Source organism: Meriones unguiculatus, chromosome 8 (genome assembly GCF_030254825.1).
Source record: "Meriones unguiculatus strain TT.TT164.6M chromosome 8, Bangor_MerUng_6.1, whole genome shotgun sequence".
Lineage (NCBI taxonomy): Eukaryota > Metazoa > Chordata > Mammalia > Rodentia > Muridae > Meriones > Meriones unguiculatus.
Window position 1 is genome coordinate 119,274,082 of NC_083356.1, and position 144,179 is coordinate 119,418,260.

At 41.1% G+C, this 144,179-nt stretch overlaps 1 protein-coding gene, 2 long non-coding RNA genes and 1 pseudogene across 6 annotated transcripts in view; 3 read left to right on the forward strand and 1 right to left on the reverse strand.

Annotated features, from left to right (window-relative positions):
* Positions 1-6,959: 6,959 nt before the first annotated feature.
* Ola1 (Obg like ATPase 1) lies at positions 6,960-119,862 on the forward strand. Its single transcript, XM_021654851.2, has 11 exons — positions 6,960-7,122; positions 8,399-8,499; positions 16,589-16,732; positions 19,838-19,965; positions 64,667-64,842; positions 78,827-78,907; positions 79,191-79,288; positions 112,692-112,832; positions 113,518-113,614; positions 115,633-115,755; positions 118,936-119,862. Exons 2-11 carry the CDS (start codon positions 8,399-8,401, stop codon positions 119,035-119,037), a joined length of 1,191 nt encoding a protein of 396 aa, XP_021510526.1. The 5' UTR covers positions 6,960-7,122; the 3' UTR covers positions 119,038-119,862.
* LOC132656069 (oligosaccharyltransferase complex subunit OSTC-like) lies at positions 10,685-14,077 on the forward strand (annotated as a pseudogene).
* An 11,689-nt stretch (positions 119,863-131,551) lies between the features above and the next one.
* LOC110559430 (uncharacterized) lies at positions 131,552-142,598 on the forward strand. 3 transcript variants are annotated; one of them, XR_009593913.1, is made up of 7 exons: positions 131,552-131,997; positions 133,331-133,432; positions 138,452-138,520; positions 138,648-138,800; positions 139,979-140,362; positions 140,612-141,476; positions 142,283-142,374. It is a non-coding gene; the product is annotated as an uncharacterized LOC110559430 (long non-coding RNA). The 3 variants fall into 3 exon arrangements; XR_009593914.1 differs by lacking the exon at positions 142,283-142,374 and adding an exon at positions 142,464-142,598 and having other exon boundaries at positions 139,979-141,476; XR_002477060.2 differs by having other exon boundaries at positions 139,979-141,476.
* Positions 141,998-144,179, reverse strand: part of LOC132655941 (uncharacterized) — a 4,534-nt gene continuing 2,352 nt past the window's right edge. For both annotated transcript variants that reach the window (XR_009593916.1, XR_009593915.1), the window contains exon 3: positions 141,998-142,880. This is a non-coding gene — a long non-coding RNA (uncharacterized LOC132655941). The remainder of the gene's footprint in view (positions 142,881-144,179) is intronic.

Sequence of the window (144,179 nt, forward strand, 5' to 3'; positions counted from 1 at the left end):
TTTGTTTGTTTATTATCTATTTATTTAAAAGAGTGGTCTTAAGGTTCATAGCAAAGTGGAGAGGAAGGCACAGAGATCTCTCACCCTCCACCTTTCCCTACAAGTCATGGCCTCTCACGCCCACTCCCCCCGTGATGACCCTGTGCTGGCCCCTACCCTCCCAAGTCCATGGCCCGGAGTTTACTCTGGGGCTGTAAATCCTTGGGTGAGGCAGCTGTAGGACATGGGATGGACTCAACATTCCAGTGTTAAGCAGAGCTGGCTCCTGGCACTAAAGCCCTCTGTGCTCTTGTTACTCCTCCCTCTCTCCCCATCTATCCCTCGGCAGCCACCACAACCCTCCCTCTCAGTGTGTGCCATTCCAAAATGTTACAGACTGGGAGGCACAGGGCGTTGTCGGAATCGCTCTTCTGACTTAGGTTCCCTGAATGCTGTTTCTTCTTGGTAGCTCCTTTCTTTTCTCTCTCTTTTTCTGAGGCAGGCTATCGCTAAGAATGCCGTGCCTGGCCAGGAACTGGCTGACTAGAAGAAGCTGATCATGAACTCACAGGGATCCCTCTGCCTCTGCCTCATCTGTGCTGGGACTGAAGTCCTGTGCCGACACACCTTGATGTTTACACATCTGAGCACCTGTGTGCGTGCGTGCGTGCGCGCGCGTGTGTGTGTGTGTGTGTGTGTGTGTGTGTGTGTGTGTGTGTGTAGGTCACAGGACAACTTATGGGAGCTGGTTCACTCCTTCTACCATGTGGATCCTGAGGATAACACTCAGGTGATCATGCTGGTTGGGGTCTTTACCTGCTGAGCTGTCTTGCCGGCTCTTGAGATTACATCAGAGCCAAAAGATTATGTCGTGCTCCCTGAACTCATCCAATCCTGCATCTCTTGTTCAACACAGCCCTCTTGGAGAACCATGTTTACACAGAGCGCACTCTATGAAACTGTTGCATAATTTACAACTACTGGTGAAAGGGACAGAGGAACACTGGGCCTCCGACATACATTGTAATAGTTCTCAGGAGGGTATAACTTCTTGTCTGTCTTGGCCACTGCAAATATTGCTTGGCTATTAGAAATCCACTATAAACCAATTTAATCAGAAAATGGGAGTTCTTGGTGGAAAGCAAGGCTATCAGAGAGTCCGAGGTTAAAAAGCAAACAGGCCATTAGATGGATTAGACATTTGGAACTAGACGCTTGGAACTTGTGATTGTTCTCTCCTCTCTCAGTTCTCCAGGACCATCTAAGGATCACTTGCTCCTTTTCTGCATTAGTTTTTTTGCTTTAGAATAGCTTTCTGCCAAAAAAAAAAAAAAAAAAAGAAAGAAAGAAAAAGTTTGCTGTGCCAGGTCCAATATATTATGGCAGAAAGTCCATGTGCCACCAAGAGCCAGGCATGAAAGAATGAGCCATTTTTAGAATAAAGGGGCCTGATATAAGGATGTGTCATAGTGACATCAGTCACGACCTTAGGTGACTCGGGGTGACCCTTTGAGAGCAGGGCTGCCTAGGTAGCCAGGGGCTTGGTTCCTTGCATATAATCCCAACACTTGGGGAGCCGAGGCAGGTGGACTGTGAGTTTGAGCCCAGCCTGTTCTAAACAGTGAGAGGAGGTCTTTAAAAGAGAAGGCTGGGAGGTGTAAAGTGCATTCTGTGCAAGGATGAGGCGGAGACTGATTCTCAGCACCTATAAAAAAAAAGCCCAGTGTGGAGACTGTGTGCTCAAAATCCCTGTGCTGTGAATGCGGAGAGAGGAAGACCAGCAGGGCTTACTGGTTAGCCTGTGGGTGAGCTCCAGCTTCCGGTCACCCCAGTGAGAGAGCCTGTCAGAAATAAATAAGTAAATAAATAAATAAATGAAAGTGGCTGTCTCCTGAGGACTGACACCAGAGGCTGAGCTTTGTGTCTCCACACACACATGCGCACATACACACCTACACACCTACACACTCACACACACCTAAGCACACACACATATTTCTTTAAAAGGGAAAAGGCTTTTATCCTAAGTGTACAGGTAGTTTGACTGGATCTCTGTGCACCAGGCGGCTATCTGGTGCCCTCAGAGGCTAAATGAAGGCATTAACTCCTCTGGGACTGGAGTTACAGACAGTTTTGAACTGCCAGGTGGGTGCTGGGAATTGAACTGGGTCCTCTGGAAGAGCAGTCAGTGACCCATTCATTACGCCCCAAAAAAGGACAATGCCATACAATAGCCCCATCCCCTTATCTTTGGTTTTACTTAACCATGCCCAACTGTAATGTTAGAAGACTAAACGGAAAATTCCAGACGTAAGAAATTCCCACGTTTTAACTCATGTCGTCCTGAAGAAAGTGATGCAATCCTGCGCTGTTTTATTCTCTTCTGCCTGGGACGTGACTAATTCGCCCCATTGCCTAGACATCCACACTTCAAACACAAGCACCTGTGAGTCATGTCGGATCCACCCAGTTTTGCCTGGTGAAATGGAAGATGTCTGCTAGAGGCTTCTGAGGCACGGTTCTTCTCTTCCCAAGAAGCCTTTCCTTCTCCTACTCCCCATATTTTAGTGCTGCCTAGAACTGTTATTAGCCAGAGGATGAGACTGAAAGAAGGGCCAGTGACATAAAAGTCACGATTTGGGGGGAAATCAGGGTACTCCAAAATAGTGTTATTTTGAATCTGTCAGGCCTGAAATTTTGTTTCTGAACTTTGCTACTCATAGTTAACATCACCCACCGGCTTGCCTAAACATTGAGTATAGTTACTTCCATGGATTAGCAAGTGCTTTTTGATGTTGCCTCAGGAAAATAGCATATGAACTTTTCTTCTAGGAAGTCCTTAATCTTTACCTGTGATTCACAATGGTCATGATATAAATGTTTACTTTATGCGTATGAGCGCTTTGCCTGCATGCATATGAAAGTGCACTGCGTGTGTGCTTGATCTCTGAGGAGGCCAGAAGAGGGCGCTGGATCCCCTGGAACTGGAGTTTCATGTCCTGTGGGTGCTGGGAACTGAACCTGGGTCTTTGTCAAGAACATCAAGTGCTCTGTGCTGTTGAGCGAGCTCTTGAGTTCCCATCTGTAGACCTTTCCAGGCTGTTGTTACCTGTACTCCTTGCGTAAGGACCTGTGTCACAAGTTTCTCAAGGGCAAAGGATTTTATCTGGATTGCTCTTCACAGCTCCAAACAGATATCTCTGCCTGGGTTGGAGTAGGGAAGGTGTTCGAGAACACAAATGTATATGAACAACAAAATAGAAACAGAAACTCTAGATTTTTTTCAGTTATTATAGATATTATAGATAGTGGATATGGTGACACCTTAGTTTAGAGGAAAAAAATATGATGACAGTAATAGAGAAGAATGTTACTTTGTTTTGAGTTTTTATCGTATAATGGGCTGGGTCAGGACTGGTTAATAGGTGATGCTACGGCTTGGTTTATGTTTGTCTCCTGTATCAGTTACTCTTCTTGTTGTGGTAACAAACTAATTGACAAGAAGCAACTTGAGGGAGGGCTTACACTGGCTTACAGCTCCAGGGATATAGTCTGTCTCGGGGCCAGGAAGCACAGTGGGAAAACCACGAGTTCACATTGTATGGGCAGCCAGGAAGTGGAGAACAGGCAGGAGTCTAGGCTATAAAACCTGAAGTCCCACCCCAAGAAACTCACTTCCTCCAGCAAGGCTCCACCTCCTAAAGGTTCTACAACTCTGTGGAAACAGCAATACCCTGTTGGTCTTTAATGGCGTCGAGTCAGGAGGAGGTAGAACTTTTGAACTGTCAGAAGGAAAAAAAAAAAACGCTATTTTTTTTCTATTTATTTTAGTTAGCCTGGCGAACACGCATGCTTCCCGAGTCTTCCCCTTTGTGCGGGCTAGCCAATCCCGTCGGATAGTGAAGCCCACTTCTCAGCAACGGGATAGTAGGTAGCACCTATTCTGGAATGGAAGGCAGAAGCCTGATGGGCTGGTGTGACTTTTTGCACACCCTTTCTGCAGAGAGAGTTGCCCTGGGAAGCTACTTTCACTCTGTTGCGCGCTCCTTTGTACAGCTCGGAGGGTTCCAGTTTCTAAGAAGGTGACAGCACTAAGTCATTAGGTCATCAGGGGCGCTGTTCTCCAGAGATCGAGGTTGGTTCCCATACAGTAGTCTGTTCTCCAGTGAAGTTTGTTAGGAAAGAGAGATGGGTGTGGTGCTGTTCATCTGTAGCCCCAGCTACTCAGGAGTCTGATGTGGGTGTGTAAGTTGAGCTCACAAGTCTGATAGGGGTTTGGGCAAGAGTCCCCATGCCGAAAACCAAAGGTAAAATCGGTGAAGCCCAACCTTTGGGCGAAAGGTTCCAGCGGCAGCTTTCCTATACTCAAAGTCACGTTAGTTTTGAACTCTCACCGTTGCGTATTTCATGGACTGTCCTTTCAATGTGTGAAGTAGCAGATACTCACAAGGGTTTTCCCTTAACCCTGTCTGCTTTATGATAGGGAGGCTACACACAGGGATGCTCTGATTACGATTTCTGTGGCTCCTATCTACCCGGCTAATTCAGTTGGGCCGTAGGAAAACTATCAAGATTAGGCAAATTAGCTATTTCCTGGGAATAAACATTGCCCTCCTGATTCTTCACTGTGAGCTGGAAATGGAGTGTTGTCATTTCAGTGGTTCTCACCCTCCTATTGCAGTGACCCTTTAATCCAGTTCCTCATGGAAGTGTATTAAGTGTTGACCCCCAGCCATAAAATTATTTCATCACACCCTCATAGCTGTAGTTTCGCTACTGCTATGAATCTTAATGTAGCTATCTGATAGGCAGGGTATCTCGTGGTCAATCCCAGTGAACGGGTCGTCTAACCCAAAAGGAGTCAGGAGCCTCAGGCTGAGAGCTACTGCGTTATTAGGTAAGTGTTAGTATCAGTAACCGTCCACTCGAGAAACTGCCAGAACCACTGGCTCTATTTATATGACCTGCTTGGTCAAGGCACTTAAAAGTCAGTCAAAAGGGTTGCTAGGAAAGATACAGGTGCAAAGGCGAGGGTAATTGACTCAAGGACTTGATGGTGTGAACTTAAGGGAATGGGTAGATTGGAGAGGGGAGAAGTAGCTACATTTGGCCAAAAGACAGTGATAAGTTGAAGCTGATTCCACTACTGCACATTGGGGGAAATTTTCAGTTATTATTGGAGTGACTGGTTGCTGGGAGAGGGGCTATTTGGTATTCTTGAGGTTTGGTTTTTTGGTTTTTTTTTTCCTTTTTCTTTTCCTCTTGTTTTTTGTTCTCATAAGCAGCAGTGTGAACCCAGCTACAGAATTTCATTACTGAAGAGCAACGGAGTATTACAGAGGAATTACTTGGTTGTGCTTGCCTGTGAATTACATTGATGTCTATTTTACAAAGAAGTGCATGGTAACGATCTTTTTTTGTTTTGTAGACAGGGCTTCTCTGTGTAGAGTTGGCTGTCTTGGACTGGTTTTGTAGACCAAGCTGGCCTTGAACTCACAGAGATACTGTGAGTCTCTGCCTCCCTGAGTGCTGGGATCACAGGCGTGAGCCACCAAGACCAGCTGAGAGATTTTTTTAAAAGACTTATTTATTTATTTATTTATTTATTATGTTTACAGTGTTCTGCCTGCATGTATGCCTGAAGGCCAGAAGAGGGCACCAGATCTCATTATAGATGGTTGTGAGCCACCCTGTGGTTGCTGGGAATTGAACTCAGGACCTTTGGAAGAACAGACAGTGCTCTTAACCACTGAGCCATCTCTCCAGCCCGAGAGTAGCGATTTTTAAATGATGACAAAACCAAAGACAGGTTGGAGCTCTAACACTTTGTTCAGAATCACTCCCATAGAAAAATCTTAATGCAATTTTATGATAATCATTAGTTGTGAGTCACTATTCAAAAAGGAGTCTGACAGAAAGAGAACAGTTTTAGATCTGTGAGATGGCTTAGTGTGGAAAGGTGCTTGCTGCTAAGCCTCGTGATCTGAGACCCAGAACCAGGAAAGTGGAAGCGGAGAACTGACTCTGAGCTGTTCTTTAAACTCACCAAAACCTTGATATGCATGAGCAAATCCATACATGAGCACATACAATAGATAATACATTTTTTTTTTTTTTGACAGGGTTTCTTTGTGTAGCCCTGGGCTGCCCTGGATTTGCTGTTTTAAAAACCCAGATTTTGCAGTACGGTTAGGGCTTGAAACTTGTCTTCTGTAACCAAACTTTCTTTTGCCAGATTGCTCTTTTGATACTATCCTGTCATCTGCAAACTGGGGAAAGCAAACAATTGAAATCTTTTCCTTTTATTTGCAACTGGTTTGTTTGAAATAAATGTATTTTCGGACATTCACTGCAACAAATACTTGAAGATAATTGAAGATTCCTTATTAAAAATACTCCCTCCCACCCCCGTGGAGTGCATAGTGCAGTCAGCACGTGTGGAGACTTCGTACATACGTTTGATTTTATCCTGGCAATAACCTCGTCAGAGGGACCGCGATGGTCTCACTTTATAACCAGGAGGGAATCATGTCTTCCAAATTCCCGAGGCCTCTGTTCTTAACCACGCTGAGGAAAGGGACGTTCGCATGCGGCAGTAGGGGCTGAGGCGGTGACTCTTTAAATACTTTCTGTACTTCTGTGGCTGCTAGGGGTGTCTCGGATCCTAAGTTTTCCTCGGTCCAGTTTCCCTTGAAGAAAGTTTCCTGGCCTCTCCTCCTCAGCCCGTCTGAAGGAAGTTACTGTAAAGGGGAGGCGGAAGGCAGATCCCGCTGCGGTCAGTCAGGGTCAAAGGAGAAGGAGCGGGAGACCCGAGCCTGATCACTGGAGCGGAAGGAAAACCGGAGGCTCCACCGAAGCCCACGTGTGGAGACGCGGAAGCTTGGCTCTGCTAAGCGCCCGCCCCCTCGCAGGCCCCGCCCACCGGGCCCCCCGGCATCCGGGCCAATGGGTGTGACCCTGTGGGGGGCGTGGCCTGCGCACAGGTGCCGCCCCGGCCCGCCTGTTCCGTCGCCTTTGCTGTCGTGCGTGCTGCTCGGCGGAGGGCTGGGCCTGCGCTCTCTCCGCCTTCCTCCCCACCTCCGGCTGCCGGCGACACCGGGTTTTGCAGCCCCGGACCCCGTGCGATCGTTAGCCTGGTGCACGGTGAGTTCCCACGGGGAGCCCACGGGCGCCCGGGACAGTGGCTCCGAGGCTGGCGTCAGGCCGGAACTCGGCCGCGGGGATGGGCTGAGGGCAGCGGACAGCATGGAGCGTGTGGATGAATGAGGCGCCCTCGGACTAGGCCGCGCGGCCACGAGATCGGCCCTCGCCGCGGTCTGGGGAAAGCCTTGCCTCAGGGCGGGACGTCAGGGCCCGGTCAGGAGGGGTAAGGAGTTGTGCAGGGGTCCAGCTCTGCTGGTCCGCCGGTCCGCCCCTTGTAGGCCACAAGTCTGGACGGGCCCTCCCCATGCAGCTGTTCATTGGAGGCCTGGAGTTTGGCCCGGAACAGGTGTCAAGACCCTAAAAAGGGAAATCCTTGGCCTCTCGGTCTGGAATTACAGGTTGGAATATCACTTCTGGAGGGGGAGGGGAGAGGAGATCAGCGTGGCTCTAGGAGGTAAGAGCCAGCCAGAAGGCAGGGGCAGTTTTAGTTTCCAGCTTCTAAGACGAATGCTTGCTGTTTCTCGTCGGTTCCTATTGCAGTGTTAAAGTGGGATCAGTTTTGCATCGTGGATCTTGGAGCCAGAACGAGCAAGGAAAAGACAAAGTTTGGACTTGTCAGTCAAAAGGAAGGTTGAAAGTATTTGAATTGGGGCTGTGTATCGTATTGGTAGAGCACTTGTTTTTAGTATACGTGAAAGGTCTGGGTTGGATTTTAAAAAGAAGTGAGGTGAGCGCCTTCGAAGTGTCCAGTGTGTGTGGAATGTGGGTTTATAAGGCCTGATTAGCCTTACCCACGGTGTCAAAGGTGAAAAGGTCTGTTTTAGAAGGACCTCTGGGCCTGTTGGTGGCCATCAGTGTGATGGACATTTGAGTTGTGGAGAAAGGTGAAAGGGCAGGTCCCAGGTGATGGAGGGATGCTGGTGTTCCCGGAATGGGCTTTCTTGCCTTGCGTCTCTGCCCCTGCTTCCTTCATACACTGTGACAGGTTAAGAAGGTGGCCGTCAGCGGCCAACATGGAAGGCTGGAACTAGGCTTTGAGTCCTGTTGCCTCAGAACTCCTCAGAAGTGGCTCTTGGACAGATTTTAGAATCAGCTCTGTTTAAAGAGCTCCCCCCTCCACGTTGAAAACAGAATGGGAGGGGTTCGCTCTTTCAATTTTAGTTGTGGACTGATATGTACAGTATGCTTTATTTTCTATTACCCAGTAATATATTCTATATAGAGAAATGTGTTTTGTTTGTACATGTAGTTTTAAAAGTTCATTTTGACATTTTAGATGCCCCCCAAAAAAGGAGGAGATGGAATTAAACCACCCCCAATTATTGGAAGATTTGGAACCTCACTGAAAATTGGTATTGTTGGATTGCCAAATGTTGGGTAAGTAAAGATAAAATTGGGACTTTTCTCATTTTTATTTTATAAACTTTTGGGTCCTGTTGTAGAAATAGAAAGTCACAAGGCAGTAAGAATTCACACTGAAGTAAAAGGGCTAGAACATTGTTACAAAACTAGGCTTTAACATGTGCTTTATTTATTTAATTTTAGGTTTTTGGTTTGTTTCTTTTTTTTGGCACATATTGAACCAAGTTGTTTACATTGTTTTGTTAAACGTAGAGGAAGAAGTAGTGAGAGTTAAAATATTAATGAGTCAAATCAGCTCCATTTGCTTGAAAGGTTGGGAGAAGCATAGTATTGTGCGAGCTTGGAATTATACTTCCTACCTAGGCCGTCACCAGGAGCCTTGGAGTAGAACAATTTAGGAAATAGTTTTAAAACCTCTTTATAAAGCTCTTGAGAGATGATGAGGTTGCCTGGTAGGTGACTCTCTGTTGGAGAAAGAGGTGACTACTTTGAATATGCTGTTGGAAGGTGGGTAAAGGGCTTTTGTTACTGCATGTTTGAAGGCCGAGACAGGGACTCCACAGAGCACGCTGCCTGGCCAGTCAGTGGAAATGGTGAGGTACAGGGACTCCACAGAGCAAGCTGCCTAGCCATTCTGTGGAAATGGTGAGGTACAGACACTCCACAGAGCACGCTGCCTGGCCATTCTGTGGAAATGGTGAGGTACAGGGACTCCACAGAGCATGCTGCCTGGCCATTCTGTGGAAATGGTGAGGTACAGGGACTCCACAGAGCATGCTGCCAGTCTATGGAACATCGTGAGTGCTGGGTTCAGACACTGCCTCAGGAAATAAGGTGGCAGGCAGTCGAGGAAGGCGTCTGAACCCAGCAGCAGGCTGCCTGAGTCTCTACACACTTGAACAGGCAAATGCATGCTATATACATGTATAAACAACAAAGTGTTTGAACTTGGGAATTATAAGAACAGAGTATTGAACTTTGTCATGTCTTTAAGACATGACAGATACTTTAACAAATATATGGACCATATATTCGAACATAAGGCAACGATAGCAGATATATGTGGGCTTTATCACACAGCTCTTTGCACATGTAACTTAAATGGTCAGTGTCTGCTCTTTTCGTTATGTCACCTACTTTAGCCAGGGATGTGGGTCACTTCTTCATCCTGCACCTGAGAGGCTAATACAAGAGCAATACTGTGAGGTTGAGTCCAGCTTGGGTTACGGAGAGATCTTTTCTCAAAAGAAACACGTACACACACGTGATCAGGGTAATAGACACAGCATGGGTTCATGAAGATCACCAGGGCATTTTAGGATGTGCCTTAGGTCTTTAGATCAGTGGCAAATAGAACAACCACATTGTTCTCTGTGCTCTTCAGAGCTTCTGTTAGAGAGTCCTCAGTGAATGGAGCTTGCTCAACCACTCCAGTTCTTAGAGTCTTGTAATGTAAAACACAAGCTATGTGGTTGTCCTAAGTTTAGTTTCTCCTAGAGTGGGTTATATTTGCTGTACCAGAGTCTATTTGTAAAATGATAATAAATATAGAGTTGAAATATAGCAAAACAAGTAATTAAGCCAGGTATTGTAGGATACTGTCAATACATTTGAAAGCAAGATCAATTATAATGTTTGCAGAGAATTTTTCTGCACCAGTAAGAAGGTTTTTAGATATTAGCATTCATCTCTTTGGAATCAGTGCTGTCAGAGCATCTTGACTTCAAACAGGACTAACTGAAAAGGGCCATTTTAAGATCTTAAGTGTTTTTTATGTAAGTTTTCTTTTGGGGTGTGGTATAGAGTATAATAATTAGCATCTGTGAAAATAACCTAAAAGATTTTTATTTATAGTGTAAATAGGAATTTTTGCTTTCAACTTCAAGATAGTCCTCCTCTTCAGCTCTGTTGAGGTATGTTTTACATACAGTGAAATGTAACTTAGAAATTTTTAATTACATTTTTTAAATTTTGTTTGTGCCTAATGACACAAATCCTGGAAATGAGAGGTGACCTGTGGAAGTTGGGTCTTCTACCATGGGGCTTAGGGATTGAGTCAGGTCATCAGGCTTGGTGGTAGGCACCTCTGTGTGCTCAGCCATCTTGCTGGCTTGAATTTACTAAGTTTTGATAAGGAGCTCCTGAAGATTTAATTCACAGCTTGCATGAAAATTTATTTATTTTAAAGTGATAGTTTATTTAGTGTGGGCAATTGTGTTTGGTTGTAAAGTTCCTTTTTAAAGAATGTTCTTTTTATTTAACTGTCTCAGGTAGTGTTCGCTGTATGAAACACAAATCTTGACTATTTTAAGCAAGGCAAAAAGACAATAGAAGAATTGAAGGAGTGGACAGCTAGATTTCAGAAGGTCAAGTCCACTACGTGAACTGGGTGATTCTTATCTCTTGATACCTATCCTGTTATTTAAATTCCTGGCCAAGGAAGTCTACTTAGCTCCACCTAGCGCTGGATAGGTTTACAAGAAATAGATTGGAGGTCCAGGGTTGGTTTCTGAAGGATGGATCACTGGTTGAAAATAAGGACATTCGGCGGGAGGCTGGAGGCCAGAGGGCCGGCCCTACAGCTGCCGGCATGGAGAGTCTGCATGGAGTCCCGTTTTTAGTGCTCGCATGCCCTAACTTGAAGCTGAAGAAGCCGCCTTGAAGCTGAAGAAGCCGCCTTGGGTGCACATGCCGTTAGCCCTGACGATGTACGCCTTGGTGGTAGTGTCTTACTTCCTCATCACCGGAGGAATAATTTATGGTGTTATCATAGATTATTATCCAAGTGTTGGCTCAATGACAATGAACATGAGCATCAGAGACCAGTAGCTTTCTTGGCTTACAGAGTAAATGGACAGTATATTATGGAAGGACTTGCGTCTAGCTTTTTGTTTACAATGGGAGGTTTAGGATTATGAAACCGATCCAATGCATCAAATATTCCAAAACTCAATAGATTTCTTCTTCTTTTCATTGGCTTCGTCTGTGTCCTCCTGAGTTTCTCATGGCTAGAGTATTCATGAGATTGAAATTGCCGGGCTACCTGATGGGCTAGTGCCTCTTAAGGAGAAATCAGTGGATCCTGGTCTGCTCCCATTAATAAAGCTTTGAAGGCTGAACCACTCCTGTGTGCAATGTGGAAAAGAATGAAAGGCAGCATAAAAGCAGCAGTGAGTGACACCCTAGCAAACATATTAAAGCTAGGACTGGAATTCATGCTATCAGAGACATGTTCGTTACAGTATTTTCCTGATGATCTCTTCCAGTCTACCAGCTATGTCAAGTGGCATTTTCCTCTTAGTTTTTTATTTCTTAAAGAAAACATACCCCACTTCTAAAACTTTGGTAATGAGTAGAATATTTTTTTACAGTCCCCTCATCATTTTTTGGATATGATATTTCTGATTTTCAGAAGCTAATGTTAATGCAAATCGGGAAGTGTATTTCGAGAGCTGAGATATTTGGACGACTGGTCAGTTCCTGCAGCAGTGCTTTATCTTTAAATGGTGTGTGTGGTACTCTGCAACTTCAGACACATAGGAGACCATTTCCTAGACAACATGATGTATGAAAGGAGCAGAAATAAATGATTTTTCTAAGTAAAAACAAAACAAAAAAAAAAAAAAGGAAAAGAAAATAAGGACATTCAGTTTAGAAATTGGCCTAGTTACTGCTGCTTTGATGCAGCACCACAGCCAGAAGCAACTTATGGAAGAAAGGGTTTGGGTTTTTTTTTGGCTTACATATTCTGAATCATAGTCCATGGCAAGAAGCTAACGCGGGGACTCAAGCTAGGTGGGAACTCAAGTTGCTCAAGTTGCTGAGGCAGAGGCCATGCAGGAGTGCTGCTTACTGGCTTGCCATCCATGACTTGTTTAGCCTGCTTTCTTCTAGAACCCAGGAAGACCTACCCAAGGGTGGCTCACCCACAGTGAGCTGGGCCTATCCTCATGAGCCACTCATTAAGAAAATGCCCTGCAGGCTTGCTTACAGTTAATCTTAGACAGGCAGTTTCTCAGTTGAGGTCCCCCCTTCTTCAGCTTGGGTCAAGTTGGCATAAAACTATCCAGGACAGAAAACACCTAAAGAATATCTTGATATTAAAGAGTTAAGAAAACTTGCTTTTTTAGTATGTGTCTGGAAAGCTAATTACTGGAAGCCAAGAGGTCACATTTATAGCTAAGCTCAATTTTGTAATTTTTGTTTGTTTTCGAGACACTGTGTAGCTCTGGATGTCCTGGAATTCACTCTGTAGACCAGGCTGACCTCAAACTCACAGAGATCTTCCTGTGTCTGCCTCCTGAGTGCTGGGATTAATGGCATATACCACTGTGCCTCGCTGGTGTCTTGTATCATTTGTGACAAGTCTCGTTCTGTAGCCCATGCTGACTTAGAGTTTACCAGGCAGCCCAAGCTGTCCTTGGGTTCCCAGGCATCTTCTTTCCTGAGCCTACTGAATGCTGGGACTCTATATAGGAATAAGTCCCTTTGCCCAGAAAGCTAATGTGGTATTTATTGAACAGTTACTATATGCACGTCTCTGTTCTGAGTGTTTTCTACTTGAATTAGCTATTTGGCATCCTCGATTAGACTTTCAACTCCAAAAAGGAAGGGATTGGTTTGTTCCTGTTTATTGACATATTTCTAAGTGCCTAGACTGGTGTTAGTAACATAGCGAACACCCAATAATTATTTGTGGAAGACAGTAATTATTTGTGAATGGGATAATTTCCCCCCTTTGATAGCTGTATGTAAGCTTTGTGATAAAGAGACATGTTTTAATGCTACTTTTAATGAAGAAGAAACTGTATCAGGCTAAGAGGATCGAGATTTAGTTTCTAATTCTGTTTCTTACCACAGTGGTCCTTTGTTAATTGCCTTTTGTATTATTGTGAATGTAAGGCTTAGATAGAAGCTCTTGGGGGAAACTATGTTTTAGACTTGTGTCAGGGCTAGATCTTGTGTGGCATCAGGCCGAGTTATGGACATTAGAATATTCAGATAACCTTGGCCTAAAGAGTTTATTGTGTGTTTTGCACACAGTAAAATAACATGTATTTTGCAGCCATAGTGGTTGCTGTAGTCCTAATGGCCCTTCTTAATGCTAGACTTAGGGAATCTGTGTTCTTACCAGCTCATAGCTCATCAGTTCTGAGGATTGTAGCCTTTTCCTATGGCCTAGGCTGCTATGGATTCCAGACAGCTGGTTACCCAAAGCGTCAAAGGACCAAATAATTTACCTGCATTTTTCTTTAAACTGTAGTACTATACTTGTGTTATCATCCCTTTGCCAAAATGTAGTCAGAAGTTAGTTGCAAGGAAGGTTAGGAAATCCATATTTTAACTCTCTCTCTCTTGCATACACATATGAATACATGTGTACATGTGGAAGCCAAAAGTTGATGTAGGGTTTTTGCCGTAATTGATTTCCACTTTTTTTTAAAAATTGAAATTTTCTTCATGCAATCTATTTTGATCCTATATTTTCCTTTTCATAACTCTTCCAAGATCCTCCCCACCTCCCCCACCCATCCAGCTCTGTGCTTTATCTCTCTCTTTAGAGAATTAACAGGCAAAAAAAAAAAAAGAAAAAGCACATAAACATATCCATGCTGAGACACACAAACACAGAATTGGAAACCATATATAAGCAAGAGACTGGTAAGGTTAGAAAATGCCCACATAAAGTGTTATGAGACAAAAATCTCCCTGAATGTCATTGAGTTTGCTTTGTGTTAGCCTCCCTTAAGTGTTTTTCTGCCTCGTGAGACTCCATTGGAGAAAACTCTTTGCTTGTGTGGTTGGCACTTGGAGAGGGCTTCTGGGTTAGGGGTGGGGCTCAGGTCTACTTCCTGCCAGCACAGGGAAACCACCTGCTTGGACCTTGCAGGCCCTTGCCTGCTGCCACAGCCTCTGGGCGTTCTGGTGTGGCAGTTCTGTCTTCTAGGAGGTACTGTTTCCTTGGTGTCCTCCATCCCCTTGGCTCTTAAGTTTTTCCTCCTTAGCCCTGAAGGGAGAGATTTGATGGCAGTATCCCCGTTAAGACTGAGTCGGAAGGTCTGTGGCCCTATAGTGTGCAGTGTTTGTCCCATCTGCAGGAGGAAGCTTTTCTGATGATGGCTGAGCTAGACACTGATCTGAGTCCAGGTCAGGTGTGTGGCTACTGGGGATCCCAGGTAGAATTGCTTCTACATGTAGGTGGCTGGCACAGAGGAGCAGGGCGAGCTAGAAGGGAGGGCTAAGAAGGTCCATAGGAAGGAGAGAGAGAAGCTGGGTCTGGCTCAAGCTTTGGAGGAGTCGCTGGAGAATGGGGGCTGTGTGCAAGTATGAGCCTCTGCAAGCTGTCTGCCACAGACTGGGGCTACACCTACTAGTGTCGCAATCTGGAACTGCAGCACAGAGGGAGAGGGGTCTCAGGCTGTAACCGTTCAGGGAGAGGAAGCTGCAGTTGCCAGGTTTTGTACACCGTGGCCATTCTGCACATGTACCCCTGCTGCCCGAAGGAAGGCCTTGCCATTCTGTAGCGCCGGGCCCATGTAGGAACAGGTCTGCCACTATAAATCCTACAGCAGTCACCATTAGTTATGGTTTGTTAGTCGAGCACGGAATCTAGCCCACGTCTCTAAAACCTGACTTTATGCCATAGATCTGAGTATGTTTAAAACGTGGGCTTATATATTGGCAGATCTTGAAAGAGGCCTGATAATGCCCACTTTTACTCTCTGTAACGGAACATACGCAGGCATTCGAAGGCCACTGAGTGGACCAGCGGTGTTCCTGCCACCGTGATTTGTGCCTATTTTAGCACACATTTCTACTTGACTCTGAAATGTTTTGTCTGAATGTGATGTAAGCACAGTATTTGAAGTCTGATGGGTAGGTGCACTTCAGTGTCTTGTTAAAACATACTTCTCACTAGTAGCACTAAGGTAAGCTTTGATTGTTACCTTTTTTTTTCATCCCATTTTTATAGGGCTCTCAGAATTAAATAAAAAAAGGACTGGTTCATTGGTTAAAAGTTTAATCACATGTGCTGTGGTTAAGTATGATTTTTCTCCCCTGATGAATAAGCTAATTAGACCTCATTCGAAGAGACAGTTTTACCTTAAATTTTTTTTGGGGAGGTGGGGAGAAAAAAATAATTTTCTTTAATTCCACCACAGTAACACAACTATTATACTTTTTGAGTATTTTTTTTTTATCAAATTTAGCCCATATGCAAACATTTTTACATGATCACGTCTAACCAGGGTCTGTAAGTGCTGGCCTCATAATTACCGACATCCTTAGCCACTTCCTCAAGTCCAAAACACATTGTAGCGCCGTAATTCTCGCTTTAAATTCCTTGTGATCTCGGTCTGTAGCAAGGGAGGTCACAGCAGTGAGGTCTCGACGGCAGTCGCAAGCAAATAAGCACAGCCTTAAAAGTCCCATTTTGTTTCAGATTTTACTCTGCTTTTTGGCACATTTAAAAGCATGGCTGCTGTTCTGTGGCTGGTTTCATCACCTGAGTACATATCGCTTGATATGAATCAGGCAATTGGAAAATTACTCAGTTTATTCCATATGAATGCACTTTTTCTCTTAACTCATGTAGTTAAAATTTACATTTTTACTTTTATAATCCATAGTCTGAGGCTTCCCAGTAAACCTGGTGTGGCAACAGTTAGAAGGTAGTGTGAATTCGTACCTCCTGTTTCTTTGGAGACAAACAGCAGCCACTCCTCAGTTTGGGATGCTTTTGACCAGTTGCACTAGCTTTCAGTGTGCCTTCTTAGAGAAAGTTATGTAAGATACGGGTGAAATGATGCTGGCATTATGGGGTACATTGTGAAAAGAATATGTCTCATGACATACAAACCCAAGCTACTTCTATATCAAAGGTTCTTTGGAGACGTTCTATTCAACTTCCAAATTAGACTGGAATAGGGAATATAACTTAATTATAAAATTATAAATTACATATCAAATATGATATTTTGTGTTAGTAAAAATGTTTCTTCTCCCTTCCCAGATTTGTCCTTTTAAATATTGAGCGCTGGTTTGTGTCAGATGTGTTTTCTTACCAATTTAAGAATTGACTGAAAGTGCTTTTCTCTTTTAGGAAGTCCACCTTCTTCAATGTGTTAACCAATAGCCAGGCTTCAGCAGAAAACTTTCCTTTCTGCACTATTGATCCTAACGAGAGTCGAGTGCCTGTGCCAGATGAGAGGTTTGACTTCCTTTGCCAGTACCACAAGCCAGCCAGGTAAGACATAGATTATGCCACTATTTATTTGCTCATAGATTAGGTAAATATGTATATTTGATATGTTCAGAATCAAGTTTTTTTTTAATATAGCATTACTTTGGATGATTATAAAAGCAATGAAGAAAAAAGGAAGAAAGAAGTCTTTGTTATGCAGTTATTTTTTCAGAGATTGTGAACTAGAGGGAGAAATTAGCTTATGTTATATAAGCTCATAATATTCTAAGGATATGCATGTGTTATAATAGGAAAAGGTATGTTATGCTGATCTCAAATTTATTGACAGTTATTTCTGGGTAGTGGAATTTTTAGACAATTTTTGTTTGTTTTACTTGTTTATTGACATGAGGTCTAACTCGGTAGCCCAGGCTGACCTTGAACCTTAGGCCTCTTGCCTCCTTTTGGGATTACAGTGCTGGCATTTATGGGCGTGCAGCATTCCAGCCGGTGCGGGTGATTTGTACTGTACAGTTGTCCTGACTCGGGGATTAGTTCTTAGACCCTAGAGGTGGCAAAAGTTGCTCACCTCAAATGCACATAGCCTTTGGACCACCTCTTAAGTATTTCACATCATTTCTAGTTTACTTAGACAACTCATTTAAATTTTATATAAATAACTGTACTATATTGTTAGGGAATAATGACAAGAAAAAATCTGCCTGCTCGTTACAGGTGTGGTTTCTTGTGAATACTTTTCCTCTGTCATCGGTCCAGTGTGAGCTTATAGAACCTACAGTACATAATACTGTTCCCGATCGGTTTTGTTTTGAGACAGGGTCTTACTTTGCAGCCCCACTGACGTGGAATTCATTTTGTAGACCAGGCTGGCCTCAAACCCGCAGAGCTCTGCCTGCCTCTGCCTCCTGAGCACTGGGACTAAGCGATTGCACCACCACAGCTGGTTCTAAGTGTCTTCTCAGCCACTGCTTTTTCCATCCATACAAGTAGTATTTTGGCCTTACAAACTTCAGAGCATCGGCTTCCTTTCAGTGTCTCTGTTGCCAGGAGAGCCTCTAATCAGTGTTTATTTTTATTTTATACAAGGCGGGAATTCAGTGGGGAGACACAGCAGCATGGTGGGAGCTAGGCTTCGACAAGGCTGCCTGTTGCCAGGAGCACAGCTGCACAGCGGCAGGGCCAGACAGGAGGGTCTGCAAATTCAGCAGTAACCTGACAGAGTCAAGAGAATTGTTGCAAAGAGGGATTCAGCAAACCTGTGGCTATACTGAGGGTCACAGGAGCCAGGCCTCTCAGTGTTGGGGAAAAGCAGGGCAAATATGGATAAGGAGAAGGCCAGCATGGACTCTACGGTGCTGGGCAGTATTAGAGAGCCGGTGGCCTGTAATACACGTCCAGAAATAAATACAGAAAGTTATTAATACTCTAGGAAAAACACACATCCTGTGTTTATGTGCATATACTCAGCATACAGCACAGGCCATAGCTGTGTGCTCAATGTCCGTATTCTTGTTCTGTCGTAGTACAGGGAGAAGGGGCTTTCACTCCTTGCTGTATCTGCTTTCTGTCTCCCTGCCCTACAATGAGTTATCTTACTTTCTTAATAAGGTTCATTTTGTCTAATTAAAGGTAAAATACATAGGTAAAAAATAAATTTCTAGATTAACAATACACATTGAAACTGTTGTTTTTTTTTTTTATTACCTATAGTACTATGTGCATATACAGTGTATTTATTATTTGCCTCTTACTACTGAGAGTTTAGTTCTCTTTTCAGCTTTTCACTAACTTCATTATCTACTATGTTGATTCACAAAACAGTTTTATTCACTCTGGAAGTGCTAATAAATACCAGGTTTCTGTTTTTGACCCTAGATTCTGCTGAATCCTAAACATCTAGCCACCTGCTTGGTTTTGGTTCTTCTTATGCCCATGTGCCAACAGAACTGTTAGTGAGATTACTGATAGGGGTTTTAATTTCAGAAATAGTTTCCTCCCTCATTTTCCTAGGTAAGAAAGTCTCAGTGTGGCCTGCGAAGATGACTCAGTGGGTAAGATGCTTGCATCAATACCCAAGTTCAGTCTCCAAAACCTACATTAAAAAAAAAAAGCTGGGCAGAATGGGGGTGCACCTATAATCCCAGCAGTGCGTGGCACAGATGGATTTCTGGGTCTGGCTGGTCACTAGCCTTGCCTACTTGGCAGGCTTCAGATCATGTGAGAAACTCTTTCTCAAAAGCCAAGGGGGATGATAGTTGAGGACCAATCCCTGAGATTGACCTCTCCCTTCCATGGTCCACATGCACACGTGGACGCTCAGAAATGCATGTGCATGCTCACATACACATGCACAGAAAAAGGGACATGGCAGGTGGCTCAGTGACTGAAGTGTTGGCCACCCAAGTGTGAACTGGAGTTTGGATCTCCAGCACTCGTGCAAATGCAGCGTGCTGAAGGCGGAGACGGGATCTGGAGGAAGCTGGCCAGCAGACTGGGTTTTGAGTTGTTAGCTCTTCGAGAGACCTGTCTCAGTGAGTGGGAGATAGATGGTGAGTGAGGAGGGCTCCCCGTGTTCACTTTGTGCGCACCCGCCCTTGAAATCACCTCCCTGCACGTGTTCCTGTGCGCGCACACACACACACGCTTTCACCCACATCTGGACTCTCACACCCACGTGCACACACAATAGAGGGACTGTGAGATGGCTCAGCGGGCGCACACACACACACGCTTTCACCCACATCTGGACTCTCACACCCACGTGCACACACAATAGAGGGACTGTGAGATGGCTCAGCGGGTGAAGGAGGCTACCATCAAGCCCAGTGACCTGAATCTAAGTTCGGTCTCAAGGACCCAGATGGTGCAAGGAGAGGACAGACTCTTGGCAGTTTGTCCTCTGACTGCCACTACTGAGTTGTGGCACATGTTCCCCTCATATGCATTAATAACAATGTAAAGGAGTAATAGAAAGATGTTACAATGTATAAAAAGTTTGTTTATTTGGGGGCGTTTAATTTATCAGCTTATTATGTACTTTCCAGACCTTGTTTCAAGAAGCAAATTAGTTAGTTTATTTGAAATGCTTGGAGAATTCATTTGATTGATAAGCAGGTTCTTATAATAAAATTATCTCTTGTATTTCAGCAAGATCCCTGCTTTCCTAAACGTGGTGGATATTGCTGGCCTTGTGAAAGGAGCTCACAATGGACAGGGCTTGGGGAATGCCTTTTTATCTCACATTAGTGCCTGTGATGGGATTTTTCATCTAACGCGTAAGTACGGTTGTTTGTTTATTAAGACAGATGTGTGTGTTTTCCTGTATTGGCCCAGCGGAAATGAGCAGTTTATAGAGGGTAGCTGTGCTTTGCAGGATAAATCTTGAGTTGGGTTTTTGGTTTCTAACCTTAATGTTCCTGTTGTTTCCCCCATAGCAAGAGTATGCCTTGATGCTATAGTCTGGTCGAATGTTATCCCTTATTCTGAATTAGAGACCTGACTTGGGATTAGAAAGGCATTTTGACTTTTTTTTTTTAATTGTGCTGGGTTGAACCCAGAATTGTGCATGCTTATTAAGAGCTCTGCACAAGGCCTTATTATATAAATTTATATATAAGTGGCAGAGGTTCTTGCAAGGGATTTTACTCTTCTACTTTGAAGTTGAGATGCTGAAGACAGCTCTCCAATAACGTTGAAACCCTTGATACTCTGTCTCCATTCACTGCCAGTGTCGGGTCCCTGGAACAAAAACTTGGGAGATTTGGGCTAATTACAATGTTTTATGAGTCTTTAAGTCCTGTCTAGATCTACTCTTTTGTTTCATGTCACTTGTGCTACTGAATCACAGACAGTTTAGGCTGGAGAGATGGCTCAGAAGTTAGTTGTGCTTCTGTTCTTGCAGAGGACAGGGGGGGCGGGAGGGATGTTCACAGCACTCATCTCAGGTGGCTAAGAACTTCCGTTATCCAGCTGTAGAGGACCTGGAGCCTTCCTTTGGCTTTCACAGGCACCTTCACACATGTGGCACACATACCTATAAACATGCATACGTAAGAGAGATCCACAAAAAGCACATGAGATTTGGTGATTCTATCAGGTAGAAAGTCAGTAGAAAGATTTTTATGGGTCCAGGGAGATGGTGTGAACCTGTGAGCCCTGTGCTGGGGGTGTGGGAACAGACATATCTCTTGGGGCCGGGCTCTCTGGCCAGTCACTCAAGCCCATCAGTGAACTTTAGGTTCAGGGGGAGACCGTGTCTCAAAAAATACGGTGGAGATGATTGAAGAAGACATCTGATGTCAGCTTCTGGCTTTCACACACATTGGCCTCCTCATAGGCCCCTCACAAACATCAACATACACGTTAACTTTTCATTTACTGTCAGTTTACTTTACCCGTCATCACTAAAGAAGATCCTGGGTTATTAAAAACTCATTTTAGGGGTCTGGAGAGATGATTCAGCAGTTGAGAGCATGTGCTCATCCCCGGGAGACACAGTTTGCTTCCTAGAGCTACATCAGGCTGCTTAGGCCCACCTGCAACTCTAGGTGATCTGACACCTCTGACCTCCAGTGGCCCCTTTGCACGTGTGCAAACCCACACACAGATACACACACAGATACACATAATTAAAGTAAAGTAAATCTTAGCACATACAGAAGCCTCTTGGGGGATGGCGGTATAGCTCTATGGTAGAGAATTTGCCCAGCATGTGTAAAACTGTTGTCTACACCGGTGTTCTGCCCCAGCAAAGGAGAGTTTCCGGTATTTATAAAAAACACTGGAAATTCATATTACAAAGAATAAGTTAGTAGATGAAACTGCTTTTGAAAATAAAATAAATATTTCTTATGCTTGTGGAAGATGTATTGTTGGGAACATCTGTTTGTGCCAGTTTGTTTATTTTTAAATCTTTTGAAGCTAATTATCCAAAATGCCTTTTCAGGTTACTTATTTATATGAACTGAGGCAGCTTTTTAAAATTAAAAAAAATTACCAAAGCCTTCATTCACTTTGAATCAAAAATACAAGTGATATGCAGAGTAGTTCTGAAGTAGCTCTGTAGGTGTAACTGCTTAAGAGCTCACTGAGGCCTGTCCTAGTTTCAGGAGAAGTCATTTATATGATGAATAGAAAAGAATAGAATAGAAAAGAAAAAACATGATCATGTTAGTTTAACACAGCAAAGTTTTTTATTTAAGGATAAAATAGTTTGAATGAACATAGTGTGATGTTTGTGTGTATGTGTGGGTTGCATGTGTGCACGAGCATGTGTGCATGAGTGTGTATGTGATGATGGGATCAAATCCTAACCCTCTGCATGATAGTCCTACCACACTGACCCTATCATGCCCTGACGCCGTCGGCCTACCTATGTGTTTTAGAATCAAACTGTATGTGACTTTTGGCTCCCACTGATAGTTATAAAACTATAATCTGTGTTTCTGAACCATAATTTTCCATGTAAAGTATAACAGCAGTGCTGTGCTACCTGCATCACTACTTTGCAGTTGATATATGAGATGTCTTTAGCACATGCAAACTTTTCATAATGCTGCTTTTTTGTGAATATAGGTTTCATTTTATTTTAAATATCTTTTGAGATATTGTCTTACTATGTAGCGCTGACTGGCTTGAGACTCGCTGTGTAGACCAGGCTGGTCTTGACTTCTCGGAGATCTGCCTACCTCTGTCTCCTGAATGCTGGGATTAAAGGCGTGTGCCACTGTGCGCATGTGTGAATGTTGATTTTTAAATGTCAATTCTCTTTTTAAATATTAAAAATTATGTTAATGTGCATAACATTTGATGTTCTAATCATTGTTATGTGTAAAGTTCGGTGTATGTATTAAGAATATTACAGTCGTTGGATAGCCAATATCACTATGCATTTTTGGAGACCTTAAAAAATGTTCATGCTTATGCTTTCTTTTAGATTTTTAAGAATACATGTTTTGTTCACATTGTACGTGTGCACTGTGTGGACGACTGGTTCCCATGGAGGTCGGAAGACCGCACTAGATTCCCCAGATGTCTAGCTATATGTCTTTGTAAACTTCATGCCAGTGCTGGGAATAAAACCCAGCTTCTCTGCAAGAGCAATACGCGCTTTCAATTGCTGAGCTCTCTCCAGCCCCAAACATTTATTGTTTATGTATGTAGGTGTTTTGCATATATGTATGTGCACTGTGTGTTGGCCACAGAGATCACAAGAGGGTAGCAGATCTTCTAGACCTGGAGTGCAGATGCTTTTGAGCCTCCATGTGGGTGCTAGGAACCAACCTTGTCCTCTGCAAGAGCAGCAAGTGCTCTGACCAGTGAGCCAGCTCTCTAGCCCTTTGAAGGGACTTCTTAATCTCAGAGTGAAACTGCACAACGGTTAAACTGCACTGCAGAGTGCTCTTATTCCCTCCCCACCAGTTCCTAACAACCACCATTTTCCATTTGTTTGATTGGTTTTTTTTTTTTTTTCTTTTTGAGACAGGGTTTCTCTGTGTAGCCCCGGCTGTCCTGGAACTTACTCTGTAGCCCAGGCTGGCTTCCAACTCAGATATCCTCTTGTCTCTGCCTCCTGAGTGCTGGGATTAAAGGCTTGTGCCACCACTGCCAGGCTGAATTTGACTGTTCATATGTATCTTAAGTCAATGGATCATACAGTATTTTCTTTTTTTGAAACTGGTTTACTTCATGCTTCATCATTATTTAACTACTACATCATTGTTCTTGGGTTACAGAATAGCTTCCTATTTATTTATTTATTTATTTATTTATTTATTTATTTATTTATTTATTATGTGGAACTTTAAAAATTGCAGATGTTGCTAATGAATGTTTTTATCACAGCTATCTTCTTTTGTTGTACACCTGGTATTTCTCAAAGCAGTAGACTTAGCAGAAGGGTTAGTAAGTGAGGGATATAGAACACACATTTAAAGCTCTATCAGATAGGCCCAGGCTCCTTTTCCATTCCTAGGAGAGTTTTAACTTTCTAACATTAACTTTTGAAAAATACATAAAACAGGTTTTAAATATATAATAGTAGAATATACATTGATAAACATTGTTCTTATATAATTTATGATTTTTCTTTTTAACTTTTATACGTAATGGTACTTACTAGCTTCCTGGCTTTATTTTTGTTTTGTTTTTGTTTTTTGAGACAGGGTTTCTTGTATAGCCGTGGCTGTCCTGGACTCACTTTGTAGACCAGGCTGGCCTCAAACTCACAGAGATCCTCCTGCCTCTGTCTTCCAGAGTGCTGGTATCGCAAGCATGCACCACTGTGCCTGGCTTGTTCTTTTTTTAAGACAGCCTGTCATATAGCCCAGGCTAGCTTTGATCTCACTGTAGAGGCAAATGTGACCTTGAACTGATCCTTCTTTCCCTACCTGCTGAATGCTGAGATTACAGACATTTACCACTACTCCTGATGTATGTTGTGCTGGATTTCGGGTGCTAGACAAGCATTCTTCCGGTCGAGCTGTCAGCATCCTCTCCTGCTTCCTAATAAAGCACTTATTGGGAAACTTTCTTTAATGGCCAGTTAGTTAATAAATACATTGCTCCACTGTATATAGTGTGTATGTGTAGTTGAGAATGTGTGTGTGTGTGTGTCCTGTGTGTGTTTGCAATGATTGGAAGGTACAATGTCATATTGGCTCTAGGGTCATAATCTAAAACTCTTAGTTGGCTAATCCCTGCCCCAGTTTCTTCATGCAATCCAGGCTCTTAACCACCGAGCTACCTCTCCAGTTCCTACTGTGTAGAAACTTTATTTTCCTGTAATCCCATCTGTTGATTGTTGCTGGGTTTGGGCTCCACGTTCTGCTCAGGGAGTTCTTGCCGACCACAGGGTCTTGAAGAGAATTCCCTGTAGATTTCTTCTAAAAGTTTTAGCATTTTAGGTTTTAAATCAAGATCTTTGATTCATTTTGAATTGATTGTTGTACAGGGTGAAAGAAATCAAGCTTTTCCAGCACTATTTGTTGAACAGGCTGTCCTTATCCAGGGTCTGTATTTGTTTCCTTTGTCAAAATTATGAGGGCATAACTTTTTTGTTGTTTCATTTCTGGATCCTCTAGCCTGTTCCATTTTCCTAACTGTCCATTTTTATACCAGTCCCAGGCTATCTTTGTCACTGAAGTTTTCAGGAATAATTAGGCCAGGTATTGTAATATCTCTAGCAGTGTACTTTTTTTTTTTTTTAAGATTCATTTATTTATTATTTATATAGCATTTTGCCTGTATGTATGCCTGCACACCAGAAGAGGGCATCATCTTAGATGGTTATGAACCACAATGTAGTTGCTGGGAATTGAACTCAGGATCTTTGGAAGAACAGCCAGTGCTCTTACCCTGAGCCATCTCTTCAGCCCCTCTAGCAGTGTTCTTACCTTTGGTTATTCACGGTCTTTTGTGGTTCCATGTGAATTCTTGAGTTGTTTTTCTAAATCTGTGAAATATGATATCAGAGTTTTGCTAGGTAGATTAATTTTGGTAGTATAGCCAATTTTTTTTGCAATATTAATTCTGTCAATCCAGAAGCATAAGATATCTTTCCATCTTCTTTGATTTCCCTTTTCAATGTCTTTCAGAGGATACCTGAAGCGCATTGGCCTTCTGACTAATCTACAGGAGTCAATGAACTTCAGGTTTTCTGAGAGACTCTTTCTAAAAAGTAAAAAGTGGAGCGTGATTGAGGAAAAATACCCACTGGAACTTCTGTCTTCCACGTGTGCACATGTGTGCACCAGCATACACAATATGCACACACCAGCAGTTACATGCACCCCACACACATACAAACACACGAAGTAGAGGGCGAGAGAGGAAGCACAGAGTGTCCATTCTGATCTCCGCCCGCAGTGCATGGAGCAGGTGAGGGGCCTATAGACCATCACATGTGCGCGCACACACATACACACACACACACACAAAAAAAAGGAAAACACAGAAAACCTGCCTATATAATAAGTGTCAAATTGATCAGTGCCACGTAAAATTAATGATATAGAATATCAAAATAAGTTACAGGGATAAACTGCATTAGGTTATATGAATATCAAGATTAAAGAATATACTTATATTTTAAAGTAATAGATACATTATTTTATTTGGGAAAGTGCATAGCCTCATAAGCATGTAAAGGAATGTAAAGATACTTGATGGAAGAAGACTGAGACAAGAGTGAACAGTTAACATTTCAGCAGTCCAGCTTGGAGGCCTCAAGAAAGGAAGGAAGAAAGGAAGGAAAGAAGAGAGGGAGAAAGGGAAGGAAAGGAGAGAAGGAGAAAGGAAGGAAAAGAGGAAAGGAAATAGGGAGGAAGAAGGGAGGGAGTGGGTTTCGTAATTCAGACTTGAGTGGAAAGTTGATGAGAAGTTCCCTGATTTTTCTACAGATTTTTAGTACTGCTCATTTATCAGTGTTCTGAAACATTACTATTATCCTCATTTTCCAAAGCTCTAAAAAAGACTGTTTTGAGATGGGAGAATGAAAGCCATGAATAGCAAAGACATTTGCTGTGTACTGTGTTGTAGCTAATTTGAGAGGTATGCATGACACAGGTTTGAAAGCCAGTAAAAAAATTCATGTTCTTTTTGTGAGAGAAGGAAGATGGTAGGGAGTGGGGATAGAAATGTAGGTTTATATGTAGTAGACCCTTCCTAATTCAATACTTATGTCTTAGACATTGTTTTGATTCGATGTTAACTTTTAACTTTCTTGACTTGTGTGTGCAGTCAGACATCTATGAGCCGATCAGCTCATGGATGAACATTTGGTTGCTTTATGCGCCTTCTCTCAGCAGCAGGCGCCTCTCCACTGTCTCTCAGTGTTATGTATATCACAGAGGTCTGCAGTGACAGTGTAATGCTGGGTGCCCCTTGCAAATGTAAAGTATGCTAGTTTTGCTACACAGAAATGCATTACTTTTATTCTCTTTTAATAATTATAAAATAAGCTCAAGACCTCTTTTTGCCCAGTAATTTACTCTTTTTAATTTTATGTTCAGTGTTGATTTCATAGAGTCTATTTTAGGAAAGATAGCATTTCAGATTTTAAAATAACTGCTAGTTGTGCCATGGGATTCTATCTATTTATCAATCTGTCTGTCTGTCTGCCTATATCTATCTATCTGTCTGTCTGTCTGTCTAGCTGTCTGTCTGCCTATATCTATCTATCCATCCATCCATCCATCCATCCATCCATCCATCCATCTATCTTTCTTGGAACTCATTATGTAGACCAGGCTGGCAAATGCTCCCAAAGGTGTGAGCCACCACCACCTACCTGCCTATACCTTGGAATTTTGATGCTATTTCTTTTTGATTCTGAGTATGCAGTCTTAATCCTTAGAAAACACTTCCCTCTTTCCTCTCCATTTAGGATTGTAAACATTTACTAAGTATACTTCTCTCTTGTTTTTTTTTCCCCTTCTTAAGCTGGTCAACCTAGTTTTTATGAACACAGAACTAAGATCAGTTTAAAGATGGTTTCTATGCAAATGGTTAGAATTTTTGGCAAGGAGAAATAAAGGCCCTTATCCTTCCCTCCAGTATTATTGATGGCAGATGTGTCTTCTTTCTGTTTTCTGTTATTCGTCCCCTGTATCTGTTTGAGTTTTGTGTGTCACAATTGTTTAGTTAGAGCTTTAACAACACGGTTCCAGAGAGCTCCCTTAGTTTTGTTGTGTGCACTTGGCTAAAAAGAGCGGAAGGTGGGGCTCCAGTTTTTAGATGCCTTTTCAGTTTATTTGGAGTTAGAGCCCTCGAGGCACTCCAGCTTTATTGAACTGCTAAATGAGAACGTAAAAATGCCTTCATTCAGCTGCCCCACCCCCTTAGGTGAAGTTAGGTGTTTATATGTTAGTAAATCACCTTTAATTACCATGAACATAAATTTCTGTTTTCAAGAGCCCAACTGTCCCCCTTCATAAGCCCGTCATTTAGAAGTTTTAAATGAATCACACATTTTTGCCTAGACACAAATTGCCAATATAAAGTTGACTTTGATTATATTCTAAAATAATGGAGTCCCCCCCATCTTGGGTTCTGTAATTATCTTTTTCAACAATATTTATTAAATTAATTTAATATTAGACTTCAGCAAATAATTTGACCAAACCCCATATGTTTTCTTTGTTTCTTCAGTATAGCTCAATGGACTAAATAATTATGCAGTAGTTCTGGAATATCTGCATATACAAAACATTCTAATACCCGACCTCTTTTTTCTGTGGAAAATACTATAGCAGAAACAGTTCCTTCTGCTTTGCATTGCACTGCTGTATGAAACTGTTTAGTCTACTAGCTATTCGCAGCCTAATTGTTTGGATGTATCCTTGGTGGTCTTATATCTATTTTAGGTGATTGGAGCATTTTTACTTTTTCTTGAATATTTTTTCTGACGTAACTTTGAGGCCTCATTTTCTGTTCTGTGCCCAAAATAGACAACTGTAGGGGTTCCTTTGTAACTTTTGTATCATTAATGAGTTGAAATTAACTAGGGATGTGAGTGCAGTTTCTAAGGTCCAGGAGAATCTCTTGATCTTCAAGCATCAAATTTTGAACCACATTTTTTTTTTTAGTTGTCAGAACTCTGTTATTTGTTAAGTTAAAAATGTCAGTATCGAAACAGGCTTGGTTTTGAAAATCAGTGCAGTCTTTGTAATACTTACTTGAGTGAATGTAAGTTCAACTTCCTTATCACCTGTCCTTTTTGTAAAGTTTACATGGATGCCTTCAGCTCGTCTTTGTGTGCTAAGTGTAGTTCTTCCACAGCAATGATGACACTAACTGCAAGAACAACCACACTGCTTGGCATTACCAGCTGCAGGTGTCTCCAGTAGCCAGTAATTATAGCGTCCTCTTGACTTCAGTAACTGTTGGGACAAATCACCAACAGTACTATGGAGTAGATTGAGATTTTAGTTGGTAAGATGAGGTATGTGGAAGAAATATGATAGGTAAAATAAGAGTTACGTATTAGATTGACTCTGAAAAGAAAAAGAAAAGTAAAGTCACTGGGCAGGGAAAGTTGGGATACTGTTAGGGAACATGATTTTGAGGTTGCTAAAGGTATGTAATATCATTAAGAAGTAAAAACGGGGAGTGAATAAAGATGAGAGAAAGAGGAAGACAGGAATAAGAGTAGCTGAAGAATGCCTTAGTAAACTAGATGTGGAAACAAGCAGTCTTAAAACCTAACCCAGCGGAATACAGACAGGAGCAAAACCATCATGAGAGCATGTAGGCATGGAAATCAAACACTAGAGAACAAGAAGTCGGGTGCCTATGGAGTGAGTTGCTAGCATACCTGCACTGAGTTGAAAGATGGAGTTCTCAGATGCCTCTGCTTCTGGTGGGCTGAAGGGGCTGTGTGGGGAGAGGTCCTTAACAGCCTTAGTGTTTTGGGGGTTCCAGCACACGGGAGAAGGGTGGTTGTAAATCTTTCCTTGGTAGTTCCCTTGGCACCCCCAGGCCCTTCTGGTCCTGCTGGTCCGTGAGTGATGAGCTGCACTTCTTTCCCTTTCAGTTGCTGCTGCTCAAACCCGAATTTCAGTAGGCAGGTCTTCTAGCTGGACAATGTGTATGATGGTCTTGGTTTGTTGTTGTTGCTTTAACGTGTCTCTGTGTGTGTCATGCATGCACATATGAAAATGCATGTTCTATGTATATGAGCATGTACAGGAGGGCATGCATATATCCCCATGTTTATGTCGGGGCTAAAGGGTGATGTGGAATGTCTTCTTTGAACATTCTTTATCATGCATGTTGAGGCAGGGTCTCTTACTTGAGCCCACAGCTTACCTAACTATTCATGAAGTCTCCTAGCCAGCTTGCTCTGGGAATCGTATCTCTGCCTGCAGAATGCTTGGATAGCTAGGCTTCCATGTCCTCTTAGAGCTTATGTGGTTGCTGAGAATCTGAACTCAGGTCCCCATGGTCGTACAGCAAGTACTTTAGCTACCACTCTATCTGCCCAGTACCTTCGTTTGCTTCAGTTAGAAAGTTTTGGCCAGCACCAGTAACAGTACACAGATACTAGTTAACGAGGACAGATTTTTGGTTTTTTAGACAGTGTCTTATGGAGCCCACGTTGGCCTTGAATTTACTACATAGTTAAGCAGGCTTCAGACTTCTAATTCTTTTACTTCTGGATGCTTTAATTAGGGCTATCATTCTATATGGTCACTATGCCTATCTTTTATGAATTTGTTTTAATTGACTATGTGGCTTGGATTATTTGGCAAGACGTTGAGGTACTGGCAGTATGTCAGCACACTATCTCATCCAAACAGTGCTATCCCAATTTTTACCCTAGTTTGTCTGCTCAAGCTTTATTTTTTTTTAAGTTAAGAATACTGTATTTCTCTGTTCATGAAATGTCTCATTGTATAAAGATTACAGCAGATATTCTGACAAATCATATTATAAAATTGTTGATTATGAAGTGACAAAAGCTTCTCTTTATGCTCTATTGTTATGGCCACCTGTTGTTTTATGTGCATAGTGTATACATTTGAGCAAAGTGCTAATCACTTGTCAGTCATCAGTGGATGCACAGACATGACTTACGCTTGTTTTGGAAAAAGTTCTTTTGTATTTGTGACATCAGCTTTGTTTTATACGATTAAAGTATCACACGCTTAAATAATCTGAATTGCCAATCACTAAATAGAAATATAGAGCTATTTTTTATTTTTTGCCTTGAACCAAATTTTTTACTAAATGCATACAGCTATTGACTGCTATTTAACATGACAATTTCATTTAAAAATTCCCTGATTTTGGTAGCAAGTAAAACCGTGGCATGTGCGTGTATGTATAATTATAGTTTTCTAATTTTAAAGTTGATTTTCAATATATATTAGTACTTGATTATAAACCCACATATGTGAAATATCTGCCAATTGCACAATTTGATTTCCGATGAGTTTACTATTTTAAACATTCACTATCATTTTAATGGTATTTTCAAACTCCTGCTAAAATGTGCTGCAGTTATTTTCCCTTGTTGGGAAGAACAGAGTATCACTATTCGATTAAGGTTGAAGACTGATACTGGAATAAATGTTTAGACTGTTAGCTAACTTCTTTTATACTCACACCAACATTAACTTTACCCCGCAGTCTAGATGGGTAGAGACTTGACCAATGTCATTTTGTATCTGAATTTCTCCCTTAACCTGTTGTTTTAAAATTCAAGTTATAATATATTTGAATTGTTAACAACCTTAGTATATTACCATTATTTAAATTTACAGGTATTTTCTTCAGATAATTATTTCAATAAACAGGTTTTAGAAATAATTGAAGAAAATTGCTTAGTTAATGTAAATTTATCTTGTACTTTGTAAAAAGCCTTAAGACTGTCAGTGTTTAGCTTTTATTGTAATAGACTGTGAAAGGTTAATTCAGAATAAGGCCATTTGTTAGTGTATCTGCTGTTGTGTCCCAGCTGCAGCACTGATCCTGTCTAGAAATTACATGCCTTCAGCGATTAAAGAACAAGAAAGTACTTGCAAGTAAGACTTGTTATTCTTTCTCAAGACAATTTAAATTCAAATGGAAGCATTATTATTTACATGAGCGAAATGTAAGATTTCTTGCTGGCTCCTGGGTTGCTTTGATGTGGCGGTCTAACATAGTGGACACAGTGCAGTGGCTGGATGAGTCATGAGACGCAGCATCTGCTCGGAAGGCCCTGGAGACAGCCCGAGTTGTGCTGTGCAGCCTCTAATCAGTGCATCTGTCCCTGAGACTTGAGTTCTGCAGGACAGTTTTCTATTTTAGAGTGCTCAGTGGATGAAGACAGCATACTAAATTTTTTTATTCATGGAACTGGAAAGTTTGTGCTGCTGATATCAAAATAGTAGAGCTACAGCAATGATGATTTTGAGGATAGAAATATAGGGAATGGCAGTAACTATGTCATCTTTAACCGTTTCATGTCTTCCCTTGGTTGCTTGTAGTAAGATTTTTATATTTCAGACACATAGGAGTTAATTTCTTAGGAAATACAGCTTTTAGAACAAGGAAATGTAGACGGACGCCAGATAGGTAGATGCAGATAGACCATAGCTAGGCCTCCTGAGCAGAGATGGAATGGGTGAGGGAGAGAGACGCAGAGAATGTTGTGTTACATGTAAGTATGTGAACTCATTAGTATGTGGTTTGTCTTTTTTAAAAAAAAAATCACACTTAACTTTCACTGCTCAACAAATCATTTAGTGGGCAGTGTCTACATGGGATTCTATGAGGAGATTGTTACCTTACTGGGAGACCTGAATTTTATTTTATTTCTTGGTTTTTCAAGAAAGGGTTTCTCTGTGTAGCCCTGGCTAGCCTGATACTTGTCCTGTAGATCAGGCTGTCCTTAAACTCAGAGATCTGCCTGCCTCTGCCTCCTAAATGCTGGGAGTAAAGGTGTGTGCCACCACCACTGCCACCTGGCTGAGATCTGAATTTTATAGTTTTCATCATTTCAATATTCGAGGCTGCATTTTTTGTAAAGATTATCAAACTTACTATATTTTATCTATATAAATATTAGTTATTTAAATGGTATGAAATTTGTTAGAAGTATATTTTAAATAATCATAATTTTTTATTTCTGAGAATTTCTGGGAATACTGATTTCTTCTCTCCAAATCTCAAAAATCAGTATGTTATGGGTTTGAAAACACTGTTTTTTTCCCACTGTATAGTATAATTCTAAAATGTATCATTGTTGCTGATCAAATGTACTTTGCTGTAAACAAAAAACCTTTTAGAAGAAGTTATAAGGACTTTGAGCGTATGTCCTGGGCTGTGACAGCTGGAAGTGACAGAGCCTGACTGACTTTGAGTGTGAGGCCGTGAGCTGTGGCGTGGAAGCTCTCCTGGGGTAGGGAAGCTGGATGAGGGGAGAGGACCTCCTCTGTGCTTGTGGTAGATTAGTAAAGCCGAGTATAAGCTGGCTGCTCTGAAATACATGAACGCGGCAAAGTGGGGATCCTGTGTCCCCCTTCTCTTCAATTCCAGCAGGAGGGTAAGAACCCACGGAGGTGAAGATGGGAAACATCCCTCAAGTCATGTTGTTCACCACAGAGACAGCGGTAGGGTCGGCCCCTTCTGCCTCATGTGAGTAAATGTGTAAGGCTTTAGGACGCTGAGAAAATTCATTGCGGAGGGCAGAACGTTGCGGTGGGTGGAAATTAGTCTGGGGAGGTAGTGATAGCACACGTGCCTAGCCTGTGTGAGGCCCAGGGATTTGTTGGTTCACAGTAGTGTCTTTAGTGCTGTGAAGGAGGTTGAAAAAGCTAAACTCTGAACCCAGAGCTACGTGACTGGGGTTGAAGCTCGGTGAGAACAACACGGTAGTTCTCCTTCCAACTGCTGTTTACCATCAAAAAGTGACATGTTTCTATGAGTGATGCCAGAACAGGCTGAGTTGATAGTCATAGTGAAAAGGAAAAACATCAGTGCACAAATGAATGGACATTGTTAATAATCCAAACCACATCCTAAACGAAATCTCGGATAGAACTCTGTCACTGCTCCCTGCTTTGCAGTGTAGAGTGCTAAGCACCCTGTCCCTGAATTATACACATCCTCCAGGCCAGCATCCAGCTCAACGGCCTCAACCCTCCTAAACTCCCAGAAAAGGCAAAGGCTTTGGCACTTGTAAGGGGGTTCAGTGGCTTCAAAATCCAGAATCCACCTAAAGGTGGAAGGAGTGAACCAATTCCTACAGCTGTCCTCTGACTCCACATATGTGCCATGGTGCACACACGTGCGCACACATACACAAGTGTGTAAAAAACATAAAACATTTACTCTGCTTAAGGCATATGAAAAGTGTTTCAGCTTGTGCTGTTCCCTACAGGGTGTTTTGTTTTTTTTTTTCAATAGAAAATTATGAAACATAAAAGACCAGGAAAAACAATAAAGGAAAAAGCAATAATTGAAACCAGCCTTAAATGTCCTATAGATGTTACTGTTTCACAATTTAAAATAACTGATTAATATGTAAACGTTCTAAAGAAGAGGATAATGTGCATGACCAGGTGGGTAATTTCAGTAGAGATGAAAGGGGAGAAGAGGCCCAGTCCATTGTGGGTGGGGCCATCCCTGGGCTGGTGGTCCTGGGTTCTATAAGAAATCAGGCTGAGCAAGCCATGGGAAGCAAGCCAGTGAGCAGCACCTCTTCATGCCCTCAGCATCAGCTCCTGCCTCCAGCTTCCTGCCCTGTTTGAGTTCCTGTAATGGCCCCCTTTCTTGATGGACTACAGTGTGGAAGAGTAAGCCCAATAAACCTTTCCTCTCAACTTGCTCTGGTCCTGGTGTTTCATTACAGCAATAGAAACTCCTTTAAGTCAGTGGCAGATAACAGATGCTGCAGACTCATTAACAAAGTCCACACAGTAAAAGGGATTGCCTGAAACTACACAGGAAGTGAAGAAAACTTGGCCAAAAGACTGAGGAGAATATCAAGAGAATCAGAAGGTCCAACAGATAACTGACATTAAAGGAAGGAGGATCCATGTGTTGCTTTATTGTGGAGATGTGTTAGGAGAAACACTTTAGGTGATTTCATCATTGTGTAAACATGCATGCATAAAAAAACCAGGGGATGACGTACTACATAGATTACAGGAAGCAATGTTCAGACCGAATAATGTAGGAGCTTGGAGCACAGTGCTGAGTTTTATGTGTCTAGACATAGGAAAACACTGGTGATAGGATTGGTCAGCACATACCTATAAACCTAGCACTTGAGTAACAGAGGCAGGAGGATTATTTGTAGGTGCTAATTTTTCAAACCCTACTTTATTTGGGGGTTCCTCAAAGCTTATACTTCCCTTCCAACCCCTCAACCCCAGGTAGGGGAAAAAGAAGGTTGGAAGTGAAAGGCAACGTAGCCCTCTGTACTTCTTCCTGCTGGGTAGGTTGTAGGATTCTTTTGGGGGCAACACCAGTCTCAGTCATCAGGATATCCGGAAGTCCAGGTAAGCAGCAAACCAGCAAATAGCAAGCAGTCCTCCATTGCCTCCTCCAAGCCACCACGCTGCTCCCTGTGGGCTATCTTATTTACACTCCTCAATGTCCTCAGAGTTCAGCTAACTCCAGCTGGCAAAGACCATGCCCCTGCACTAGGCAATTATCAGCTGTGAACAAACTAAAATCTCACACTTGGGATTATAACAAAAACATGTTTATATAACATAACTGAGTTTTTAAACAGTTACCAGTTCAAGCCAGCCTAGGCCACAAGACTGTGTCTCAAAGGAAAAAAAAAAAAAAAAAAGAAAGCAACAAACCCTTTACAGTTTGAAAATTTTTAGTTAAGGTGTAATCTCCTGAGACTTTTAATGTATAAAGTCTATTGTTAACCAAAACATTTTTGTGTGACTCAGACTGTGCCTCCCCCTGCCACATATATATGTGTATGCATAAATTTTTTTCCCCAAGTGCTGTGGATCAAACTAAGGGCCTTGTATATACCAGACTAGTGCTGTGCTACAGAGTTTAACATCCCTAGTTCTCATCACTGCATTGTAAATAATGACCATAGATTTTCTAGAATTGATGAGACACGGTCCAAGAAGCTTAGATTATCACAAACAGTATAGATAACGTACACATTAGCTCATATACATATACCCAAGTTGCTGAAAACAAAGTGGAAGGAAATTAGTCTGGGGAGGTAGTGATAGCACACGTGCCTAGCCTGTGTGAGGCCCTGGGTGCAGTAACTGGTATTGGTAAAATGAACAACCAAGGAAAAGAAAGACGTCTCAAAGGCACCCACAAGAACGTTACTTACAGAAAATAAAGGCAGAAATTGTGCAGGGTGTGACTTCTGTAATTCCAGAAACTTTTTGTCAGAAACTGAAAGCTAGGAGAGAGTGGAATGATTTTTATTTCCTTGTTGGAAATTTAGTGTAATATTAAAATATGTTTTGAGCTAGGCTTGGAGAAATGGCTCAGCATTTAAGAACATTGGCTGCTCTTTCAGAGGACCCAGGTTCAGTTCCCACCATCCGTATGGCAGCTCACAATCATCTGTGGACCAGTTTCCAGAGGCTCTGATGTCCTTTACTGTCTTCCAGAGGCATTGCACACACAGTGCACAGAGAGACATAAAGGCAGAACACCTGTACATATAAAAAGCATGTTTTGTTTTGGGAGCAGGCTTGGAACTCACAGTGTAGATCAGTCTGGCCTTGAGCTCACAGAGATCCCGTGTCTGTCTTCTGAGTGCTGGGGTTAAAGACGTGTGCTACCACACTCTGCAATAACTTTTGTTTGTTTTTTGAGACTGAGTCTTACTGTATAGCTTTGACTGCCCCAACATTCATTATGTAGGCCAGGTTGGCCTCAAACTCACAGAGATCCTGCTTCCCTTTGCCTCCTGGGTATTGGGATTAAAGGTGTGTGCTATCCTGCCTGCCCAATTAAAAGAAAAAATTTTCAAAACTATGTTTGGATTAAGACCAGCTCTATTCATTCCGGTTCTTCCTTGATTCCTCCCAACTTTGTGTGTTCATTCATTTGTGTTCTCTCCTTGTCTTTCTCTCTTTCTCTGCCTTTCTCTGTCTCTGTCTCTCTTGAATGGATTCTCTGAGTCCACTGAGTGCTGTAGTGTCTTTGGGTGTGGAGCTATCTGGGTATCTACTGTGGCCGCATCCTTGGAAGCAGTTTCCTGTCCCTCTCCTAGCTGTTGCTGATAGCTTCTCATCTAGGTGTTGGACTTTATGAGCAGCTTCTCCTCTTCCTCCAGTGCTGGGATTTTGTTTTGCTTGATTTTGCACAGATTCTGTGCATACAGTCACAATCACTGTACGTTTATATGTGCAGGTGCTCTGTTGGGTTCTGAAAACAGTATTTCATTGTAGTCATCCGCCTCTGGTTCTCAGAATCCTTGTGCTCCCTTTTCTGTGGTGACCTCTGAGCTGCTAGTGGAGGCTGAGCACTCCTGCAGTCTTTCTACTCACACTACCACTTGTGGGTCTCTGTGCTGATTGCTCTCTCCTGCTACTGAGGCTCACTGATCTTTGGGTGCAATGGTAAGTCTTTAAGAATTGGTTTAATGCTGTGTCCGTTTAGCGGAGGCAGTGAACAGATCTTCCCCAAGGTGAGCAGCCTGTCTAGCCAGAGGGTTTTGCCCCGGTTATGGTTCTAGGAATGAGTTTTGTCTTGTGAAATGGGCTTTAAATGTTGTCAGAAAGTTGTTTGGCAAATGTTCCTAACGTTTGTGCCTCTAGTACACTGTAGGCTTACCCTGCCAGGCCACGCATTATTGTAGCTTGCAGGATTCCCAGCTGTGTAAGATTTAGGACTTTTTTTTTTTTTTACTGCTAGTGTATGCACCTTTTAGCACTGTGAAAGTTGGCCAGTGGAGATGAAACTGCCACATCAGTGTCAGCTTGATTTCTCCATTTTCCATGACTCAGATATGCGGTGCCTTCTGCAACAGGTTCTTGCCTCCCTCCTCTCTATCCATCCTCCCCTTCTCTATCACCGTGTGTGTGTGTGTGTGTGTGTGTGTGTGTGTGTGTGTGTGTGTTCGCGTGCGCGCGCACGCTCCTGCATTAGTAGGTTTCCACATGACTTTCTCAAAGATCTTTTGTATTAATTACTCTTTTCTACTCCCATGCCCCTTCTCACTAGCTTTAGATTTTTGTCTTAGTTTGGCCAAGTACTGTGGTAGCTATGCTTTGCCTATATTGATTGAAGAACTACAGCATAAGCACACACATACAGCTGATTGTACTCTGGTTCTATGTCTGGATTTCTGATGTAAAGTTAAATCTGAGAAGCCTGATGTTTCCAGCATTAGGTGGTCAAATATAGATACTATTAATAAAAATATAAAAATGAATATATATTTTGTAATTGGCTAGTGTTATATCAAATATAAAATTGATTTCTGTGTAACAAAATATTCGTAACAAACTATTTTATTATGGAGTTTTAAAATCTTCATTGAGGGAAATGTTTCCACTAATGTTAATTAGCTAGTAACTGCCATTTTCAGGATGCTTCAATTACAGTATGTTGCTTGATTATATGTGACAAGGTAAATTTAAGGTTCCTCCAGGCACTTAGATAAAGTACTTTGTAGGTTAACTAACTGTTAGGGCATATTTCTTCCATATTTTTTGAGGAAGGGGAATATATAAGTAAATTTATGATAGTACTAAAACATTTTCTATTATCTCTCCTCATTAAATTAATCTGTTTATATTTCTCATTTTTGTTGTGTAACTAGATGTTAATTGTAAATTTAATTGCCTGTCCAGAATGTTTCAGAAATATGAGCTAACCATTATTATTGTCTAATAATTGATAGCAGCATTTATTGAGTAACTATGATGGCATATGGAAGCCCTAAAGTCCATGCTAGTAAAATTAATAATATCTCTCTTTAAAAATGTTCAAAAAGAGGAGACCAAGATGAATTATAAAATTCCTTGTAGCTCAGAGTTAGTGAGCAGATCTTACCATAGGCCAAGGTATGTGTTGTTTTATATTGGTAATTACAATATTGCTATAATCAGTAGAAGTATCTATAACATGTTTATTCCCATTAGGCCCTGTTTGACAGATAACCGAGCAAAAATATTGGTAGGTTCCATAGTTGATAGTAAAGTGTTTTAGAGTATTCTGAAGTTAATATAGAGTTCTTATGAGTGAACTCTTAGGACGATGAAAATACATATTTGAATATTTGGTGTATAGCTATGAAGTTTGGAATATTTAATAAACTAGACTCATGTTTAACTATTTTGAGAAGTTTCTATTTAAACTTACATTAGTAATAGAAATTATTCATACAGCATTGTAATCATAAAACTTAGGGATTAAAATTTCACAAGTAAGCTATGTTGAAATTATTTTTAATTTTTGTTTCCTTAGTGACATTCTGTCCTTAATCACAGGTTAAATACTTACTGTTAAAATATACATGCACACTATGTTTACAGTTTTTTGCTCCTTATTTTTAAAATCTAAGCATTATCTTTACTTTAAATTTCTCCTTACATTACTTTTCTTTTTGTATATAAATTCATTTTATTGTAAAGCATGCTATGATTGACCCCTGTCTCCTCTCCTTTGCTTTCCCTCTCTCTTTCTTCTCTATTCCTTCCTTTGTTTCTTCAGTGTCTCTTTCTATATAACCCAGAGTGGCCTTGCCCTCAGCAGTCCTCCTGCATCAGCTGCCACAGAATTATAGCACAGGCTTGCCTCACCTCCCTGGCTTATCTTTACTAATGTATTCATTCTTCTGGTGGGAGTTAGACTTTTAAAAAACAAAAAGTAGTACTAAGAAGCAAATTTTAGAAAAGATCCCTATGCCCAGATATTTTAGTTCTGTTCTTGTGGCGCTCCTGTCTTCTCCAGGTCCCACTATCTCCTGCCACAGAGGAGGACAATACAGCCAGTTCTGATGAGACCAGATAGGCTAGGGTCAGATGGAAGGGGAGCAAGACCTCCCCTATCAGTGGACTTGGGAGGAGACGAGGGAAGAAGGGTGGGATTGGGAGGGAATGAGGGAGGAGGCTACAGTTGGGATACAAAGTGAATGAACTGTAATTAATATAAAAAAATTAATTAAAAAAGAAACAAATTTTAATGTTGACTTATTGAAATAATTGTCAATCTTGTTCTCATTGAGAGCTTTAACTTAGTTTTTAGACATCAGGAGTATGTAGGCTTGGTATTTTGTTCTAGTTTTATAATATTCGGTAATTTTGCTGTCTTGTTTGGTGATCATTAGACCAAGTGCAAAGCTCACCCGGAAGACTGTGGACAGAGATGACATATGGATTTAAACTCGAGGCCCGATTACAAGTTGAAGTAGCTGGCACAATTTGCTTGGAAAATGAATTTCATGATTTGATTGTGTGAAGTGTATGCATGCATTTGTCTTAAGGAGGTAGAACATTTTATTTTTGTTCATGATGTGTTTAGATCTCACGTTTCTAAATCATTGAAACTTGAACATGGTGCCAGTTAAGTACCGTATTCCTTATGAAAGAGGTAGATTGATAAATTTAAATCGTCTCTTGTTTATGAGTGCTTATTTTCTTTTTAAAAATTTATTTATTTAAATTTTTATTTATTACAATTTATTCTTTTTGTATTCCAGCTGTAGCCCCCTCTCTTATCCTCTCCCAATCCCATCATTCCTCTCTTCTCCTCCCATGCCCTCCCCAAGTCCACTGCTAGGGGAGGTCCTCCTACCCTTCCATCTGACCCTAGCCTATCAGTCTCATTAGGATTGGCTGCATTGTCTTCCTCTGTGGCCTGGTAAGGCTGCTCCCCGCTCAGGGGGAGGTGATCAAAGAACCACCACTGAGTTCATGTCAGGGACAGCCCCTGTTCCCCTTACTAGGGAACCCATGAGTGCTTATTTTCACTTATAACATTCTTAAAGTTGGCTTATTTCTCCAGTAAGAATTTTGATTTGAGGTAACTAGTAATTAGAGAATAAGTTGTTTCTGCATAGATAGGCTTATAACACCCATTGAACATCTATAATAAATAGTATAATATGCCAGGTGTAGTGGTGTGTGTCTAATACCCCAGCATTTGAGAGACTGCTTTGGAGTCTCCAGTGAGCCCATGTCTCATAAAACAAAACAAAAAGGAAAAAAATACCCAAAATTTGGAAATATGTGCCTATAATTGGTACTTGTAAATGCTGAAAATTAGTGAACTTATTACTTTGTTGTTGAACTTTCAGTTTCAAAAGGGTTTAGATAAATAATTAACCACATCTTAGTAGCAAGTGGTTGAATCCAGTGTTTTAAAAACAGCGAAGTTAGTATATTTTGGGAATTAAGTAATTGGGGAAAGGTTACAAGGTTACCAACATTTCTGTAACTTATAATTATTTTAGGATATTCCTTTTTTATAAATCAAAATTAATTTCCTGAGGAGCTAACATTAATATTTTGTTTGTGATGAAATGTGCCTAAAAAGCCATAAGTAATCCAAATGTTCTTCATTTTATTAGACTGACTGACCTTATCTAAGGTGCACTGTCAATTTGCGTATGGTTTCTGGATTTGACAGTAGAGAATAGTAGTGCTCTTCAATTGGATTTAGGCTAACTTTTAAAGAATGTATTTGTTCTAAGTAGTCTAAGAAGTGCGGAGATCCATGTCAATATTCGGAATTCATATTTTCCTTGAACAGAAGGTTGTGATAAAATGGTGCATGGTGTGTTTTCATTGCCTGTTGAAAGACTTTCATGCAGTTAAAATAAGCATTTTGATGGTGGTTGAATTAAGAGTTTTTGTCAGTCTCTTCTCATCATGGATGATTAGACTAAAACGTCTGCTTGTCTTGACTTGAGATCACCACAGCTTCAGATAACATGCTTTGTGATTGAAGGTCGAAATATTTTGAATTCTAATAGGCTGCCAGATGAATTGCTTGAAATAGACTGTAAAATTTCAAGGCATCCTTTTCCATCTGCTGTGAAAAGAACCATTGGGAATGGTTGAGCTTGATGATCATAGAATTACTGGATGGTGATTCTAAAACCCTCAAAGGGAAGTTGCTATGGAGATCCTGTTCCAAACTGTGAAATGATTCACCTTTGAAAGGCTGCAGGGTCTGGGAAGCTGAACACATCATTGTTCCGGTGGTCATTGGTTAGGAAATTGCTGGTTCCTGTGTAATCAGCATCCTGTGGTAGTTAGCGATCTAAAAAGGCTTGTTCTGAATGGTGTGGGGCAGCAGAGTGTGCACAGGACGCTTCTCTCGGGCCTGGTGTGGTCAGCTTGGCGCTTGGGGTACAGTGAACTACATAGCTCAGAATGAACTGCTTTATTGAGGAAGTCTTTTGAAAACAAGATTTTGCACCAATGAGTTTAATGTCAAAATAAAAAGGTTTCTTTTGGAAATAAAAATTGTATGGAAATACAATTTCTTGTTTTTTTTTTAATTCCCTGTACATGTTGGCAATTGGATGCCCTTATCTCTGAAGGTCCGTGGTGAGGTTCCCCTGACCATCCTGCACACTCAAGAACTTGTCACAGACCTGGAGGAGCACCTGAAGAGTGCAGAAAAGACCACACAGCATTGAGAGCAAGCCTGGGCCACTGTCCAGTGCTTTTCCTGTAGCAGATTGTCTCTGACATGTACCTGTGGTGGTGCTTCAGTTGTTTAGTCACTGAAATAATGCAGAATCAACTTTTACTACTAGAAACTTAAGAACAAAATGATTTTTGAAGTTCATATGATCACCCAGTAAACTACTGGGCTTCCTTATATATTTTTTTTTATTTCTTATAAAAATTTTAAGACAAACAATAACTGATAGGTGTCAGTAATGTCAAACTTAGGTAAACACATGAAACCTCCTACAAGACAGGAGTTCTCTAGGTGGGGTTTTCTCCACAGTAGAATATACTGTGCAGTGTCATGTATCAAAATTCACAGTGTTTTCATGTTTTACGGTTTTTCATGTTTTGTTGTTGTTGGTCCCTTCCAGCATCCCTCTTTACAGCTTTGCTATTTTTAGAATTGAACGTAATACCACATGGCTTATGTTTGTGTACCTATGCGTTTCATTTCACTAGCACACTTCTGAGTTTGTCCATAGTTCAAACATTGATATTTTATTGCCAGATAGCATTTCCTACTGTTGGATATTACAGTTCGCCTCTCCATTTATGAGTTGGTGACTATTTTAATTTTTTCACAGGCTCTACTGTTATAAACATTGGTGTGCATGTGTTTATGTGAACATGCATTTCTAGTTTTTGATGGGGTTAAGTAGACATAAGGCTGCCGGAGGCATGTGGGAAATGTGTGCTTAGCTCTAAGGCACGACCACACTGGTTTTCAAAGCGGCCGTAACAGGTTTTCACTAGTGCAGTGAGGTCCAGTGCCTCCATGTGCTGACACTTGCTAATGATCCATATAGACAAGTTTGGATGATAAATCACCTGCTTCTAATATAAACTCACTGCCATAATGATCTTCTTTGCATAGTTTTAGCTTTGCCAAGTTTTTTGTTTATTTACATACAAGTTACAAATTTGCAGGCCTAAGTTATTTTTGGCTTTGACAAAACTGCTTTCATTGGCCATTATGTCATGAAAATTAACTATATAACATTAGAGTTTCTGGTAGTCGTTTTGTCATGGCCAACTAGCAGTCATTATATTTTGAGGTCATTATATAGAGAGTTAAATTTATATTTTCATTTTTGCTACATTTATCTTTCTTCCTGTTTTTTTTTTTTAACATACAAATAATGACATTATAAAAGCATCATACTCGTAGATCATTGTACTTTGGTTTGCCAAAAGTTTAAAGATTTTTTTTTCATGTGTTTTTTTGGAAGGCCTTATCAATTTAATTTTCTTGTGATCCTTATCTGATTTCACACTAGGATATTAGCCTTGTGAATTAATGGGTGATTTTCTGATGGGTTTGCTGGAGGTTGTTGTTCACTCACTTCTAAATGATGGAGCCATTTCCAGGCCTAGGTTGATTGACTGATTGATTTGTAGTGAAGTTTCTATTTCAACTCAGTTTGAATTGCTACGAGACAATTTATATTTTTTGTTCAGTTTTGGTCATTTGTTTATTTCTAGAATTTTTATCATTTCATCTAGATTGTTGAATTTATTACTATACATTATTAGTATGTGTTATTATTAATAATAAATTATTAACCTATCATGTGTATTATGACTTACAATAATGTCCCCTCTTTCGTTCCTTATATTGGAACAGACATAATTTTTATCTTTTGACCTTTTTTGATTAATGTATCTAGTACCTAATCAATTTTATTGAATTTTTTCTCCTCTTTGTTTATTTTGAGATAGGGTTTCTCTGTGTAGCCTTGGCTGTCCTGGACTCGATTTATAGACCAGGTTGGCCTCGAAATCACAGAAATCTGCATGCCTCTGCCTCCATGAGTGTTGGGATTACAAGCACGTGTCACCATGCCTGCCTATGATTTTGGTCTTTTAAAATTTATTGAGAATTGGTTTTTGGTTCAGTGTGAATCAGATATACTGCTATTTTAAAGAATGTGTTTTTTCCTAAAGGAGGCATGTTTTTGCATTCCTGAAATCCCGTTACCCTACAGGCTGAAGTAGGAGAGTTGAAGTCTGTGGAGCAAGGGGAGGAAGGGAGGCAGTTTCTTTTTAACTGTGAATATGTAAGTCAAAATGACAGTAATGTTGATGTCTTTACTGATTTTTTTGTCTGGTTTTTTGAATTTAGTTAGTATTTATATATTGCATATGTGTTTCTGTTAGAGAGTAGAAAAGCATGAAAATTCCTAATTGTTCATGAAAATGTCTACTTTCTCTTTAATTAAGCCAATGTTCTGTATTTTGAAACTATTCTTAAGTACCTATACATATGTTATGCCTTCATGTGTATATTCCCAGTCCATTTACAGTAGTTCCTTCTTACTATTTAATAAAGCTTTAGCTTTCCAAGTAAACTACTGTCCATTGAACCCGTTTGTGTATCTGTGTCAGCAACTAGGGTGCTTCCACTAATGATTTCAGCTGTAAATTACCTGTTCTCTGTGCTCAGAGAGCAGTTTAGTGAGTCCTTACTGCAGAGCTCCTGAAAGGCGAGCCTGGCCTGGAAATGCACATCTCCAACACTGCTAGAGAAATATTTTAATAAGAAAAAAAGTATTCATTATCCTTTACCTATAGTTTTGCTTTCTGTGGGTTTAGTTTCGTGAAGTATTAATTAATTACATGAAATATTACATGGAGAATTCCGGAGGTTTAAAATTGTAAATTTTCCTTCTGTATACTATAATGGAACTAGTGCTGTCCCACTTGTGATGGGAATCATCTCTCTGTCTGGCATATGTTATAGAGCAGAGCACAGTTCTGTGAAACAGGACTAGGTTGTTGAGCTTGTTTTGAACGCTGCCCTTGGACCGCTTGTCTTTGGCCTCATCCCCAGACTTGCTTATGAGGTCTTTGTCTTTCTTGGCCTATTTTCTAGCATTTCATCTTGCTGTTCTTGAGTAATTGATGTGACACAAACTCAGAGAGCAATGGCAACCACTCTGGCTTGCCGGCCTGTAGCAGTCCTCCTTACTAGGGATGCTTCCCAGAACCCTTAGTAGTGCCTAACGGTGTGGACGCTTGCAAACCCTGTATTTATTATGCTTAGTCTAAAGTCAGTAATATTTACCTTTTTACTTACAGCTCTTGCTTCTTGGGGTTCTATTCATTTAAACATATTTAACTGGAATCCAAGCACTGTGGTAACATGACAGTTGATCTTATAACCTGGTTACCAAGTGACTAATAATGTAGCATATATCATATGGATGTGCTAGAGAGAGAGGTGATTCATGTCACAAGTGGGACAGCACTAATTCCAGATCAGTGGCAAAGTGTCTCAGGTAAGTCTGAAGCCGCCTCCTAAGATGTGGAATTGACAGTCTAAGATCTATACAAGAAAGCACCACATCTTGGAGAAAAACAAATGGGGAACCATAATATTCATAATATCCAGGTACAATCCAAAACTGCCTATGGGAGGTGAAGCCTGCTATTAAGGGAAAAGAAAATGAGACTGAACTTTGAGATGACTACTGGAAGTGGCTTAAAAATTTGGGGGGTGGAGAGATGGCACAGAGGTTAAGAGCACTGGCTGTTCTTCAAAAGGTCCTGAGTTCAATTCCCAGCAACCACATGGTGGCTCTCAACCATCTATGTGATCTGGTGTTGTCTTCTAGCCTGCAGGCACACAAGTAGGCAGAATACTGTATAAATAATAAATAAATAAGTCTTTAAAAATGTTAATGCCCCCTTAAAACAATCTTCAATAAATTATGTACAAAAAACCACAAAAATATACGCTTCCCCACTAAACAGGAAGAGAAAGTGGCAGTAAAGGGGAGGGGAAGGGAGGGAAAGGGATAACAGATAAAGTATTTTTAAGGAAACTATGGACATTAAAAGACCACCTGAGATGACTGGGGAATGAGTGTCTTCACTCAAAGAAATCAATAGAAATGATATAGTTTGAGTAGAAATAAATAAAATTGAGTGAAAAGAACAGAGCCCCAGGAACTAGAAGGCTAGAGACCTAAGAAAAGAAATATGTGGCCCTTGTGGCCCTTGTCTCATCCTTGCTAGTACATTTACTCCTGTGGCTAGTTTCAGTCACGTGCTGGCTCTCTTCAGAAGCAGTTGAGACACTAGAAGAGGATGTGCTGGGGAGTTCGCAGTGAGTCAGTGCACATCACTGTCAAACTGGAAAATTGTGTTAGAGAGGGAATGAAGCCTTTACATTTTGAGTTAAAAAAATTAAAAGAAATATAAAAAATATAAAATATAAGTGTAGTGGTGCACTTTTTAAATTCCAGCTTTCAGGAGGCAGGATTAGGTGGGTGTCTGAGTTCAGCACAAGCCTAGTCAGCACAGTGAATTCTGGGACAACCAGGACTATATAGAGAGACCCTGTCTCAAAAAAACATGACTGACTGACTGGCTGAATAAATACATAAATGCATAAATAAATACATAAATAAATGAGAGAGCTAATTTACTATGATTCCTGACTGGAAAATATCTTTCTTGTCATGGTAGTACCTCATTATATTGGTTGAAAAGATATTATTATGAGAGTTGAAGCAGTATAATTCTGATGAAATTTCATTGTTAGAATTGTAATAAAAATATTTCCTCTTCATTAACTTTGTAGTAAAGTTCATTGTTCATGAAAATGGCAGTGAGACATTCTTTTGTGGGATAGCCAAACATAAAACAGAGTGGTATTTTTCAAGCCTCTCTCTTCTCAGAAGCAGTCTGTTCTGGTTCTGAGTTGTCTGTACCAGTAAAAGATGACATATTATGAATCTAATTATTTTTAGTCTTTATTTGGTAAAATGAAGTAGTTCTGTACTTCAAGGGAGAGAGAGAAAAGTCTTGTGATACCCTTTCACAGAAGGACTCCATGTGTTCATAAAGATTAATACTGACGTGTGTGATTGCTATAATCTGTCACCTGGTTCTGCTGGTCTTTTCTGAAAGTTCATCATTTCTCGTTTTGTTTATTATGTTTCTACCACCTCTTAACTGATTTTAGTAATAAAATGTTATTGAGTGCTCCCCGTCTGGTCCCTGTGATCCTGGAACCATTTGTGTCATAGATGGGTTTTCTAATGCAGGATCTCAAGTGAGCCTAGGAGCCCTAAGGCAGGAAGAGGGCTGGCAGTCAGCTGGATGCTGGCGGGAGGACTCTGAGAACCAAGGCCAGGGCCTCACAGCCATTTTTTTTTCAATCTTTGTTTTAATTATTATTTTGTGTGTATAAGTGTTTTACAAGCATGCATGTCTGTGTACCATGTGTGTGCAGTGCCCTTGTAGGCCAGAGAAGGGCATTGGAGCCCTTGGGACTAGAGTTCCAGATGGTTGTGAGCCACCTGGTGGGTACTGGGAATTGAATCTGGGACCTCTAAAAGAGCAGCCAGTGCCTTTTGGGAGTGGGGGAGGGGCTGTGTCTCACATCATGCACCCTGATTGTGTACACCTACCAGTCTTTCCATGTCTCCCCTCCCCAGTGATCTCCGTTCTCCCCCAAAGAGAGAGAGAGAGAGAAGGAAAGAAGGAAAGAAGGAAAGGAAAGAAAGAAAGAAAGAAAGAAAGAAAGAAAGAAAGAAAGAAAGAAGCCAAGTCTGTGTTGTGTTGTTCGTTCGTACACTCAGAGCATGGTCACACTCCTAGTGGGCAGCCCCCCAAGAGAGGATGCTGTGTCTTCCTCCACTGCATCCACTCCAGAAGCCGTCCACTGAGGAGAGCGTGAGGTGGCAGGAGAGGGCCAGGACAGCTGTCCCGTGTTCAGTGAGGGTCAGGGACAGCTCTTCCCTGCCTACAGACAGCAACATGGCTTCTGGCACGGCCAGCACTTTAAAAGCAAGCCATCCCTCCAGCCCAAGTTCTCAACAGCTCTTATAGCACATCGTAATGAATTCTGACCAGGAAGTTTGGTCTCATAACCTGGACAGGGTAGTGGGGAAACCCTGCTTTTCAGAAAGTAAAAAATTATGTGCATTTGGTTAAGTTTCTAATAATCTTTAGAAGTATGTATTGTTGTATGCTCTAAATATTATATATGAAAGTCTAGCAGTAGCTGACTATTATCATAATGACTATTGAGTTTTATCTGTGCTGACGGTAAGACAAAGATAATAAGTACATCAGCATACATTTATTAAATAGAGCAGTAATTTCATACTTGGTATGAGGCACAGAAAAGGAAAGACCTCATCTGGGAATGTAGCTAATATTCCAGGGCACCAGATTTTTGGTGTTAATCACCTTTAATTGTCGTAGAACTGTTGAAGAATTAGAGGTATCACCATTTGAGAGTCATTGCACTTGGTAATGTACTGCCTCACTCTCACCTTTGAGTTTCAATTTCTCCCCAACTTTATTGTTAAGAATTAGTGTGTTTCCTAGCGTCCTCTTTCTGTTGGATATTCCCCAGACAGACCCTGTGTGTCTTGAGTGTACCTTTAGCCTTCCCCCCTCAGCCTTGCTTAGCTGGAGCACCGTTTTCTCCTGCAGGAGCCATGTGCTCTGTGAACTACTTCTCTCTGCCTCACTTTGCCCTTCCCTTCCTCTCTGGGAGTGGAGAATCTGTCTTTGGCAGGTTCCACGGTGCAACCGTGTCTTAGTTCCATGTGGGTCTATTCCTACTTCAGCAAGACTGTCAGCTCCTTGAAAGTGTGCATCATGCCATTGACTTTTGTCTTCCCCCAAGGGCTTGAACTTTAGCATTAGACAGTCATCATTTCATTGCTCTTTTTTTTCTGCTTTAACGTAAGCTGGTAACATGGTAGGATTTTTTATACTGTTTTATTTTGCTGCCTCAGAGAACATTACAAGTCAATTTTAGATAAATGTGATTCTTATTTTAACCTTTTACAGGTGTTATTGGGCTTCCACATCCAGGGCTTTATGCTAGTCACACGCAAAGGTATATTTGGTATATATATGCAAACAGGATATAGATACTTCTGTGTTTACATAGTTAATTTGCATTTGTTATTATGACTTCAGTTTTATGTTGTTTCCAGTATTAATACTTTTAGCTAGGGCTAAACCTTAGCTAACAGTAATATGGTGTCATAGTTGATAAAATTAAGCACATAGGCATAAATTTATATAAAGAAAAGGAAATCTTACTTTAAAGATGAACTGTGCTATTTAAAATAGAAATCTGAGATCTTTTTGACATTGCAGCTGAGTTAAACAAATAATCTTTCCGCCATTATAAGTAGTACATGTAGTTAAAAATACATTTATACATATTATTTTTAAAAACCTAGTTAACTTTAAAATATGTAAGTTTTCTTGTCGTTTAGGGTTCTGTGAAGCTGATCATCAAGAGGGTTGCAAATCATTGGTGGTTTCTATTTTCAGATTTCCACATCCCGGAGTAATTTGCTTTAATTTCACCCAATTTAACCTATACTTCACACCATCACCATTCAGCTTTAATAGCTATGTTCTATGCATAAGAAAAGCAGATAAATGTCCACAATTAGGCTGCAAATGATTACAACTAGTTAGGGCTTTATGAAGACAAAACTTAAAGGGCTGTGGCGCCCAACAAAGCACAAAGGACGCTGGAAACGCGGCCTGAGAAGTCAGGGCTGCTGTGCATTTGATTTACACTTGTAGTTGATTTTCCTTTCCTTAATGTATTGGCAGGTGTGCCTGCTCTGAGAATTGTTCATCGTTAAAGAATATTAGAGCTCTGTTGTTAATTTACCATGCTTTTAAATTTATTTGCTTTCTTGAATTTCAACATCGATAATCAGCTTTAATTTAAAAATATATTAAAATGGTAGCATTTAAAAATATATGTGAACAATTGATTTGAAATGTGCTGTTACTTATATGCCTTGTCAGCACATTTGTGAAATTAAGACTTTTCTGAAACATTTATGTATGCATCAGCTGACCTTTACTACATGCGCTGAAGAATAGTTTTTTTATAATTCTGTATGGAATTCTTTCCTAGCTAGGACTTCGTATGTAATGTTCTTTGCATGTACACACAGAGAGAAAACTCAGAACTTGTTTTAATTATGTCAGTTTCCTTTCCCTCCCCTTTCTATGGTTTATGTTATAGTTGATGGTTGGTACATAATATTGCTTTAATGTATAGAGAATTTGTTTACTGTTGAGAGGTTTAAAAAGATAAATTAGTCATTTTTATGTAACAGCATTTTAGAAAATAATATTTTCTAATTAAAATAATGCATCCAATAGCCAAGGGACACAATAAAATTTGCTTTTTGATTAAGGTATCTCATTATATCTCATTATAAAACCTTTCTAATATTTCAGTCAAAATTTGAAGTGTAGAGGCTGGAGAATTGGCTCAGAGGTTAAGAGCACTGGCTGTTCTTCCAAAGGTCCCAGCAACCACAGGGTGGTTCACAACCATTTATAATGAGATCTGGTGCGCAGACACACATGCAGGCAAAATGTGGTATAATTAATAAATAAATCTAAAAAATTTTAAAAAATTTGACGTGTAAAAATACTTTCCTGAAAGTAACTATAATGAGTATAAGCATAACATAAAACACTCTAAGGTGATTATGTGTTAGAGCCCAGCATCCGTCATCCTGTTAGGTATTCTCTCAGAAATCCTGTATTGACAAATGCAGCAACATTGTGTAATATCTTTATAACTTATGTGCATCTAGAATTTCAATGAAATACTCTTCATTTTATCATTGCAATGTTCACTGCTATGTGAGATAGCATATTTAAAATATATACTTATTTTAGATACCTTATTTTCTTAAATACTAACCAAATAATGCCACCTTCGTTTGTTAAAAGCCAAATAAATGTAATTGGATAATCCTTGTGACTGTTTTTATTCAGTGTAACAAATGTTCTTAAGGGTAGACATAGTTGTTGACTTTAAAATGATGCTGGCGAATTAATCCTTAAGATGCCTTTAGTTTTAAAACCAGTCCATGTAGGAAGGTGCACTGAAACCTAACCTCAAGTATCCTTATTTTAGAGACACTAGTTAGTTATCTTTCCCACAGAGCAGACCGGTATGGTCATGGCAGACAATACAGCCGCACAGCGTCAGTTGTGTTAAACTAGTTTCATATGCTATATCATAAAACTTTCAGTCCAATCAGCAACTAAATTTAAATACTGCAAATTGTAGCAGCAAAACAATAATTCTGCTGATTAGCCCCTTTCCATTTCTTGTAAGTGAACTGTTTATGCTGTTGAGTACCTTTTGAAAAAAGAAAAAGCCAAAACAGCCTTGATTAGTCAAGGAGTAATTGGATGACTTGATTTTAGCAAGAGAATGAATTGGTTGATGATAGCCTGTAACTAAGTGTAGTGGTTCTGTTCAGATGAATACATAACATACAGTCATCACATCTTGACAGGTAGAACTTACAGGCAGTGCTGAAAGTCTGACAGTGGGGGTGACGGGGTAGAAATAGAGGTCGGCCAGTTTGCCATGAAGTCTTTCGCTGGACATTTGGAGCTAATTTTTGAAGGAATTCAGAAAAAAACAATTTGTATTTTCCTACTTTAGGTATGAGTGGGAAAATCTTTTATTACTATAGCTCCCAGTTTTATGCTCTAAAGACAAAAGATCTAATATGGTCATTTAACCCTTTTCAGAGGGCTCAGCAACGCTGCATCCTTCCATTTTTCTTGACGATGCTAGATTCTAGAGTGAATGAAGATCATGGTTCTTGGTGCAGCTAGTGGGTGAAGCTTAAAGTCTACATTGTGGTCGTATTTAACTTCTTGAAGTCTTGGGTGTGCCAGAATGTATTATGCTGTGTTCTTAGTTATAGCTCCCTGATTATTTTAAAGGTGTGCATGAAGTAGATGAGAGTACAATTTAAAAAAAAAGGTAGTCATTTAGAATTAGTCTTTAGTAAGCCCAGTTGTAATATTATCCCCCACGAAAGTATAACACACTAATTGCCCCTTCTGTGCTATAATGTGTTATGTGAGCCCACAAGTGTCCATTGCATAAATATGGAGTCATTACTTTTGCTGTGTGAATGAACTAGCAGAGGTAGACCTGCTTAACCAGCTAGATGGGGTGATTGATGAATGTCGCAAGGTACAGCCCATCCAAGTCGCTCTGGGACTGGCTTTGATTTGGCACCACCTGGTGGTGAGTACTTGCTTTGGCTTAACTATCAGTGGTGATGACTAGATTTTTGTGGGTTGACAAAATCTCACAGAGTAGGCTTCTAGAAATCTCTGAGGTAGTCGGTACCTGTCTGTTGGGGCAGCTTGAGTGGGTTGTGTTGGAAGACTGTTGGGAATGGAAGCGCCTACGTCCACGGGCTGCTTCTTGCTTTGTTGCCCTCAGTGTCTCTAGTCTTCCGTTTTCCTCCCGGTGTCATCTACCAGTTTAGAACTCTGAGTCCTGTATCCAAGAGCATTATTATTTTCTGACATATGTTGCTGGTTTGGGGGTTACCTACTACTTTCATAGTGCTTTTTGTTTGGACCCAAGGATGTGATCTCTGGTGTGGTGGAGATAGCTGTCATCCTTTTTCCAATACCAAATAATGTGTTTCTTTCCTGTTTCTTTATTTCCCCTTCTGTATATTAAAAAACTGAATTTGAAAAATAAAATGTATCTTTAAAAGAAACTGAATATAAGGTCAAAATTCTTTGATATTTTGAATAAAGGCTATAAACAGCTGTTTTTAAAATTAAATTTCAATTTTTTTATTAATAGCGGTATTTATTAATAGCGGTTACATGTTTACATTTTTCAAGCATTTAAGCACCAGCTTCAAACTTCAATGGAAGCAGTATTTTCTTTATTCTCACAGCATCAATACACTTAAACATGGCATTAAAAATAATTTATACTTCCATAAAAACCTTTACAAGAATCTGAATCTAAATTTTAAATTGTGTCTATATGACACTTGCTTTCCAGGTTACAGCCTTGACTGTCTGTCCTACGAGCTTGTAGTGGGTACTGGTTCTCCCATGTCTCTTTGATTCTAGGTTTACTTTGTGACCTTTATTATGTGCTGATCTGTCTTTCCTATTTGATTGTGAGTATCTTGGAGAGCAGAGACTAATTTTATTCAGCGTTTTTCTTCTGTAAAGGCTTTGTTATGCATAGGAGAAAGAGCCTGAGCTCTTCTTGGCAGCTGTTTTGCTCAGGGCAGCTCAGACATTGCTCAGCTTCTTTCCACGTTCTGGGCACTGTGTGTCCCTGCCTTTGTTTTGGTGAGCTTGAGGGTCCATTCGTTCTTAAACTTGTGTGGTTTCATGGTTGGCATGTTGCCAATTGGATCATTTCCCGAGGAAAGTTGTCATGACTGGTAAGACACCTGACTGTGAGCTGTGCCTCCTCTTACTCATGCTCTTGGTCACTTAGAGTCCCTTTCTGAGGTCCATGATCATGAGGGAGCTCAGAGCCAAGGAAGCTTCCCTGTTGCAGCTTTCCTGTCTTGGAGAAGTGCTTTTGAGCTTGTGGTACTCTCTCTACCCTATGTCCACTAGACATTTGTTTAAAAATATCTTATAAGATGTGTATTTTTATGTTGGGACACACATACCATTCCAACACTCAGGGGGTAGACATGAGAATCAGAAAAAACAAGAAAACAAAAAAGTCACATCCATCCTTAAAATGGGTAGCTTCCCTCATCAGCAAGGCAACCCTGGAAGAATTCAGATCTAAGAGTTCTCGACCATCTCTGACTCATAAAAGAATTACGGAGATTTCTTTTAAATAAAATACAATAAAATGATTATTAAATATACTGCCCTAAGTATGATTCTCAGGACAAATATGTTATTCTACATATGGCTTCTGAGAAAAATCAGTTTTATATACATCCAAGGAGTAATATCCTTATTTTTTTCATTTATTTGTTTAATCACTTTACAGCTTGATTCCAGCCTTCTCCTTCCTTTCCTCCCAGTCCCACCCTCATGCCCCACTCCCCCCATTCTCTTTTCTTCTGCTTGTCAGAGAAGGGGAGGGCCCCCAGAGGTACCAACCCACCCTGGCACCTCGTGTGGCAGCAGGACTAAGTGCATCCTCTCCCACTGAGGCCAGACAACGTAGCTAAGCCAGGGGAAAGGGATCCAGAGGCGGCAACAGAGTCAGAGACAGCCCCTACCCAGGGCACCCAGATGATGACCAGGCTGCACATCTTCTACATATGTGTAGGGGCCTAGGTCCAGCCCATGTGTGTGCCCTTTGGCTGGTGATTCAGTCCCTGTGAGCCCCATGGGCCCATGTTAGTTTACTCTGTAGGTCTTCTTGTGGTGTCCTTGATCTCTCTGGCTCTTCCAATCCTTCCTCCCACACTCTTCCACAAGACTCCCCTAGTTCTGCCTTATTATTGGCTGTGGGTCTCTGCATCTGTTTCTATCAGCTGCTGGACGAAGCTTCTCACGAGACAGTTATGCTAGGCTCCTGTCTGCAAGCGTAGCACAATATCATTAATAGTGTCAGGGGTTGGCTCTCTCCCATGGGATGGGTCTCAAGTTGGGCCAGTCATTGGTTTGCCATTCTCCCAATCTGTGCTCCATCTTTACCCCTATACTTCTTAAAGACAAGACAGATTTTGGGTGGAAGGTGTGATGGGAGGCTTGGTGTCCCCCTACCTCCACTGGAAGTCCCACCTGGCTACAGGAGGTGGGGACTTCAGGCTTAGGATGAAAAAAAAGGAGGAAGTGCAGAGTGAATAAAGGGCTCATGTGAACTGCTTGCTGTTCTGTAAATGGACTGAGCAGCAAGTCTGAGTGTTAAATTTTCTGGTGTTGGTGCCATAGTACCCCACTTTGAAGCTCAGCCTTCCCATCCTTCATCTTCTATGCTTTCATTCATGCTTCTGCTAAAAATATTCTTCCTCTTCCAAAGCAGTTCACACACAGTGTCCTTCAGAACCTCAGTCTCACTGAAATGAAGTCTCCATGACAGCATTTCCTCTGTTCCCACCCTTCATTTAAATTGCTACGGTAATTTGTCCATTCTATTTTTATGACGTGGAACATGCACATTTTATATTTAAGTATGTGGTCCTGTTCCTAGCTGCCTGATCTTGAGGATTGTGTGTTACTGCCTTTCCATTTTACACCTGTGCTTTGGTCAGAGCTGATATACACACAATTTAGTATAAGATAAAATAATGAATAAGAGGCCCAATGAATGAATGGATTCTTTATGCAGTATTCATACTGAGAATAAGTAAATAATCCCAGAGAACTGTGATTTTTAGAGAAGCTAAACAGCAAAAGATAAACTTCACAGTACACATTAAAATATTCAACAAACATTGCTAGGAAGCCAAGACTAAGCATACCAAATACATGAATTAGCAGACACAGAAGAGTCCTTATAATGCCTCTGAATTCCTTAACCGGTAGTTCTAGGTTATAATCTTCCAGATTATAAAGTCTGCCCCCGAGAAGTGGTCTTGTGATTTCTCTCACTTGCTCACATACTTTCTGTCTAAATGATCCTGCCAACTTGCATGAAAACCAATCTATGTCCATTCTTAAAATAAATTGGTCCTTGTTCCTCTGCCTGCATGCCGTACGTGGAGGAGTCCAGTTTGAGAAATCTCTACCAGCCCTGAATTGTGGCTTGGGAGACTGATGATCACAGTAGAGCAATTGGACACTCATTATAAATGACACGAGAATAGTCAGACCTGAAAAGGTAAATATTCTTTAAAATAAAGTAGAATTTACAAAGACTGTTTGGTTAATGGGCAAGAAGGATGATATCAAATCGAGAAAAAAATAAAGTGCGGCCAATTATTAAATTGGAAATATGTAACAGTTAAAAATATTCAATGCTTAGCAGGATGTAAGAAAGCTAAAAAATAGGCTGGAGGGAGCTACAGGGACAAACCCGAGGAACGGGCAGGACTTGGGGAATCTGCTTCAGAGTTTAGCTGGAGCTGAGGATTTCAGGTGGAGAAGATAAGGCATCGAGAGGCTTTTCTACCGGCAGAAGAAGGTGTTTAGAAGTTAGGAAGCTAGTAAGATGGTTATTCAGGAGATAAGTCAAACAAAAGCAGCTCACCATTGGAAGTAAGGTGATGCTCAATTTTAATAAAGATATGAAGTATCTGTCATGCAATGTAGAAGGACCAGGGTAGTCTTGTAGAGAGGAGAATCCTGTTCTGTGTTCTAATCTTGTAGGGAGGAGAACCCTGTTCTGTGTTCTAATCTTGTAGGGAGGAGAACCCTGTTCTGTGTTCTAATCTTGTAGGGAGGAGAACCCTATTCTGTGTTCTAATCTTGTAGAGAGGAGAACCCTGTTCTGTGTTCTCCTTTGCAAAGAGTTGATGTGTTGCAGCAACTAAAAATGTAGAACTCTTGAGCGGTTGAATATAATTAACTACAGGTGTTGACTCTGAATTATAAGTCATAACTTTTAAGTGACTTTAAGGTTTTCTTAAATGGTATGATTGTATAATTATCTAAGGTATAAGAATAGTACTAGTAACTGTTAGGAAAATTTTTCTGATGTTGTATACATCTGAAAAAACTGTGTTAAGGATTATAATATTTCAACTTCATGTCACTCACAGTCAAAGGCTTTTTTGCTTACGGCTATAAGCAGAATTCATGTTTTTATGTCTGTTTCTTTTCATCTCATCTTTCTTACCCAATATTTTAGCTTTGAGTCAGTGATAAAAGTATATTATTTTTAATTTTAATGAATCATTAAAATTAGAAAATAATGAACAAGGTTGTTTTTTTTTTCTTTTCTTTTCTTTTTAGGCTTCTCAGAACTTACTTAACTGACCCACTTTATTATTCTGTCTTATATTACATACTATTTGTCTTAAGATCTGGATTATTTTAATTACAGCGTTCTTGATTGCTTCCATGTAACTTAATGAAGTACTTGGTACAAAAGCCTTCTGTGAATCATTTATAATTTATTGGCCTCTCAAAGTCATCCACATGTTTACTGACATTTTAATTTTTTTTCTTACTTTATTTTATGTGTTTGAGTGCTTTGTTTGCACGTGTGTATGTGTGCCATGTGAGCACCTGGTGCTTCAGAGGTCAAAGAGGGCATCAGATCCCTTGGAACTGAAGTTCAAGACGGTCGTGAGCCTCTCTGTGGGTGCTGGGGACCAAACCCGAGCCAGTGCTCTTAACTACTGAGCCATCTCTCCATCCCCACTAACAAGATTTTCAGAGCTCAAATCCATTCTTGACTGTGAAAGTAGAGTGATAATTTTCTTCCTCCTTGCCAGCATTTGATTTTAGATCCTTTCCCTGTGCTGGAAGAGGAAGAAGGGAAAGAAGAAAGAACTAAGGCAAATGTAGCTTACTCTGGCTACCCATCATTCTATTTCCTGTTCCGATATAGAGTCGTTAACCTGAAGCGTAGCCTGTAGGCAAGTGTGCGAGTGTGCGTGTGTGTTTCATGGACACACTCTTTTGCAGTATCTCAAGTAATAGGTTTTGTCTTGAAAAATGAAATATTCAGGAGCTGTTGGGTCAAACCCAGGGCTTTGTGCATTGTAGGCAGGCCCTGTGCCAGCTGGGTCCTATCTCCTTTGCTGGTTATTTTGCCCACGTACAATCCATCAAACCCAGTTATGCTGCTCCAGTCATACTTTTGTGTTAAATGGTTAGCAGTTTGTTACCAGAGTTTATATTTCGGATTATAAAATATTACCCTGTTCAAAGATTAGGAATATAGCCAACTGAAGCAATTATAATTTGAGTGATACAACTTTTCATTTACGTTACACTTTGAAGGCTTAAGACTTAAAATTACATGTAAAAAAATTTAATCTTTCTATTCCTTTGTGTTTTCTAAAATGAGCTTTGTTCCCAGTTATTCTTAAGGCAAATGGTCTATTATTATTAATACATAATGTACATATGCACATGTGGTATATGCGTGTTTTTCCCATGTGGAGGCTGGAGGTTGATGTCAGATTTTATTTTTAATCACTCTCTACCTTAGTTTTTGAAGTGGGATCTCGCCTTGAACTTGGAGCTTGTGGGTTTTGGTTAGACTAGCTAGCCAGCCAGACTCTGCCATCCATTTCCTCTCCCTTCCCTTCCTGTCTTGCACTTAGTCGCAGGCAGGTGCGGCCGTGCCCAGCTTTCTCCTTAGTCTCCGGAATCCGACTCGGGCTCTCATGTGCAAGCAGCAAGCACTTTACCTGTGCTTTCTTTCCATCTCCATTAATGGACTTTTAAAATAATTTAAAAAGAACAGTAAAATGCTTTTCCCTCCTTTTTACCTTAGAGTAGTATTTTAATTCATAGATATGAATTACAAGTTTGAGGTCCAGCTGTGGATTAGATTCTGTTTCCTTGTCAAGGCGGGTCCTCCTTATAGCTCAAGACTAGAATGTTAGTGTACTTCTAAGCTGGGGTTTAAACTGCACGTCTAACTCAGGCCATTTAGAATATGCAGTGAATAGCTCACCATCACACCCTCAGCTGTCTCTCCTCTTCCATACACTGGAGCGTTTTGATTGTGTTGTTTTATGGACAGTAAATGGTAGCTTGCGTTTCCAGTGTTTGTGACTAAAGCCATAAAGGTGGTGAGAGTCTTTCCCATACTAGGGCACCTGTCTCAGAGCGCTTGCCCCCTGGAGGGCATGAGTCTCTGCTGGGATCCTCCCACCATCAAACAGTAACAAAAGCCTGAGTAGCAAACCGCTGGACCTAGTTGCCTTGTATTACCTGTGCTACTCAGGAGGCTAAGGAGGGACAGTTTCAAATCCAGCCTGGGTAACAGTGAGTTCCAGGATAGAAAGAATGAAAAGAATATAGAGTTGTGAATGGAGGTTTGACATACATGGAATTTTGAAGTTTTGATTAGAAGTCTGAAAAGATAAAAGCTTTGAAAATGACATTCTTGACTTGATTTCCACCATTGCATTTAATGAAAAATCTGCTTTAAAAGGCTGGGGCTATGGCTGCATGGTAGATGCTTGCCTACTGTGCCCAAGGCCCTAAGGTAAAGGTTCAAACTGAAAGCTGGTAATGCAGTCCGGTAGTAGAGCTCTTGCCCCGTGTAAAGGCCTGGAATTGATTACCACAACTGATCAAAACAGTAACAAAGCCTTGGCCAGTGAGGTGGCTCAAAGCACTTGTTGGGAAGCCTGGTGATGTGTTTGCTCTCCAGAACCCACGTGTGGTAATTTACCTGAGAAATGCCCCTCATCGTCTCTGGCATTTGAGAACTTGTTCCAAGTTGGTAGTTTGGGGAAGTTTAAGAGGTGTGGCCTTGTGGGAGAAAGTATGTCACTAGAGGGAGGCTTTGAGAGTTGAAAAGCCAGGTGCTGTTCCCTGTTCACTCTGCTTTGTGTTTGTGGGGTTTTTTGTTTTTTGTGTTTTGAAGATTTATTTATTATCTATGCAACATTCTGCCTGCACACCAGATCTTACTATAGATGGTTATGAGCTACCATGTGGTTGCTGGGAATTGAACTCAGGACCTTTGGAAGAACAGCGAGTGTTCTTAACCTCTGAGCCATGTGCTTGTGGTTTTTAAGAAGGGAGCTCTGAGCCAGGCGTGGTGGTGCACACCTGTGATCCCAGCACTCAGTAGGCAGAGGCAGGCAGATCTCTTTGAGTTTGAGGTCAGCCTAGTCTACAAAGCGAGTCCAGGACAGCCAGGGCTACACAGAGAAACCCTCTTGAAAAACAAAACAAAACAAAAAAGATGTGAGCTCCGAGCTTGCTGCTCCATGCACCATGCCTGCCATGCGTGCTTCCCTGCCATGATGGTGAGGGCCTCTCATCTTTCTGGAACCATGGCCAAATAGCCCCTTCCTTCTGTAAGCTGTCTTGGTCATGGTGTTGCCTCACAGGAAGGAACAATTGACTAATAAACCATGTGAAGGTTGAGGAGAGAACCTGCTCCATGCGGTGACACTGTGTGTTCACTGCCTTCACCCATGTACACATAATAATAAATAAAAAAGCCTGTACGCAAATACAGGACCACAGTACCACAATGAGCCCATTGTTTTGTCTGCTGCCTTAAAAATAAAGTATTCATGTCCATGTATCTTCTGCCTTCAGAATGTGGCTTCTTGACTCTTCAGTGGCTTTAGCAGGAATGAATGAGAATGGAGTTTTTCAGAACATTTGCTGTTTCCCTGGAAAGACAAACTGATTGTAAGGGGGACAGGACAATATATATGCGTCTCGATGCTGATTGAACATGACTATATGTTTGCGTGGTGTTTATTCCTTTTCCTAGAGCAGTAGTTCTCAACCTTCCTAATGCTTTGACCCTTTAATACAGTTCCTCATGTTGTGGTGACCCCAAACCATAAAATTATTTTTGTTGCTGCTTCATAGCTGTAACTTTGCTACTGTCATGAATTGTAAAGTAGTTTATCTTTGGAGGTAGAGGTTTGCCAAAGGGGTTGTAACCCACAGGTTGAGAGCTGCTGTCCTCGCAAGTTTGCAGTTTGGTTCTGTAAGACCTTTTGGCTTTGTACTTGGTTTGGGCTTTTACATTTATCTGTATTGGCTTTAACATAAGGCATATGAAAATCCTTTGACTTGATCTCCCACCTTCTCTTTCTGCCTCCCATCTACCTGTTACTGTCTTTGTCTAGTTGGAGTTGTTTTCTGTGGTTGTTGCTGTTCATCCTACTTTATATCTCCCCTTAACATCCCATTGCGATATTCTCATAGTATTTGGAGTGCAGTGGTAGGCAGCAGTTCCCGCTTAGTTGTTTCCTGCTTCTGGTTAGTCTTTTAAAAATGCTCTTTATACTTTTCACTCATTGGCGTAAGAGCCATTGCTGGCTTCCTGCTGCCTCACAAATGAGGCCCACACTTAAGCCCGATATCTGTGATCTCCTGTCGCCTGCCTCTATCTGAGAAACAAATGCTGATCTATTCCTCTTGTATAACTTCTCTCCACTGAGCATTGTTCATTTCAGCGTTCATCTTTCTATAATTTACTTTTATTTTATGTACATTGGTGTTTAGCCTGCATGTATGTCTGTGTGAGGGTGTCAGAAGCTCTGGAACAGGAGCTACAGACAGATGTGAGCTGCCGTGTGGGTGTCATGAGGAGTGCCCTTAACTGCGGAGCCATCTCTCTAGTCCCAGCTTTCACTTTTTAAATGTGGTTTGCCCTGTTACTTAGCATGCCTTTCTTCAACTTCTTTACCTATATAAACTTTCTATTTTAAAAGCTTTTGGTTATACCTAAGATCCTAGTATTGTTTTTGTTTGGTTGGTTTTAGTCCATTTTTACTGTTCCATTTATACTTTTTTTAACGCAGTAGTTAGTTTTGCCAGCTACTTTGTACAGTTTACAAGAACAAAATCTTGTTCTGGTTTTTGTTTAGAGTTCTCACAGACTTGGAATGTTGGTAGACTTTTAAGGACACCGTTGTCAGTTGGGAGCATTATGACCAAGTCATAGTGTGGCTTGTTCATGTGTTGAGGGTGGTAGTTTGCATATCAAGTAATTCTTTATTACTGCATTGTATAGTGGTAGAGGGAGACAGGTCCATCCAGACCATGGATCCTTCTATGCACAGGAAAGCCCTAGATATGCAGTTTAGGATAGTATTTCCATGGCCGTGGTTTGTAAAATATTGCTGTGAAGCTTATGCTTTTCAGTGCACTAATTTGAAATGTAAGTTGACATTTTCTTCTAACATTTAGCATTGTAGAATATTCTAAGAACTGAATACAGCTCAGATGTAAACAGTAAGAGAGCAAAGTATGGGATGCTGGTGTAGCTGAGTGCGGAACATTTATCTGTCAAGTGAGCAGAGAATTCATTCTCAAGCACCAGCAAAACAAAAATAACATGAAAAGGCCATCAACCCCAGGCAGAAGAGAAGGGCCTGAGAAGAAGCTAACAAAGACAGCAGAAAACAAGGGGCTGGGCTCAGACAGGAACAATGAAAGACTTCCAGTGCTCTGACATGGGCAGTCAGTCCTGAGGAGTAGCAATTTGACTTAGTATCGTGAAAGCAAATCATGCCATCTGTCCATCCTTCCCTCCTTTCTTCCTTCCACAGGGTCCTTGTGTATAGCCCAGGATAACCTCAAACTTACACCTTCAGCTTCCATTTCTCAAAAACCAGGAATCCACGGCTGCCTCGGTTCCTGGCCAGAGCCTGTGCTCCCAGCTGTAGGGGAGGCACATGGTCTGAGTTACAGAGATGAAGACATGGAGTCTCAGCAGTCATGGACAGAACTTTCAGAATGCTGGGCAATGAACTGGAGGAAGGAAAGTAGTAACTAGAGGGAAATTAATGTCCTGAAATGAGTGACATATTTGATTTAATATAGAACCTTAAATTTATTGAAATGTTTGAGGGAAGGAGTTCTTGAAATAAAGAAAGTACTAATACAGGAGAGAGAGAGACATATAACTTAAGATCTCAATAAATCAAAGGCACAGTCTCTGGGAGCAAACATTTATGGGAAGAAAGGCAGGAGGGAAGAAAAGAAGAAATAACTTCTGAGTGAAAATATCTTGTACAATTGGCTATATTTATATAGAGGCCAGTGACTGTGGCCATGTATTTAACAACACCCTACATTAAATGCATTAGGAAAATTTAAATGGTAGTTTCTTAATTACAACCCTGAATTTTATTCAAGCAGATAATGGAGAGGAACCTGGTGTTTGAAATTCTGTTAGAAGCCTAGGAACAATGTTAATTTAAGCATCTTTATCAGTTTTGTCTCACTTCAGCTTTCCACGAAAAACAGTTTTTTATAAAAAAATAAACCACTCTTTTTCTAAAACATAGTAAATGGGTTTAATTTTCAAAACAGGATCTAAATTTTGGTCACAATTTTGATCTTACAGTAATTAGCCAGAAAAAGGAAATCATTCTTGCTGTATATTGTGCCCAATTCTGTGGGGAGGGAGGGCAGGGGAGACTGAAGATATTAAATACAATAAAACTCCATTTTAAACCTAGGTCTAAATTGGATTCAACCATAAAGATTCTTACCCAGAAGTCTTAACATGTTTCCTTTAATAACATTTTTGTTTCAAGACTCTCTATTTCCCCTGCTTGCCTGTCCCCACTTCCACTCCCCAGTCTGGTAAATATCCTGGCCTTAGATTGTCAGGAAACATGCATGACATTTGTGAATATCCAACTCGACCTCTTTAGTTTTCAACCTTTCCTTCGTCCTGGGGTAAAATGGAAAATGCCATCTACTGTGAGCCGTGCAACTTTCTACTGTCTGCTTGGGATCTTAGTATTTTCAGGTGTGTCGTTGAATCACTGTAGTCATTAGCCTCTAAAGAAAGATTGTTGTACAGGATATTTTTCACTCTGAGTGTCACAGAAGATCTAGTTATTTTTTTCTCCCCCCTTTCTTTTTTGACAAGGTTTCACATAATCCGAATTGACCTTGAGTTCGCTGGTTAGCCAGGCATGACCTTGAACCTCTGCTGTTCTTGTTTCTACCCCTGAGCACTGACTTTACAGGTGTGTCCCTCTACACCCAGATTAAGCACTGCAAGAAACCAAAACAGGGCTTCCTGCATGCCAAGGAAACATACCAACTCCACTGCACCCCAGACTGACTTGCTTATCTCTGTAACTGGCCAGGCTGCTTAGTTCGCTCTGCTTGTCTTTTTGTAGGGTAAATCATAGCAAGAAATACTATTGTGCCTGTGGGGTGGGGCTTATGTGTTTGTTATGTCTAGTAGGAAATACACCCAGTTTGTGTTTTTTTCCTTATCTTGTTCGTATGGATCTGATATCACCTACTATACCAGTTTTATGCCTAAATTTAAATATTTAATAAAATGCTTAAATACTATATGACTTACTACTGAACAATCTACATTAGTATTAAAGATGACTTTTAAAACTCCTAGACAGTTGCATTTTAGAACTCTTTATAACCTGTAACAAGAATGTCCTAGTCTATGTTGCATAAAAATTAACTGTATTTGCTGTTTCTTTATCAAATTCAAGTTAACTCATGATTCCTATAATACCTCTGTCGGAAATAATTGACACTCTGTGTTAGAAAATACCTCTTATGTAGTATAATCAAATGGATGATTTTTATGAAATTAATATGTTTACTGTTTTGTACCTGTGTCACTGCTTTCTGTTTATAATATTGTATAGTGTTTATTCAATTTTTTTGTGATACGGTTCCTTATCTGGTAATTTGAGTAAATCCCAGTTGAATTATGTTGCCACATTATGTCTTCAGAAGGGCATAAAGTCAGTACACATGCTTCAGTAATATCTGGTTGTTTTACCCTTATGTTTCTAGTTGGCAATTTGAAATTATGGCTTCAACTGCACTTTAAATATGTGATAATAGCATGTGTTTCTAATAAGGGCCAGCACCATTTTGTTCAGATAGTGTGAATGGTTGTCACTCATATATGACAAATGCACCTTCGTCTGCTTCTTTGATAGCCCCTAAAAACCATACCCTCAAATCAGGCCGATGAAATTAGCTGCTGTGTAAATTGTGTGTCTGAGTGCTTCATTATCTAATCACCGTCAGAACCACAGTGATAAAGTAGATTGAAGCAGAGAAGAGGTCTGCCAGATGATCTGAGCCCCCACCCCCCCAAATCTGGTTTCCCTTGGAAACCCTAATAGTGCAGCTTAGAACTTCAGGCTTTCATGCCTCTTCCAGTGTCTTTTATGTCCCAAACCTGAAAGCAACCAGTAGTTCTAGAATCAAATTTCTTTTTCCTATAAAGATAATAATTTTGCTTGTCTGTATCAGTTTTTCAAATGTTGACACTCTTAAACTGCTGTGTCTGTGGCTAGTGTGGTAAATATTACCAAACGGGGGAAATGCCGTGGCCTGCTTGAAAAGAGGTAAGAATAATTGATCTGCTGTAGCTGTTCGCCCACCATCCAGGTCACCACTCTGTTTCCTGTCATTACAGTCACCCTCAATATCATCTGTTTATTAAATTGTTCCCTGTACTTCATTCTAGGTGCTTTTGAAGATGATGATATCACGCACGTGGAAGGAAGTGTAGATCCCATCCGAGACATAGAAATAATCCATGAAGAACTGCAGCTGAAAGATGAGGAAATGATTGGGCCCATCATAGACAAACTAGAGAAGGTGGCTGTGAGAGGAGGCGATAAGAAACTAAAGCCTGAATATGTAAGTAAACATTACAACTTTGAAAGAAATGCCAAAGTGTGTTTTTCTTGTTTGTAAATTAAGCACATAAAATATTTACTGTTGTTACTGATTTTAGAATAAAAATTTATTTTTGCTGAAGTTTTTTTTGTTTTTTGGAGGAGTTTTATTTCAGGGCACAACCAAGAGTCTTATAGTTATAAGCAAGCCAGTTAGTAATATTGAGAACTGACATGGTTAAGGGGTAGAGTTTTTTGAGTTTCAGTACTTAGTGAAACACAGTTTTGCAATGACAGATTTAAATGGGTTTAGAAAAATGTTGAATGTCTGAACTTCATAGGTTGGAATTAATGATTTACACAAAAGATTGGCCTTACCTAGGGATGGACAGGTTATATTCACGTATCTGTGTGTGGCATATAGTTGTATTTAGGGCACATTTTACATGTGGGGCCAGAGAGGACAATTTCAATGTTCATCCTCTCTTTCCATTTTTTTTTGAAACCAGGTCTTTAACTGTTTGCTACTTTATGTTCTGCCTGAGGAGCATTGGGAATACAGATGTACATTATTGTACATGGCTTTACATGGTTCTTGGGATTTGAACTTGGGTCTTCATGCTTCAATAGCAAGCATCTTACCTAGTAAGCTATCGCCCATTCCTGGTTTTGTCCTTTTGAGATAAGGTCTTACTCTGTAAGCCAGTGTGGCCTCAAAGTCACCATATAACCCAAGCTCTTCTCAAACTAGTTGTGAGCCTCCTGTCTTCTGAGCACTGTTATTACAGAGGTGAGCTACCATGCCACCTTTGAATAAATATACTTTTAAAGTAGACAGAAATTTTATTTTTTATGGGATGATAATAGCCACCATTACCTCCACTACTCATTTTTTTTTTATCACATTAGCAAATTATTAGTAGTAACATATCTTTAAATGTCAGTGTTGAAGTTTTATGTAGTTGAGTTGTACTTTCCATTTTAACAAAGACATGCTATAATTGTAATTTTTTTATTTATTAACATTTTCCAGTAACGATTCTTCTTTATATGCAACTTTGTTGAAGAAATATTTTTCTATTTTTATTTTTTAGTTTTTGTTTTGTTTTGTTTTTTGAAACAGGGTTTTTTTGTGTAGCCATGGCTGTCCTGGTGGAACTCACTCTGTAGACCAGTCTGGCCTCGGACTCAGAGATCCACCTGCTTCTGCCTCCCAAGTGCTGGGATTAAAAGCGGACATCACCACTACCCAGCATGTGTTAATTTTTATTGCAAACATTTGTTTTAGTTTTCAGAAACTGATAATGCCATTTTCCCCCTCCCACACAGAGCTACAGCCCTGCCATTTCCTAAGTCTGCCTGATCTTCCGAATTACTCAGAAAAGCATATTTTGTATCTCTGTTCTAAGCAGGCTTTCCTGGTTCTCTGGGCTCTCTTACTTTCTCTAAAGCTCCCCTCTTTCTGCCATGTGGCTGACCCCTGGGCTGCCTTAACTAAAAAGCATGTCCTCTTTGTTTCTCTTCTGTGTTCTTTTCCTACAGACAGCTGCTGAGATTTACAGCTGCCTACCCTGGGGTTTTCTTTTAAATGCCAGGAAAATCATCCTCTTTATATAAACTTTGGCTTTTCTTGAGAATGAAAGATGAAGATCCTACGCTTGTCTTCTGAATTCAGGCACACTGTCAGTAATGACAGCTGGAAGTGGTCTGACTTGGGACAGGAAGATATTTGCACCTCCAGTTTCCTCTGTGTGCTTTACTGCTCCTAGAATTGTGCTCGTTTCCTGTTGACGTGCAGTAGAGAGCAGAGAGGGCTCTGGGGAGGTTCCTTGAGGGTTAGGATAGAGAAGAAAATGGAAAGTGTGTATAAAAATGACTCCTTGGGTCAGGGTGGGAGGACTGGAAGGAAACAGTGTCTTGTGGACATGACGGGCCTGCTGCACTCATGAGCTCACAGCAGCTGTGTTGGCCAGCACAAGACCTGCACGTGGTCAAGCCATCAGTGTCTAGCATGGAGCATGGAGGAGCGTACAAGCCCCATCCCTCGCTGAAGTGCTGTTGACAGCTAACGGCTTCTGGGGGAGGACGAGTCAGTTTCATTTAAGGGTCTGACCCTTATTGTGTTGACTGTGCTCCAGTGGATGACCCCACACTGATGGTTACATGAGCAACACAAATTGGACCTTGTGAGTGTGAGTTAATTAAAAAAAAAAAAGACACAAAATTAGGCAGGTGGATCTGGAAGGAGCTAATGTAAATATGATCAAAATGCATTATATGAATTATTGAGGAATTAATAAAATATGTAAAATGTTAAAAATCAGTATTAAGGAAACCAACATAACATTCCTGGTGATGCAGACATTGCCTGGTGGTGCAGTGCTCACTTAACAAGTGCACACACACACAAACAACCTCTCACACATGAATATGCACACACACACACACACACACACACACACACATGAACAGATGCCAGGTGTGATGGTAAATGCCTGCCATATACCTGAGAGGTCAAGGCAGGAAGATCAAGAGTTACAGACCAGCCTCACTCATTACAAGGGAAACTGCCTCAAAATACACGGTGGTGAGATGGCTCAGAGGGCAAAGGTACTTGCCACCAAGCCTGACGATCTGAGTTTGATTCCCAGAGTCCCCTTGGTGGGAGGAAAAGACCTGACTCCCATAGTTGTCCTGACCACTACATGTGTTCTGCAGCATACAAATCCCCATTATGTGTGTACATGTGTACACACATATGTAAGTGTATGTTTGAAAAATCACCTCTGACTTCGTCTTATGAAAGCTTTATTGTTAACCTTACACATTTAAGTTTGCAGTCTACCTGGGATTCATTTTTGTTGTTAGCAGTGTTAAGGTACTTATCAAGTTTGATTCTGTTGCCCGTTTGGAAAGCCTATTGATCCAGCACCCTTCACGGAAAATCTGAAATAGTTTTCTTCCTACTCCAATGAATGCTACCTTGGTCCTAACTCAAAGAGCTGGGTGGCATTTTAGCTCTTTGCTGAAGATTGGCGGCTGGTAGCATGGTGTTCAACAGTGGGGTTAGCCTTTATCATAGCCTTCACATAGTTGTGTTTCCTCTGCCCTAACAGTCCTCTCACTAAAATGACACCAGTCATACTAAAGACACACTGCATTCTTGTGGCCTCATTTTAATTAATTCTCAAGAAAAAAGAAAAAAAAGAGTTCTTGGAAGGATACATTAAATATATTTCTAAAATATGTAGCCCAAGCTGGCTTTGAACTTGTGATCCCCCTATCCTTGGGCTTCAAAGGGCTGGTATTTTTTTGTATGTGAAAACATACCTAGTTTAAGCTAGGAATATTCTTAAATTATGTACATAGATTGTTTTTCTTGTTGTTATTGTCACTAAGACATTGTCACATGGTGCAGGCTGGCCTCAACCTCCAGTAGCTAAGACTGCACTTCAATCCCCTCCTATTTTCATCTTCCAAGTATGGGGCCACAGGGGTGTGCCACTGCGTCTGGCCTATGCTGTGCTTGGCATAGAACCTGAGTTTTGCTCAGGCTAGGCTGTCATGCTGTCATCTGATTTATCCCTTCCGAAACCCCTCAAAACTCATTTATAAAGAATTATTAAGAGTGCTGCTCATTGATGCTGAACATCGTTCTTTCATCTTCCTGTATAGCCTCTAGTTCATGAAGGCAAATTGATTAAAATGAAAACCTGTTTCTGTAGCTCAGGCTAGCTTGGAAGTCATGGTAATTCTCCTACCTCAGCCGTCTGGGTGCTGAAATTACAGGCATCAGTTACCATACTCCTTTTTTCTTTTTCATCCCCCAACCCCACCGCATGCTGGCCAGGCTGCCCTTGAACTCAGTAACTTCTTGCCTCCATCTTCGGAGTGCTGGAATTGCAGGCACGTATCACCCTGCTACTTTCAGTGTCTTAGTCATCCATTAAGTGAGGACTAAAACACAAGGTTCCTTCGCTAAAAGTGAAGGAACTATTCATATTATGTATAGTGGTAACCACTATACATAATATGACATTTTCCATTCACCAGTTTTCAGTGTATAAGTCAGTGGTGTTACGCAGTCATCACCAGAAGTTTTCGTAGGTTCAGGATGAAGCTCTGTGGTCTTTAAACAGTGACTCCCCACCAGGCAGTGGAGGTGGCACATACCTTCAGTCCCAGCAGAGGCAGGCAGATCTCTGAGTTCGAGGCCGGCCTGGTCTACAGAGCGAGTTCCAGGACAACCGGGGCTACACAGAGAAACCCTGTCTCAAAACAACAATAACAAAAAGAAAGGAAGGAAAACCAATGACTTCCCATTTTTTTATCTCTGTTCCTGGTAACTTTTGTTTTTGTTTCTGTCTCATAAAACAGAATCGCAAGATTTTTATTCTTTTCTGTTTGGTTTAGTCCATTAAACATAATACATTCAAGAATATCGAAAGATTAAACTTTTACTTTTTAAATCACTTTTATTTGTTTTTGTGTGTATGTGTGAGTGCCTACTTGCATGTATGTGTATCATGTGAGTGCCTGGTACCCATAAAGGCCCCCCCAAAAAGCCTCAAATCAACCTGTAACTGGATGTATGCCAGCCCTTTGCAAGAATAGCAAGTACTGTTAACCTCTGAGCCATCACTTAGCCTCTTTATTGCTCTTATAAAATAAATTTATAGAAAACAAACCCTGGAGTTCAAAAATTCTTAGTAAGCACATCAATCAGTTTAAAAGTTCATGACCCATAGGCTGGGGAAGATAGCTCAACTGGTTAAAAGCTCGTAAGAGGACATAAGGTTGATCCCCAGAACCTACATTAAAAAGAAAGGTGCTCTGGTACATTTACAGTGCCAGAGCTGGAGAAACAGAGAGCAGGGTCGCTCGGACTTACTGGCCACTCAGGGGAGCCTGCTTGGTAAGGTCCAAGCCAAGGAGAGGCTCCTAAGGAGTGACAGACACTGAGTTTGTCCTCTGGCTACTGTGTGAACACTTACATAAGCGGATACATGCGCATGAACACAGACACACACAGAAAAGTGATGAGGACTGGACACATGGCTCAGGGACTAAGAATCTAGGCTCAGTTCCCAGCACCCACGTCCACCAGCTCACAGCTGCTTATCATGCCCCCTCCTGGGGGGCCAGTGCCCTCTTCTGGCTTCTGTGGGCACTTACGTACATGTGCACACACACATTTTAAAAAAGTGTATTAAGGAGGAATGTAGTTCGATTATTATAGTTTATTATTTGAGTGTACATATTATATACATTCAAAAGGTTTTAAAAGATTAATTTTTCGAAGTGAGTAATAAAATTCTTAATTGGGTGTGATAATATCAACATGGGATTCAAGTGTTTTGTCCTACTTATTTCTCTGTGTCCGTGAAGTGACACCATGGCCAAGGCAGCTTAGAAAACATTTAGCTGGGGCTTACAGTTTCGGAGTTAATCCAGGGTCATCATGGCCGACATGGTTGGTGGCAGGCCTGCTGTGGGAGCCGTAGCTGATTGCTTCCATCTGACCCACAACCTCAAGGGACAGAGACCAGCTAGAAATGGTGTGGGTTTTTAAAGTGACCCCAAGTGACACGTGTCTTCCAACGAGGCCACACCTCCTAGTCTTTCCCAAGACAGTTCTGCCAGCTGGAGACCAGACATTCAAATACATGAGCCTTTGGTGGCCATTCTTCAGAATGCCACACTGTGGTAGGTTGGACTACTTCGTGGGTGCAGAAGTAATGATTCTAGACACTGGTGAGGGGTTTGAACAGTGATGCTATTAAGCAGCAATGGGAAAGGTTAACCAGTTTTTCCTTTTTGCACGAGAACCTGTGCATAATTGACTACATTAATCAAATAATCTTAACAGTTTGTTGTGCTTAATTTACACTCATTATTTTTGGCAAAGAACTACTGTAAGGTTTTAGGGACTAAGTTGACTTGATATTTGGGTGTATATATAGCATGTGAACATACAGCTAAAATGCTAGAGATGAAGACCTTCCATGTCATTTGCTTTCAGATATTTTTTATTTTTAAATTGAAGCTTTTCTTTCTAAGGTGCAGGTTCAGCATAATGCTATTTTAAGAAATGGGATTTTATTCTTAAAATGTAATGAAATTAAGAAAATATTCCAAGTGGTTTGTTGTGTAGTCACATGCCTTTTGGTCACGGCAGAACAGCTCGTAGGACCTCAGCAGTCTGTGCCTCTCTCTGGCACTCTGCCACTCACAGAGCCAGATCTGCTGTTTCTCTGTCACCTCAAAGAAACCCACTTTTCCTTCTATTGCCACTAGAATTTATATCTTTCCTTAGGTGTTATTTTTATTTCTGACTTTTGCTTTTTTACAGCTTTTGCTTGCTTAATTTCAGGTAGTTTATCTTTGTTCTTTCAGTGTTTTTTTGTTTGTTTGTTTTTTGTTTTTTTTTTCCCACTTTGTTTCTATGTTTACTCTTTACATTCTCGGATCCAGAGTCATGAGCTTGAGCATCACGTTGGCTTCGCTCCTAGTTTGGCAGGGCCCCCCTAGGACTCCACTGCATAGGGTCGGATGCCCACTGGTGTGGCTAGGAGACTGTCTTGGGAAGGACTAACCTCAGCAGAAGTTGTGAACTGAGCCACATCAGTTTGGAAAAAGACAGAGTCAAGTCCTGTGGTGGACTGTGTGTTGAGTATGTTGTGTAAATGTAGGACTCTTACTACACCCTGTCATCGATTGGAGGACAGAAGTTGGGAAGGGCAGGGGTGTCTGAGACTTCCCAAGGAAAAGCAGAGGGCGGCACTGAATTTGGAACAGGCATCCCAAGTATTAGATTCATTTGAGATCAGACTATTTTAGGATCATCGGTTTATATATCACATAAGACAGAAGTAAATTCACATAAGAACTGATATAAAAGGCTAAGGTATATCAGTGTTAGGATGCTTTTCTAGAATGTACAGGTTTGATTTTAAGCATCGAAAACTGCGTTTAGTAGTGCATGCCTGCAGTCCCAATAGTTCAGGGCCACCTAGGACTACATAGTAAGACACTGTCTCAAAAACAGCAGGGAAGAATTAAAAATAAAAAAGTGAGGCATGGTAGCTTACACCGGTGCTTCCAGTACTTGGGCAACAGAGGCAGGAGAATTGCAAGTTGAGGCTAGCCTAGTCTATGGAATGAGAACTTGTCATAGGTAAGCAAATGATAGCTGAGAGCTAGAGAGTGGCTGGGAGATAACTGGGCATGTCAGGTGCCTACTGGGCAAGCTTAGGACCTGAGTTTGGGTCCCCAACACCAATATAAAAGCTGTGTTTGCTGATGGAGAGCAATCAAGGAAAATACCCCGCATTGACCTCTGACCTCCACACATACATGTTCACACACATACCACACATATACACAAAAAGAAATACACACACACACACACACACACACCAGTGCTAAAATAAATGTTTCTAACTGTTCACCGTTTCTTTCCCATGCACAGGAAAGATTTTTAAGGCCTGCTAATGTTCCCATGAGTGTGATCTCCCGTGGGCCCTTAGCTGTATTATCTGTCTTCTGTATTTGTTCTCTGCTTACTCTATAACTCCATCCATTCCTTACCTCCACTGGATGTCTTTGCTCCCCACTCCAAAGACCAAGATAAAAGTCCACAGACATAGAAAGTCTTTCAATTTTCCACCAACCAAACCTTAAGCTGACTTACTCTTTTGTCTGTAGGAAGCCTTACACTACTTTTCTTTTTTTCGTTGTTGCTTTTAAATGGCATTTTAGATAAATTTCGTGCACTAAAATATTCACACTTTAAAAGTATACAGTTTAGCTTTGCATGGGGGTGCACGCCTGTAATCCCAGCACTCAGGGAGGCAGAGGCAGGAGGATCTCTGTGAATTCGAGGTCAGCCTGCTCTACAAAGCTAATCCAGGACAGCCAGGGCTACCCTATGTGTGTGTGTGTACAATTCAGTGGGCTTTTCATAAAAGTTAGGCTTTTCATAAAGTATTTTCATAAAGTTAGGTTTCATCCTCAGCAATCTCCCCTTCTCCCTCACTTCCTTCCTGCCTTTTTCACTTCCTTCCTTCTTTCCCTGTACAGATTGCTTAAATTTTATCTGAAATTATTGGGATCAGAAGTGTTTCTGATATGGATTTTCTCATACTCTTCATTATTTGCTTACACCTTCTGTTATCTTGAGCACAGGATCCAGTTCTAAACACAAATCCATTCAGGTTCCATCTACGTTGTATATGCACAATACCTAAATAAAGACAGTTTAATGCGGTTTTTGGTATTCCTTCATTTGACTGTCACTAGTAACATGAAGTCAGATGTGGAAGTTGCCACTTGTGGAGTCATGTCATTGTAGATTTTAGAGGTTCCCAGATCTTTTGAGTTGGGGGTTCTCAGTGTTTTTGTTTTTCCCCATCCCAAGACAGGGTTTCTCTGCACAGCCCCGGCTATCTTGGAATGCTCTCTGTAGACCAGGTTAGTGTGGAATTCAGAGATCTGCCTCCACCCACCTGGGATCAAAAGTGTGCGCCATCATGCCTGGCTCAGAATTCTCAGTTTTATGAATATATGGCTTTTCTCTCTCAAACTAGGTTCTTTTCAGCAGTTTCCTGATTTTTCGTTGTCATATGAAAAGTATGGGGACCCAACTTTCTCAGTACTGCCTTCAGTTACATTTATGTTTTAACTTTTCGTTTGTCGTTACTGTGTGTGTGAGGGTGTTCTTGTCACTGGTGTGCATGTGAAGGTCAGGGGACACCTTTGTGGAGTCAGCTCTCTCCGTCCTCCTCTGAGTGGAGATGTACTTAGGGATGAAATTTAGCTCTAGGCTTGCTGATAAAATTGCATTTTCTTTACTATCCTTAAAAACTTCTAAGAAAGTTACTTGTATTTACAATATTTAATGATGCTAACCCTTTGTCTGCACGTGCTTGTCAGCAACTGTCTATCAGTGTGCTTCCCTGTCCCACAAGAAACTGGGCACTTTTTTATACATTTGCGTTCTTTTTGTTGCCTTCTTTTCTATAAACCTGAATAAAAGCAATTACAGTAACTATGCCTGCATGGTCAGTTACTGTTCATGATTAGATTTCATCCTAACTCCGGTTTTTAAGACCTAGGGGCAAGATAGTGAGTGACCTACCTTTAGCCAACAAAGCTTAGTTTCCAGTAGAGTCTTTGATTCTTTGTCAAATCTCATTAGCACACTCTTTGTTGTTCACATTTATCAACATTGCAGTCTTTACTCCAACCAGAATGGCCCACTAAGATCTATTTACAGCATCCTAGCTTGTAGATGGTGGTGGTGGTGGTGGTGGTGGTGGTGGTGGTGGTGGTGATTTTTGGTTTTCTGAGACAGAGTTTCTCAGTATAGCCCTGGCTGTTCTGTAACAAGCTCTGTAGACTAGGCTGTCCTCGAACTCACAGAGATCCATCTTCCTGTGCCTCCCAAGTGCAGGGAATAAAGGCATGCACCACTATTCCTGACTAGCCCACAGATTCTTAATCTTTGGGTCACAACCCTTATAACTGAATTTAAGAGAATTGTGGAAAATGTGGCAACATTGAAAGGTTTTCTGAATGTGTAGAAATGAAAAACTATTCATGGTTAAACATGCAAGGAATATGAGGTGTTCCTGACAGCACTTGCCTGTTTGATTTTAAATTGTTTGGCTTGCTGGCTGAAGTTTTATTTTTAAAAAAAATCATTAAATGGGAAGTTTGGCTTGGTATTAAGACAAAAATTTCCAAAATTTTGAATGGCCCTAAACATACTTGTGCCATCTTGTACTTGAATTTTTGTGAAGGGCCTTCTCAGCACTGACAATCAACCCTGAAAGCACTGAAGGTACTGCACATTCGGCAGTATCATACATTCAGCCGGTTTTAATTCTTTATGTAAACACCCAGCTCATAGTATGCAAATTTGCTCTAGTATCTAATAAATGGTAATTCGCATGCAAAATGGTTTTAAAGTAAATTTTTTATGATTTATTATCAGTAAATATTTGGTTCATTTGCATATTTCATATACCTGTGTACACAGGGCCATTAAAAGTTGCTCAGGTATGAAGAGGTTATTTATGGAAAAAGTTTTAGGGATCTGCGTTAGCCGGCAGCGCTGAACTTTTTTCTCATTTCTTCTATAAACTAGCTCCAAAGACTTATGAACCATATGGGGAGGCAATTTTGTGTCGTGATTACTTTTCTTGCTACTGTACGCAAAACCGTGACGTGAAGCAACTTAAAAAACGGTTTAGTTCTGTCCCATGGGGAGGTGCGGCAGCAGGAGCAGCTCCAGGCTGCACTGGCAGGAGGAGGCGGCTGCTCACAGCACCATGCACCAAGAAGGAAACCGTCGGGGCAGGAAGCACAGCTGCACTTCTAAGGGCTTCTCTTGATGACCCGCTTCCCCCAGCCCGGCCCCACCTTCTAATAGTGCCACAGTCTCTCAGGCAGCAACATCGGCTGGAACCAGGTGTTTAAAGACATGAGCCTGTGGGAGACGCTTCACATTTAAATCATTTCAGCTCTTCTCTTACTGTGAAGTCTTTCCTTATATGATCATGTCCCTCTCTGTGGTTACAATTAATTGTCTAAATATAGGTAAATTCTAAATTTGTGTCACTAGCCTTGATCTATTCTCTGAGCTCCAAATGAGTACATTTAATTCCTGACTTGATTTCCCTTTCATTTTTCGAACATACCAAGGTAGTGCATCTAAACTCAAGTGCAAGAACACCATCTCAAACCCGGCTTCCTTCATCGTTTCTTAGTGAAGTGTGCCAGCATCAAAGCCAGGCTCCTGTGTATACTAACCAGTCATTCTCACTGCGCTACAGCCCCACGTCCCCTGGTAATCACTGACCCCTTTTCTTTTCATCATACAGTAGACCTAAGGTCTGTTTCCATACATAAGCATTAAATTGTTAGCTCTAAGATTAGTGTACTAATAAAACTACAAGCCAGCACAAAATTCAGACACGTTTATTCTTTATAATACACAGAATATATTTTTAAATGAAATGTTAGACAGTTACCAAAGCAGTTCAGGTTCATATTCCAGAATCTGTACTTCTTCATAACAATAGGAAAGATGTACGAGATTGTGAGTGGGAGAGATGGCTCAGCAGCTAAAGACACTGGCTGCTCTTAGAGAGGACCTGAGTTCAGTTCTCGGCACCTACTTTGGTGACTCAACCGTCTATTACTCCATTTCAAGAGATCTGGTGGCCTTTTTGACCTCCATGGACACCAGGCACATACATAGCACACAGACATGTACATGCAGGCAAAACACTCATATAAATAAAAATAAGTAAGAAATATGAAATCGCAGGGCTAAAGAGAGGGTTCAGTGGTTAAGAGTATTTGTTGCTCTCTCAGAATATTTGAATTCACCCTCAGCACAAACACCAGGCAGCTCACAACAGCTGGATCCAGGGGATCTGATGCCCTCTTCTGCCTTCTGTGGGCACCAGCACACGTGACAGACACAAACCGAGACACGTGAACAAAAACCTTAAAAAGGAAACATGAAATCTCAAAATGACTTAAATGCATTAGAGATTTCATACAAAGGGATTAGTTAATGTTTTTGTCATGTGCTCATTTGCTCAAAGTAGGCGAAGTATCTATTTTCAGCTAACTAAATTTATTTAACTGGAAATTTTTATGTATATATCATAAATTTTTGTATATATCACTAATGTAGTGTGTCTACTAATATATATGCTTATATATGCAAGCACAAGGGAAAGCATTTACTTAGCCTATTATGCATTTTATCTAAATAACTTCTATTGGTCTAATTAGAAAATTTTCAGATAGGCTATAGCATTTTAATTTCTTATTAAAATTAATTTTTCTTTTATATAAGAAAAGAACACACTGAAAATATAGCATCTACTGATTATTTACATGAGATAATCCTATCTGATTGCAATCTACTTTTGGTTTGTCTTTGATAAAATTGGCATCTTTTAGTAATCTATCACATAACTGGCTTGTAAAGAAAATACTGCTGGTGAGCTTCACGTATTACTTGGTTCTCTAGGGAAAACTGCAGTGCTCCTGGTTTATAATATGAAAGAAAAAAAAAAAAACTAATGCCAAAATGCTTCTGTGATAGGGCTTCTGTGCCTGAAGCAAGAAGAGAGACCCCGAAATTCCTTCACTAGTGATCAGCACTCATTGAGGCCCTTTGGCTTTGTGAAGATGTTTATTGTCACAAAAGTATTTCATACTTTTTATATGATTAAGATTTAATTTCCTTCCTTATTGAATTGGCTTTCTTTTGTCTGTTTTCTTTTTAATTGGAAAAGATTAACGGGAGGAAGTATAAGATGGTACCTCTGTTTTCTTCTTTTGTGTAATCTTGTTGCGTGTCTCTACAGAAGCTGTCCTGGCCACTCATCATAGTAACCAGCTGGGCCATTTCACCTGCTGGAGCCATTAAAGAGGACTCTCTCCCCCTAGATTAATCCCCTCCGACATTAGTTTTTTGCACTGACAACTGCAGCAGGCATTCAGAATTTGCAGGTGGCCAGTGTGACGCACATAATTGCCTACAATTTTAGGCAATGAATAAAAATGGTCTACATTACTTGTCAAAGGTTGTATATGCAGTGCCAAGTGAGATCTATGGGAAGCCTTTTAGGGTTTAAAGAACAGTTAATAGCAAGGCTGCACAGGGCTTTTTTAATCATAATGCATTTGTAATATAGCACTTTGATCTTCTCCTTGTAGGAAATGGTGTTACATTAGCCACTTTTAAACATTTATGAGTGAAATTCAGTTATAGAAGAGTAAAAGTGATTATTCTTAAGCAGAACATGTTAGATTTCATTAAAAGTTTTCGTCTTGCCCCTTCCTTGTTAAAATCCATGGGAAGTCCTTTTCCTGGAGGGCATCAAATCAGGATCTAAGGATACGGGGCCTTTTCTTTATTTTTCTTGTTGGTAACAGTAAGATTTGAAGGAAGGTATACTAAATATGGAGATAATTTATACAAATGCACATCTACAAGAGACTAACTGGTCATGGCAATGTAAAGATACTAATTACTAATAATTATATTGCAACAAATTGTAAGAAATGAATATTTAAAACAGATCCATAAATTATCTTTACAAAAAACAAAACAAAACAAAAAAAAAATTGCCCAAAACAAAAAGCCCAGATGACTCTCAAACGTACGTCTTGTGGAAGAGCTAAGTCTGACCTTTCCGACCTGAGAGCCTTTTATTAACACCTGCCTGTAAGGAGAGCCTTGCCACACGCAGCTTTTAGATTCAGACTCACAGGACTGATGAGGAAAGGCTTGAAGGGCTCAGTTTGTGTCACTTGCTGTTTGCCGTTTCCATTTCACAGATGATTAATCTTTCTGTGAAGAAAGGCCAGAGAAACAAAGCACATTGGGCTCTTCCCGCAGTTACTCCTTCTGAATGCACACTAGCTTGCTAACTAAAAGGCCTTTAGATTTCCAGCAGAGAGAGATGTTCTGAAAGTGAATGCAGCTGGTTGGAGGTCACCAGTGCAGGGCTCTTGCCATTGTGTAATGGAGGCTTTGGCAGGTTGGGGTGGGGGAGGCAGTGGAGAAGTGGCAGGGAGAAGGTGTTGGCAAAAAAATTAATTCAGAGAAAAGGGGTTCTAGTCAGTTCATTTAATATTTTGCCGAGTAAATAATAACAGGTTTAAAATAGTTATTTTGTAAGGAGAAAATATACTTTAGTCTCCCCCATTTTATATTAGCATGTGCTATCACTAGATAATGTTGACTGTTAAATTCTATCTTTGTGATTGAATTGTCTTGCAGATTTTCATATTAAGTAATTTTACTGATTTAATGATTCATCAATATTTCATTAGTTTCATTTTGAGTTACAAAAAATTGTCTGGCTTAGGTTTCCCTTCATTATAAGAGTTACCTTTATCTTGAGGACTTGAAACTTTTAGTACTTACTACCAAGTGCTTAGTGTTCATCTTGTATTTCCTTGATTGTGTTTAGGATATAATGTGCAAAGTCAAATCCTGGGTTATAGATCAAAAGAAACCTGTTCGCTTCTATCATGACTGGAATGACAAAGAGGTAAGTTATGAACACTGCTGTGTATTACTGCCTTTGCTTTGATTTTTCAGGCTGTTCATTTTCTTATATTTAGTATTATGAATAATTTCATTTCTATCAGCCATTGTATATTCCCAAGCTTATTTTTCACTCTTATCTCTCACTTTAAAGATGTCATAACAGCTAATATTTTATAAACAAAAAATTACAAAAAAGAAAATGTTTACTCAGAGAGTGTCTATGTTCAAATTAGTCAATGTTTGCTCAGCTTTTAAAGGGGTTCTTTCTCTGTCTTCCACTCCAGATTGAAGTGTTGAATAAACACTTATTCTTGACTTCAAAACCAATGGTCTACTTGGTCAACCTTTCCGAAAAAGACTATATAAGAAAGAAAAATAAATGGTAAGCTCTTCTTTTTTGTATATACCTGTATACATATCTCTAACACAAAGCGTATAGTTGTGTGTATGTGTGTGTATAATGTATTTGATTTTGATATCTTATAAAACGTTAAAAATGAATAAGAAAGTTTTACCTGTGTTACATTTAAAAACTCTCCTAAATGATTTTCACTAAGAGAACAGTACAAAACTTAATTAAATTTGGAAACTTTGAATCATACATAATATGCTTATCAGATTGCAATTCTTTACACATAGTTGTTCAGTTTTGTGACAAAATGAGAGTGAAATATATGTGGAGCAACAGAGTGTTTTCAACAGAGAATTTGAAACCACGTGGTGCTGCAGGTGACCCCTACTAGGAGTTGCACCTGGACATAAATTTTAAAATCCAGATTGAATAGTTAAAAAAAGAGAGAAAGAAAAGAAAAACCTGGGTGTGTAAAAAGTCCAGATACTAACTTGACACTTCTAAAATGTATCAAGGTGAAAACTACATTTATATATTGCCATTCTAGTAAGTAACTAAAGTGTGCAAGATTTGTTCCCCTTCCTTAAAAATTCAAAGTGAACTCCTTCGTTCGTTCGTGTGGCCCTGGAGACATTGGCAGAGTGCGCACTTGACTGGCCTCATAGACCCTCAGCATTTTATACCACTGAGTCATAGAAACAAATCAAACCTATACAAAGAAAAAGATCTGAATTCTCCTAAAATATATTGTCGGGTTCTCCCTGTACTTCATTAAGTACTTAGATGCACATGGTTTCAATTTTCCATTAAAAATTCTCATTTCCATATGATATCAAAGAGTGAGAAGGCTTTAAACTGAAAAATAAACATTCATAGACTGGAAGCCAAAACAATAATTAATGTCAGATGGTTAACTCCAATAAATCATTAGAATAAACTCTGTGAAATTACTGCAGCTAAAAAATGCCCTGTTGATATTACCGTAAGACATTCTGTGTCCCTGATAGGAGGCTGGTTTAACCTCTTCATTGGCAATGCTCTAGAAAGCATAAATTTAACATAAAAATGTAGTTCAGACCAATCATTGTCCTCCAAAAAGTACTTAACTTTAAAACATGATCAGTTCCGTCTTGTTTTAAATGCTAATAAATTTGATGATTAATGTGTCAAAAATTGTTTGCCTTAAGAAGGAAGTTAGAAATTTATTATTTGACTTGAATTAATAAATCTTCTCCTAGAAGTCGGAATGGTGAGCTTTCCTGAGGCTGGGTAAGACAATACAGACATCAAAGTTTACATGAAAAGGGATGAGTCAGTTTCCTTGCCCAAAGGGGCTTCTCACACCTGTATTTCGATGATTACAGGTAGAACTCCCTGGCTCTAATTGTATAGTAAATACCATTTCCCAGACCCTAATGCTAGACAGACTGCTCAGGAGACGCCAGTCTGTGATTTAGCTGTCGCCAGACACCCCATGTTTTTGTGAGACCAGTTGTGATGATGATATGGTTATAGCCCATTGAAACTACTCTTGTCTAAATAGCAAATTTTAATTTGTAACAACATAGATATATGAATGGTTCTATTTTATAAAACCAAATTTTTGTAGGCTTTCCATATAGCTAATGATCTGGTCTGAGGTTGGGATGTGTGTGCTGGGGGAGGTGTCCAGATCTTGGGGAAGTTAGTGTAATTGTAGCTGAAAGATCAAAGACTGGGGAACTGAGTGATGTTCCAGAAGAGAATTTACCACATAGCCATTTTCTGTACAGTTTCTGCCGCCTGCTGTTCCTATTTTCCCTCAAGCTAGCCATTGACTACCCCCTGTGCATCCCTGCTCGTAAAACATGATTGAGGAAGTATTTGTCATGTATTTATGAGTGGGGAGCGCTGTGTGATAGGGAATGGCATCTAGTGGAGCCAGAAAGATTGCCACTTTCCTTCCATTCAGCCACTCCGCTGCAGCTGTAAATCCTCTGCTTATGTAACATAGCCTTCGTATTAAAGCACAAAATGAATTTTTATATGAAGGATATGAACACTAGGTTTTCATCATTGATAACACTGCAAGCAGATGTAAATAGTTAAAAAGCATTTCAACTCCTAAATCCATTTGCTTCCCTTAGCATCTTGGTTTTTTTGTAATGTTTGCATCTAAGCCCTGTTTGCATCAGGTGCTCCTTCACCCCTACACCCCAAATTTTTGTTTTAAGGTTAAATTGTAGCAAATTAGGACGGATGCAGGAAGCAGTAATAAATATTCTCACAAAGTCTGGGAACTGCAAGGTGGTAAAGGACTTGGCGAATATGCACAAGGTCCTTTCAGTCTCTAGCACTGAAAGGCAAGTTTAAAATGCACACACACAGACACACACACACACACACACATACACACACACACCCTCCTGTACTTTATCCTGAATGTAGAAAACTATTTTCAGTGCTTAGAGAAGATCAGGAAAGGTCTGTGACTTTGGCCCCAAGAGGAAGACTGTATCTCAGCAGGCCATATTTCTAGAGTGATAAGCATTTTGGTTACTGGCTAAAATTCACGTTAAATTTAAATGGTAGCATGTCATTTTTTTTTATCCTGGGCTTTTATTTTTAAGAAGCGTTTTGGTAGATAAAGCTATTGCATACTACCTAGAAGCAGACTGACCTTTTGAAAGGTAAAAGCTGGAGTGAGTCCAAGCTTCCACCATGGTAACAGAGCTGAATTCATTAGTTCATTGAAGGATGATTAAGATCTCGGGCCTGAAGAGAAGCTGATGTGCCAGCTAGGTTGGCTGTAGTTGTGTTATGATCAGATGACAGTAATCGAGGTATACTTGAAAGAATCTACAGAAACCGTTAATGTTATTATTACAAATGAATGAATAAAACTGTGTGGGTATTTTTGTTGATCTTGGTGGTTGTTCATGATTTTTGAACACTTCATTTTCTAAACATGATCAGTTGTTACAAGCAAGATGATACACAGTTAATTTTCATTTTAGATTGCCTAGTGAGTCATGGTGTCAAGCAGGTATGGGACATTCAAACTGTCAAACCACTGCTTAATTGGAGGTTTAAGTTTCAATCTTTGCACCTCTGCTGCTCTGTTAGTAATATATGCTGTCCAATTATGGAGTCAGTAGAACAAACTAATTTTTAGATATTTTTTACACCTAACAGCTACCAATTATGTTTCACCCATGTATTCTCCTGTCTTTACCTTTCTCAAAGCCAAATTGATAAGGATAGTTAGGTTTTGTTCTTTATTTCTACTACATAGATATTAATTTAGAAATGCAAGTAAAATTTAAAACAAGCACACTTCTTACATACATCTTGGTTAATAAGTGAGTCATTTTAAATGATGAAATTGTCTCTAGGTTCATAGATAAATGTTTGGAAATCTTTTCAAGCTTTAGAACAATCATAGACTATCTCAAGTTTACCAAATAAATTTTAAAATCACAAAAGTTTTATTATTAACCCTTATACTATGATGTATGATTCAAGTTTTTGTTTTGTTTTCATTTTTGGTTTTTCATGACAGGGTTTCTCTGTGTAGCTCTGCCTGTTCTGGAATTTGCTTGTAAACCAGGCTGGCCTCAAACTCAGAGATCACCGCCTCTGCCTCCTGAGTGCTGGGATTAAAGGAGTGTGCCAACACACCTATCATTGATCCAGTTTTTTTTTTTTTTCTGCCCAACTTTATGCTTTTGTTAGTTTTTCATATTTGTTTACATAACCAAAACTAACTTTGGATTGATTTATATTATGTGACTGCTATAAGGAAAATTATAGAATAGATTTAATCTTTTCTTTACTGAATTATTTTTTATTTTTTTATTAATTACTGTTTATTCACTCTGTATCCCAGTTGTATCCCTCTCCCTCCTCCCCTTCCATCTGAACCTAGCCTATCAGGTCTCATCAGGACTGGCTGCATTGTCTTCCTCTGTGGCCTGGTAAGGCTGTTCCCCCCTCAGGGGGAAGGTGTTTAAAGAGCCAGCCACTGAGTTCATGTCAGAGACAGCCCTGTTCCTATTACTAGGGAACCCACTTGGATACTGAGCTGCCATGGGCTACATGTGTGCAGGGGTTCTAGGTTATCTCCATGAATGGTCCTTGGTTGGAGTATCTAGTCTCAGAAAAGACCGCTGTGCCCAGATTTTTTGGTTCTGTTGCTCTCCTTGTGGAGCTCCTGTCCCCTCCTTATGAAAGAAGGAGGAGACAGAAAGACCTGTCTGCACTTACACTCTGCCCAAAGTTTGGCTATGAGTCTCAGCATCTGCTTTAATACCCTGCTGGATAGTCTTTCAGAGGCCCTTTGTGGTAGGCTCCTGTCCTGTTCCCTGTTTTCTCCCTCTCCTCAGGTCCGTCCTGTTTGCCTTTCTGAGTGAGGATTGATCATCTTACCCAGGGTCCTCCTTGCTTAGCTTCTTTATGTGTACAGATTTTAGTATGTTTATCCTGTATTATATGTCTAATATCCACTTACAAGTGAGTATTTGTCTTTGTCTTTCTGCTTCTGGGATACCTCACTCAGGATAATCTTTTCTAGTTCCCACCATTTGCCTGCAAATTTCATGATTTCCTTGTTTTTAATAACTGAATAATATTCCATTATGTAAATGTACCACAATTTCTATATCCATTCCTCCATTGAGGGACATCTGGGTTATTTCAAGATTCTGGCTATTATGAATAAAGCTGTTACGAACATGTGGTTGAGTAAATGTCCTTGTTGTGTACTTAGGCATTATTTTTAATGTAAACTTAATTTATCTATTTGCATATATCTGTACATGCTGGGTGCCAGGGCATGCTTGTGGTCATCAGACAGCAAGTTGGAGAGTCGTTTCTTTCCATCCTGGGCTAAAATTCAACCTGGTAGCAAGTATCTTTACCCACTGAGGCATCTCACCAGCCTTTGAATTATTTTTTCATGTGTATTTTTCATTTTAATACAGTTTTCATGTAATAATATTTGTGAATTTCTGTTTTTGGTTTTGGTTTTCTTGTTCTTCTTTTATGAACCAAATTGGCCTTAAACTTGGAGCAGTCCTCTTGCCCGGCCTCTCAAACACAAGGATTATGTATGGGACCAAACTTCTGTTTAGGGGGATTTTATTAAATGGGTTTTGGTTATTTTTTTTTTTAAGCAGTTTCAAATTCTTACCACGTGGCACTAATATACTAACACGTCAGAAGAGCAATAATTATAGTCATGTATCTTTCTGTATAAAGAAAAACTACTGTCCCACAATAAATGCATATGTGGAAGCCTGTTTGTATTTTGTTCAGTATGATTTATGGTTAATTATTTCTTTTTGTGGGGTGGTTCATTAATTTAAAATAAAACGTTAGGAGCATCAGTTGTAATTTCCATAAGCATCATCTACTAACAGTGACTTCTGAGTGACGTAATTCATCAGATGTATAGGATTAACTTTTTCTATGGGAACAGGAAACATTTCATAATTTATTCTAGCTTGAAGGGATTAAAGGTTTAAGCCCTTTTTAAAGACAGCAAGTATTTAATAGATCTCTCTCAAATGATTTAAATGTGCATTTTATATAATACCGGTGGTCCACCGCCTTCCTAATACTAATTCAAGTTCCTCATGTTATGGTGCCCCTCAACCATAAAACTATTTCATTACTACTTCATAAATGTAATTTTGCTACTGTTATGAATCTTAATGTAAATACTCGTATTATCCAGTTAGGTGACCCCTGTGAAAGGGTCATTCGACCCCGAAAGGGGTTGCGACCCACATGTTGAGAACCATTGTCATTCATGGACATAACATCTGTGATCTAGAAAATGAAAGAACCTTATTAATAATTCCATAGTCTTCCTCAAATTACCAATGATTCATGTTCGTGAAGAATTTCCCTAATGCTCCACTTACTAGGGAATCATTCAAGGTAAACTTAAAAACTTGTGTACCAAAGATCAATGACCACAGATCTGATTTTGTTTCCAAAGCCATGAGTTAAGATGAGCTATAATGAAGAGTGGGAATTCAAGTGACAGAGTGGTTAAGAACACTGACTACTTTTTCAGAGGCCCTGATTTTGTTCCCAGTACCTTGTGGTGGCTCAGAACCGTCTGCAGCTCCATTCTCAGGGGATCCAACACTCTCCAGGCCTCTGTTGGCATCAGGCATGCATGTGGTACACAGACATACACACAGGCAAAGCCCTGTACACATTAGAAATAATAATAATAATAATAATAATAATAATAATGAAGAACGAGAATCTGACTAGTGGTTGGTAGAGTTGGAGGAGAACTGTGAAGTTCAGAAAATGTGAAACACGGCCTTGTGTGACAGAATGACGTCTTAGGCTGTGCGCCTGTTTGCCTGGGACAAGACAAAGGAGAAAACTAATTTGGGCATTTTCAGTATTTTTTTCCATTGTGTCCTGTCAGTGTAGGATAAGAGAGAGTATTACTTTCTCTGACCTTTGCCCCTGCACTACATATTCTGTAGGCACAAGGCACACATTTACAGTTGCAGGCCACCAGGCTCGAAGGCTAGTTGGGTGAGGGAAGAAGCCCCCCATGTCGTCATAGCTCACTCCGCTCCTCAGACTCCTGTGACATCACAGACGTTCCTATGGCCCTACGCTTTTACTGTTTGTAGTTTAGAGGATTCATTGTTGCTGAGAGAAATGACATAGAAACTTTGAGGGCACCCTAATTTATAAAGTTTAAAGTTGGGACTTTATATAGGTATCCATTCTATCTTTTTAAAAAGGCTTTATTATAGCAAGAAAAATTAATTTCATAAAAAGTGTCATTAAGAGTATTTAGGGCATTAGAGAGATGGCTCAGTGGCTTAGAGTGCTTGGCTTTTCCAGAGGATCAGAGTTCAGTTCCTAATGGTGGTGGCTTACAATTACCTGTAACTCCAGCTCCTTTTCTAAGCAAATAATTATTGATCCTGTCTCTGTGTCTTATACCTATATTAGGTTATGAACAGAAAAGGCCCTTGTTCCCATAAGACTACTGTCTCATAGTACTAGACATTCAACAAGACGTTAAGCAATAATGTCAAGAAATTATTAGGCTGGGATATAAAATGAATAAACTATAATTAATAAAAAAAATAAATAAATGTTTAAAAAGAAGAAATTAGAGCACTGAATAAAAGCAAAGCAGATAAGTGATGCCATCTTACCTAAGGTAGAGGGGAAGGCTCCAGGGGCACACTGACCAGGAAGAGAGAAAGGGCATAGTCAGCACGGACAAGTTAAAGACAAGGGGGATGAGTGGGAGACAGTGGTCAGCACAGCCCAGGTGAGGCTGGATTTTATTTTGTTACACCACATCAGGACCTACTTAAGAACATGGGGAGTCTTGTTTAAAGACACTGCAATTCAATACATCTTACACCTATGCATTCTAAAATTTGATTCTTTATTTTTCTACATTTAATGTCATTGTTTAGCTTTTCGTAATCCAAATCAAAAGATACTCAGTAGATCATCGTTATTTAACTTCCTGCTGTGTGGCAGGCCCTCGAAGCTTAGAAATGCTAAGAAGTTAATAAAAAATTTGTGAGGCTTATATAAATAATAATATCACACATATTTTACAGATAAGACAGTTGGAGTGATTATAGAATATGCCCAAATACTTGAGTGTGTGTGTGTGTGTGACAAAATAGATCCAGCTGATTTGAATATTTATGCCTGTTTCATGGGTGGTGACTGAAAACCAAATGGCAAATACAGGATAGTCTATGAATTTCCACAAACCTGAGAACTGTGTGCTGCTCTTAGGATATGCTTCTGTTGCTGCTGGTTTGCCTTGCATATTTTAGCATCTATTCTTAAGCATAGGTTATAAAGTTTAGGTAGAGAAAATTCTGTGGACACTACTAAAAATAAAAAATTGTATAAAATTACCAAATTTAAAATAATTGATATTGCCATAGCATAGACTTCCCCCAAAATATAGCAAGCCAGCTTTTCTATATGGAGATGAGCCTATTTTCCAACAGAAGTAAAAACTGCTGGTAATAATGGACACCTTTTGGAGAGGGGAAACCGTGTATAGGGAAATTAGGGAAAATGACCAGAGTTAGCAGAGTTAGTGGTGTTAGGATGGGCACCTAAGCTGTCCTCAGAGCCTACTTGTGCTCTTCACTGCTGTGTCACCCAGCATCAGCTTCAGCTCATTGGTAATGCTGCCAAGGTAGAAAGGGCCTGAGAAATGTGCCATGTGCCAGGCACATTCCTAGAGCAACATTTTATGTCACTGAAGTTTTATTATTGTTACTAGTTCCTATGTTAGGCTTAGAGTCTGAGGGCTGGTGGACTGGCTCTGCAGATAACGAGCACCTGCTCTTCTCCAGAGGACCCAAGTTCAGTCCCCAACTCCCATGTCTGTTGGTTTACAACTGTTTGTGCTGCAGATCCAGGGCACCAATGCCGCCTTCTGGCTCCTGTGGATATCTGCACATTCGTGGTATATAGACACACAGATACACATGCCACCTAAATTTTAAATTAAAAAAATTTTTGAGATTAAAAATTTACCATAAAATAAGTAGGGAATGCCAACTGAAAATAACATTAAAAAAGCTATATCTATGGACTTAACACTGAAACTCTTTTCTAATTTAACAGCCTTTGCAGGGACCATCATTAAAATAGTTTATCTGTTTTTATGTAGATAATATATATTAATCGCTTTTTAAGACATCTGCTTTCAGGCTGGAAAGCTGGCTCAGTGGTTGAAGAGTACTTGTTGCTCTTGCAGAGGACCTGGGTTTGACTGCTGGTAACTAAGTGGCATGGCAGCTTACAATCACCTGTAGGTCCTAGGGTGTTCAATGTTCTCTGCTCTGAGCTCTGTGGACACTACACGAACATGACGCACAGACATACAGGCAAGCAAAACACTCATACACATGATGAAATAAATAAATCTTAAAAATAAAAAAGACAACTGCTTCTCCAACCACTGGTTTGACTGATTGATGGACTGATTTCTAGTGTTGGAGATGAAATCAGGCTGTAGGGACACTACAAGTGCTCTGCCACCAAACTGCACTGCAAGCATGTGTTTTCAGCCACATGCTGATTTACTATGTTCAACACGTTTTTAATAGTATTTATTCTTACATTTTATTTTTTAATTAGTTTTGAGATTATAATATAATTACATCATTTGCCTCTTCCCTTTCCTACTTTCAAACTTTCCTTCCTTGCTCTCTTTCAAATCATAGCCCCATTTTCTCATTTTCCTTTAATTGTCGTTACATAGTGTGTGTGTGTGTGTGTGTGTGTGTGTGTGTGTGTACTTAAATACATTCCTAAATACATAAATACAGCCTGTTTAGTCTAAGCTAAATTCTGTCTCTCTGTTCTCTGGGCTGATTACTTGGTGATAGGTAGCCAACCATTCCCATCATCAGGGAGAATCATTCCCCTTCTCAGCATTAAGAAGGTTTGCTTTGCAAGTCTGTCTGTGTTCGTGTGTCTCTTTTACTGAGCACAAATGGATGGTTTGTGTGCTGCTCTAGCTAATTGTTATTTTACTACATAGCAATAAAAGGGAGGAGTTTTATGTGTGTGTATACGTATGTCTACACACACATATGTATGTGTGGATATACAGGGCTTTGAGAGAAATAACTACCATAAGTTAAATGCTTACTACGTACCTGACTTGGAGGCATGTAAATATGTTCTGTGCTGGGTTTGACCTTTCTAACAGCCTTAGAAGACAAGTATAGCCTCTTTAATGAGGGCAACTTAAGGCTAAGAGAAGTGTAATAAGAAGCCTAGTTAAATATTTGGAAGATTTCTTGTAGTTTGAACTCATAAGAGAAAGTATAAAATGTTTTTGCACATTTTAATGCAGCAAAAGGCATGCAAAGAATTTTATACGTTGTTTATATCGTAGTGAGAAATTAGACAAAAACTCATATCTGCCAGAGAACACAATTAATTTTAGAATTTAGAAAGTTTTGGCAACACAATCTGATTGGCTTCCTTATAGCCCTTGGGTTTTTTTTAAATTTATTATTATTGCTGTTGTTATTGTTTTATTTACTTATTACAATTTATTCACTGTAGTCCCTGGCTGTAGTCCCCTTCCCTCATCTCCTCCTGGTCCCACCCTCTCTCCTTCTTCCCTCCCATGTACCTCCCTTAGTCCACTGATAGGGGAGGTCCTCCTCCCTTACTATCTGATCCTAGCCTATCAGGTCCCATCAGGACTGTCTGCATTGTCTTCATCTGTGGCCTAGTTAGGCCACCCCCTCAGAGGGAGGTGGATCAAAGAGCAGGCAACTGAGTTCATGCCAGAGACAGCCCCTGCTCCCCTTACTAGGGAACCTCCATGGAGACTGAGCTGCCCAAGGGCTACATCAGAACAGGGGGTCTAGGTTCTCTCCATGCATGTTCTTTGATTGATATATCAGTCTCTGCAGGACCCCCTGAGCCCCAATTTTTTTGGTTCTGTTGCTCTCCTTGTGGAGCTCCTGTCCCCTCCAGGCTTTCTGTCTCCCCCTTGTAGCCCTTGACTTCTTCATCTGTAACAATGTTTTTGTTAAAGATCTATGAGAGTTAAATAATATGCTATATGCAAACACACTAAATTGAATTATTCTGTGATAAAAATGAGTTCATTTTAAATGTGATTTTTATGTGCTTCTTCTAATTCCGTAAGAAAACACATGTGTGTTTGAGCACGAGTAGACTAATTACTTAGTGCTTGAAACTTGTCATCATGTAGTAAATTTCTTGATCCAGCCCTGCTTATGTCGAACACTAAGCTGTATCTTACTGTCCTGTGGAAATTCAAGACTTACATGGGATGCAGCCGTTACAACTCGATGTCTCCCTTTTCAGTGATTAAGATCTGTCCCCAACCTTTCTAACCAAATGGAGTTTGAATCTCTGTCTCCATATTTTCTTTTCTAGTCAGTAGCTATGCTATAGTACCTTATAACTTTAAGCAAATCACTTAATATATTAAATAACTAAGTTATGTTACAAGACGATTCTTAAATAGAGAGTGGGAAAGAGAAATCTATAAGAATGCTTTCATTATTTGGAAATGTCCCCCAAATTATATTTTAAAGAACAGAATGTATAACAATTTTTCATATCATAGAACTTTAAGCTTATTGAGGCCATATTTATAACAGAGACAAAAGAGAACAGAACAAGAGAATACAGTGGTAGCAACCATTTGTTTTCTTTTCTATATTCAGAGATAACATGTGGTTGCCTGAATCAGGGGCTTTTAAAGGCTATTATAATACAGCTGCAAAGCCATATCTGAGTAAATAAAGCTTTTGAACTAAATATGATTTAGGAATTATGTGTTTTTTTAATTATACAAAGCATGATTATTATTGCCAGGATGTTTTATTTTAAATGTTATTAATTAAAATATGTGTGGATTGCCAAGTATTTATATTTCACTGTGACTTGTTATTACTTGGACATCTAGAATATATAGCTTTGAGACTACAGAATTAGACTGGAAGATTCTGTAAGCTTCCTAAGCTTGAGAAACTGAAACAAAAGGAGCAGCGAGGCTAGTCAGCACTCTTTGCCATGTGCAGGAGGTGTGCGTATGGCTTTGCTAGGAATACCTGCTTTCTTACCGTGGATCACTTAGGGGCTTTTCTCCCTGTGAAATGTTTAATCGTTGTGGTTTGCAGTTTTGTAGTTTATTTTAGTGCCCTGTTGACATCAGGGGTTACTGATTGTTGTATTAGTAGTCCCTGACAAACAGAAATTATTTTATATTCTAGCCCATTTCTGACAGAAGATATAAAGTTTTGACAAATACGTATGGCACAGCAAGTGTCCAATTCTAAAGAGCAAAATAAATGCAAACCACCATTATGGTGAACACAAACAGCCTGAAAGCAAGTTATCAGCAAGCAAATAATTGTTGAACTGTTATGAATGGAGCAGGCTGTGGAAATGGCGCGTGATTGGCTGATGGTACATGTGTCCTTGATTACCTTCCTTGTGCTTTTATCCTAATAAGTGACAGTCTTTGTATTCCCTGGGATGGCTAGACAGTCTGACACTGAAGAAGAATAAATATTGCATGTGGTACACATTAAGCTGTCATCCAAGACAGCATTTATAAAAAGTAACTGGAGAAATTCATAAGAAATTCTGCAGTGCTCCGGGTTTCCTGGCTCCAGTCATAATTGTCAAAGTTCCTGACACATCCAGGTCTTGAGAAATGATTTAGGTTTACAGTGGCTTGGCGCATGAATAATTATCATGGGTTTGTGTTTTCACACTGCCTTAGGGTGTTCATTCCCAAAATGTTATATTCTCTGATCATTTTTATTTTAGGAAATGTCTTTACAGCAATCGTAGTGCCCTGTACTCCAGCTTTGGTGAGAGGGTTTTTGTATGTTTGTTTTTTGGTTTGGGGATATTTTTTTTTTTGTTTTTGGTTTTTGGAGATTTGTGTATTTAAAGGCAGAACAGGAATTTTTAAATGTTCATGTTTGTTTTTAATCTTAGAAAATATTTTTTGTTTGTGTTTAATGCTAGCAAATAACCTTGAAAATAGTATTTTTATTTTTCTTCTCCAGCAATATTGGAAAGCCTTCAAACAACCCAAATAAATGCCATTTTTAAACCAACCCCCCAAAGCCTCAAGTCGCTACTTAATGTTTCATTTAAAAATATTGTCTGCTTTTATTCACATACTTTTCTTATTTTAATACAGCTCCTTGAGGCTGGCCAGTCTTTTATTCTTACCAGTCACTGTTTTCTCTTAAAACATCCTCTCAGGAGAGGACACTGTGCCACACTAGGGTAAGCGTACCTAGTAGTGAGGTACACGATGACTCCACAGACACTCTGTCCTCACCAAGCGGCATGGGTCTCCTCTTCACCTCTCCACGTGCAGTTAGCCCAAGATGCCGAAAGAACAAACTTTGAAATGTGTATTTCTGCAGTCTGACACAATTATTCTAGACCATTTAAAATTAAGTAATTAGCATTCCTATTTCATAATCTAATCAAGAATGTAACATTCTCTCAGCTGATGCTACAAAAATGTGATTAAGGATCAGAATGATTTAGAATCCATTGCAAATAGGAAAATAAAATTATACTTGGGGAGTTTTAAGTTCTCAGCCTTTGTTTCAGGTTTGAGAAAGAAGTGAGGCATACTGTATGTGACAGTTGTGCTTTGTGGTACTCTTTAAGTTTATAATATTAATTTGGGGGGTTAGGATGTTCTTGATACTTTGAAATCTGAAACATCTATTTGTATTGGAGAAACTTTTCTCCAAGTATAACACTTCCCCACGTTACCTATGGCATTTAACTCTCTAGGCCACTACAGAGCACAAAATATTTGCTCAACTGGTAAATTGAACTGTAAGTCCCACTGTGGGAAATTGCTTTGCTGTGCACCAAACAGCAGTTATCTTAGTAATTGTACCCGAATTCTTTGTGGCTAATAGAGCGTGGATGTCCATTTTAAAAGCAGAAAATTATTTGTCTTAAATGCTTTTAATTGTGAAGCACCTAAGTAAAGTGAGAATCAGCACACTATAATGAGGCATTAAACTGCTTTATTTTTAATTGTTTGTACAGAAAAGTAAAATTCTTTTCCCTTTTAGTGTAAAGCTGTGTATGTCCGGCATTTCACATTCTAAACGGGAGCTCCCAACAAGGAGCTTATCAGAGCAAATTGTCTAGTCCACCCCCTTCCTCACTCAAAACCTAATGACCCTTTATCATCATGGTTTAGATTGCTGGACACAGATGTGAGAAAATACAAGTAATCTACAGGTAACTACAGTAGCTGCACTGATGCTCTCGGAGAACTGACTGCTGGGAAGATAAAGAGCTTCCCACAGAGCCCGCGACTTTCTGGCAGCAGAGCACATCATGAGCTCATACATGAAGTTTTATTTGCTGAAGACTCACAATAAGATGCATTAGAACATTCAGCAGGGACTCTTCTTAGATGAGCAGAGACATTCTGGAGGGTTATTAGTTGATGCACCAGTGCATAGCATCACTCTAAAAAAAGTTCAACGATATTAATTCTTTCTGCGGACAAGAAGGATTACGGCACAATGCAGCACTCAAGTTGAATTCTTTTCTCCATATTTATATAATCTACTCAGACTCTAATCACTTTCTCTGCACAGAAGCCTGAGCTTCTTACTGAGGAGTAGTTTGTTTCTGGTTTTTAATACGAAAGTAGAACAGCAATTTTTCAGACGTTAGCATAAATTACATTGAGAGGACTTGCTTGTGGCCAGGTGTTCTGCTTTTGTTAGCTGCTTAGATTGTGATCAGTGAGGTAAACTCATTTTTCTGTTTGCATGCAATTGAGTAATTTACCGTGGGAAGGACTGTCGGTCTTTGATAAGGTGCTGCACCTGTAGCTGAAGTTTTATAATTACTACTTTGTTATTTGAAATGATCATAGCTTCATATTGCCTTAAGAAACTACAATGCAAAATGTATCTAATCTTTTTGCGTATGAGATGTTTGTTTTTAGTGTAATGAATTTGGTGTGAGTCTACTAGATTGAGGTGAGTCAACATGAATTAGACTGCTTGAACTCCAGGTGTGGTTTCTTTTAAAAAAAAATAATAATAATTTGCTCATCAGTCTTCTGAAAGCTAACTGACTCTGTTTCAAAGCTGTAACTCCTAGAGTCAGGCTGTTCACGTTGCATGCATATGTCAGGATGAGTTATATTCTTCAGATCATTTGTAGAAATTACAATGTGTTAGTAATTGAAAGATAATATTCAGCAACTAGCGTTGGTTAAGCGGTTTACAGCCAACAAAAAGAGGTCGTGAGGTGCTGAGTGGGGTCTTGTGCAATTGTGTGCTAAATCCCCAGCTACAGGTTACTTCTTACGGAGAATAGTGAAATGCAAGGAATTTAGAGAAGACGCTGGTTAACTTATTTGGGCTTGGCTCCTACTCATTTTTCTTTGGAAAGTTATGACATGCTGTCACACAAACGGAGTCCCAGAGTTACCCCTTATGCCCATGAACTTCAAGGATTAATTTAATATTTGCCTTCTAGTATAGAATGACCGGTAAGCAAAGTAAATTTTGAACCAGAAAATAGAAGAGACAAATTATCTGTACGTATTGTTGGTCATTAAAATCCCTGTTATTCTGCTGATAGCAATTGGTGTCACTCCTTCTGGAGATTTTTATCAGTAGTTTTTAGTTTATCTTTCTATATCTGGAATATTCATGATGTATGGAATAGATTAACATAGAATACAGAACATGAAGAATTGTTTGAGGCGGTATTATGCATTAATTCTGTTTTTAGTTTGCTATAAGATCTAAAGAAAAAAACGATATTTGTTTCCATTTAGCAGCAAATAGGAAACACAGAACTCACAATTGTACAAAGTACATTTCTTACCCACTCCGTGTTTAAAAGGAAAGAGACCAGAGGAGCATGTGCGGCATGAGATTGTTTTGCATTTTTGTTTTTACATCACCAGATTAAGTATAATGAAACCCATCTGCAAACTGTAGAGCTGCTCATTGCTTTTCCTTTCTTCAAGGACTGTGTGTTCTATGATTTTTTTTCCTCTGCTTTCTTCTACAGTTTTTTTTTAATTTCAACAAGATATACATAAAATTAAAAACCTTGTCTGTTATAAAGTTTTGTTTGAGCTTTTTAAACTGAGTGATTAGCAGAAATAATGACCCTGTCAGCCTTAATCACATTAAAATGTGGTTAACATCATTTAATTTTTTCCACTTAATATGCAAAAATTTCCAGTAGATTTGCAGTGAAGGCCATTGAAATTCCATTAGAACAAGAATAAAAATTTCAGGCATCATTTATTCAGAGAAGAAATAAAGGTCTCGATCGCGAACTGCTGAATCCTTCTATTAGAGACACTATGAATCATTACATTGGCTGCACCTTCCATTTTGATAGACCTGTGTCTGGTGTCTCAAAGGATTCGAAGTCGTGTTTTCTCACATTCCATAAGGAAAAATCAACTAGAATTGCCTGTTTATTTTGAAAACGTCTGAAAGGTTACTGAACAGTTGATTTTCATGCTGCTCCAACCTGCTTAAATTTTAAGTAGAAAGTTATATCTACTCTAAGTTCAAGATAACAAAAATTCTTTTTAGGCATAGAACAGACGGCAAGGGCAACCCATAAAATGTTTGGGTTCTGTTTTCAAGTTCTGTTGGTGTATGTTGAAAATGACCAGACGACAGCAGCTCTTGCTCCAAAGTTTCTGGCTTACCACTCTTCAAGCTTCAGGGGTACATTGGGCTGCCTTGAAAACAATGGAAGAGTACCCTATTGTTTGTAGAAGTATTTATTTACCCTTTGGTTGTGTTTTCTATTTCATTGTTAGGTTGTGTTTATAGAATAAAAGAAGAAAAGCCTAATTTTACTTTAAGCAATGCCTACGACTTTTAAGTTTTATTTGGCATGTTTAATTTGCCAGTATCCTACATTTTACATTGTTTTCCCACTGTTGGAAAACAAACAAACTTGCCATATATGCACTATAAGTGGAAATGACTTTCCGGAGCCAGTCCTGTTGCTCAGCAATTAAGTGGTGATATAATGCTGCACTTCTTATTATTTTTATTTTGGCTCTGACCCATTTGAATCTATCAACCTAATTACGCTCGTGTACTTTGTAGTAGGAAACACCACTGGAAAACTCAGGGGAAATAGTCTGAGCAGGTGTTGCCCATGGTTTCTCTTGGCCTGCTTCTGTGTCTGCGGAAGTCTCAGAGCATTTACCTGCCTGCGTTAGCACTACCACATCCTCCCACCAACGCTGCTTCCCAGTGCCCCTCAAAAGAGGAGCGCCCTGTCTATCATGGTAGTGTGTGTGTGTGTGTGTGTGTGTGTGTGTGTGTGTGTGTGGAACCTTTAGCACAGCAATATGATCTTGCTTAGTTGTCCCATTTCTCTCTCCACGAATAGGAGGAGATCGCTTGTTTGTTTTATATTTCCAGTGCGTGGCAATGGACTCGGTAAATAATGAATGACTGGAAATCTGTTGGTTTTTTGTTTAAGTGTTGGTTTTGAGACAAGGTCTTGTTGTTTAACCTGGGCTGGAATTCACTGTGTATACCCACGCACCTCTCCTCTCCTCTGCCCCAACTGCTAGAATCAACACGCCCGGCCAAACTTCATTGCTTGTTTTTTACTTCCTTTATTTCAACCATTTTTTTAAAGTAGTATTTTGTTTGCTGTTTGAGGATTTCATACAGTGGATTTTGGTCATATTCCCATCTGTTCCCCAAATCCCCCCAAATTCTCCTTCACCTTCCTGACCACCTCACATCGTATTCTCTTGCCCTCTTCCCTGCCTCTCACCCCAGGAAAGAAACCCACTAAGTCTGTGTATTGGCCAAATATTCCCAGATGTGAGGCCTGCCCTGGAGTGTGTTAGGACAGGGGTTACTCCGTTAAGGACACCCCGCTTGCCCTCTCTCAGGCAGTGGTCAAATGCCAATAGCTCCTCAGCTAGGGTGAGGCGTCATGCTCTCCTCTTCTCCTCTTGGCCAGGATGTTTGTGTGTCTTGAGCTTGTGTAGGTCTTGTGCATGCTGTCAGAATCTGAGCTCACATGTGCTTCTGCCCTGCTGTGTCTGGAAACACACCTCTTCTGGCTCTTTGCCATCTTTTGCATAGGTCCCTGAGCCTTGATGTAGACATCTCATCAACACTCACTTTCAGTCTCCAGCAATAAAGCATCTAGATGATTGGAGCTAATCTGTTCTGCCCAGATAGATCTATGGCATAGAACACAGGTGAGAGTCTGTCCTTAGGGTCACCGCACATTCGCTCTAGTGAGTCAGAGAGTAGACCTTTTCAGCTTTGAGAACCACATGGTCTCTGGTGCAGCTTCTCAACCTCATCATTGTGAAGTTAAAGCAGTAATAGACAGTGTGTAGCCAAGCGAGCATACCGTTGTTCCAAAAATGTCATCTATAGGTCCTGAAATTTAAATGAAGATCATGTAATTTTACTGGCATAAATTGTTGTTTTCTTTAAGAAGCCATTTAATAACATGGAAAGAAAAAAAAATCTCAATGATTTGCTAGTTCTAAGTTACACATAGCCATAACTAGCCTCTCTATAACACATGGGATGGTGTAACTCCATTCATCTACTGACATGGCTCTGTCTGAATCATCACTTTTTCCTTCTTCAGTAGATATTTTCATGAAACGTATAACCATGATCTTAATTTTTCAGTTTTTTGGAACAATTTGCTTTAATCTCCCTTGTCTTTTACACTATAGCCCATTTCTCCTCCCTCTTTGGAAATATTGTGTATGAAGTTGGCCTTCCCTGTTTGTAAGTTTTACACCCATGAATTAGATAAAATAGATTTTTAAAAATCTTACTTTTAAAGCTGGACATTGGTGGCACAGGCCTTTAATCTCAGCACTCAGGAGAGGGCCAGAGGCAGGTGGACCTTTGTGAGTTCTAGGCCAGCCTGATCTAGATCTAAACTGTGAAGATAAGAAGCTATCAGCCCTTCTCTTTCAAATCAATGTCATCATATAGCTGTATATTTTTATTATTACTGTACAGTTTCCCTATTTAAATGAATGTGAGTGTGGAAAGCATATCTTGATTAAAATTTCTTGTGTGACTCTTATCTGGGTTGGGGGTTGGGGGAGCTTTACAGTGGATGAAGGCGTACTTCTGATACTTCTTTCTCAGAATAAATCAAACTCAGTAACTTCAGGGCATTTTGTTCTACTTGGCTTTGAGGGCAGTGAGAACAGTCACTATTGTTACAAACAAATAACAGCACAGTCACCTTTAAAAGTGGGCAGCTTCTTTCAAATTAAGAAACTGATCCTGTAACTCAACTTTGCACTTTCAGTGTGTACTCAAAGGAAATAATGTTTCTGTTATACAAGACTGACACCAGCAACGTCATTGTAGTATCCCCAAATTGGAAACAGCACATGTACTTGTCAGTAGTAAAATGGGTAAATAAATTACGGGATCTTAGCTGGGCTGTGGTGGCACACGCCTTTCACCCCAGCACTCAGGAGGCGGTAGCAGATGGATCTCTCAGGGTTCAAGGCCAGCCTGACTACAGAGCTAATTCTAGGCCACCCAGGCCTGTACAGAGAAGCCCTGTCTAGAAAAACAAAAAAATAATTACAGGATTTTTTTTCATATTAAAAACAAAACAAAACATTGACTTACTTATTGTTTGTTTATGTGAAAGGGCAGTTTGTGTGTGGGTTGGAGGACAACTTGCAGGAGGTTTTTCTCCTGTCACGTGTGGGTTCTGGGAATCGAACTCAGCTTCAGGCTTGGTGGCAAGATGGTACTTACAGAACCATCTTGCTGGCCGAAATTTTGGACTCTTTGTATTTTGTGTGTCATACAGCTCACCAATAACATACACAGAGCAGCATAGAGGGTGGTGGGGATTGACTGCAGAAAGGATAAGAGAACTTACTAGAGAGATAAAATGTCTGTGTAATTTTTTATGGGACAGTTATGTGTACGTATATGTACCAGATCCATCAAACTGAACACCTAGGACATTTGCATTTTAAATCTTTGTTAATTCTACCTCAATTTAAAATAATTTTAAAAAGAAATGTTTCTGTCAAGTGTGTGTAAATACACAGTCATGCGTGGCATAGCAATGGTGACATTGTGGGAAAAGTGTAGCTAGGCAATTTCACTGCATGCAAACACAGACTAGTTTTACAGTGTGAAGCATCTATGATGTCACTAGGCAATACAATCCTATGGGCAGGCAGATAAGCTCCGAGAAGAGAAGATTCTGCCTTTGTCTGGCGTGATGTCTGACACATAGTATTAACAGTAAGTGACAGTGTGACTGAATATTCTGTGTATCAGGAATGTTCTCTAGTACTGTTTATGGTTGCTGTGTTGTAGTACAGAAAGGTACTATATCCAAATCTTCCAGTGGTTTTCTTTTCTACTTTTCCCCTTTTAAAAAGAAATAAGGTATACTGAGTAACGTCATGCAGCCATTCAAGAAAATGTATTGGCCTTAACCACATGTAATACTGTGGACTGTTGCTCTTTTCGGCTTTACCAATTAGACACGCAACATTCCGTGACATTCATTCATTATTATTTATTGGATCACAATGTAGAGATGGTACATTTAATGACAATAAGATGAATTATTAGAAGATGGAAACCTGTTCTATTCCTCCACTGGGGAGAAAAAAATTTTAAAATTGATTTAAGTTAATTGCATAGCATTTCTCATTTCTTATTATTATTGTGCTATAATTTTGAACAGAAATATTCCATAAATATAAAACACTCAATATTCATTTATTTATAGTATGTCTTAATACAGCTTTTTCGGCAGTTGTTTTTCAGTTGAATTAGTAAGAGACAGTGTGACAGGGTAGTTGTGTTAGCTAGTTTTGTGTCAACTCTCCACAAACTAGAGTCATTTGGAAAGAGGAAAGTTGAGAAAATGTCCCCACCAGACTGGCCTGTAGGCAGACTTGTGGTGCATTTTCTTGTAGGAGGAATCATATCACCATGGGTGCTATATGAAAACAGTCTGAACAAGCTATGGAGAGCAAGCCAGTAAGCAGCATTCCTCCGTGGCCTGTGCTTCAGTTCCTGCCTCTAGCTTGCTACCTGGAGTGTGTGCCCTGATTTTTTTAGGTGGTGGAACTATGAGGTGAAACTATAAGAGCTGCCTTAGCTGGGGTGTCTCTTCACAGCTGCAGAACAGTAGCAGTCACACCTGGCCTTCTTCCTTCCTCTTCCCCCACAGTCTGCCCTTCTGCTTCTGTGTCACGTGAGTTCTAGTGCCCTCTTCTCCTCTTCCCCCTCTTGTGAGATATCCTCCTCCCCTCTCCTGGTGCCCATTCTACTCTCCCACACATTCACACTTGAATATACATGTAAATTTAAGTCTAGATCCCACACAATTCGAGGAATCATACAGTATTTGTCTTTCTAAGTCTTGCTTATTTTATGTAATCCCCTTCATCTGTTTTCCCACTAGAAAAAATCATCATTGCATTATGTACCACATTTTCTTGTTTAAGACATCAAAGCTCTCTCCATTTTTTAGCCACTATGAACGGCGCTGAATAAACATGGATACTTAAGTATCTCTGTGGTGTCAGTTTAGAGTTCTTCAGCACACCTGGGTCATGAGATCTGTTCTCCTTGTTGACTTTCATAGTGGCTGCAAAGATTTACATTCCTATCAACAGCGTGTAAAGGTACTCCTTTCCTCCATCATCACCAACAGTTACTGTTTGTTTCTTTGGTATTAGCCATTTGGTCTGGATTGAGATGAAATCTCAAAACACTTTAAGTTTATACTCCCTAGTGTGTACTTTTGAAAGTGTTTACTAGCTATTTGCTCTTCTTTTGAGAACTCTTTGATTCATTCCCCATTTTTAGTTGAATTTTGCTGATTAATATTTTTAGATTTTGTATGTGCCGGGGTGGGTGGAAGATGGAGAGAGAGACCTCACTATATATCCCTGGCTGAATCAGAACTCACCATTTAGACGAGGCTGTCCTCAAACTCACAGAGATCTGCCTCCTTCTGCCTCTCAAGTTCCGGCATTAAAGGTGTGTGCCACTACTCTGGGCCTAGTGTGAGTTCTTTATAGATTCTAGATATTAATTCCCTGTCAGATGGATAGTTGGCAAAGATGGTTTTTTGTTTGGTTGGTTTGGTTTTGCCTATTCTGTAGGCTGTCTCTTTGCCCTTAGGATTGTTTCCTTTGCTATGCAGGAGCTTTTTAACTTCACGCAATCCCGTGTGCCTGTTGGGATTAAGTCCTATATTAGAGTTATTTTCAGAAAGGAAAGAACTCATAGTTTTTCTGGCAGTTCTTTTTTTCCTAGCACAGTTTCAAGTCTTACATTGAGGCCCTTCCTCCGTCTTTTTAAATTACTTATTTGGCTCATGTGTACAAGTGTTTGGCCCGCCTGTAGATAGATGCACCATGTGTGGTACCCACAGAGATCAGGGAGGGCAGTGAATCCCCTGGAGTGGAGTAACACGGACAGTTACTGAGCTGGGAACCAAACTTAGTCCTCTACTAGAAAAACAAATATTCTTATATTCTGAGTCATCTCTCAGAAGCTGGGGTTCGTGATGGGGTGGGGAGAGTGGGGTTGAGAAGAGCCAGAAGTCAGCCTCAGGTGTCGGGGGCTAACCAGTGGAACCGTGCTTGCTGGTTAGGCCAGGCTGATTGGCCAATAAGCCCTGGGATCCATCTGTCTCTCACTCAGCACGAGGTCACAAGGGTGCCCCTTCACACCTGGATTTTTAAGTAGGTACCGGAGATGAAACACAGGTGCTCATGTTTGGGCCTCAGGTAGCCTGCCAACTGAGCCTTCTCCCCAGCCTCCTTTGATCCATTTTTAATTCATTTTTTTGGGTACAGGGTGAGACAGATCTGTTTTCATTCTTGTACCTGTGGACATCAGTTTTTTCATCAGTTTGCTGATGAGACTTGTTTCCAGTGTATGTTTCTGACTCCTTTGTTCACAGTAAGGCAGCTGTATCTAGTGGTTCCTTTCTTTCCTTTTTTCCATTGGACTACAGGCCTTTATGCCTGTTTCTGTTACCGTGAAATGACCTATGCCTATAGCATTGCTCTTTTTTTGCCTGCAATTATTTGGGGTATTTGGGATCCTTTGTGCTTTCATATGTATTTTTTTCCCTAGTAATTGGAATTTTGATGGTAATTGTGTTTAATCAGCTTTTAGTAATATAACCTTTTAATTTTTTTTATAGTATTCTGCCAACTCATGAGCACAGGAGGTCTTTGCACATTCTAGTACCTTCTTCAGCATCTGAAAGTTTCATGATAGAGGAGCTTCCATATTGTTGGTTAGGTTTATTCCTGTGCTTTTTGTTTTGTTTTGAAACCTGAGTGGGCTTTTTTTTTTTTTCCTGGTTTACTTTTTTAAAAGTTCATTATTGGTATATGTAGAAAGGCTACTACTTTTCTTTTTATGATTTTGGTTTTTTGAGACAAGGTCTCATGTAGCTCAAACTAACCTCAAGCCCATTACGTAGCTGAAGATGGCGTAACTCCCAAGTGCTATGACAGCACACTTGACCTGCATACTTTAAGGAATAGCTAAATCCTCCGTTTGTCTATGGAGTAAGAAAGATGCCTTTGAAGTTGGTAATGCCGTTCCTGTAGAGACCAGATCATCTTTCAGAAGATTGTGTCATGGCTGCACGGTGTGATAGGGAAAAGGCCAGAAAGTGGGTTGGTTACTTGCTTGTTTTAGGACAGTTCATTTCTCATCTAACATGGCCTTGCTTAACTTTGAAGTTATTTATACAATAATGAGAGGGATTTTGTGTCCCTTTCAGAGTACTTTCAGGGTTTTGGGGCTTTTATCTTAAAGATGTATGTGACTTTGCGTGTGTGTGTGTGTGTGTGTGTGTGTGTGTGTGTGTGTGTGTGTGTGTGTGTATCTACCCAGTTGAATATACCAGTGCATTCACCATGGAAGTCAGAGGGAAATGTACCCTTCTCTGTTGCTCTTCTGCCTTATTCCCTTGTGAGAGGCTCTCTCACTGACCCTGGAGCTCACTGGTTTTTTTTTCTTCACACACACACACACACACACACACACACACACACACACACACACACACACACAGGGCTAGTGTTAAAAGTGCATACACATGGCTGTTTTCACGGGTGCTAGGGATCCAAACTCCGGTCCTCTGCTGGAACAGAGAGTATGTCCATCAGCAGAGCCATCTCCCTCCCTAGTTTTTCATTCTTTAAAAGAATAAAAAGTTCAATTTAAAGTCACTATTTTGATTATTTATTATGAAATTTTGCTATTTCAAGGAACAGGTATAATAAAATGAAAAAAGGTATTTTTTTATTTCCTTGAAATGTTCATACCAAAAGTCTTTTAAATCAAGATTTTTTTCTCTTTTTTTCTTTGTTGTTATTATTTATTATAATTTATTCACTTTGTATTTTGGCTATGGCCCCCTCCCTCATCTCCTCCCGGTCCCACCCTCCCTCCCTCCCTCTTCTCCTCCCGTGCCCCTCCCCTAGTCCACTGATAGGAGAGATCCTCCTCCCCTTCTATCTGACCCTAGCCTATCAGGTCTCATCAGGACTGTCTGGATCCTCTTTCTCTGTGGCCTACTTAGGCCACTTCGCCAGGGGAAGGTGATCAAAGAGCCAGCCACTGAGTCTATGTCAAAGACAGCCCCTGCTCCCCTTACTAGGGAACCCACATGGAGACTGAGCTGCCTATGGGCTACATCTGCGCAGGGGGTCTAGTCCCAACATTTATTGAACCTCTCCTTATGATAGGCACTTTTCTAGGTGGTATTGGAGATGATTGATAAAATATTCAAAAATTTCTTGGCTCTAATAATGGGACAAGTGGATGCAACAATGTTGGGTAGAGGAGTAAATTGTCCAGGGCACAACAGGCGTGCTGTAAGAAGTCAAGGCGTGGGAGCAGAGAGTGACAGAAAAGGGAAGGGATGCTGGAAAGTACGCTTGAGCAGAAATGGGAATGAAGATGTCGGTGTGGTTCCTTTGTATGCCAGGCACATGCCCGGCACAACAGTTTTCCATCTGAAGAAGGTCATTCATCGGTGAACTTTAGAATGGTTGAAAACAGCAGAGTTCTGTCTTCAAATGAAATCTTATTCAGACGTCCAAAGTAAAAAGTCAAGCAGCTCTGATTGAAGTACAAGAGCGGGGTGTCCCAAACCTCAGGGACCTTCCACCATTGCTCTCTCTCCTTTTCTCCTCCTAGCACCTATTTTCAGGAAACTCAGCATAGGTTAACAGTTGCCAATCTAGACCATTTTGTAGATGAATGAACTAAAATCTTAAATAGCCATCTGGAGTCACTCAACTATTTAGCAGTTGAGTAGCCCCTAATCAAAATGCGTGGGGCCCAGAATCTCAAAGTGTTGTAGATTTTAGAGTTTTTCAGATTTGTTATATTTGTACACATTTTGTACAAACTGATTAAATATCCGTAATTCAAAATCTGACATGCTTGTCATCCTGAAACTCTCTGAGCATCATGGAACTCAAAAAGTTTGGGTATCAGAGCCTGATATGGATAACTCAGCCAGAGATATCCATAAGAGCATTTGAGCATCCAGTGTGTGCCAGGGGTTGTGCTTAGGGATGCTCTTTGGAAGTGGCAAGGAACGAAGACTCACTCGCAATCTTAAGTTTTTTTTCTAACCTGGCCTGACATACATGTCTGTGATCTCAGCTACTCAGGAGACCAAGGCGGGGAAAGTTCAAGACTGTCTGGGCAACTTAATAAGACCGTGTCTCAGAAAGGAAGGAAGGAAGGGAAAGAGGAAGGGTTGTGAATGTAACTCTGTGGTAAATTGCATATTTACTTAGTGCAATGAGACCTCGCATTCAGTTCCTACTCCAGTGTGGGGTATCTGAAGCCAGGTGTGGTGGCATACACCTGCAATCCCAGCACTCGGGAGGGGAGGATCACAAGTTTGACACCAACATGAGCCGACTAGCGAGACCCAAGCCCCCGCTTCAACTATTTTCCTATAGTGGGAGACAAGAAAGGGGCAAATTAAGCAGTTTACAATACAGGTAGAAGGGTGTGCTAGCTCTCACCCATATGGAACTTTGTAGAAAGGAGGAATAGGTCTTGGAACACATTGCCGTTACCCTGTTGAAGAGGTACGATGGTCGCTTAAATGAGGGTAGCTCCCGAGGAAGCAGCAGTGTCAGGGTGCTGCCCAGCACACGTAACAAGGACTGACCTGAGAGGGTTGATTCAGAGTTTCTGTGCTGTCCTCAAGACCCAGCATCAAGCCCCCTTCACACAGTAGCTGCTCGTGTACCACTGCTGTGATGTAAGCCATGGCCCCAGAGACCTCATTCCTGTTTTCAAGATCCTCGTGAAGATTTTGAATCCTTGTCCTGAAGCTCCCCGGTAGGCTTCCTGAGGCCATTGTGTGTCTGTGAGGAAATCAGGGCTCTGATTAGCTCAAGCTGAGTTGAATTTACCCTGATATTTGCTTTCTGTTTGCTTACTAACTGCAGGGAACTGGGTGTGTGCACATGTGTGCACATGCGCAAATGCCCTTGGAAGGCAGTGGTTTGGGATCCCCTGGAGCTAGTGTTACAGATGGTTGTGAACCCTGTGACGTGGGTGCTGAGAGCCACACTCCAGCTCTGTGGAACAGTAGCAAGACCACAGAAGACGTCTCTTTGGGCTAGAGATGTCTAGCCCAAAGAGCTTTTTTTGTTTGTTTTGTTAAAGATTTATTCATACAGAATTCTGCCTGCTTGTGTGCCTGCAGGCCAGAAGAGGGCACCAGATCTCATTATAGATGGTTATGAGCCACCATGTGGTTGCTGGGAATTGAACTCAGGACCTTTAGAAGAACAGCTAGTGCTCTTAACCTCTGAGCCGTCTCTTTCACCTGAACAGCTACTACTACTACTACTACTAATAATAATAATAACAATAATTATAATATTTCTTGTTCTTTTTCTTCTTTTTGATGTAGCCTTTTTGCTAAACAGAGAAACTATTTTCAGACATTGGTTACAAGACCACAGAGGTTTTCAGTTTGTTGAGGGATAGCTGGATCCTGGGGTCATGGTGAACCCAAAGGCTTAGGATAAGGATATCCCCAATTTTTCTGCTGTGGTATTACAGCTACCCACCATACTCATCCTAACACCTTTCATTTATTTGAGTTTTCTGAGAGCCTTCCAGTTGTTAGTAGAATAAAAAAGCCTATTATCCTTGAAAGGGGCATCAAAATGGGATTTTATTGCTGCAAAATTAACACCCATTTCTCTAAAATTTGTTGATTTTCATCAACACACACAAGTACACACACAACCTTAAGGTGACTGAAGTAATTTGAACTAAGACAGTGGTTCTATGAGGTCTTAGGAAACAGTTTGTAGCAATATTCTTTATATCACCAAACGAAATTGCTTTGGCTGAAATCGCTCCTAATTTTGGGTCCTACGCTGGACCCAAAAGCTAGTATACTACAGACATTTTTCCAGATATTGGGGCTCATGGGAGATGAAAGGCATAATTGTATCTTAACACAGTACAGGCTGCTGACCATAGCTGTGCATCTGAATTAGGTCATCTTTTCAGCTGTGAATCTGACACTTGCTTGACATGGCATGGAGTTCAGACAGAACCTTCTTCTTAGACTTCCTGAAGTTCCGGTGACTTTTTGTTTTGGTTTTGAACCCAGGAGACATGTCTTGAGGAGCTCACTGCCAGCCTTGTGCTGGGGGGGGGGGGCTGCCCTTCTGTGGGTCTGTCACATCATCTCATACATTGCATTCAATGCTCCGGTTTTCAGAGTCCTCACGTTCAGTGCTACTGAAAATGTAGCATGTGCACAAATGACCTGGGGGGTTAGAATGCAAGCTCTGCCTTCCCATCATGGCTCTCCAGTGACAGGCCTGGAGTGTCACAATAGTCCTTGTTCTGCTGACAGCCCTGTGAGGTCGGGGCACAGCACCGAAACTTCTGAGACAACATGAGGCTTTTTTTTAAGAAGACTTGAGTTTTCAGACACTATGCAGATTTCTAGTCAAAGCTAAAATTTACCTTCTTGGTTCTTCTTTTTTTCTTCCACTCTCTTTTTAAACTACAGACTTGCCGTTTTTTGTTTGGTTTTGTTTTGGGTGGGTTTTTTGGTTTTGTTTTGTTTGTTTTGAGACATGGTTTCTCTCTATAGCCTTGGCTGACCTGGAGCTCACTTTGTAGACAAGGCTGGCCTCCACCTACCTCTACCTCCTGAGCACTGGGATTAAAGGCATGCACCATCACCTCCCAGCGATTTTTTTTTTTTTCAATACTAAGGACCAAACCCACACAAGCTAGGCAAGCATCCTACCACAAAGATATGTATTTTCCCTTTGAGACAAGCCTTTAGCCTGTTGCCTGTCTTGGCCCTGAACTTAACAGTCCCCTGCCTCAGCCTGCTGAGTATCTTGGATTGCAGACCTGTGCCAGCAGGCCCAGTTACACATTTCCTTGGTAGCTTCCAGTCAGAGAATGCTTACCAATAAAGATGTACTTTAGTAATTTTACTTAAGATAGGAAGTATGGAAAAGTTAATATCTGAATTTCTAGAGCTAACTCTTTGACTTTAAAAAGTCATCTGTTGTCATAAATGCATAACATATTTCAAGTACATACTGCTTTTGGTACAAATTTTATTTCGGGGCCAGCATTAGTTGTTGTCATTTGTTTAAAAAACAATCTTTAGGCTAGGCTTGGTGGCGCACGCCTGTAATCCCAGCACTCAGGGAGGCAGAGGCAGGCAGATCTCTGTGAGTTTGAGGCTAGCCTGGTCTACAAAGGGATTCCAGGACAGTCACAGAGAAAGCCTGTCACAAAAAAAACCAAAATAATAATAATAATAATAATAATAATAATAATTTTATCTTTCATTAATGCCCTTGTTTTTTTCTCGTTTTAAAACACCAGTAAGCCAGCCTTCATTTGCAGTAGTCCTATCTGGGAAATGGAAAAAAGGACAGTCTTGTCTTGAAGGTGTGCTTTGGGACTCTGAGATGTGCAGTAGGAGAGTAAAGCTGCAGAGGAGAGCTGAAGTGACCGCAGTGTTTACCAGTACCTGGGTCAGCTGCCCTTCACACTGCAGAGATGGATGCCCTGACTAGGTCCCGATGACACTGCCCGATGCGCTGTACGTCACTGCACTCTCCTTTTGTAAATGGCAGCATTTTCTGAGTATTGGCCTGTAGTTTTCACTCCATTTCTCGTCAGTATCAGGGTGTTATCTTTTTCTTAAATACGTGAGTTTATACACACACAAACTGCATGAGGCAAAGCTCTTCAGCCTTCCGAATGCTGCAGCAGCCATTTAATACAGTTCCTCAGGTTATGGTGAGCCCCAGCCAGAAAATGATTTTCACTGCTACTCTGAGTTCAAGAACAGCCAGGTCTACAAAGTGAGTCACAGAGAAACCCTGTCCAAGAAAGAAAAAAATAAATAAATAAAAATAAAAAGGAAGAGTAGAGGGCTAGAGAGATAGCTCAATGGTTAAGAGCACTGTTGTTCTTGCAGAGGACCTGGGTTTAGTTTCCCAGCACCCACAACCACTTCTAGGGATCCCATACCCTCTTGTCTTGTCTTGTCTTGTCACTCTCTTCTGACCTCTGCAGGCACCAGATGGTACACAAATGGTCTGTATGCATGCACACATACATAATACATACACTAGGCAAAACACTCACACACCTAACAATATGAGATAAATAAACCTTAAAAAAAATGACCCAGAGCTGGGACTTGCAAGGGGTCTTTTTTTAAAAGAATAAGAACTACATTGTAGATGAATCTCACCCCAGGGACTACCACATCCTCTCAGAAAATGACTTCTAGATGTAAAAAGTAATTTGGAAGAGTGTTTATGTCGAAAGGAACAAATAGTTTATCACACAACAATATCCCCCGCCTCCAAATGAAAACAGATAATGTAACGTAGTGGTGGAGTGCCTTCCTAACTGCACAAGGGCCTGGGTTCAGTGCCCAGCACCGCCAAAGCCAACCACTAATAAATAACAAAACTCATATTTAGGAAAGGAAGTACGAACAGTGTTAAAACCCAGGGGAGGGAATCAAATTTTGAAATCTGGATTTTCAACATAAAACTAAAAGGGAAAAATTATAAGATAGGAGATAAAAGGGAAAAATTATAAGATAGGAGATAAATTTTAGATGTTGAGACTTAATGCTCCTTTATTTCTGGACAGCTCACTCTGCTAGGAATTTGACAGATTGCAAACTGATGGTCTACCTCAAGGCCCCAACCTTGAAGGTCCAAAACTGCTTACTGTATAGTGGCTGCCAGGGAACAATACAGCTAACCACAGGGCTTTGTCATTCAAGATTTTGAAGAAATCAAACCATTTGGACTCCTTATCAGGAAGGTTCGATCCCTGGAAATAACGTGTGCATGTAAATTTATAGCACAAGTGCTAGGACAGCTTTTACAGCTGAACTCCGAAAGTCTTCTGACCTTACTGGAGCTTGCTTCTCTCTCTTCCCATTATATCTGGTGACATTCTGTAGCAGTGTCAGTATCACTGTTTTGGTCACTAGCAGTTGGATGGCTTTTTTTGAGACATTTTATTGTTTGGACGCTTTGACAGTGTGCTTGGAAATGTGTTTGAGTAGTGACAACCGAGCTCAACTTTGAATTTTCTGGGTCCATCAGGTGCCAGTAGCACACATTTTCTAGATGGCTGGCTATAGTTTGGGGCATGGATTGTAGCAAGAGAATAGATATCTCTTTCTGCAGAAGGTCCCTATGGGGTTCAAACTTGTGATCCTAACCTCATTATCACACTTTTAAAGCCATCAGACCTAATAGGCGTATTATGTGCATTTCCATGGGTAATCTTAAATTAAGTTAATTTTTTAATTACCCGAGTTATATTTCAAATACACCATTAAAAATCACTTTGGGACATTTCTCACTTTTGTTTGAAAGTGAAAGTCACAAAAGTAAAGCAGGCAGCCAAAGAACCTAAGTCACTTTTCATCTTCCCTGTGTTGTCTGTGACAGCGAAAGTCACCAAAGTGAAGCTGCCAGGAAAAGAGCCAAACTCACTTTAGGGAGAGTGTGACGGTGCCTTTTTCTTCAGTGAGGCTGTAGCAGGTCTGATGTCAGTCACTTTGGAGACCTTTAGACCCCAGTGCTCATTTACTGCTAAAATGTGCCCGCTCTGCTTCTGCATTATGAAGATCATCTGTCAACACTTTGAGATGTTCCCCTTTGTTATTGAGCGTGTGATGCTCTCCACTGTCAGGTTTTTTGCCAATTATAGTTAAGGTACAATGGTGTATTCACCAGATCAAAGTCTTACATTGGCGGGAGAGGAATGATTTGTAAGTCTTTATTCATCTGAATTGTACAATAGAACACCTGAGGAATGCAAATAATCCCTCTGAGGCTCTGCAGGAAAGACTGGGAAAATGACAGGGTAGAACTATTGTTATTCTGAATTGATGTTTTAGCCAAAGTAATTATTTCTTATCTTGTTTCCTAACAGTTTAGCTTTATTGGTTGTGTTGACCATACTTATGAGATAGATGTATAACATTTTCCGTTATACTAGCACATGGGTTTGTTTCTATTTCCCTTCCGATGAAGCTGTATTTGGTATGCTTTTTAAAATGACATACTTGACATATACTTGTATAATAAAAGTCAGTTACAAAGCCCTTGATGATAGCATTTTAATATAGAAATTTGAATATTTTATCTGTAAAGTAACTTAAAATACTATGATGTTACTTAGGCAAAAATGCCTATTTAATCTCTCTTTTGCTTTATTATATCCTTCATAATTTTGTTGTGTTGTTTTTCAAGACAGGATTTCTCAGTGTAGCTTTGGCTGTCCTGGACTCAATTTGTACACCAGGCTGGGCTTGAACACACAATGATCCACCTGCCTCTGCCTCCCAAGTGTTGGGATTAAAGGCATGTGCCACCATGCCTGGCTGTATTATATCCTTTATAATTTTCAGCAAGAAAATACCAAGTTTTTTTTATCATAATTTAAGACTATATACTCTTTCAAAATAAATCTTAGGTGTTAGTATACTTTTTAGAATGTAAATAAAAGCATACAAATATTATGATCAAAAGTCACTAATAACATTAAATATGAAATTAACTTTGTATGATAAACATGTGCAAACTGTTTTGTGAATTTTCATTTCTTTTTCTATCTGAATCCTGTGTAGCTGGTCTGCCTGCCTGCCTTCCTTCTTTCCTTCCTTTCTTCCTTCCTTCCTTCCTTCCTTCCTTCCTTCCTTCCTTCCTTTAAATTTCTTTTATTTTTTTGTTTTTTGGTTTTTCAAGACAGCATTTCTCTGTGTAGCCCTGGATGTCGCTCTCCAGGAACTCACTCTGTAGACCAGGCTAGCCTTGAATGCAGAGATCTTCCTGCCTCTGCCTCCAAAATGCTAGGATTAAGGCATGCACCACCATCATTGGGCTGCATTCTTAACTTTGTAATAACTATTTGAGTTCCTGCCATTTTGTTTAATATTTGAGTTTTGATAGATTTGGTCTTTAATTCTTCCTTTCCTTTGCCTTTAAAAGTAGCTTGTACACTGATTATTTAACAGCTTTCTCCTGCGGGATTATGCCATAATACCTATTAAACGTTAGTGGATACAGGAGGCTGGGGCAGTGGAGTGGCTCAGCAGTATAGTGCTCGTTGCCAAGGCTGATGGCCTGTGTTCAGCCCCTGAAGCCCACGTGGCAGGAGAGACCTGGCTCCTTTGAGTTGTCCCTGACTTCCATGGCTAGTGGGTGCGAGTCTGTGCGCACAAATAAAATAAAAGTAAAATACAGGGTGCTGCTAGGATGCGTAAGACCCAGTTACTTATATTACTCATCCAGATCTGTAACCAGCCTGGGTACAACCATAGACTCACAGGAGAATACGCCATGACTATCTGAGAGTGAGGAAGGTGTTACCTGTTCACTGTCTTTATTATGTCCCTAGGTTCTTTACAGTATAACGTGTTATTATTTCCATTTCTGCAAATGAGAAAACATTTACCTACCCAGGAATAAGGAACTATGAGTAGAACCTTTTGATTATATTTGCTACATTTATTTCACTCAAATTCTAATTACTGCTTTTCCAAAATACTCCCTTTAGAAGGAGAAAAACTGAATAGTCCTTTCTAGGCAACAGTTCAGTATGTTTCCTAACACATTTGGCTTTCCATAACTTTTGTGATTAAAGGGATTTATTTCCTCTGCATTTCTATTCATGACGAGATAAAAATTCGGGTGTATAAGAACAGCATGTCCCCAATTGACTGTATTATAAATCTGTATTTTGCATTTTTGTTGTTATTGCTGCTAATGTTAGCGGACACCTCTCTGGAAACCAGCAGCAACTGTTCTGTTCAGGAAGGGACTATCTCAGTCAGTAGGTGTCTGGGTGGGACAAGGTTGGTTCAGAGATATCTCAGAATTAGTTGGCATTTCTAAGTGATTCTTGTATAAGCAACTTTATGAGTTGCTTTTCTAAAACTTATTATGTAAAAGACATTAGCATTATAAAATAGTCTTATTCAGGTAGCAATACTAAACAAATTCAGCTTAACTTCTAAAAGTTGATATATGTGATACAGTTCCTGTAGCTAATATGCTAAAACAAAACTAGATTACAATAGAAAATTCCAGCGGATACCTGAAAAACATTGCTGCCTGCTAATGCCTTGACCTTGGAAAGCTATACACAAAAAGATGGCATCATAAAACCGTGCAGTTCTTATGAATATGTATGTGCTGCTTGATAATAATGAATGTGGCGCAGTCATGCACGCACTACAAGATAATGTTGTGCCCTTTTTTTGTCTACAGGTTGATAAAAATTAAAGAGTGGGTGGACAAGTATGACCCAGGCGCCTTGGTCATTCCTTTTAGTGGGGCCTTGGAACTCAAGTTGCAAGAATTGAGTGCTGAGGAGAGACAGAAGTATCTGGAAGCGAACATGACACAAAGGTTAATTAGCATTCATTTTCCCTACACTTTATTATCAACTATTTCCTTGCAGTAATTTAATTGCTTGCGCTGATAGAATAATAAATGACAGAGTAATTACCATTATAAAGAGGGAATCTTCTCCTTTCTTTACCATGAGACAGAGTGAAAAGATTTATTTTAAATTAAGTTTTTAACTGTCATCTGTCATCTCTGCACAGTGTTTTAATTATAACATAGGTATTAGTTATGTATATTTTTGAGGAGGGATGATCGCCAAAACTCTTTCGTCATGTTCAGTGGGGGAGGGGAAAGGGTGAATCACTTGCCATAATTTTTTTCTGAGTAACAATAATATATTGTTAGAAGATTGGGTTTCAATCAAATAATTTTGCTTTCATGGCTCCAGTTCTGGAAATAATATTAGATGAAAATAGTCATAGGCTGGGAAGATATAATTTTTCTTTTTTAGTAGTAAACAGTTCAAAATGCTTCAGGACAATACAATTAAATACAATACAGTTTTAGAAGGGGTGTTTTAAGAAACATCCTGTGCTGTATAGCCTCTTCAAGTGTGCTATGAAAGATGAATGGTCACTTACTAATATCTTTACCATTATCTGCTTGGGTGAATAATTCTAGTTCTAGACGGATCCCTGGCAGAGTCAACTTAAATGTTGAGTGAATTTGTTTCATTCTATTTCAGTGCTTTGCCAAAGATCATTAAGGCTGGGTTTGCAGCACTCCAACTAGAATACTTTTTCACTGCAGGCCCAGATGAAGTGCGAGCATGGACCATCAGGGTAAGATTCATACTTATTCATCAGCTATATCCAGTTCCACACTATTGAATTCAGATTGATATCACTGACTTTGAAGTTTGTCATGGTGGCGGTTAGCTAGTCATTACAGATGAGGTTTTTGTCCAGGATAACTTTAATTATTTGTGAGCTGCTGAACAGTGAAAGTGGAGCGGCATTGATTGAGGCAGGTAACAATTGATTCTGCCTATTACATAGTCTGAATTTCTTCATCCTGTAGAATCTGTCTACCCTCCTCCTGTGGTCAGAGATAAGACACACCAGTATTGTGCCTGCTTAATCTGTGTGACTGGGTTTGTCTGCAGTGAAATTGATGTTGCTTTTCATTTTGTAGTCGCTAAGTTTGTTTGGGTTGCGTGTGGTTCTTTCCTCCTTTGCTTTGTTCGGATTACATTTTCAGCAATAAAAGCAATATGACATCATTATGCTCTTCATAGATACACAGTTGGGCTCAAAAAGCTAAAGTGAATGTGTAATAATTCATTCCTTTCTATCAGATTCATGGAAGTGACATTTATTTTCACTGTTACATGTTCAGCTGCTTCAAGAATGTGATATGTAGTTAAACATTAGTGTATAGTGAATATGACGAGGGCGAGCAACTAATGTACTCCCAGAGGACAACAGTCTGAAATATGATGGTTTGCTTTTGAATGTAAATATATTCTAATACAGTAGTTCCTACTGAAAAATATTCTGAAATATAGGTAGTCCTAAATTGTGTGTTCCAGAACAGAAAAAGGTCAGAACTTGACATTCAGTATCAAGGTAATTTTTGTATTCTGTTTAAAATACATGTTTTGTGATGGTCTCAGTGCTGTTCTGTTTCCAATGCTGCTGCCACACTTGTTTTTATTTCATGTGGTTAGAAACACGGAGACGGTCAGCATGTTAGATAAGCCTGTGTGAATTCAAGACTCACTCTCCTTTTATCTCCCCCCTTTGTATAAAGAAAAAATGTTTGATTGACTTTCAACACGGTCTTTTTATATAAACTTTAAAAATAATGGCAAAGCAAATCCAAGTTGTTAAACAATTTGCCATCGTTTGTTGTTACTGTGTATTTTAAAGATGTATCTTAACGCCTTGAAACTTCAAACTCAAGTGTGTGGAGCAGGAAAGCATCTGCTGGGTTTGAAGTGTGCAAGCTGGTTTGTCCTGAGACTGATTGCTGGTCCCCGTGATTTAATGTGCTCAGATGCTCAGGCAGGTCAGCATCAGTGAGTGGCCACATTAACCCAATACATCTTTTATTATAAAAACTGTGCTCTGCAGTGTCAGACTCCTTATCACTTTAACATGCTTTATTAAGCAGCCTGTAGGTCACCATTATTTCTCACATTTCTTTCTGTGGTTGTGTGTGTCTGGAATGTATGTTCTTGTAATTTAACATATGAGGTAATTACAAGACATTTCTCTTTCCATATTGACTTGAATTTCCTTCATGATGGTTAGGGGCAGGCTGTATTGTACAGAATGTTAAAAAAATATCTTACTGTTAACATTTCTTGATTATTGAAAAATTATTTGATGGCTGTAGCTTATCTGATTTGCTAGAAATTTCTGGAAATGACCCTTTATATATTGATTTTTCTGTATGTTTAGATGAGCTGAAATTTTGAGGGCTTTTTATCTTTTAAACCTTTGATAATTCAACTTGAAAGTTACTTTAAAATCTTTATTTTTTTTTCCCACTGTGAAGAATAGAAAATCGAAATGAAACTCACACCAAACCATTGCATCTAAATCAATAAAACCGTGGATGAGTGTTAGGAAAAACAAAGCTATGAGCTGAGCCCCTTAACACCTGCTGATCTGCCTGTGCTCAGCCTGCTGCTCAGACAGCGACCACTGATGGGAATGCACTAATTGAATAGCGGACACCCCAACTGATATTAACTTAAGTTTGAGTTGAACCAACTGCAGGTCAGAGAAAAGAAACTCGAAGCTTACAGTCAGTCATTTTAAATGCAATTAGTTTTCTCTGGTCCTTTTCAAAGAAAGGAACGAAGGCGCCTCAGGCTGCAGGAAAGATTCACACAGATTTTGAAAAGGGATTCATTATGGCTGAAGTAATGAAATATGAAGACTTTAAGGAGGAGGGTTCTGAAAATGCAGTCAAGGTAAGAAATTATATTTTTACTTATAAATTTCATACTTTAGCACTCCCGTGAAGATACTCATAAACGATGGCTGTCTTTAAGCTGCGTGCTGTTAGCCTGTTAGCATCAGCCTGTTGTCCACTGACTAGGAGCTATCCCGTGTGCTTTCAGGTCAGTTTTTAAGGACTGTGTGGAGGGTTTGTCCTCTAACTGAAAATAAATATAAAAAATAATTTGTTCCTTAGTAGCTAATGAAAAAGTTATCATAACCTATCTGAGTATATGAACTAGAAATCATAGCATGGTTAAGTCAAGGAAACAGATAATGGTGTCTAGTTAGACAAACCTGCTGATACTGAAACTTTACGAGTTTCCTGTTTTTCTTTCTTTCCTTTTTTTTTTTTTTTTTTAATTTTTGGGAATTGGATTTGCTTTTTCAACACTAGAGGGCAGGTCCAAAATTGTGCTTTATTTTAGCTAATAGCCACAGACCCACAGAGTGAAGCTGTGTTACATGTGCGTGCTACATGATTTTTAGTGTAAGTTCTATTGCAAAATGTCTTTTGCCAGCTTGTTTGATTCTTCACAGAGAAACATACTGATCCAATAAGTAGGTAGTTCACCTCACTCCAAGCTGACCTTGTAGGAAGCTTCCTTTATTTAATTTGAAGACCGTCATAGAAAATGTTGAGAGATTAAAAAAAGGACTCTTATCTTGACTATTTCATAATTTGAAAGGAATGTGAAAGATGTCAAGTTTGGCTTATTCCTACCAATATTATTAGAACAATCATATTAGACAGCAGGGCTTTGATAGGACTTAAACCCAGGAAAGAAAACATCTTCATAGAAGTGGTTCAGTATTGAGAGCCATTTTGATTTACACAAAAAGGAGTAAGTTACAGTTTGCAACTAAACAAAGCCGTTAATTTCGTTGGTGTCATCTGTATTGATATAGATAAGTATGCAAATATTGAGGGTGAATTTTGTCAGGAATACTAATTAGGCTTGAAGAATATCTGATATTTTTGTCAGCATAACACATTAGCAAATATTCCTTTTCATATAAAAGATTAGAATAAGAATATTTTCTATTTATAGAATTCAGAGATGGAAGATTCCTTTTCATACTTATATATGCTAAATCCATGCTTACCAATCGTTAGATTTTGTTATAATAAACTTAAGATAATGTGAATTGTCAATACTTTCTTTAAGAATTCAGAAACTATAATATACAACACATTAGTGTTTTCTGCTTATAATAATATGTAAGGCTGAGCACTTTATATCATAAATTGGGGAAGGTCAGCTTCTGGCTGCTCCACCTAAAATACAACTAAAGATCTCATGTGTTTTTAACTTCCAAAACTAACATTTAAATTTTGACCTCTGTATAAATGAAGAATTTATGAGCTACTTTGTGCTCCTTATTCAACAGTGTTTATTTGTACATGATAAAGAAGTTTGAGGTTGCGAACAGGACTGTGTGTGTGTGTGTGTGTGTGTGTGTGTGTGTGTGTGTGTGTCGGTGTGTCTGTGTGTGTGTGTGTCTGAGTGTGTGTGTTTATTTCTACCACGATGCAGCATAGCTAATTCAGTGCAGTGCTGTGAACTATATACTGAATAGCTCTTTGGGCTTTGTAGTCTACAGGGATATCACACTATTAGCAATCATATCTGCTTAGGCAAAGCTGCCTTCTACAGATGGCTGCTTTCAAGTGCAAATGAACTGGTTAGACGTGTCTTGTTTAATACATACTCAAGATTCACAAATGGGTATTGATTTTTTTCAACCAGTGTTTCTGATAGCAGTGGAAATGGATTAAATGGTCTCTAGGGAATTTAAAGAAACACTGTCACTATTAATAGTAAACTTGAGTGTAACAAAGTATATAATAAACTTAGACTAATATGTCATGTCAATGTGCATTTCACTTAAGTTGTCTGTATAGTTTTATAGTAGTAGACCTGAGATTCTAGAAGTGGCATATGGCTTTCAGTACATCACATCTTTACAAAAATCATGTGAATATTTATTTAGCATGTCTTTTAGAATGATAGAGTACATTGTCTTTTTAAAGATAAACTTCATGTTAATAGCATATTGCTAGCAGGCAAAATCCTTTGTATTGTACATTATCAAAAATATGCTTATGAGGGCTCTTCAGTCTGGTGTGTTGATTTAAGCCTCAGATGTATGATTTTTGTTACTGCTTTTATTGCTGATTGATATAATTTCACTCGGCTTTGAACTTTCAATATTGTCAAATGGAAGTAATAATCTTACATTGGACAAAGTTTTCATGTTCTCAAATTCTAACAGAAGGAAAACACTTTTGAGAATTTCTAAAAGATCCTTAGGTACCCATTGCTGAGTAGTTGGTGCCAGGGTCACAGGAGACTGATAATTGTGTGAGTGGTGAGTGTGGGTGCTGTGCTGAGGAGCCATGGGCGTGGCCTGGCTTGTGTGTGTTTGATTACCAAGAGCACATCGGATCTGCGTACCAGCAGGTGGAATCAGCTGCTTTGAGGACTGACTTACAAGTGAAAAATACCTGTAGTTTCAACCTGTTGGAGTCTGCTTGTAACCAGACAGTAAACTTCCGAAATAACGTTCAGAAGGCATACTTGTTCAGCACCACCGTCAAGATTAAACGGGGCTACAAGAAATTCAGATTTGTGCACCACAACTGAGCAGTTTTTCTTAGAGCAAACTGTCTTTAAGACAGCACCAGGGTCACCAAAAAATGTCTTCAAGTAAACAAAGTGCTTGTGGCTTTTTTCTGCTTCGTTTGATCAGGTTTTTTACAGTGACTTACTGGATGTTTGCAGACACATCAAAAATGTACCATACACAGCATGTAATGAAACTTAATGATATTGGTATAATTACATTTATGTATCAGCAGTTAGTGAGAATACATTATGATTATGTACACATATATGTGAAAGCTTAGTCCTGCCCAAGTCAGAAGTATTTTGCTTCTCTTTGTTTGCTTTAGAATTTGTATGCCTTCCTGTACTTCTCTTCTTTTTCACTAGGGTTTTTTAACATGACCCAAGGAGCATTTCTTCGCATTGTTTCTCCTGTTTTTCCTGGGTTTTTGATATAAGCAGTAAGCCATTTCCTCTGTTTTTCTATGTATTTGGTTATAAGTAAGAAGTAAGCCATTTCCTCTGTTCTTTTTCTGTTTGCAGGCTGCTGGAAAATACAGACAACAAGGCAGGAATTATATTGTTGAAGATGGAGATATTATCTTCTTCAAATTTAATACACCTCAGCAACCAAAAAAGAAATAAATTTAGTTATTGCTCAGATAGACATAAAACTTCTAAAATGCATATATTGGGTTTTGGTTGTTTTTTTTTTTTTTTTTTTTAAAGTTTCTGAAATCTAAAGAGACAAAGTTAGAAATGGGAATCTTCTACAAACAAATTATTTTTATTTGTTTTAAAATTATAAAATACTGTGTACCTTCAATGAAATGCAAGTTACTAAACGTGAACAGCTTTGCTTTTCACGTGATTGAGACCCTTCTTCAAACTGTAGAAGCTTTTCAGGAACCATATTCCTCTCGTGATACTTCATTAATCTCCATCATGTACGCCGAGCCTGACACATTTGACGGTGAAGACAATGCGGCTTGCTCCTTTCTGAATCTAAAGATAATGCATGTTTTACAGTACTCCAGATGTCTACACTCAATAAAACACTTGACAAAACCAGCCTTGCTGTGTGTGGGGATGTCTGTATTGACTGGCTGTGGTGTGTTGAATGCGATATGGCACCTGCTGGCTGCTGATTATAGAATTTTAAGGCGTGTGTGTGACACAGGAACTGGCAGTGTGGGGCAGCTGCAATTGTATCTTAAAAGTGAGTCTTTCATGGGAATTAGAAGAATAATATACCAGGGACTGTCTCAAAAAAGTTAATTAATTTGTAGATGGACGTTTATTGAAAGATGATAGTAGTGATATTGCAAAGGTTATAACACAAGTGACTCTGACCAGAAAGAAAATAATTTCCTCAAACATTAGTGATTTTGTGTGTTGTTATTGTTCTGACCAAATGAATGGCATCTTTATTTTCACTTCTCTTTAAAATTATTAAATTGTGAAAACTGACCATTTTGTTTCTGAGGGGTTGCATTTTTATTTCAATTCAAATTCATATACTGGTTTTAAAACTACTAAAAAAAATAAGCAAACTTCGATCGTGTTTAAACTTTCTTTACACTTGCTGTTAAAGCATTTGCAGACAGTTGGAAATCCAGCATGCGGTAGATCAGGCACCGTTAGACTCATAGAGAATGACTTAGAGAATGCTGACAGCTGAGTTACCTCAAGATCATTGGCTGCTCGCCCTCGTGGGACTTAGGTAGCCACCCGCCCTGGATGCCCCTTTTGCCTCCATGTTAACATTCTCGTAAGCCCTTCTGTGCTCCACCATGCTAGTAGAGCCATTTCCCTGAAGCGAAGGCTTATCCTCTGGCCAGCCAGTATGTTAAAGGCGCAGGAGTATGTAGCACAAAGGGGGAAGAGAGGGAGACTTCCTCAGGGAGACCAGGCTGCCCTGGAAAGACTTTAAGGCAGACCAAGTGAGCTGGCGTGATGGTCCAAGCCTGTAATCCCAGCACGGAGGGCCTGAGGCCAGAGGGTGGTGAGTTGAAGGTTACCTGAACATAGTGAGACCCTGTCTCAAAAACACAGAGACTGGCCTGAAGGTGGCGCCTTCAAGCCCAGCGCTCGGAGGCAGCGGCAGGTGGATTTCTATTTCTGTGAGTCTGAGGCCAGCCAAGGCTACATGGAAAAACCTTGTCTAGGGGGAAAAAAAAACAACAGAGACTGAAACTGGAGGAAGGATGGTAGAAAATTGGGTGTCAGCCAGGACTACATAGTGATGTTCTGAGCCAGCTTGGGGTAGAGAATAAGACCCTGTCTGAAAAATAGCAAATAAGCAATCTAGGGGTGTGGTGGAGCAGTGACTGTAACTTAGAGTCAGTGTGTTAACTCATGAAACAAAGCTATAAAGGGCAGTGGCCATGCTTGCTGCGTCTCCATCTGGACTACATGCAGCGTAGCAACTGTCAGGCGTGCTGGTAACAGAGAAATCAGATGTTTGACTTCTGCACGGGTGTGCTTAAAATCTCAAAGATGATGTAACTTAGCTCTCGGACATCTAATGTGATGGTTGTGCTGGGGGGTGGAGCCGTTAAGGGAGAAAGACCATGTCAAGTAACAGCTTCGGTTAGGACGGAAATCAGATGCTAAAAAATGTCCAAGGTACAAAACTGCATGCATGTTCTGCAAAAGTTCAGAATTCTAGGAGCTGTTGCCTGTGGATGAAAAGGTATCTGAAATATTTCCAGTGATACATGTGTGTAAACTACAGTTTATATGTTTTTTAGAATTTTAAGTAAACGGTTTTCGCACCTGTCTAGCTTCAGGAGATCCGATTTGTGCCAAAAGCTTGAGGGAAATGTTCAGTTGAATTTTTTCACGTTGCCTTCATGACTTTGACATTGCACTGGGCATGGCGTGCGTCGGAACCAGGGCCTCGGAAGAAGCCAGGTCCTCTTCATGGCTCATGACTCAGTTAGTTCTGAATAAAAGTTCTGATCACGTCTGATTTGCCAGCCTCGTGGTGCAGTGAGTGTTCCTCCGTGACTTACCAGCTTCTGGTATTGGAATGCCACACCGCCGCCCGCTGTTGGCTGTCCCTGCGGCGTCTTCGGTGCTCTGATTGCAGCTCTGCCTCAGACGCCCACGTCAGAGGGGGAAATCTCTTCCTGTCTTAGGTTTTTCATCCAGTCCGCTTTATTTATCACTTTCCCCACCCTTCAGACCTGTTGGATCTTATGGCTGACTCCTTAAATTGGAAAAAAAAAAATGGATCTTGACAAATTTTTAAGCTTGTAGAATGATTTTTGGCTTCTTACAATTAATTGTTTAGGGTCCCTTACAAAAACGGGCAGTTCTGCACTGGCCCAAGGACTGTGAGGGTGAAGTCACTTGTCAAACCTGACAGCCCAAGCTCAGTTCTTGGGACACATCTGTTTACTGCAATATCCTCTGGACCCTACACACATGCTCACATGCACACATGTACACAAAAGAACACGAGTTAACATGTAAATTTTTAAAAAGTTTTATTGATAATTCTTTCTGGGTTAGGTGTTGCACACATATGAGGCCAGCCTGGTCTACAGAGTAAGACCTTGTCTCAAAAGAAAAAAAAGTTACTGACAATCCTTGAATTACCTTCATAACCTGTAAATACCCAGAACCGCTTACAAATCAGTACCTCAGTGAAAAGCCCTGCGTAAGCGCACAGGTTTTAACATGTGATCTAGTCCTTAGCCTGAGGTCTGAAAAGGCCAGGGTAGGTTTGCGTCCTGTCTGTGCCTTCTGCTTCCAACCTGTGTGGTGTGACCTTGGTAAGTGAGGTTAGTGAAGCAGTCTGAATCAGTGTAGGCCTTCAGTGAGTGTTGATTTCAGGCAGTAGAGTGTCAGAAACCACTCAGCACCCAGAAAGTTCTTGGTTGTTTATATCAGCAGTTCTTCTTGTGTGGATACTCTCTTGTGTCCACACCCACTCAGCAGACAAAATTGTGCAATAGGAGATCGCTGGTGCAAGGGCAGCAGGAAGGAGGTGGTGGCTGTTTGCTAGGAAGGGTACCTTTGTCCTGATCAGTAACCCAGTTTATTAGCCATGCCACTAGGTGGTAGTGAAATGATGGGCACAGATAGTACAGATTTTTTTTTTTTTTTTTCAGAAGGCACAGAGAGAGAGCCAGCGCTCTGCTTGGCATCACCAGCGCACAGAAGGCCGCTCCAGGGTGAGGCGGGCTTCCTAGTGGAAAGGAAGGAAGTTGGTCGTGGGGTTGGGGTCCTCAGATCCCACCTTCTCACTCTCGTTTGTTTCCCAAGCTAAGAGGGTCTTACTCCAGTGCAGGCTCCAGGGCGCCTCTGTGCTTTTGTAGTGTGGAGGATTAACTTCCTTCACACTCCAGCAAGCAGCTAAGGGAGGTGCCCTCATGTTGTGGCCTGCTGTTGAAGGCCCAAGGCCAGCCAGGAAACACTCACACTCTCTGCTGCCACCAAATATGGAAGAAAAGGACAGTGAGGTCCATGTTTTTGGCTCTTCTGGTCTCTGCACACTGCTGTTTTCCCCACTTTAGAGGCTTGGGGGAATCTGCTGAAGCCCCAGCTCGGCTGCCCTCGAGTGCCGAGAATGTGTCACATCTCTGAGTTCTGTTCTGTTCATATTTGCCCAGTGCTCTCCATACAGTTTCATTAAAAAGCTACTCTGGGGTCAAAGCTTCCTGCTGCTGACTGAAGGAGCTTATTTTCAGCTTGGATCCATGCTCCTTCCATTTCTTCCTAAGGCAGCAGTTCTCAGCCTCTGAGTTGTGACCCCTGTCGGGGTTGAATGACCCTTTCACAGGGGTGGCATAACACCATCGAAAAACACCGATGTTTACATGACGATTAAAAACAGGAAAATTACAGTTATAAGGTAGCATGAGAGAGGTTGAGAACCACTGCCCTAAGGGCTGGCGGAGCAGCAATATGGCAGGAAGCTGTATCTCTGGGTGTCCAACAGCCATTGACCTGGCTGTTTACAACAGTACGTGAAACAAAAACAAGTGTAAGCTGTTGTGTCTGAGCTAACGTTTGTGTAGTGATGGTCTGGCTTTTCCTCCAGCAAATACGGGCATGCTCCGTAGCCGCCTCCATGACTCCTTAGCCGTGTTCCTGCCCTGGATCTGCACTGTGAATGCAGTGGCAGAGGGCAGAGTGGGCCCTGATCAGATCTGGATTCCACTGAGATCCGACCAAGTGCCAGGTTCTCTTCCAGCCATGGGATCTTTGTAGGTGTAATAAAAATTAAGCTGAGGAAGTTGTCGGTTAGATAGCTGAAGAGAAAGCCACTCAGTGTCAGTTCCCACAAACCTCCCTTTAGTGTGACCCAAAACAAAACGCCAATAGGGAACCCTTATGTAGCATACACAGCCTAGAGAATTATGGAGCATGTTTTTCTGTGATTCCCTAAAGATCTGTCCTGCAGAAGCTACCCAGGGTGGCATCAGAAGCTAATAAATTCTGTTCCAAAATCTGTATCTTAGTATTTGAAAATCAGAGTTAATTTTACCACATAAGATTGAGGCAGCCCTTCCAGGAAAGCGTCAGAACTTTACTCAGCGTGAAGGCTTGGTACTGTGGTTCTAAAGGGGCGCTCGGCAGCAGGCAGGCTCTCGGGTGCTCAGCTCAATGATGGAGGCCATGCGTTATCACCCCTTCCATTACTCTTTTCTGTATAGACACGGACATTAGATTCCATAACCAAAATCACATAGTTCACTATTTTCTCTTAAGTTTAAAATCTTAAAACCAGTTGCAGAACAGCAACTATTTGCATTAAATATCCCTTCTGTGACTATTACCACAGTTGAGAGACTAGAGTGAAAATTCCATTGACTTTGATCAAATAAACTTGGAAGTTTTCAGCAACACATTATTTTCCCATTAAACCCAGCTGCCCCTCAACAGCCCTTTGAAAGATGTTAGGTAGAGATGAGAAACTACGAACATTCTCATGGGCCTCTTGCTTCCCCAGCTCTCCAAACTGTCGGCACCATAGAATCATAAGGGAGAGCTCATCCCAAAGAAATAAGAAGTGACATTTTAGGAATGTCCTACTGAAAATGTGCTGTCCTTGACCAGGCATGGCATTGTGTCAGCACCCTGAAGGCTTGAGCGTAGGGGTAAAAGGTCAGCCTGTTCACAGAGATGCCGTCTTCCAAAAAAGACCTGTTCCCAAAGACTACAGGAAACATTAAATATTTTTTTTTATCTGTGAAGCTGTTCCGCGTGTTAAACACGTATATTATATGTGTGTATACCCAGACACACAGGCATGAGCACACACGCATGGAGCTTGCATTCTGAAAAGATAGCTCCAAGATAGCACATACTGATCTTAAAGAAGACCCAAGTTCAATTCCCCGCACCCACATCAGGCTACTCTTCAAAGCCTATGCTCTACCTCCTGGGAATCTGATATCTATGCACCTGCATTCACACACACACAACACACACATAATCAACATCTGTGCACTTTACTATCTATGTTATCCCTCAACTTTAAAAAGAAAACTGCATCCTTTGAACAGTTGGTAGAGCCACTGTCCAGACATCATTATTATAAGTATCAGGTCTTCAGGAAGTGCTTCAATACTGTAAAGATGTTAGTTAAGGTAAAAATTAGTCAGCATCCAAGCTGCATGTGAAAACTTGCTAATGCTTAAGATGGCCACATTTCACAGCTGAACCATATATGTTATTTCAGAAGCTATGATTAAAAAAAAAACTACTTCCCATAGAAGGTAAATTATTTTCTGTGGTCCAAAGAATTGAAATCTGGTCAGCTGTAATAAGATTCGATTGTAATGGCAAAAACAATTGGAAACAATTTAAAATATCTATTAATATAGAAAAATGGCAAAACGAATTATAAAGCACCTGTACAAAAGAGTACCTCAAGCCATTAAAAAGAATAAAGTACATCTGGACGAGCCGGCGTGCGAAGACGGCTCATCCATACCGCTTTGTGAGGGAGGGGGTCGTAGAACAATGTGAATAGGGCCCCAGAGGAGACTTCAGTTAAATACCTGGTATGTGTCCTCCTGGGTAGTCAGCTGTGGTTTGACGTGTCTGAATAATCCTGCAAATATTTTGCACAAATGAGACCATCTTATACATATCATTAGGTGGCTCTTACTGAAGAAGCAAGCCCATCTGAAGTCAGTGTAAAACTGTCTACAATGACATTATGTCTGAGGACTTACCTTTATGTGTGTAAGCCTAGACTTGAGGAGGGAAAGGATGCAGCTATCGATTCAAAAATGGTAGGGTCTTTACTAATATATATATTAGTATAGATATTTATATTAGTAATATATATTAGTACACAATACTAATATATTAGTATACTAATATATACTATATACTTACAGTATACTTATATTAGTAAAGATATAAATATATATAGTATATATTAGTAAAGATATTAATATATATATTAAAACCAGTTTATACTGTTGGAGGCAAATAATGACAGGAGCAACCAGGCAGACACAAAGGCAAAGCAGAGGCTCTAGCAAGGAAGACCCTGGAGCCTGGTGGGACAGAGCAGCTGCCATGGCTGGAGTGTAGGGAGGCTGGCTTCCGTGCGATTCAGGACCTTGGCTCTCACGCTGGCCTATTGCAGAGCCCTTAGGCTTTCAAACCAGCCATGCTTTGTGAGGTAGATTCTGAAAGGTCTGCTGGCATCCCACTCCCATTTGCTGTCAGGCCTCCCAGTCCTGAGCCAGCAGTGAGAAAGACCGGTGGCAGTGCTGGGGAGGAGGGCTGAGGAGGAGGGAGCAGGGCTGCAGCTGACCATGCGGAAGAACTGTGCTGGGTCTGGGGTCTGCTTCTAACAGCCACTTGGGCCTGCCTGTTTCGGTTTTTGAGGATCTCACTGCGAATCCCTGGCTGACATGGAACTCACTGTGAAGGGCCAAGCTAGCTTGGGAATCCTCCTGCCTCTGACCCCCAGGTGCTAGAATTACAGGTGTATCCCACCTGTAAAGGCCTGGCCAGTAGCCACATTTTTAAAGGAAAGAAACAAAATTCCTCTTTATAAGCATTTTATGTAATCCAGTATGCCCAAGCTGTTATTGCAATGTGTGACCAACCTTAAAATTACTAATATGTTTTCGATGTTTTTCTTTCACACAACTTAAGCACCCGTAATCCAAAATGTTTTGAGCACTGGTGTGAAAGACATTTGGATTTGAACCATTTGGGATTTGGGGGTTAGAAGTGTTCAATCAAGTGAGATCTATGCAAATAGTCCTAAATCTGAAAAGCGCTGTAATCTGAAACACCTGTGGTCCCGAGCGCCTCAGATAAGCCCTTCAAATCTCACGGCACAGGTCTTGCCACGCCAGGCACTTTCCCACCACCCCGCGCTGTTTGTGGCTGTGTAAGGCCGCAGCTTCGCCTTCCATCCTAGGACTTTAACCCACTCCCCCAGCCGCAGTGGATTCCCACTTCCCCTCAGGAACGCTCACACTCCCCAGCCTGATCGTGTCCTTTTAAGACTGAATCTCCAAAGCATGATAAATCCCAGCGTCTTCTTTTAAGAGAAGGCCTCACAGGCAGACCAGGTGGAGGAGAACCGACGAGGCCCGAGCCTGACATGAACCGGGTGGAAGCAGATGCAGCCTGGCCTGTTCCACTTGCAGCGGGAAGAATTAAGAAGCCGTGGAGGATAGATGTTAAGTGGGAAGGATGACTCCCAAAAGCCTTCTGAGGCCGGGGAGATGATTCAGTTGGTAAAGAGCTTGCTGTGCAAGCATGCAGATCTAAGTTCAAATCCCCAGCACACAAGCAAAATCTGGGCATGGCTGCCAGCCCCAGACAGTCAGAGACAGGAAATCCTCTGACCTTGCTAGCCAGCCAGTCTTGCCAAATCGGGGAGCATCAGGTTCAGTGAGAGAATGTGTCTCCAAATGAAGGACGACAACCAACACTGATCTCTGGCACACAGACACAAACATGAGTAACTCTGGCCAGGTGCGGCTCACACCTGAAATCTCAGCACTCACAGGAGGCTTAGTTCAGGTCATTCGTGGTGACAAAGTGGGTCCCAATCAAACCTGGCCAAGAGAGACCCTGTCTCACAAAAATGTGAAACAAACAGAAACTTACTTTAATTAAGATGACTACCGGCTTTTTAACCGGAGCAGCTGGAAGCAGAGGCACCTCCGGGGGTAGAGAGAAGGGTAGCAGAGCAGTATGTGAAGATGGGAGGCCAGAGCTTCTTCTGAGTGTCAGTGACAGTCAACAGTTGCGTTTAAGATTTGCAGTAAAGCTTATGATAAGTGGCAGTATGGTATTGGTAAAGGAAATACTTAAGACCAAAAATAAATAAATAAATAGAACAGGGAACCCAGGGGCTGGAGAGATGGCTCAGCAATTTAAGAGCATTGTCTGTTCTTCCAGAGATGCTGAGTTCAATTCCCAGCAACCACACGGTGGCTCACAGCCATCCATACTGGGATCTGATGACCTCTTCTGGCATGCAGGTGACCTGCAGATAGAGCATTCATATATGTAAAATAAATAAATAGATTTTTAAAAAATATTTAAAACCAGGGAACCCAGACACAAACTCACCTGAATTAGGTTCTTTTTGTTGTTGTTGTTTTTGCTGTTGCCTTGACAGCTTAAAGAAGAAAGGGTTTATGGCTGAAGTTTTGGCTCAGCAATTAAGAGCCCTGGCTGTTCTTCCAGAGGACCTATGTGGCAGCTCACAACCATCTATAACTCCAGTTCCCGGGAATACAACACCCTCTCTGGCCTCTGAAGTCCCCAGGTGTACAAGCGGTGCCCAGACATAAACACGCCAGTGAAAAACCCCGGGCACATGCAATACAAGAGAGGTATTTTTGTCTGTTTTGAGACAAGGTTTCTCTGTGTAACCCTGGCTGTCCTAGAACTTGCTGTGTAGACCAGGCTGGCCTCAAACTCATGGAAATGTATCTGCTTCTGCGTCCTGAGTGCTAGGATTAATGGCGTGCACAGCACAGCCTCCCAGCAGGCTTACTTTGCTTTGTCTCTTACTGGGAGGATGTCGTCCTTCATGGTGGAAAAGGCATCAGCTCAGGTTGCATTTCTAGTCAGGAGTCAGGGCACAGAGCACTGGTGCTCAGCTCACAGTCTCCTGTGGTCAGTCTGGGACCTCAGCCCCTGAGTAGCACCTGCCACATAAGCTCTTCCGTCCCAACAGTTCCCACTCCTTCTCCCAATCTGGAAGCTCCCTCACTGACATGCCCAGAGAGTTCTCTCTGTTGATGGACTCAGAGCCCATCAAGTTGAGAACCAATTAACAACTAGTCAACTGATTTTTTTTTCTTTTCACTACGTCTACCACAGGACACTCAGTTGTGGTGGCACATGCCTTTAATCTCTGTAGAAGGCAGAGGCAGGTGGATCTCTGTGAGTTCGAGGCCATCCTGGTCCAACTAGTAAAGTTCCAGGACAGCTAGAGAGCTACCTTACCTCAAACAATCAAACAACTAACTAAAATGGTCCTGGAACAACCGCACAGGAAAAAGTGATCCAAACACAGGCCTGATGCCTTTCATGAAAATTCACTTACAGTGAATCTCCCCAGGGCTGTGGTGGCACACTCCATTAATCCTAGCATACGGGAGGCAGAGGCAGGCAGATTTCCGTGAGTTTGAGGCCAGCCTGATCTACAAAGTGAGTTCCAGGACAGCCAGGGCTACACAGAGAAACCCTGTCTCAACAGAACAAAACAAAAGAATCTCAAAATGCACCACAAACTTACATATAATGCATATACAGCTAGAAGACAAGGGAAAGCCTAGCTGAGCTTGGGCACGGGGATAACATTCCAGGCCAAACACCAAAGAACCGATCCTTGAAGGAAAGAGTTGACAGCTCACACTGCACTAAAATTAGGAGACTGTCAAGGTGAGATGACAAAGGGGGGGGGGGGAGAAAATGTCGCAGAGGCCACGTCTTGTGAAAACTATCTGAACTCCTACCCAAAACAGAAAACTCCTAAAAGCTGATGCTAAGGAAACACGCTGCCCCGTTTTTAAAAGCGGAGGTTCAGAGTGGCCACTAAACACTGTTAGATATCAGCTTGTCCACTGGTACACGCCTCAGAAACTCGGAGGTGTGACAGTGCGGGGACATGCTTTCAGGATCAGTGCTCTAGGAAGAGCATTCAAAACCTGAGGGCTAGAGGAGGTGGCCTGGACAAGGAGAGTGTCTAGACAGGTGGTTCTCAACCTTCCCGGTGCTGTGACCCTTTAATACAGTTCCTCGTGTTGAGGTGACACACAAACATCATTATTATTTATTTATTTATTCATTTTACGTCCTGACTGCATTCCCCCTCCTCTTCTCCCAGCTCTCCCCACACACACCTCTCCCTCCATTCTTCCCTCTTCTCCTTAGAGAAGGGGGAAGTCCCCCATGGGAAGGTACCAACCTGCCTTGGCACATTGAGTCCGTGCAGAACTAGGTGAATTTTCTCCCAATGAGGCCAGACATGGCAGCTGGGTTAGAGGAACAGGATCCAGAGGTAGGCATCAGAGTCAGAGAGGACCCTGCTCCAGTTGTATGAAGACCAAGCTGTGCAGCTGCTCCATATGTGCAGGGGGCCTGGGACCAGTCCATGCCAGCTCTTTGGTTGGTGGTTCAGTCTCTGTGAGCCTTCATGGGCCCAGGCCAGTTGACTCTGTAGATCTTCTTGTGGTGACCTTGACCCCTCCGGTTTCCTCAATCGTTCCCCCAACTCTTCCATAGGGCTCCCCAAGCTCTGGCTAACGTTTGGCTGTGGGTCTCTGCATCTCTTTCCATCAGCTGCTGGGTGAAGGCTCTCAGAGGAGTTATGCAAGCATAGCAGAGTAACATTAATAGTGTCAGGGACAGGTTTTCTCTCATGGGATGGGTCTCATGTAGGGCCAGTCCCTCAGTCTCTGCTCCATCTTTGTCCCTGCACATCCTGCAGGCAGGACAAATTTTGGGTCAAAGGTTTTGGGGGTGGGTTGGTGTCCCTCCACTGGAAGTCCCTCCTGACTACAGGAGGGGGGCCACTTCAGTCTCCATATCCCCTGCTGCTAGGAATCTCAGCTAGGGTGACCCCATAGACTTCTTGGGGCCTCTTCTATCCACAGTCTCTGGCAAAATCCAAAGATGGGCCCCAGGTCCAATTTCTGTTCTCTCCTCTCACTGCTCCTAATCCCCATCTCTGCTCCCCTCCCCATGCCCTCTCCTACCCAGTTCCCTCCCTTCATCCACCTCCAATGCCTATTTTATTTCCCCTTCTAAGTGAGATCCCAGCATTCTCCCTTGGGCCCTCCTTGTAACTTAGCTTCTTTGGGCCTTGAATTGTAACATGGCTATCCTGTACTTCATGGCTAATATCCGCTTATAAGTGAGTACATACCATGTGTGTCATTCTGGATCTGGGTTACCTCACTCAGGATGATCTTTTCTACTTCCATCCTTTTTCCTGCAAATTTCGAGATGTCATTTATTTATTTATTTATTTTTGTTTTATTGCTCCTGCCTGCCTCTGCCTCCCTTAGTGCTGGGATTACAGGTGTGCACCCCCATTCCCAGTGATGTCCTTGTTTTTAATAGCTGAGTAATATTTCATTGTATAAATGTACCACGTTTTCTTTATCCATTCTTTGGTTGAAGATAATTTAGGTTGTTTCCAGTTTCTGGATATACAAATAAAGCTCCTTTAATCTCAGCACTGAGGAAGGCAGAGGCAGGTGGATCTATGAGTTCGAGACCAGCCTGGTCTATAAACCAAGTTCAGGACAGCCAAGACTACACAGAGAAACCCTGTCTCAACAAACAAATAAACAAACAAACAAAGCTGCTATGAACATAATTGAACAAATGTCCTTGTTATATGGTAGAGCGTCTTTTGGGTATATGCCCAAGAGTGGTATGGCTGGGTCTTGAGGTAGAACTAGACCCAATTTTCTGAGAAACTGCCAGATTGATTTCCACAGTGGCTGTACAAGTTTGTACTCCCACCAGCAATGGAGGAGAATTCCCCTTTCATCACAACCTTGCCAGCATATGCTGTCACTTGAGTTTTTGATCATAGCTATCCTTACAGGTGTAAGATGGAATCTCAGGGTCATTTTGATTTGAATCTTCCTGATGGTTAAGAATGTTGAACATTTAGGTGTTTTGTTGCTACTTCATAACTGATTTTGCTACTGTTATGAATTGTAAATATCTGTGTTTTTCAATGGTCTTAGGCAGCCCCTCTGAAAGGGTCTTCAACCCAATAGGCTCACGACCCACAGGTTGAGACAGGCAAGATGCCAGTATGGAGCCTGGTGCAGAGGTCTAAGAAACAGCTGAACAGGGTAGCCTGTGAGCAGGACAGCTGCTGGAGGAGGAGGAGGAGACAGGAAGGAAGTGTGTGCTAACCAGCCATCAAACACAAGTTGTTTCACCAAGAGGAAGGTTCCAGTTACCCTTGAGTCTATCTAACATGGAAGAGGCAGGGTTGCCCAAGAGATGTGGCCAGGAGCTGTGCAAGCAGAAAGGTTTTTGCTACTTTGCTGAGTTGGTTGATTGCCTGGAAAGTGCTGGAGCACTTCAGATGTGGCCAAGGCTTGCTTTTAAGAGAAGAGGCAACAGGTGAGAGAGGGGGAGGACAGCGCTGTCCAGAGAGCAGGGGGCGGCGCAGTCTTGACCTTTGGCAATTGCTTCCTCGGCTGGGGAAGAACGGGTGTGGGGGGATGTCAAAGGGGTAGGAGGTGAGGGGGGATGATAAGAAGGTAGCTGCTGTTTCTAGGCGAAATATCAGCCAAAGCCCTTAGCATCAAGAGTTCCGAGAGAGCAGCTCTGAAGAGGCGGTGGAAGCCGTGTGAGGCCCTCTTGAGCTGGCTCCAGTGTTTGTCTGTTTGTCTGCGGTCCAAGAGCAGGCTCAGAACCCCAGGCACCTTCATTCGCTAACCCTTTAGTTCCTGGATGGCAGGAGATGCGGGATCGCATTTCATTCTCTTAACCTATGTGAGTCATTTCCTGGGCCTCTGAGCTGCCCAGAAAAGGACTCTGATCCCTGCAGCTTAGGTCAACCTCTCTCAGAGACTGGGTCCTCAGGGTCAAGGTGACCTCTCAATAGGCTCCACTTTTATCTTCCTAGTTTTGTGTTCTTGTTCTCAAGAGCCCTCCAAATCCAAGCAGCTTTCAGGGTCCCTATTCAAAAAAAGTTCTCCGCGCTTGTTAGTACAATTTAACCAGTGTAGCTGCCATCATCAATGATACAGATTGTGTGTATGTGTGTGTGTGTGTGTGTGTGTGAGAGAGAGAGAGAGAGAGAGAGAGAGAGAGAGAGCTCCCAAAGCCTCTCCTTCCAGTCCTCTGAAATCCCATGAAAAAGACCACCTCTTGAACTTTGGGGACTCTGGCCCAAGTGGATTAACTAAACCCTACTTACTAATATCTCTCTGCCAGCTATAAGGGCCCTCACTTTAGAATTCAATGTTTTTGCAGCTTCAAAGCCTTCCCTCTCCTACTGCTCAGAACACAGGGTGAAAGCAGGCTTGTTTACTTTGCTCAAAAGTGGGTTAAGATTTCAACCATTCAGCTTACTGTATCTGTCATTTGGGAGTGAATTCCAGGGACTTTGGAATCTTACTCCTTTTCCTTTCCATTCTTTTCTTTTTTCTTTTTTTTTAACTTGAAAATACATTTAATGAAGGATTACTGTTGTTTTTAACAAAATCTTAATCATTTGATTTTACCGATAATAAAGACTCAGGAGCTAGATGCTGGTGTGAAAGCCTGCTAGCTAAGAGAGGCAGAGAAAGCACCCGGCTGACCTTCCCCAAGCTGTTTTCCCAAATGGAAGCTCTCCCTCTCCACACTGTCTCAGAAACCCTCAAATGCCATGCCCTTCCCTTCTACTTCCTGTGTGTCTCCCTGCCAGTCCTCCTGACTTCCCTTACTCTCTATGGTCTTTTCCTAGGTTCACTCCCTGTCAACTGGTTGCTTGATCCACCGCTTCACCTGTGATTAGCTGTATTTAATCCTGTGTACAATACTCAAGCAGGAAGCTCTTGGATTAAAGGTGTGTGCTAGGGCTGAGCCATACCACAACTGGAAAGAGGGTTTTGGTTTGGTTTTTTTGTTTTGTTTTGTTCTGTTTTTTCCAGTAAACAACATAGTCTCGGGTTTCACAGTATAATCAAATATCCTGCGACAAATTGTATCTCTAAGGAATAGACCTGGGAAGGTGGATTTCCAAAGAAAGAATCAATCTTGTGCTTAATTTCTCTAAAGTCATACGGTATTATTAATCCCACAGGGTGGGAATAAAACCATTGCCATAACTTTTTAGCCAAATTTGAAGGAAGCTTTATGAAATAAATACTGACCAGGACAATGGACACTGGCCAGGTCCACACCTGGGATTCCCAGAGAATGGCTGAATTATGTTAGTCCTGGACTTATATAGGCAAAACCCACAGGCTACACATTTCCCACCTCATCCAATTGGGGGCAACATACGTCCTGACATACTTCCTACCTACGTATCGTCTACCTGCACCTAATCAGGCACATTCTGTGCAGCTGGGACAACCAGCCTTGTTTATAGACGTGAGAACAAGTGGCTTGCTCTCTCCTAAGAACAGTGCCCAGCACTCCAGGAAGGGATCTGTCCTTGGGCAAGTGGGGCTTACAGGTTAGAGGTAGCCCCCAGACAGTGCGTGACTGACCAGTAGCGTGAAGCTGCGTCCCAGCAAACTTCTTGCTTCCTGAAAGCATCAAGCATCCTCGTTTGAGCTGAATATGCTGGCATGTGCCGCTGAAAGCTTCCACGCACCCCTGACACCACTGAACTTGTGGGGCCCCTGAGTATTTCTCACTGCCAGTCTGCAGCCTGCCTCCCTGAGAACGACTCCCTGCCCACCACTTGGGCTGTCAAGCCCTGCTTCCTCGACTGCTTGTTAAATATGTTGCATAGCCAAGAGCACTGTAGAGGGGAGTTGTTTTCCTCCTTCCAGCTTGCTCAGAAACATTGACTAAGTGGAATATTACAAACAAATGTTTAGTCACCGACCTACAAAAAGGAGGACACTAGTATCCCTTTAGGACCAGTTCAGAGCTCTCATCTTGATAGGTTTTGTTTTTAACTTTCTAGTTTAGAATTTGGGTTTTTAATTGAGTCAGCCTTTGGGAATTATTGGAAAGCCACCAGTAAGAAGCTCTACTAGCTCTTCTTCATTGTTGTATAACCACACCTGTACTGTCCAAACCCAGAGTATCGTAGCACTCATCCTTAAGACGTGGCGTTCTGTCATGTTGTCTATAGCTTTAGCACATTGCTCACTTCATACCTACAGGCTTAAATTTGTTCCATAGTTTACATATTTTTAGTTCTTAGGTAACACATAAAGTAAGAATGTCCATCGTAGCATTTTTCATATACGTATAATTATACTTTTATTTGCCCTCTCCCATCCTCCCCACACCCTTTCTTCTCTCACTGGCTCCCCTCCTCCCCTCAAACAGTCCCTCCTTCTGCTCATATCACATATCCATACATTCATTTCCTACCCTTCCTTATTTCCCTCTCTCCTTCCCTTTAGATCTCTAATTCCATTTCTCGAAGTCCCATATCTGCTTTCATCGCATATGCATACACACGGATGCACATGTCCTTGTGCCCAGATATGTGTGCTTCACTAAATGAGTTGCTTTAGGAAGGAAAGAGGTCAGTGGAACACTGGCCATGTTAGGACAAAATTATGTATGTGGTGTGTGTGTGCGTGTAAGTCTATGTTGAGCACATGAGAAAGAAAATCTCCTGGTATTTTGTCTTTCTGAGTGTGGCTTATTTCGCTTAACATAGTGATTTACAGTTCCATCTATTTTCCGGCTTAGGTCATAATTTCATTCTTCTTTACCCCTGAATAAAATTCTCTGTGTGTATATGTCACATATTTTTTCCACTCACCTTTGATGGACTTCTAGGCTAGTCCCATGTCTTTGCTATTGTGAAGGTGGAGCAGGAAATGTGACATGAAGATGTGACAGGCAGGTATCTCTGTGGCATGCTGCCTTAGAATCCTTAGGCTATATCAGCAGGGTGGGAGGTGGTTAAAGTTTTATTAGCTTTTCTTCTTTTTAGCCCAGTTATATCTTTTCACAAACCTAGTGACTACGGGGTTTGTGTCATCAGTTTAACAGATGACAACACTGTGAAGATTTACAGAATCAACTACCAAATGTATGTCCTCAACCTGCCAAGTTTTCCGTTTTCATCTTTGCTTGGGAGAACAATTGAGGTGATTAGGGAAGAAAACAGCTTCAGGAGAGCCCTGATGTCTTGTAAGGGATTCGAGAAAGATTTAGTTTGTGGAGTAGGCATGTCTCACTTGCTTAATTAAGTGGCCTGGGAGTGGGGAGAGAAGAACAAAGGTCCACACAGGTTAGGACCACAGCATTTCACTCAATTTAATCCGAACAGAAGTGTGGGCTAGTGAGCATCTTCAAGTGGGTTATTGAACTTGTTTTCAGATTGCAGTAAGTGAGATGAATAATTATATCTCCTGCATCACCAGAATGAAAGCTAGGAGTACAAACGGTGTTCCTTAAATTTAATAAACATGCCTGAGCCTGGGCCCAGCAAGCAAGACTACTGCCCACTTCAGTTGGAATCTCAATCTCTCTCTCTCTCTCTCTCTCTCTCTCTCTCTCTGGACAGGGTCTCAGACATGGTGGTATGTATCCTTTCTGATTTTTATCTTTTGTCTTCTTTCCATAACAAACTAGAAACATGAGTGTAGTAAGAGCTTTTGATGAGCTCAGGTGTCTCTCTAGTGAATGAGCTGTGAATGTGGTGTGAATGAAACCGGCCCCATATGCTCATGGGCACTATTAGGAGGTGTGGTCTTGTTGGAGTGGGTGTGGCTTTGTTGGAGGAAGTGTGTCACTGGGGTTGGGCTTTGAGATTTCAGAAGCTCAAATCAGGCCTCGAGTCACTCACTGTCTCTTCCTGCTGCGTTGGGATCCTGAGGTAGAACTCTAAACTCCTTCTCCAGCACCGTGCTTGCCTGTGTGCTTCCTGCCACAATGACAATGGACTAAACCTCTGAACTGTAAGCCAGCCCCAATAAATGCTTTCCTTTACCAGTTGCCATAGTCATGGTGTCCCTTCGCAGCCATAAAAACCCTAAGACAGTGAGGATTGCCTTAGGGACTGATATGAAACATCCCCCAAGGCTCATGTGTTGAACACTTGGACCTGTTTTAGAGGGTTCTGGAAACTTTAAGGGATGGGGTATGGCATTAGAAAAGAGGCTCCTCACTGGTGGAACACAACTTGCAGAGTTGTGCTTGTTTCCTAGCCCTGTCCAGAGGTGAAGAAGGGCCCTTTGCACAAGCTCCTGTTGAACGAGGCTCTGTGCTGTCCAAGCTCACGGGCCGAGCAACCGTGAGCCTCTGAAACCGTAAGCCAAAATGAAGTCTTCTTCCCGTAAATTGTTTGTGTCAGGTATTTTTTGGTTACAGCAATGAAAGGTCTGACTAAAACATCCCAGGGCACATGATGAGTGTAGGAAGAAAGAGCAGGCTTGAGGACTCTGACTACAGCCTTTCCAGATGGGCTAACTCTGTGCACTATTAAAAGAATGAATGAATGAATGAATGAGGCAGAAGATTCCCCCTCCTTCCACAGCTTTCCTGTTAGCTGTTTATTTCCGGCTCGTCTGCATAGCAAACATTTGCTACATGAATGTAAATATATAGGTATGCAAATGGTTATGGAAAACCATTTTAATCATAAGTAAGGTTATGCTTCACAGCCTTCCCAGAAACTTCCCATTCTATGAGTGTTCTTCGTAGGCTCACATCTGGACCTACTTCTGAGCTTTTTGATGGCTGAGTGGTATTTCTCTTTATGCCTGCCCCCTCATAAGACAAAAATGAATCGATTTTAAGGACGATTTTATAAATATATAGAAAACAAGTGAGCATTGCAGATATATGTTACCTCTTTATTTTTAGCCAGCTTCGTGTTGAATACATTGAGCTGTCTAAGTTTTATGTGACTTTTCAAAAGGCTGATGTGAGTGTCCGTAAGTTTGCACTTCCTTGTACGATCATGGCCGGGAGAAAGTACAGGGCAAAGAGTTGCTGGCACAAGGGGCTTGTGTGTGGGTCCTCAGATTGTCCAAAATGGTCCTGCCAGCTTACACCTCCCCACCTGTGACTTGCCCAGGTCCCCTGGTTCCCTGTGGGCACTAACAAACTTGCGCATCTGAGAAGTTTTTAGAAATTCAATCTCCCTGCAGTTTAGTCCGCATTTCTGTAACTATTGATGGGACTGACTGTGTCTTTTAAGTATTTATACCTTCATTTTTTATTATGCCGCTTTTTCTTCAAGCTGCTTATTCATGCACTTTAATTGTCTGTTTGATTTAGACAAGCTTCCCCAAGGTATTGGATGAGAATCGGGAGAAATCAAAGTTTTGCCAGAGTGCTGCTACAGCAGTGTTTCCATATCTTCATGATTTCTACCATGAACCTAAACCTCTTGACAAAAGCAAAGCGAAAAACAGAAAAGGCTGCAGAGAGGCACTAATTTTCTCTGTTTGATTGAGGGGCTTTTGTTTGTTTGTTTGTTCATTCCTTTCAGCAAAGTAGACATCATCTATTTCTCCAGTGTAGACACCAACTCCCCAAGACCTGAATCTTCTGATTCTGTGATTTAATCCAACCTAATAACTACCCTGGCTTTCTCAGCCCAGCATCAGTAATGATAGGTTGCAGACTGGAAAACCAGTTTTTAAGTTTAGATAATTTTTAAGTGTGGATAACTTTATTTAAAAAAAAAAAAAAAAGATTGGCTTCTCATATATTGTCCAAAGATCTGGATTTGTTCTGTTGTTACTTTTGTATATGTGTGTATGGGGTGTGTGTGTGAGAGAGACAGACACATACACACAGAGACAAACAGACAGACAGAGAGACACAACCAGGGAGAGACAGGCAGACAGACAGACAGACAGACAGACCCTGCTGTGGCTCACTTGTGGAGATGGAGAGACAACCCCTAATGCACTCTTCACCTTCCATACCATAGGTCACTGTTTCTGCCCCTGGGTGTGCAAGGCTAGCTGCTTTCTTCCGTGTATTCTCTTTCCATCTCACCGTAAGTACGCTGGGATTCTGGTGCCCAACTTTCCCTGGGTCCTGGAAGGTCAGAGTCGGGACATCATGCTTGCCAGGCTACCATCTCCTGGCCGCTTGTTTTGTTTACTTTTTATTTTGTAACACAGTGTCACCTGGTGTTGCTCAGGCTGCTGTCAAATTTCTGACTGCTGGGTCCTGGAAACCTGCCTGGGCAGTCTAGGAGTGAAGAAATGATAGATACTGAAGAAATGCCAGGCACACACGCATGAAAGCTGGGATCAGCTGTGCTGTGCTCGTTGGTGAGCTGCAAGGAGGAGGGGTTGGCTAGCCTTGGTGGGAGTTCTCGATAGGGAGCAGTCATCTGGGCCTCCAGGAGGAAGCTGAATTGCTAGTTTTTGCTCACACTGGTCAGTCTTTGTAAACACTGGTGCTTGAACCACAGGAAGGCTTCGCCATTCCTCTGAACCTCCCTTGGGGCTCACCTATTCCCATGGGTCCGAGGCCTCACGGGTCCTTGACATGTTTGTGTGCTTATCTACAACATACGTTGACTTCATCCACTCCCCACACCTGAGCTCACGGGACCTTCCCCCTTCTGCCTCCCACGTAATGAAACTACAGGGTTGCACCCCCATGCTGGACTTCAAGATGGACTCTTGATTTTTAAGTGAGTTTCACATTTTTGCAAAGACCATTTGGATGGATGCCTCAAGATTTGGTTTTTCCTCAAAGAAAAGAACCTCGTGATGTGGTCTAGCCTTTCTGCAGTCTCCTTTTCCTTCTAAATTAGCCTCTGGAAATCTTCCTAAATAAGCCTCTTGCTTCCCCACTGTACAACCTTTCCCCCTCCCCCACCCCATTTCTCAGAACCCTGTAACAATCAGTTCATAATTATCCGCATACTGGTTGGCTTCACATATTTCTCTATATACATTTTCATCTTTTCTTCCTTTTTAAGTTAAAACGTTCCTACAGATTAGGTTCTGCATTAATTACAGCATGTGGCGTAACAAATTACCCCCCAAATTTAGCATCTTAAAGCAACATTATCAAGCAGTTTCTGTGAGCCAGAAGCTCCGGCATGGCCATGGATGGGCTTGCCTGAGCTAGAGGCTCCGCTTCTGGGGTGGGGGGCGGGGCAGGGTCATCCTCACAGAGGCAAGTTGAACCTCTTTTTTTTTTTTTTTTTCTTTATGGACACCTGGACTCCAGAGTTCCAGGAGTCACTCAAGAAGTGTGACACTCGTCCAGACCTCCTTTGAGAGTGCCCAAGGAAGAACAAGGCAATGGTTGTACCGTCTTCATGTTGTAGGCTTCAAAGCCTCACAGCTTTTCCCAACCACCCTATTGGATACATAGCCCTGTGCAGAGGCATGAACGCCAGCACACAGTAATTATGTGGGGCCAACATAGATCATAGCCAACTCAGCACAAGAGCCCTGTCTTTTCTGAATTTGTTTTGTTTTGTTTGAGACAGGGTTTCTCTGCATAGTCCTGGCTGTCCTGGAACTTGCTCTGTAGACAAGGCTGCCCTGGAACTCAGAGATCCTTTGCCTCTGCCTCCGGAGTCTGAGACTAAAGGCGTGCACCACCACTGCCTGGTACCTCATTCTTTATATCGTTCATGTCAGCATGACTTTGGTCACTTAGAAGAGCCTCGATACATGGTAGCACACACCTGTAGTCCCATCCCTGCAGAGGCTGTGACCACAGGAGTTCAAGGCTAGTGTGTCTGTGCAGTGAAAGCATTTCTCAGGAAACACACACTCCTGTGGAAATACTGTGATGAAGCCAGAAGCTGAAGAACCAGTATGTGAAAGCAGAAGGTCTTGGAGCCTCGTCCCTGCCAGGTATCTCCAAGGTAGAGTTTTTTAAGTGAGCTCATTAAATCTGTCATGGATTAGAGCCCTCTAGATCACCATTGCTTGTTAGGATGTCAGACCTAGGACTGGGATCACAGATCGGCAGAACAACAGAGTCCTCTGCAGGCCTGAGGGCCACTGTGAAACTGGGATGACTTCTAAGTTTACAACATGGAAGTTGTGACACTGTAAATTAAGGCTGTTAAGCCCTGATTTAATTCTCAAGTTGGTTATTCATCATTTACCAGGACACCAGTGATCTACGGAACGTCTTTCTTGAAGTTCCAGAACAGAGTCATTTCAAATATTAAATTTCTGAGGAATCCTACAACAAAGAAGTTCATCTGACTTTCTGAAATAAGCATTTCCCAAGCATATGACGTGAGTGCAAGCCTCGACCCAGAGATTGAAATCTACAAGAAACTAGTATTTGATTCGGAATGCCTTTCTTCCAGACTGGTGAGGAAAGTACCTCAAGTTCCCTCTTTAATGGAATTCTCTCACCTACCCCAGGGTCACGCCCAACTTCTGGGATACCTGTCTATGCTCACGTTGGGCACACACAGGCACTGTTCAGATGCCCCCAAGTCCCTGTCCATCTGAGCCTGCCAGGTCTGAGGCCCTGGCTTGCCTCTTAGGATCTACTCAAGTCAAAGGGCTCCTCTCGCTTTTTGTGGAATAGTTGCCTCTCCCCATCCAGGCCTTGCCGCCAGCTGTCCCCTCAGGCCTGTCTTACCCATCTGGCCTGACCCCAAGAACACTTAGGTTGCAACCCTAGTCTAGTCTGTCTTCCCATCCCCCTGGCGTTTGTCTTAAAGATCAGCCCAAGGCTCCACTGAATCCCAGGTAGACACTGCATCCTCCAGCCCTGCCTCCCCCTCCTCTTCCCTGCCGTTTCCTTCTCCTCAAACTCTTTTTCCTGAATTCTCCCGAGGACTTGGGGTTTGAGTAGCAGAAGCCAGAAGCAAGGGTCATTTTGTTTTCCTGCCCTAGCAGAGACCTTCCCTAGCCATGGACACTGGGCTTCATCTACTTACATGGAAGAAAGTTAAGAAATGGAAAGATGAGGTGGCCTGCTCACGTCTGAAAATACCTGTCATTCATCATACCAAGGTAATGGTTTTGTGGGCCACAGTCTGGAAATTCTGCACATGGCATCCCAATGACCTATTAAGAGGCCAGGTGGATAGATGCCAAGAGGGTGGCCTTACCTCCTCTAGCCTGGTGACAAAGTGGAGGACAGTGGGGGGCCTTTCATCTGCAGATTCCTCTCTGCCCTGCTGGAGGATGGGAGCAGCCTGGGCACAGCTGCTGGAAACCTCTAGGCCTGGAGTAAGAGCCTGAGGCCTTGTGGGAGGAGATGTTGCTATTCTTGGTGGCTTTTTTGAACACTTTTTAAACGAGATTGCGCGTCTGTCCACCCATTGCACTTGTTTTCTCAAGGCACCACTCTCTTCACAGCCCTTTTGAAAAACATTCAGCTCCCCACCGTGAGAGTGTGAGGCTCTGAAAGCATCTTAAAGCCCATCAAAAACTTAATGCATCGACTTTGAAGTGGGACCAAAATGCGAGGACTCCACCAGAATAAAATATCTCCCAAACCAGTTAAATAGGCTCCACTTAATAGCCAGCCATTTCTAAATTGTTTCTTTTATATAGTGTAGCATTTACATTGGTGGTAACTATGGTAACAGATCCTAAGGACCTCCATAAGATCAGCAAATTACCAGGTGCTAATTGTAAATAAGGAGACAAATAAATAGCTTATAATTTAAATGGCAGTGCCTGAGAGTCCTTAGATCCATAGGCTGGTCTGTACCCTCTGGCAATATAGTGTCCTCTCATCTATATTTAGCCAGTTTCGCCTCTGAAGACTAGACTCATTAATGAACACGTTATCCTTCTACTGATGGATTTAGGAGAGGAGACCACGATAAAACCGACGGACTGAACGTCAGTGACCGGCCCTGACATACGGTCGATCTGTGTCTGTGCCACAGATCTGACACACCACACCCTTGACTTCACATGTACTTTAAACCATCCCTAGGCTGCTAGTGCTGAATGTGATGCCAACGCTATGCACTGTGTACTGTGCAGGGCACACACAGAGGCGGCCCGCACGTGCGCAAGGCAGAGGCGGCTTCTTTCCACCACCAGCTGCAGCCACGGGCGCAGAGCACACGGCTCTGAGGACGTCTTCTCGCTTCCCCCCCCCCGGATCCACTTCCCCTGCGCTGAGGGGTGGCAGTGGTGGCATCAGGACTGTGTGGCCCCGGCCAGCCACTTCTCGCTACCTGCTCGCCCCTCGAGGCTGCTGGCGCTTCTGCGTCCTCGGACCGTCACGCTTCCTTTGTCCCAGGTGGTATGTCTCAGGATTATCAGTCCCCAGTGCAGACGATAAGTGTTGGCTATGGCGGCCGCTCTATTCTGCTAGAGATGTGGGCGTAGAATGCAAAGCAGTGTGGAGGCTTTTTCTTTTTTCATCCTCCTTTTGTTCGGTCTCCGAACATCTGGCTGGAAAAGTGTTATCTGGAAAATGTTAGTTTTCACTCTCCCCTCAGTCACGGCGTGTCAAATGTGTTAGAACTATCCAAGGACAAAAAATGTGTCTATTCCTCGCTAGTTTCCATCCATCCATCCACCCATCCATCCATCCACCCATTTCATCATTTATTCTTCTCTTTCGGCTCCACCCATGTGCAGGGTGCTAGATGAAAGAGCGTCAGCTGGCAACGCATTCCTCCCTGCTGAGCTCTCCTCAGGGCCCCTTTCCTCCCTCTATGGCGGCTCTGCAGAAGTGTTCCCTGGCCTACCAAGTATCACACAGGCCTTCGGTGAGGGCTGACAGCCTTGACTAGCAGTGCATACAGAGAGGAAAATGGTTGCAGGGCAGACAGGAAGCCTATGGGATGTTCTTGCAGCTTTTCTGCAAGTCTAAAACTATTCTAAAATTAAAACCGTAAAAAGAAAAGAGAGAGAGTGCCAAACTAGACCTCCCATCTCAGACTCGCCTTTCTACTCAGTAATTCCACTCTCGGTCCCTCTCATCACCTCTGCGATCACTCCGTGTTGCTCCCTGGTCCCCACCATGGGCTCCTGGGCTTTGGGATACCCCACTCCAGGCTGGACTGGGGCTTACGTAGCATCTGAACATCGGGCCAAGGGACTTTCTGTGACAGTGAAATGGGCTTGTGGCTGCCTTGCAAAAATAGTTCAGAGGGAGCCGGCTTAGCAGTGAAGAGTGCTTGCTGCTCTTCCTGGGAGGAGAGTTCAGTTCCCAGTACCCACTCCGTCTGTGTCTCCAGCTCCAAGGGAATCAGGGCCCTACACCCCAGCTTGTGGTCCCGTTCCCCAGTCCTCCCGTTCCCCACTCCCACATACTTAGAGTTAAAGGTAATACAAACAAATCTGACAAAACTAGTTTATGAGCATTATAATTAGAGAGGTAAGTCGTTAGGGAAAGGAGTGTCAGGGTTGGTCACCTGATGGATAAGAGGGACAGATGTGAGGAACAGGGGACGATGCAGGGGAATACAGCCCACTGAAGTGGCTGCTGAAGGTAGAGGGACACGGGGCGGGGGGAGGTGGGGGGCAAAAAGGATCTTTCCACACTGCAAGCCTTCCAAGGTGGGGAAGGGACAGGCAGGAGGTGGTGGGAGGAGCTAAGTTGCTATAAATTGAGTAATAGGCCAGGGGCCCTCTCTGACCTTGTGCAGGACAAAGAAAGCTTGGATGCTGGTTGTAAAACAGGACGAGACTGGAACTGTGACCTTCTAACAAGGAGGGGGGGCGGAGAGAGGGAGGGAGGGAGAG

Coding starts and splice junctions, on each gene's coding strand:
- Ola1 (XM_021654851.2), top strand. CDS start 8,399: ATGCCCCCCAAAAAAGGAGGAGATGGAATTAAACCACCCCCAATTATT. Junction 19,966..64,666: donor TGGGATTTTTCATCTAACGC/GTAAGTACGGTT, acceptor ACTTCATTCTAG/GTGCTTTTGAAGATGATGAT. Junction 78,908..79,190: donor ATGACTGGAATGACAAAGAG/GTAAGTTATGAA, acceptor CTTCCACTCCAG/ATTGAAGTGTTGAATAAACA.